The 120,197-nt window shown below is 39.0% G+C and overlaps 1 protein-coding gene across 2 annotated transcripts; it reads left to right on the top strand.

Annotated features, from left to right (window-relative positions):
- Positions 1-50,973: 50,973 nt before the first annotated feature.
- Positions 50,974-107,525, top strand: PELI1 (pellino E3 ubiquitin protein ligase 1). 2 transcript variants are annotated; one of them, XM_027555627.1, is made up of 7 exons: positions 50,974-51,298; positions 92,222-92,361; positions 95,159-95,288; positions 101,405-101,506; positions 104,031-104,228; positions 104,316-104,504; positions 105,083-107,525. In XM_027555627.1, exons 2-7 carry the CDS (start codon positions 92,291-92,293, stop codon positions 105,647-105,649), a joined length of 1,257 nt encoding a protein of 418 aa, XP_027411428.1. In that variant the 5' UTR covers positions 50,974-51,298; positions 92,222-92,290; the 3' UTR covers positions 105,650-107,525. The 2 variants fall into 2 exon arrangements, with proteins under 2 accessions (XP_027411428.1, XP_027411430.1); XM_027555629.1 differs by lacking the exon at positions 50,974-51,298 and adding an exon at positions 88,196-88,216.
- The last annotated feature ends 12,672 nt before the right edge of the window (positions 107,526-120,197 follow it).

Below are 120,197 nucleotides of genomic sequence, written 5' to 3'. Positions count from 1 at the left end.
CGTTTTTTAAAAAATCACAAGTTATTCGGAGTTAAGTCTACAGGGGAGAAAAACAAGTAATCAGCCTTTTGTGTCATGGCTAAAAATTGAGATGAAATGCTAAGTACTTAGTCCTAAGTGGTTCACAATCCCTAACCCTGGTTCTAAAAGCAACTCTGAAACAAAAAGTTCCAAAATAGCAGTGCTTTGCTAGGATATGTCTTCCAACATAACTCTTTGAAGGATAAATACTAATTTGAATGTATAAGTTGTGTCGTTTTTTTAGTTATATCATTTTTTAAAACAAGTTTTATTCATTGCCTCAGAGTCCTGCATACCTTGAATATCTTACATAACACATGGAAAGGAATGTTCTCTCTATAACCCTTGCTTTAGAGAGCGCTCTGGTTGTCAGCTGAAGCTCCTGAACAAAGTGTTCTTTCAACACTGTTCAAGACCACAGCTGAAGAGCAGATCAGATTAACCAATGCCACCATAGCTGAAATGACATCCCTAGAAACTTGAAAGTCCTCACTGAAAGAACAAAGATCAATATTTAGTTTCTTATACCCCATCTGGGTGTTCCATCACTTTTATGGCCTCCTGTTCAGCCAGTTCCCTCATCTACAAGCCTACTTTGTTCTTCTGGGAAAATGGACTAGAAATAATAGGAATACAAATGTAAAAGCACACCTACAAAATATAAACTTTGAATCGCAATACTTGTGCTTTGTTAATGCCAAGATTTGGCTTTAAAAAAGAAATCAATCTTTTCCTGCTGTATTTTTAAACGCTTCAGTGTATTTTTTTTTTTTTGGTATGAGCAACATGGACTTCACTAACTACCTTTCAGGTGAAAGGAAGAAGCAAAAGCTACCTGTTTATTTTATATCCCTTTTGTTCACCAAAGCCTGTAATACTAAGCATTGCACAGTTTGACTCTTGGTTTCAACTATTCCTAGATATAGATTTTACACACTGTTACCAAGGCTTCATCTCACACAATACACCAACTTCCCAATGTTCACATATTTATTTTCATTTTTTAATAAAACAAAGAGGAAATAAAAACTAGTTTAGGAATAATAAGACTAGTTAAACCCACCAAAATATCTTGGAATTGGAGCTGATGGTGTAGTTTGGAGAGTGTTGCTGGTGGCCAGAGGAATGTGGTATAATACCCTGTGCAGTGAGGAGCTAAGCCCAGTCCTGTTCCCCATCCACCTTTTCTGGCTACAATATATCCATTAACATTGCCAAGAAATAGCAAATGACAAGGTAAAAATGGAAGTTAACCACCAAACAATATGTTAAAATGAATGACTAATATGGCAAGAATGAGACCACAGCCAGAGGATGGTGTGAGAGAGCCAATTAGATTTTTTAAAAGAGCCAGGTAGCACATAGCCCTGTGCACGACAAACTTCCAACCGTGTGTTCCTATCATGGATGCAGTGGAGAGTGTGGAGAATGACAACTTTACTGGCTGCAAGCTACTGTCTCTGCAACTTAGACATCATCAGGGACCTTTATTCTCTAGTTTGTGAATAATCATTTTTATGTCTTTATGTGAGCTTCCCTGGTGGCGCAGTGGTAAAGAATCTACCTGCAATGCAAGAGATGCGAGTTTGATCCCTGGGTTAGGAAGATCCCCTGGAGAAGGAAAGGGCAACCCACTCCAGTATTCTTGCCTAGAAAATGCCATGGACAGAGGAGCCTGGTGGGCTACAGTCCATGGGGTTGCAAAGAGTTGGACATGACTAAGCATGCATATATGCACTTTTTTCCCATAAACTTACTATTTGTGGACATAAAGTCCTTGGTCATAATAATCAGATACATGCACACAATACCTAACAATTTTTTTTCAACCTATTGGAGCATGTTTTCATTTTTTTCTTATGACAAGATTTACTTTTACTTTTTTTAAATTACTCACTTCTTCTCAGGAGCCTAACCAACATGCTGAGCAAGAGAGATAAGAATGCCCTGCCCAAGGTGCCCAGGGATTAGCTAGTTGCAGCCTCTGGGCATTTGTGTTACTTTGACTCCATCACAAGCATTCCCTTCTACCCCTGCCCACATCCCATCTCACACATTCACCCAGCATGCCTGTCTCCAAGGCCCCTGGAACTCCAAAATGACCCTACCCTTTTCTTCTAGTGCTTCTGAAAGAGTCCAGTTGTGTGAAGGGCCCACCCTCATACAAAACTGAAAAGTGGAAATGTTTTTCTGTTTCTACTCTGTCTGAATCCTTCTGGTATCCCTCTCCTGGCATTCATTCAAGGAGGAGAGGGTGGGCAGAGGCAGGTGGTTACGGGGTTGCAGGAACATAGGATTCTTTTTGGGATCATCTCTTTCTTTGGGCTTCAATCCGCCTCACAGCAACAATTCCCTTATGGAAGGAGGAAGATGAATTTGGGGTGATTTCTTAGCCATTTCGGCTACAAAAAATTTTAAACTCCATACTTTGGATGTGCTTATGCTTTATTTCCAGACCCATTTGAACTGAAATTGGAATGGCCTCAAAATATTCAGATCTCATGATTTGGTTTTATTTTTGTTGTTGTTATAGATCCAACTCACTTAAATAACAAAGCTACTTAGAACTTTTGCTGTGTTGCTTGTCTAAGATAGATATCTACCTCCTCTCTATTATGTCCTAAAGATCAAATATGTAATTTTATTTCTTGATAGTTCAGAAGTAGTAGCAATTTTCACAGGTTGCTTGTTAATTTTCCATTTCCAGCGTGGGGTTACGCAGCCACTAACACAGTTGTATTTGTCTCCAAACCCCTGAATTTGCACATACAATCATTTAGTTGCATAACTACTTAAGTGAAAAGAACAACTATTGGTCATTTACGAGCACAGATTTTAAGCAGGAAGAAGGACCGCACCAAAATTAATGATGCAAATATATGGATTAAAACTGAAAATTGCCCACAGTGATCACAAATAGCTAATTAGAAGTATGTAGTTTCTTCTGCAATCAACTTATACCCTCTTTATCATCCAGTCCCCCAGTGGCCACCAACTCTGGCACAGGTCTCTACTCTAGCCTTCTCTAACTTCTGACAGTGGCCCAGATGCATGCGATATTGGCCAAGACCCCATTTTCAGCCATAGCCCAGGACTGGCAAAGAACTTTGATTTTCCCCCTTTAATAGTATAGTCACATTCTGTCTTAGTGGTTTGTCTGTAGGTCTTCTCTCCCCTTCTAGATAATAGATTCCTTGAAAGCAGGATCCATGTCATGCTTATCTTTCTATCTCCCATAACACTTACCTGGCACATAATCAGTACCTTATATTTCACTTGATGATTTAAATTAAGCCAAGTCACAGATGAACCTGGGCCCAAAGCTGCAAGTGAGGCCACATTCAGATGGTGTTTCCACTAATGAAGCTGCTGAACACGCACACTGGTCCCCTCTCTGTAGACCTTTTTGGGAAGACTTCTGTCTTCCTTTTCACCAAAGATGCTGACGCCACTGGACCTTATCTCTATAGCATCACATACTAAAAGAGGAACTTGAGAAGGAAAGGGAAACCTTTGTTCAGACCTCACCCTTAGCTTCCTTTTTTCCTTTCCTGGTTGCTATGTTGGTTGTGTGGCAACCATAGAAAGATTTTTTGGAGCTCACTGGGAGGTTCCTGAAAATGCAGAGAAGCTCTGATAAAAGTCTGGGCCTTCTCTGTAGTCTTTCCTTATCCTCATGTTCAGAAACCAAAAAGGTCACTTTGTTTCCTTCAGTTCTTCAGAAAATTGGAGCCTAAACCCAGACAGACTGTAAAATTTCTCTACCATGAGATTTTACAAAACTCAGTAGTATCTGGGAGAGAACCAGAGTCTTGAACTTAATAGCAAAGGATGAGGAAGGCACCCTAGATAAGCCAGAGCACCCATCTGGATCTCATGCCTCAGTGCAGAGTAAGAAGGTTCCATTAGGGCACCTCTAAAATCTTTTCCAAGCCAGGAGTAGGAATCACTAATATGGTGCATGGTGGCCATAATAATGGAGGCACCTTCTCCAGTTTGCCAAAGATGGGGTTTCCAATCCAAGCTTCTGTGTACTAGAACAGTCACATTCAGCCTCCATTTCACATCATTCCACTTCTGTTTGTAATTCCCTCTAGTTATGTCTTTCATTTAAAAAAATCAGGAGTCTTTCATTAGAGGGGGTGTAGGAAAGTAAGCCTTCTTCACATCAGCTCCCAGCAGGGGCCACTTAGAGGGAGGAGCTGGAGGTCAAGGATCCCATTGGTTACTTACAGTGATGGAAGCAAGGACCCAAGGAGGAGATAAAGGCTTGGGGGTGAGGTGGGGGGAGAGAAGGGGGATATGGGGACACTGATGGCTCAGATTATATAGCTGACAGGAGGCCAACTCTCTTTGTGGTTCTCAAAGTGTAGTCCCAGGAAGAACAGCACCAGCATTACTGGGAATCTGCTAAAAAGGCAAATTCTCAGGTCGCACTCCAGACCCAGTGAGTCAGAATTATAAGGGTGGGGCCCAGCCATCTGTTTTAATAAGCCCTCGAAGTGAGTCTGAAACTAGTCAAGTTTGAGAGTCACTGGATATAGAAAACAAACTCATGGTTACCAAGGGGGAAAGACGGGGGAAGGATAAATTCAGAGATTGAGATTGACATATACACACTACCACATATAAATAGATAGCTAATAAGGACCTACTGTGCAGCACTGTTCATGGGGTTCTCAAGGCAAGAATACTGAAGAGGTTTGCCATTCCCTTCTCCAGTGGACCACATTCTGTCAGACCTCTCCACCATGACCTGCCTGTCTTGGGTGGCCCCACAAGGCATGGCTTAGTTTCATTGAGTTAGAGAAGGCTGTGATCCGAGTGATTAGATTGACTAGTTTTCTGTGATTATGGTTTCAGTGTGTCTGCCCTCTGGTGCCCTCTCGCAACACCTACCGTCTTACTTGGGTTTCTCTTACCTTGGACGTGGGGTATCTCTTCACGGCTGCTCCAGCAAAGCGCAGCCGCTGCTCCTTGTCTTGGACGAGGGGTATCTCCTCACCGCCGCCCCTCCTGACCTTGAACGTGGAGTAGCTCCTCTCTGCCCTCCCGTGCCGGCGCAGCCGCGGCCTCTTGGACGTGGGGTAGCTCCTCTGGGCGGCCGCCCCTGGCCTCCGGCGTTGGGTAGCTCCTGCGCCGTCGCAGCCTGGCACTCTCGGCCTCCGCCCCTGACCTCGGACGCGGGGTAGCTCCTCCCTGTGGAAAATTCTGAAAGAGATGGGAATACAAGACCACCTGACCTGCCTCTTGAGAAACCTATATGCAGGTCAGGAAGCAACAGTTAGAACTGGACATGGAACAACAGACTGGTTCCAAATAGGAAAAGGAGTATGTCAAGGCAGTATATTGTCACCCTGCTTATTTAACTTATATGAAGAGTACATCATGAGAAACGCTGGGCTGGAAGAAGCACAAGCTGGAATCAAGATTGCCGGGAGAATATCAATAACCTCAGATATGCAGATGACACCACCCTTATGGCAGAAAGTGAAGAAGAACTAAAAAGCCTCTTGATGAAGGTGAAAGAGGAGAGTGAAAAAGATGGCTTAAAGCTCAACATTCAGAAAACGAAGATCATGGCATCTGGTCCCATCACTTCATGGGAAATAGATGGGGAAACAGTGGAAAAAGTGTCAGACTTTATTTTGGGGGGCTCCAAAATCACTGCAGATGGTGATTGCAGCCATGAAATTAAAAGACGCTTACTCCTTGGAAGGAAAGTTATGACCAACCTAGATAGCATATTCAAAAACAGAGACATTACTTTGCCAACAAAGGTCCATCTAGTCAAGGCTATGGTTTTTCCAGTGGTCATGTATGGATGTGAGAGTTGGACTGTGAAGAGAGCTGAGTGCCGAAGAATTGATGCTTTTGAACTGTGGTGTTGGAGAAGACTCTTGAGAGTCCCTTGGACTGCAAGGAGATCCAACCAGTCCAATCTGAAGGATATCAGTCCTGTGTGTTCTTTGGAAGGAATGATGCTAAAGCTGAAACCTCAGTACTTTGGCCACGTCATGCAAAGAGTTGACTCATTGGAAAAGACTCTGATGCTAGGAGGGATTGGGAGCAGGAGGAGAAGGGGACAACAGAGGATGAGATGGTTGGATGGCATCACCGACTCGATGGACGTGAGTGTGGGTGAACTCTGGGAGTTGGTGATGGACAGGGAGACCTGGCATGCTGCAATTCATGGGGTCACAAAGAGTCGGACACGACTGAGCGACTGAACTGAACTGAACTATGCAGCACAGGGAACTCGTCTCAATACTCTGTAATGACCTATATGAAAAAGGAATGAATATATGTAATGTATAACTGATTCACTGTGCTCTACAGGAGAAACTAACACAACATGTAAATCAACTATACCCCAATACAAATTAATTTTAAAAAAAGCTTGAGAGCCATTGAGCTAGAGGCAGGTGACCCAGGGAGTGAGAAGCCATCCTTTGGGTGATACAAGAAAATAGAAAGTGGAGGTTCAATCAATGAAAATTCTCTACCCTGTGGTGTTTATTCATCTTTAAAATTTTTCTTTTAGATCTTAATAATGTAAACATTGCTTATTTTTGCAGGGGAGGAAAACAACTCTACAGTCAAATTTGCTGAGTACAAAGTGAAGGGACGTCTGCACCAAAGTGGCTAATTAAGGTCATATAAGTAATCAAGGCAGGCGAGTCAAGGGCAGTTAATCTCAGACTTGTCTTGACTGGTTCTGCTATCTTCACTGATCATGTAAGCCAGGCTATCAGCAATCCCTTCTTAATTTTCTGCTGTGTAGACATTGACAAAATGTTCATAAAGTATTCCTAATCTATACCAGAAAGATTAAGTTATTTACTCAATTGCATACATAGGGAAACTAAGTTAACTACTCAGGATTCCACAAATGAGCAAGATCCAGACTCCAAGGTTCTGATACTAAACTTGAAAGTATGAAGTTCAACCTTTTCTTTCTCTTTTAATTTTTTCCTTCCTGATGGACTATAGCCATTTAACTAATAACTTATTTTTTCTACTCATGAGGCATTCACAATATTTGTCTTGAAAACTCATTACCTTTTTTATAAGAAGAAAACTAAGGTTGAACTCAAACAATTTGGTAACAACACACTTCAATTAACCTCTTTTGCTCCTTAGGTCACTGCCATTTGCATGAACTTGCAAAACCCTATATTAAAATTGGGTTTCCTTATGATGCTTTCCTCAGAGTTAATTTCCATCAGGGACCTATTCATCATAGACTAATTGTAGAAGCCGTCATACAATAATGACTTTCCAGTAACTCTAGTACTAGTCCCTCCTCAAGGTTACATTATGAAGGTAGATGCCATGAAAATATACCAAGGATTTTTTCCTCACAAAAACTAGCCAAGTCTCTATAAAAATTTGTTTGCTGTGGTTAAAATGTTTAAATTGAATTATAGTTGACTTAACAATATTATATCAGTTTCACTAGACAGAGGTAGAAGGTGGGGTGGGGTGGGTCTGTAGAGTGATGGTGGAGGAGGCGGGTGAGCATGGGAAAGGCGGGGAGCCCCTCTGTGCTGGTTCTTTACCCAGAGTACACAGGCAGCTTCCAAAATATATTTATATCACCCCCTGAAAAAAAAAAACAATATTGTATCAGTTTCAGGTGTACAACACAGTGATTCAATATTTTTATAAATTATAATCTATATAAAGTTAGTGTAAAATATTGGCAATATTCCCTATGCTGTACAGGACATTCTTAATTTTATTTATTTTATATCTGGTAGTTTATACCTCTTAATCCCCCTCAGCTATCTGGCCCATTCCTTTCCCAACTATTTGCTGTGATTTATGTTTTGGATATGATAATTATGCTTCCATGTTTTCTTATTTTAACATCTAAAATGACCTTGTATCAAATGTTTTAGCCCCTTTGGTAAGGTAGGTAGCAAAGATGAACCTAAAAGTTTGTTGACTTCCCCCTCACCCCAGGATTTAAGCAATAAAATTAAAAAAAAAATTTTTTTTTTACATTGTTGTCTTCCTTCTCCTACTGGGCCAGTTAACATATCACATTTACAATAATTCTTCCTTCATGTTTCTCAAAAGAACTTTCTGATCTAGATCAGATGTTGCATTTCAAGTCCTATGAATTCTGTACCATGTAGTTATTTGGAAGCTCACAGCTTGTTTCTTCTTCTCATGGGCTTTTTGATCAGATCCCATGGTAAATTGGTCCAGAGGTCTGCCTCAAGCCAGCACGTTCTCTCCCAAAGCCCAGAGGCAGGCTGACCCCAAGACCTAGTGAGAATGTATTCCTGCAGAGGAAAGGAGCTGCTCTCGAGATGTGCACTCTCTTCAGGCTTTGCAACTAAATGTTTTGTGAAGTTCTTTAACTGCCTTTTCTTGAACAAGTGAGAGAATGAGCCACTGTGTCCTATTATATTACCAAGTGAGGAAAGAGTTAAGGAAAGCTTTTATTTTTCATTCTTTGTGTTAGTTGTAACACTAAATTAGCCAAATAATTTACACCTCGTGGCAGGTGTAATCTTCCTTAAGAACATTTCTGAAGCATCTCCAACCTTTCCCAGGACAGGCGTAGGTGATTTTATTCAAACTTTGAAGTGATACCAAGTGGAAACTCTATGTTCCAAAATGACCCCATCTTGGTACAAACAGTAGATAAACTAATCAAACCAAATCATAAAAGCAAGCCTGAGCTACAGATAATAAGGGCTAATATTTATTGAGCATTTTGGGTAAGGGGAGGTGCCAGCTGCATACCTAAAGGTTTTCCATGTATTCATTTGAACTTGTTAACATCCTGACATTTTACACATGAGGACAGTGAGACCCAGAAAAGTTAACTTGTCCAAGGTCACACTGCTGGTGACTGGACAGGCCAGTTAACAAGAGCTCTAATAGTAATATATGGCTTGCAAATATCTCTGTTTTAAAAATTATTTATTAATTTGTTTGCACTAGATCTCAGTTGTAGCACTCGAGATCTTTAGTTGTGGCACACGGAATCTCTTAGTTGGGGCATGTGGGATCTAGTTTCTTTACCAGGAATCGAACCCAGGCCCCTGCATTAGGAGTGTGGAGTCTTAACCACTGGAACTTCAGGGGAAGTCCCCCCACTCCTCTTTTATTCCACTGCCTCCCACTGACCCTCCATCCGTCTCCATGCATTTTATACTGTGGGGTTAGCCTGGAACGCTGGTTGCCTTCAAGCTCCTTTGTTTCTCTAAACCCTATTTTCCCCATAGCCACATCCCTGCCCCTGGCTGGAGTCACACAGAAAGCCTGAACATCTGACATGCATTGGTCATGCATGCATCTGACAAGCATTAGTCCCCTTTGGGGACTAATTTCACGCTGTACTTAGTAAGGCACGCAAGAGCATTACCTCCGGCTGCAAGCAGCAGCCCCTGGAGTGGAAGTGTATTCTCTGCCCATGGCTAAATTTGGGAAAAGTGAGGGACCGTAACATACAGGAGCAAGTAAATTCCTAAAGTGCTCACACTAAAGAAAAGACAAGGACAAGAGCAATATATTTAGAGCTGTGTTTCAATCTGGTGATTCAGCTATCATGCTGCACACCCCACTCAAGACTTTGTCCCCGTGAGGAACTCTGAGTGGCGAGGTGCCCAACCCATACTCAAGCCAAAGCAGACTGTCAGAACCCTAGCAAGGCACCAAGGACCATTTATAATTAAATCAAGTTGCTACTGCTCCTTCATCTTTCCCCTTATCTGAGTGGATCGGAAGTCCAGGTGGCCATAGGATAGAGTGCCTGACTTAAAGGACCCTACAGTATTAGTTTATCATTAATACCTGCAGGATAAATAAGAAAAAAACCTGTCCATGAATAGCAAGCATACTATCCTCCTCTGCTCCCCACCCCACCAAATACTTGTGTCAAAAGCAACTGGAGGCAGCAATTGTCGTATTCAACATTTGTCCAGCTGAGACCATCTTGGGGTCTGCTTTATCTCTGCAAGCATCCAAATCCAAGAGGAGTTTCAGGATTCAACAGTACCAGGGAAGGTTTATCTTTGCCACATAGGACTTGGACCATATAGAGGTTATTATCCAAAACTCATTTGAGGAGTGTTTACTGTAACATCTGGGAATAAGCACAAAGCCAGTCTCCTGGTATAACTGAACTGTGGCATAAATAATTTCCCTTTATTATAGAGTCAACACAGATCTATGGCACTTGCCAGGTACCGGACTGTCAATAGGCAGAGGTGAGTGCCATAGACAAAGCTTCCTGTCCTGGAGAGACTTTACAATGGCTTTTTCTGGGAGGTTCTTGGACATCAACTATTTATTTTCACAAGATTCAGTGGGAATTTTAATTTAAGAAATATTCATGACAGCCGGTTTGGGGGCAACTTTTACAAACATGCTGTAACAAAATCGGCAATTTTAGCTAAATCACACCCTGTTCCTCAGACATTTGACTCAGATTTTTCTTTACTACATACAGTAAGTGTGTGATCAGAATGCTGAAATGTGTAGGGAACCAGCCACTCCAGTTCAGTCTTAAAGACAAATTTTCAGGCTGGACTGCATTTTCCAGAAGACCAAACCCTTTGGATATTTTTATTCAAAGAGCACAGAAATGACCAACCTGAATACTTTAGTGGAAGCCTTTCTAGGATTTTGCATTGGAATAACCAATAAAAACTAATAGACTCTGGAAATGCCAGAACTTCTAATAAGGAGAAGGAAAAAAGGAAAACATATACTCTTGAGGTTTTCATAAGACGCTTAGGCACTGGACAATGCCTCAGATTCTGAGTGACTTAATGTATTAGGTGTTTGATGACTCACACTTCATATTATCCAACAAATGCCTCTTCTACATTCATTATATGTGTATGTGTGCTTCGTCGCTCAGTTGTGTCTGACTCTCTGTTAGCCTTTGGACTGTATGTAACCCACCAAGCTCCCCTGTCCATGGGATTCTCCAGGCAAAAGTACTGGAGTAGGTTGCATTCCCTTCTCCAGAGGATCTCCCCAACCCAGGGATCCAACCTGGGTGGTCTCTTACATCCCCTGTATTAGCAGGTGGATCCTTTACCACTAGCACCACCTGGAAAGCCTGTTCATTATTATGCACTAAACACTTTACTAGCTTCTTCACTTGAAATCTTCCAGATTTTATACATTTTTGATGTTGCTATTTCTGTTGGTGCCTTACTGAAGTTGTGCTTTTAGGTATGCTTTTCTGCTACATCACAAGAATTAGTGTTACAAAAATGTCTCTGTGTATTATATACATCCCTTAAACAAACATATTAATTTTCTATTTGAACACTATTCTTACAAGTGTTTAAAATAAAAGTGAGTGTGATCTTCAAATGTTCATCCTTCCATTATTGTCTCCCACTTTCAAAAATGCCCAGTTATTCAAAGCTGCCTATTTCTCAGTTATATATGATTACAACAGCCGTAAGTGATTGAAAGAAAAGATGTTTTCCTTCAAGTTTTAAGAAAGGCCCTTTTCTATTCAAAGTCTCAAAGAGATTCTGATGAAAGAAAGCCAGGCAGTGCAATAATTACAAAGAATTACTCTTCAGTGTCAAAGAGACCCAGGTTTAATCTCCAAACCCCAGCTCTACCTCTTATTGGTAATGTGATCTTGAGCAAGTTACTTAATTTTCTAGATCTCAGTTTTCTCATCAAGAAAATGGAAATATCAACTCTCCTCAAAGTTCCTGTGAAGATGAATTAGCATAGTACCTGTATCCTGCTTGACCCATGGCCAGCACATAGTAAACTCTTAAGTGGGTGCTAATATTATCATCAACATATAGGAACACTGACTGTGTAACATGTGGTGCTGGAGATTTCATATATGCTTTCTTATTTAATCCTTTATGATCATGTGAAACAAGAAAAAAAATCCTTCCACACTTATAAAATTAGGAAGGTAAGGGTTGGAGACATTAAGTACCTTGCAGAAGGCAGGGCCTTGCAATCAAGTCTACCCAGCTCCAAAGTCCATCTTCTTTCTTGGTGGAAGAAAATTATCCTTTCTAAATTTCTTTTGTTATTTCATGCAAAATATGGATCGCCATTTTCAAGTTTGTGTTATATAATGCATAGCTACATTAAACCACTTCTATCTTACATATCATAAATGACAAATACATCTTTCACCATATTTAAATCTGTCATCATTCAATTCAAGACAGACACATTTTCCCTAACAACAAAATTCTGTAAAGCAATTATCCTTCACGTAAAAAATAAACAAATTTTAAAAAAGATTGTATTGGCATGTGGAAGAAACTCAACATCTCTACTTAAGATTTATAAATAGAAGAAGCAAATTTGAGGTGAACTGGTGTCTGTTTCTTTAATTCCCAGTGCTGGATGTGTATCTATCTTGATCTGAATTTGGATTTCAGTCACTGTAGCCCATCTTTGTACATTTCTTATTTCATTCAATAAGGATTTATTGAACTCTGGATGAATTGAACCTAAGTCCTGCCCTCGAGGACCTGAAGGTTCAATAGGAAAGATAAGATGTGCCAAAAGATCTATAATTCCAGATAAGAAGTGATTGATTAGTGCCAAAAGAAAGGTAGACATAAACTGCTAGGGAGTTTCAAGGATCACTGCTTCTTCCTGCTGGGAAGAAAAGAATCAAAGCCACCTATAGAGGGAATGTGACCTCCTCTATTAACTGCTCCATCCAAGTGCAAACTATTCACAAACTTGCTTCAAAATAATACAGGTGGTAGGTGTATAAGGGTGTAGATGAAATACGACTGGCCACAAGTTGGTCATGTAGAAGCTGAGTGATGGGAGTATATGGAGCTTTATTGTACAAGTGTGCCTCACTGTTGGATACATTTAAAATCTTCTATTATAAAAAGTTTGAAGTTTTCTATTATAGAAAGTTAAAGTATTCCAGGAGATCATTTGCTTATGTTGTAACCTACATGCAAAAGGCTACAAAATGTATTATATAATGGTTTAGGCCTGAAAGAGTGATTGGACAGAGAGGCAATAGTGACCACTAGGGAAGGTGGCACGGTGATAAAGAATCAACTCTTCTCAAAAAAAGAGAAGGAGACATAAAAGATATGGGTTCAATCCCTGGGTTGGGAAAATTCTTTGGATTAGGAAATGGCACCCCACTCCAATATTCTTGCCTGGAAAATTCCATGGGCAGAGGAGCCTACAGTCCATGGGCCTGCAAAGAGTCAGACATAACTGAGCGATGGAACACACACACACACACACACACACACACACACAGAGTGAAATGAATAGAATTCTCCTCCCCAAACCACCACTCTTTCCTGCCTCCCCTCCATAGACAGAAGCCCCTCCACACACAGAAGCCCCCTCCACAAGAATTGTTTCACGTGAAACTGCAGACTAGAAAGACTGGATGTAGGGTAATAACAACGTAGGGATCCCCTAGTAGCAACGCCTACCTCTGGAGAGGGCGTGAGTGTGTATCTTGATGAAAACAATCAGTGTGGGTTTGATAGAAAATTGAACTCTGCACAGTCAAGTTCAGAGGCTTCAGGGTATCCGTGGACATGAATTTTGGAGCATTTTCCCATCACTCATGGAGATCTTACCTGTTGGCTTACAGGTCAACATTTGTAGGTGAGAGAAAAGCATTTGGTGCTACATGGACCCTAGAGTTCCTAGTGGTTCTAACCAGCACACACCCCAGAATGGTCCATAGGTGTGTTCTGAAGTGATTTCCGTTAGCTAAGCACAATGTAATTTTGCTCTAAGCATGGTGCTAGCCTAATTCAGATGCTGTCAGGGATACCAGGAAAAGTGGGGGAAGGGGGCTGGAGGGAGGTGCTGTGGGAATAGAGTTCAGTCATCTGGCAGCATTCCACAAAACCAGATTCGTGAAACACCGCACAGGGGAAAGTGTTTGATGCCCTCTTTGGAGGATGATAGACTATTTTTCTCTTAGATATTCTGCCTGGATTTTTTTTTTTTTACCAAGGTCAGAATGTTTTGAAGAGGCATTGCCACCCTGACTCTGAACCCCAAATTAAAATGACAGCAGGTAAAATTAGAGAGTGTCACATGCTACTTTAATGTTGTGCTGCTGTTCTTTAGTGGCGTCTCATTTAAGAGTACATAATTATTTTCAAATTATCATATATCATTTCATGGTTAATTTAGATTACCAGCTAGAACTTCCAAGGAGATTGGAATTCTAACATGCAAACTAGATTCTGATGACTGTTTGTGCTCCTTTGGATCATTTTATTTCCTGAACCTTCACAGATGACCATTCTAGGGCACTAGGAAACATTTATATGGAAGAGATCAGTGCTGTTTCGTGAGACATAGTTTGTCTATATCAGAAACTTAGCTAGTATTCAGTAGAGGTATAGGTTTCCAAGAACATCAAAATATTTCTTTAAGGAAAAGTAATTTATCTAACATCTTACTTCTTAATTATACCCAGGTGTGCTTGTGTGTGTGTATTCTACAACTTATTTCAATAAAAGAGAATGAAGCACTTAAGAGGGTCTGTGCCTTTATATACTATAAGACAGAATGACTTGGAAACTCCCTGGATACCCCATGATCAACTGTTCTACTTTCGGTTTTGACAGTTTTAATAATTCTAAGCCACCAGGCTCCTGATATTCTTCTTCTTTCTAAAGAGCAACAGTGATTTTGTTTACATGAATGGTCAGTCTGATAATTATCTAAATTTGTTTCTACCAACCCTGCTTGATCTCTGTAGTGTCAACTGATAAAATCTATCCCTTTCAAAGGGCCAAGCAGTTTTCAGATCCCAGGTCAGAGGTCACTCCCTTGAGAGAAATCAGAAGACTTTAAAGAGGTTGAAAAGCCTGGATTTCCTCACAGAAATCAGCCACATGGGATAATCTTACAACCATCGCATTCTCCTAATTCCCACCAGCTGTGTGATTGTTTGATTGGTTTTCATCTATTCCATGAGACAATATAAGCCCAATGAAGGTGCTCATCATATTTTCAGTGCCTGAAACAAAGAAGGTGCTCAAAGAATATTTGTTGAATTAATGAATGTAAAAATACATAAAATGTGTACATGAATAGATGTGTGAACTAAAGATATTGCTCAAAGAGGCTTTATCTGTAACACTTTGGAACAGCACTGTCCAATATAATAGCCACTAAACACATGTGGCTAGTTAAGTTTGCTGTTTAGTGACTAAGTTATGTCCAACTCTTTTTGCAACCCCATAGTCTGTATGTAGCCCACCAGTCTTCTCTGTCCATGGGGATTTCCCAAGCAAGAATACTGGAGTGGGTTGCCATTTCTTTCTCCAGGAGATCTTCCCCATCCAGGGATTGAAGCCACATCACCTTCATTGCAAGAGGATTCTTGACCACTGAGCCACCAGGAAAGTCCCATGAGGAAGCTTTAGGAACTGTCTAACCCACTGGTTAGGGCATCCCTGGTGGCTCAGCAGTAAAGAATCCTCCTGCAATGCAGGAGACGTGAGTTTGATCCCTGGGTCAGGAAGATGCCCTGGAGGAGGAAATGGCAACCCATTGAGTACTCTTGCCTTGATAATCCCATGGACCGAGAAACCTGGCTGGCTACAGTCCATAGGGTAGAAAAGAGTTGGACATGACTGAAGTGACTTAGCAGGCACTCAATCCACTGGTCACATTGTATTGAAAGCAGGTGCCCAGTCACACCCACAGCCGAGTAGTATTATAATCTAGAATAAAAATTCAAGTGTTCTACATCCTAGGCCCTTAGATGTTCAGCCTCATTTAAATGCCTTCTAGGACACAGATCAGAGAAGTGAAGGTTCTTCTATTGAGTTCCATTAATCTACCAAGAAAATATCTATGTTCACATATATAAAACTTTAATTTTTAAAAATAGAGACACAGATTTTTACTTCTCTCCTTTAAAGAGAATGGTAAAGATGATAAGGTGCTCAGATTCAGGTGTACAAACCAGGAAACCAAAGATACCAGGAGACATTTGCAGATGCAAGTCCCTAGGAGGCTTGTCTCTTGTAATAAAAAGCAAAGTTCTGGGTCTTCTTTTAGCAAACTAGACTCTATTTCATCCTATTTGTATCCACATCTCTATAAAAACACAAAAGACTCTATTCAGTAAATACTATGGTTACCTTAACTGCACCCACATGTTTTAAGTTACATATCACATACTTGTCAATCTGTATCATAAAATGTCCAAACCAGCTTTTGAACCAAATACATTTTACCAAACCATCATTTTCACATCCTAAGTTTCAGAGACTGTTAATAGAAGTGATGAATACCAGCACTGTTTTTGACAGGTAGCCACCTCAATGCCAAACATGCTTGTCAATATAGCTGAAACATTATCATTTACCATATTCTAGTACCTTCAAGTTTTCAGGTCACAGGTGTCCCAAACCATGGGAAATCAAGTATTTCCTTAACAGCACACTTTAAAACTTCAAGCCCAACAAACTAAGAAAATACACCAGTAACCCTTTTTCAAGTGTATTTGCAGGAATGGATCGCGCCTGTGTCTACTTAGGAACATGCTTAGATTTTCTGCTTCACTCTTTCAGTAGTTAGCCCTTATATTTTGAGGTTTTTCTTTTGCGAAATGCATGTCACACTTGGCAAAGTTACAAATGTATGATTTCTCCACTTGGCTCTTGAGCAATTCAGACCTTGCTTCTTAAAAGGTAAACCTAGGGGTTGTCAGAATGTTGCACAACAAGTTCATCCATGAAGAACTTTAAGGAATATGTTGGGTGGTGAGGGACCAAATGAGTAGAAAAATAGAATTGGGAAGGTCCATGTGCCTCATCTCTGCTGATTTCTGTGTGGAAATCCGAAACCAGACAATCCCTTTGAAATCTGTGCTTCTAGAGACCATTATAAGTTTTGGGAACTCAAATGCCTTGTAAGTCAAGGCATGTAACATTGATGAGTGAAGTAAATAAGGCTGTATGACAGAAAATAGAGATGAGTGGGAACTGTGATAAGCTCTACCCAAAAATATTTGAATTTTTGAAAAAAAAATTTTAATAAACTCCAGAAGCCCACTGAGTATAATCCATGGGGTTGCAAATTTAGAGTTTCTGCTTTAGGGGGCAGATTGGGTTTGGGGCAGGTTGGGGAGAGAGTTACTGGCTGGAATAACTTGACAAACTTTGCATTCCAGTAAAAGTCACAAGGCCATGCTTTAAGAAGGCAAGGCAGTCCTTTTGGAGCAAGTTTTTCGAGTTTTAGGTTGCAAAATTACATCTAATTATAAACTAACTTTAACCTTTCTCCAGCTTTCCTCCAGTTCCCTCCCCAAACACCTCAACACTTGTTGGCTTGATTCAGGCTGCTTTGCCTAACATGGCCAAATACCAAGTTCTTTCTGAGCACTAGCTTTATAGTCCAAACCATGGAGAGCAGATTTAAAATCTGTCCAAATTTTGTGTGAAACAATAACAACAAGAAAGGAGTTCTGAGGCCAATTGTTAGTTTTGAAGTTGCTGTATTTCTAAACACCTTTAGAAAGTACCTCTTCCTGAAGGTGGTACTCTCACCCTTAACGAAAACAGAGTATTTAAAATGGGCTTCCATGACTCGGCTCTCAACTGGTACTGTGTCTAAATCATGTGCTATTTGGGGCAAGTAATAATCTCTCTACTTCAATGTCCTCATCATTTCCTCATCAAATGATGATGGCAGCTGGATTGTAGGGTTGTTATTAGCATCATGCCTGTTGATGCATAAAAAGGTCACATAGTTAGTACTCAATAAATAGTATCTATTTTGTTGTTACACTTGCCACATCATTTACTGATTATCCTAAACACTGATGGTGGAATGTTAATGACAAAGAAATTTGGTCATAGTGCTTAGGTAGAAGCATGAAACATAAGAGAAAAAGGATTGAAAACAAAGAAGAAATGACAATTAACATTTGGTGGGGTTCTTACAGTGTATTAGATGCTGTGATAAGCACTTTCTTTACATGTTTCAAGTCCCATTTACTTTTCACATCTCCGTGAGTTATGAACTCTTAATAACTGCATTTTGAAAATGATTCACCTGGTGGTTTGTACTAAAAAAAAAAAAAAAAAAAAGAACCCGGTCCAACTAGACCTAAGTTCCCCAGAATCCTCTTCTCTATGTGATTTTGGGTTTGATTTGGCCAAAAGTGGAATTTTCCTGAGATTTGAAAGGCAGAATGAAGCAGTAGCCATTATTCTGAAGGTCATCTTGGTTGGATGCAACAACGGGAAGACATAGAAGTACCAGTGGGTTCCAGCTATCCACTCTTCTCCACTCTACATCCTGCAGGGACCTCTGGCCTTCCTGGTCAAACTCAACATCACCAGACGTTTGAATGCAAACCTTTCGAGGCAATAGTTCCTCATAGATTTCTCCATCAGCTCTCTACTTGGAGACCCATTCGGACCCTCTGACCTTTCAACTCCCCCTTTCAGACCTTCACTTCCTCGGTGCCTCCCACATTAGTGGTTCTACTTCCCTAAATGAACCTTGACTGATACAAGGTTGTAGCGACATGGCAAAATAAAGCAGCTTACCCAAAGCCCCTCAGTGTCTGGTGGAGCTGGATTTGGAAGCCTTAGTCTGCTCCCAAAGCCCATGCTTTTAATGACCACCGTGCAGCATTGCCTTGAAGAGGGAGACGAGGAAAAAGGAGATAGGGAAGAAAGAAAAGAGGCAAGACTTGAAAGTTATAAATAAGGAGAAAGGAAACAGTGATAACTAGATAGGAAGAAGGAGGGGACAGTGGTAAGGAATCAAAAATAAAGGGGGACAGGATAGAGAGTAATTTTATTTGTTTTTGTTTGTGTTTTTTGGCCACGCTGCACCGTGAGGCTTGCAGGATTTTAGTTCCCTGACCAGGGATAGAAGGCCGGGCCCTTGCAGCGAAAGTACCAAGTCCTAATTAGTGGACTTCCAGGGAATTCCCAATACTTCCTTTTTAGCACAAAGGGGGAATTTTAAGCATAGCTAATATATGCCAGAGGACTGCTGAGTTCCAGCGTTCAATTGCTGAGGAAGCAAAAGCCCTTTCAGTTTTCACCTTTCTATTAGAAACTGAACCTTTCATAAAAGGTTTGTTTTGCTTTTTTGTAACAGAGAACCTAGTATATTCTCAAATTGTTCACTTTTCTTTTTTAGCCTGTTAATCATTTTTTTAGAACCTTGCATGTCAGTGGTAAATATCAACTTGTAAGCCAGCCACCTTTATTACAGATCTTGTCCATGAGTTGAGAAAGCAAATATTTTTAAGCAACAGAACAATGACTGATAATTTAATTTCAGATCATCATGTTCAACTGGGGTAATTATCAATTTAACTATGTGATATTCAGCATGAGGGATGCAGCAAACTTTGCACATAATTCCAAAATAGAGGTGTGAAAAATCATTTTCCATGTGACTGCTTGGTTTACCCCAGATATTTACTATGTATAATATGACAGCTGCCAAAGAGGCATAGAAATTAGTTAAAAATCTTATTGAATTTTCTTTTCCACTTTGAAGCAGCTACGACTCTGAGTACAGAAAGTGATCTTCAAAGGTCCTGATGTTCACGAAGGTGGGCGGACACTGTACCTGACTCTAAGGACAAATCCTCTCGTTCCCACCATCTGCCCGTGCAGTGTTTCTGATTTGCATTTTAATCATTGATCTCTATGCTTTGGCAACACTCTGCCAGGACAATGGGTTTTATGAGAGGACAGACAGAAGGGGTCCTCTTGCCCCAAACCATCCCTTCCCTTCTCTCCTTTAGGCCTTGTCCTCCCTCTCAGCTCCATGATGCCACACCCTCTAGTCAAGGGCCAGATTAAAAAGGGGTAAGCGGACACCAAATTTGCTATGACAACCCATTGCTCTCTTCTTATTCCAAGATGAGGTTGAGAAGAGCAGGCTCAACTCAAAGCACTGCTTGCTGCTGCTGCTGCTGCTGCTAAGTCACTTCAGTCGTGTCTGACTCTGTGCGACCCCATAGATGGCAGCCCACTAGGCTCCCCTGTCCCTGGGATTCTCCAGGCAAGAACACTGGAGTGGGTTGCCATTTCCTTCTCCAATGCATGAAAGTGAAAAGTGAAAGTGAAGTCGCTCAGTCATATCAGACCCTCAGCAACCCCATGGACTGCAGCCTTCCAGGCTCCTCCATCCATGGAATTTTCCAGGCAAGAGTACTGGAGTGGGGTGCCATTGCCTTCTCCCAAAGCTCTGCTTAAAATGCCATTATTTAAAAGCCCCTCTCTTCTAGGAACTTCCCTGGTGGATCAGTTGTTAAAGAATCTGCCTGCAATGCAGGAAACGTGGGTTCAATCCCTTGGTCATGAAGATCCTCTTGAGAAAGAAATGGCAACCCACTCCAGTATTCTTGACTGGGAAACCCCATGGACAGAGGAGCTGGTGGGCTACAGTCCATGGAGTTGCAAGAGTTGGATATGACTTAATGACTAAACCACCACAACCTGTCTTCTGGATTTGTTCACTAGATTTTGGTGAGTTCTGCCTCATAAGAGGTTATCACAGCCTCAGAATGGTATCTGAAAGTAAATATTAAACATTTATTACGTATGATTATAAAAAATATGGTTGCTAATTATCTTATACTTAATTATCATTATAATAAATAATTATTCATTATTTACTATCACTGAAAAGGAAAAACGTTGGTCTCTTGGAGTTTTGGGGCAGGGCCTGGAAAAGAACCTTTATCCCATTAAGCCCAACCCCTCTGTAGCCATCAGCACAGGTAACTGGACACATGGAGCCCTAACCTTCAGCCTTGGTCCTGCACCACTCTGTATGCCCCCTCTCCTACTTCTTTTCCCTACCAGTTCTCAGCTCACCCAGATTCTGGCCTCCTGGGTTATTTTCTTATCTGTAGCCCCAGACAGACTCTGCCTACCACCAACCTGGTGCTGACATCTGCCTCTCCTGTTCACATTTCCTGGTGAGACCCGGGGTTCCCACTCCTCAACACAGACACTCCCAAGCAGCAACTTCTCAGTTCATCCAGCACCAATGAGTACCTGAACACAAAGGCAGAGAGCTGAGAGATGTGGTATTCCCTAACTAAGCCTCGATTCTGGGGGCAGCTATTAGCAACTTATTCTCCAGTCCCTGCATCGTGCCTCTGGATGACAGTATGGCCAGCATGGTGTCAACATTATACTTGCACTAAGAGCTCCTCCAGATGACTCCAGATGACTCCTCTGTGGACTTTTACCTGAACTCTGGAATACATGGCAAGACAAATAGGGACCAACGGACAGGAAATATGAGGGAGGGAACAAAACATAGGGACATTCAAAGATCAAGTGTGTTTGCCTTGTCTGGGTTTATAAGCAGGTAAGGTGCTCCTATACCATAGAGGTAACATCCAATAAAGACCCAGCTCCACTACCTCATTCACAGGCTTCGCTTGAGACATTTTCTACTTGATTCAACTTCTACTCTCCTTCCATACTTGGTTTTGATCAACTGAAATTCTGAGCTTTTGATTAATTTCCTCGATAGTTTGTGTTGTGCCCCTTGGGTTAGGGTTAGATATTAATCCTTTGTTACAGGCTTTGATTTGCCTTCTTAGGGACACTTCAAATGTGCTTTGCAGAGCACATGTGCTATGTACCCCAGCTCTAGTAACAATGCCTATACCAATCCTAGATGGAACTCCAACCCACAGCATAGCCCAGTTTGCTCCAATCCCTAAGAAAGGAATTTGAACAATTGTAGAGTGAGTATAGTGAAGGAGTGAGGGAGGGAAGGAATTACTAACATTTTTGAGCACTTTTTATAAGCCAAGTATTCTTCTGGACTTTTTGTTCAGAGTATCATCTTTAATTTTCATGATTCATTAGAATGTAAATTCCTTGAGGTCAAAGACCTTTGCTCTTGCTATCTCCAGTGCCCAGAACAGTGCCAGATGCATAGAAAATGCTCAGAAAATTTGGGGTGAGCACACCTATCACCAGATCTTGATTGCCAAAAGCCATTTCCCAATCAAAGGAACCAGGGCTCCTTGGAGAGATGGCTGATTCTAGAGCTGGGGCAGAGAAAATATAAGATGAGTCCAAAGCATGTTATAGTCCCAGAAAGAAAGTAGTGCTCAAAAAAAGGATGTAGGTGTATCAGAGGGGCACAAGAACCAACCTGAAAGGATTCCCCATGGTCAAAGCCAGAACAATTTGAATAGCAAGATAAATAACATAGCACTAGATTATTACCTAAAATATAAAAGAAACACAAGTCCATACAAATGAATAAATGTATAAGAAACAACTCTTCCTTACCAAAGAACTCCAAATATTATATGAACTGCCCTCTAATGGGTAGAGCAATTCCCCACTCCACATTCCCGCCTGGAGAACTGGCTCCAACTTGTACTCAGCCCAGTTTTCAGGGTTGACCACTCTAGCTGGGAGTTTACAGCTTATAATGACTTTTCCCCAGTAGATGTCCCAGGTTAGGCAAATTTTAATAACTACTTGCCTGTTTAATATAATGAGGTCAGATTCTGCCCCTAATATACACAATTTATATTAATTTGTTTGAATATTTTATACAATTATCCAAGGGCTGAGAAAATATTTTCTTTTGTGTTTTATGCTGTCTATTAACAGCATATGACACAATATATGTCATATGTTGTGTCAATATAACTAACAATAGTAAGTTATATTTAAAGACCTACTACATGTAAGCATATATCTTCATCACTATAATCCTTTAAGTATTATTATCACTCATTTTTACAAATAAGGAAACTGAGAGTTGGTAAGGTTAAATGACTTGCCCACACAACTAACACACGATAAAGCCAACATTTAAACTTACACTGATTCCTATACCTGTATTTTCCCCACTGTGCCATACTGCCTCATCAAAACTAAAAGTCCTATAATACAGTATTCCATATGCAAAGCACTATGAAAACAGGAAGAGCTAAAATCATGCCTACCAATTTTGTTTCGGATTCTAGATGTGTGGCGTACTTATTGTTTCTTGCCTGAGGATTTACTCTCTCTACTTGCCTGACAGAGAAGGTAACAGATGCAGAATGTGAGAGCAGAAGGAAAACAAAATGTGTCGTGATGCCAAAGTCACATTTAACTTAACAGGAGAGAAAAGTTGAAGAAGGCAAATTCGTTTTTGTGATAGAGTTTAATTTAGATCACCCATGCTTCAACAACATTTTACAAGTCATAAAAGACATCAGGATTCTACCTTGTTTTTTTTAACTCTTTCTTTAGTGGAAAGGGTGCAGATTAAAAATAAAAAAAGGTTGTTTGACATTTCTTGCTTATTTGCTTACATGCCATTATTTCCCCACTAAGTTCAGTGATCCACAGAGATCACCATGTCTTATTTATCATTTTATCCCAATGTCTGACAAAAAGTAGGAACCCAAAAAATAATGACTGAGTGAAGGAATGAATGAAGGAACAGACAACAAGTAAACCACTATCTAACCAACAATGGTACAAAGGAGGTAGGGTACCCAAAGCTGAGGTCTTTTCTCTTCCAGCCAGAGAATTCATTCCACTCTCTATTGATCCTCGGTAGGACAGGAATCTCTTTCCTGAGTTTATAAGGTGCTTAAAAGGCAGATTCACATTCAGCTCACACCCACTGAGAACCTGCCATGTGTCAGGATCTTTCATGTACAATATCTTACGTAAAGCATCTAATAACCCTGTAGCTATTTTTAGCCCCATTTTTCAGATGAGGATGCTTAGGCTCAAAGAAGTGAAATGCTTTGCCCTGGGTCACACAGCTAAAAAGAAAGAGGACTGGAAGCTGAATCTGGTCTCAGTTAAAGATCAACACACGCCACGCCCTCACTGCAGCTTCCCCACTGTAGCTTCCCCACTGTATACCAACCCCATGTCTACCATTTACCATATTTCAGTAGAATTTATGGCACACCTTTTTCACAATTTAACATTGATGAAATAAGGATGAAATAAATGATAGCCTCTTATGTGACTTGAAATGTGGTCATGGTTTCTCAAAAAATATTAAATCCACCATCCATATCCTGTGTCATTTGTTACCTCTGACCGAGAGCTGATGACAAAGCCTCTATTCTGTTTGTAGATTCAAAAGGAAGCACAAAGGACCTATTGCAATAATTTAAAGAACCGTAGGAAGGCATCTCTGATCAAAACACTTTTCTACAGTGTTTTTATTTTGTCACTTAACTACCAGAAATTCTTATCTTCAGTTCAGTTCAGTCGCTCAGTCGTTTCTGACTCTTTGCAACCCCACAAATTGCAGCATGCCAGGCCTCCCTGTCCATCACCAACTCCCGGAGTTCACCCACACTCATGTGCATCGGGTCAGTGATGCCATACAGCCATCTCATCCTCTGTCGTCCCCTTCTCCTCCTGCCCGAAATCCTTCCCAGCATCAGACTCATCTTTTCCAATGAGTCAACTCTTCGCATGAAGTGGCCAAAGTATTGGAGTTTCAGCCTCAGCATCAGTCCTTCCAATGAACACCCAGGACTGATCTCCTTTAGAATGGACTGGTTGGAACTCCTTGCAGTCCAAGGGACTCTCAAGAGTCTTCTCCACCACCGCAGTTCAAAAGCATCAATTCTTCGGCACTCAGCTTTCTTCACAGTCCAACTCTCACATCCATACATGACCACTGGAAAAACCATAGCCTTGACTAGATGGACTTCTGTTGGCAAAGTAATATCTCTGTTTTTCAATATGCTATCTAGGTTGGTCATAAGTTTCCTTCCAAGGAGTAAGCATCTTTTAATTTCATGGCTGCCATCACCATCTGCAGTGATTTTGGAGCCCCCCAAAATAAAGTCTGACACTGTTTCCACTGTTTCCCCATCTATTTCCCAAGAAGTGATGGGACCAGATGCCATGATCTTAGTTTTCTGAATGTTGAGCTTTAAGCCAACTTTTTCACTCTCCTCTTTCACTTTCATCAAGAGGCTTTTTAGTTTCTGCCGTAAGGGTGGTGTCATCTGCATATCTGAGGTTATTGATATTTCTCCCGGCAATCTTGATTCCAGCTTGTGCTTCTTCCAGCCCAACATTTCTCATGATGTACTCTGCATAAAAGTTAAATAAGCAGGGTGACAATATATAGCCTTGACGTATTCCTTATCTTAATGTGTAGTAATTGAATTGGCTTATTTCCTTTGTATTAAAAGGAAAAAAGTTGGTATTACAACTAAATTCACCTCTGGGCTTCCCTGGTAGCTCAGCTGGTAAAGAATCCGCCTGCAATGAGGGAGACACTGGTTTGATTCCTGGGTCGCGAAGTTCCCCTGGAGAAGGGATAGGCTTCCCATTCCAGTATTCTTGGGCTTTCCTGGTGGTTTAGACAGTAAAGAATCCACCTGCAATGCAGGAGACCTGGACTCAATCCCTGGGTTGGGAAGATCCCCTGGAGGAAGGCATAGCATCTCACTACAGTATTCTTGCCTGGAGAATCCCATGGATAGAGGAGCCTGGCGGGCTACAATCCATGTGGTTGCAAAGAGTCGGACATGGCTGAGCAACTAAGCCCAACACAAGATCACCTCAGAGGCGATGGGAATTTTAACTGGGGATAAACTGAGGGCAGTTAGGGAGTTGAAACCATTTGAATGGGAAAGTAGAGAATTTTGGGAAGGCTAAGAGGGTGCCTTAGGGGAAAGTTAAATAATAGGGGTTGGCTTAAAGAGTAGAGTTAAAAATGGAAAAAGCATTTTAAGAAGGTAAATAAATATAGTCCAAGCAAAGATTACCACATATTAAAAAGAATATTTAAGAGAGAATGTCGTAGGAGACTGATGTTAAGAGCAGAGAGAAGGTCTTATTTCACATTTATAAGTTAACTGAATGCCCAGAGTGAAGTGAAATGGTCCTTAATTTATATTTCGATATTAAAGCCATTTTTAAATCATTGAGTATTGCACTACCCTAAAACTGTCACCTTTTGTGTCTCTTATGAACTAAAAAAATTCTCAGAGTGAAATATTTAGCTCTTGATCAATGAAAGAAAGAAAGAAAGAAATCTATTAATAAGAGGCCAGAAATCTCCTGCATTTGACCCTGTATTGGATCCACTTTTCCCGACTCATCTGGGAAGTATCATTAGCTCAACAAAAATTCTGTCCTCTCACAGGTCACAGGTCAATTTGCAGATCAAGGCCAAAGTACCTGTGCAACCAGTTCTACGCCCACAGCAATGGAGTAAGAGCCTGTCTCTCACTTACCTGAGAGATCTGTATCCTGGTTTACTGGGCAAGTCAACATGGTGCCTACCATATCTATAGCACTATCCAATGGCACTCCAAACTACAGTTCCTGATGAGGGGAAGGTAGGGGTGTGAAGGTCAGGGGAGATCCCAAACTTCTCCTTGGGCATGGATGGCCATGTTTTATAGCTCATGACCTAATTTCATGGTTTTTGTTAATTGGACCAGGGGAGGACATCTGACTCAAGGAAAACCAATTTGTAGACTACTATTTGTAGCAGTCTTTGAAGTAATCTGGCTCAAGAGCACTTTCTTTTTATTTATTTATTTAATTTCTTTGGCCGTGTTGAGTGTTCACTGCTGTGCAGACTTTTCTCTAGTTCTGGTGTGTGGGCTTCTTATTGTGGTGGCTTCTGTCATTGTGGAGCACGGGCTGTAGTGCATAATGGCTTAGTTGCGGTTCCCAGACTCTAGAGCACAGGCTCAATAATTGTGGCACCCAGACTTAGTTGCTCCGTGGCACATAGGATATTTCCAGTTCAGGGACTGATTTTGTGTCTTCTCGCAGGTGGACTCTTTACCACTGAGCTACCGGGGAAGCACTTCCTGATGCATGTCCAGATTGGAGCCACTGAGAGTTCTATCTCTTTGAAGGACAAATGATACAAAGATGCAGAGATGCAATGATGCCAAGAAAGACAGCTGTCAATTGGAAGTGGGAGAAGGAGATGGACACAGAAAGGAGGAGCAGATTCAAAGGGAGAAGCTAAGTCAGTGGTGGAACAGCAAAGATTGACAAGGATACTGAATAACCTCCCAGTTCTATTTTCTGAGACAGCTGGCCATGGTTCCTGTTTTTCCTGCGATGTTTTGCTTATTTGGGTTTATCCTGAGTTTTCCTGCACTGCAGTACATTTGTCAGAACTGGCTGAGTTTTGTGGTGGTAACAAGGAACAGGAACATCTCAGTAGTTTAACATAACAAATTATTTCACTTTGTACAGAATCTGCTCCAGATTTTAGGAGACATAAGCATAAGCTCTATGCTTATGTCTAGAGCATAAGTCCTTCAACATTCCAGACTTCTAGCTGAGAACTAATCCCTCGTTTTTAAATTCTTTCCCTTACATGTGATCTATTGCTTCTACTAACATCTATTGACCAGAGCTTATCACATGATCCATTTAACTTCAAGGAAGCTGACAAATGGGATTTTCCAAGTACTGAGAATAAAAATGGAAACATGGGTAAATTGGGTACTTAAATATAGGATACCTTGTACCAAACCTGTAGTCTTTCCTTGGTGCCTTAATCATTTTAGCTCCTCCTTTGCTTCACTGAAACCCATCAAGCAGTGTTATGTTCATGTCATTTACTCACCTTTGATTCACTCTCAACGCGCCTAGCCACACTTCCTGCCACTAGCAAATTTGATGCCTCATGATAAATAGCAAAACTTACAGCAAGCAGGGACTTGGACTGTTGAGTAGATGCTTTCAGCAGCCTTTTTTTTTTTCCTTCTAAAATAAGAATAGGAGCAGAGGATGATGGATCTTTGCCATGTGGTAAGGGGGAGGGAAAAGATAATGACAGCTAATGAGATCATCTCAGAAATAAATTACTGTAATTTATTTCTTTGCAAATTATTGTAAAAAGAGTAAATTCAATCTAAAAAGAAAAAGAGGCTTAAATTTTCCTGAGTATCTACTATGTCCATCACTTCACACAGACATTATCTCATTTATTTACCAAAACCCCATATCAGTGGACTAGCTATTACTGTCTTCCAGCTGGCAAAACCAAGAAGAAGAGGTTATATAATTTTACAAGCAGTTATATGAAGAGGTTATATGATTTTCCCAAAGTCACACAGCTATGATAACTGAGAATTCAATCCAGGCTTCTAAATCCAGATTTCCAAATCTATGCTTTCACAATTTCATGAAACAGAAGCAGCAGCAAACTTAAAATACATTCTAGGAGAAATGTTCCAGATTTTCTGGGGCTATTCCTAGAAGAAATAAGACACGGGAAGGATTGAATTGATTTTAGGAAAGCCCCCAAGGCTTTTCAAGATGATGACCTCATGTGTTCATTTATGCATTCACTTATTCAAAAAGATTTAATGAGTGAGGAGAAAAAGGAAGTGAGGATGAAAAGACAAGATTGAAAATCCTGTTCTCAAGCTGCTGACTATATTTAGGCATAGCCCCACAAGTAAACAATGATGGGATAAGAGTCACACTAGGAATAAGCAAGTGGTGTTGAGAGCTGTAACCCAGTGCTACCATGCAGTTTCCTGTGAAGCAGAGTCAACGATGGAGATTTATGTGCAGAAGACTTGCTGTCACGATGGACACCTGTAGGAAGAAGTGAAAGAAGGTGAACTGGGGGAAAGAATAAATTGAGCTGTGATACATTTGTGACAAAGTCCTCAGTCTTTCCAAGAGAGGACTATGGGGCTGAAATGGCCCATAGCACTGTCCCAATGGGGGCAGTGGGACCAGGCCTTTATGCCTCTGTCTACTTCTGTGACTAGTCATTGCAAATGGGCTGCCCCAAGGAAGGAAGGCATGACCTTTAGTAAGTAGCTCTTCAACTCAAGGTAATCTCCAGAATGAAATATAGCAGGGATCTGAACTGCTACTAACACTCTCAGCAGTTAGAAGGGTGAGTGCTTTTGTCCTGAGGAGGCGGAGGAATCCAAGTGGCACACTATTTCATCCCTACAACAACCTCCAGGGAAGGTTTTCTGGAGGTGACCCTGGAGCTGAGTCTTGAAGGACAGCAGTTGTTGTCCAGGGGAAGGGCAGGTACAAAGACATAGCAGCCTGGGAAGACTGCATTCAGGGGGGTTTGTCATGCCTGTAGAAATGAAGATTCATTTCTACAAAAGTCTAAGGAAAGTCATAAATGCTGAGGTTTAAACGTAGAACATGACGTGTTGTGCTAAGGAGTTTGGACTCCTTGCTGAAGGCAATGGGAAGGTATTGAAAATTTTTATTCCGAGAGTGATATAATCAGATTTGCTTTGTAAAGATATCATTCTGGCAACAGGTGAATGTATTAGATGAGGAAGAAGCCGAAGGAAGTGAAGCAGGGCACTGTGACGGTGAACCGAGAGAGAAGAATACTTGAACTGACTAGTAACAGTAGCAGTGAGAATGGATATTCCAGAAATTGTCAGTGAACAAAACTGAGGAAACTGTAAGACATCAATGATGTCTTGAATTGAAATGATATGGGTAGGGAAAATTAAAAAGTCAAGAATGTCTCAGAGGATGCTTCCATCCATTTGTTGCTATCAATCTGGAGGTAAAAGTGCTAAGTTCAGTTTTGAACATATTGTCCATGGTGCCTTCTTGGGGCAGGCTCCAGCTACAGAAGTTTGCCCACCTCCAGAGCTCAGGAGAGAAATCCAGGCTGGAGATAGATTCAGAATCCACATGTGGATGGATCCATGTGGATGGCAGCAGAAGCCACGGGAATGGGTGAGATCACCCAGTGAGGACGCTCTAAAATGTACATGTACATGTACATGTACCTGCTCTAAATGTACACACAAAAGAAAAACAGTATTTAAAATGGAAGGGAACTCACAAATAAATGCTAGAAATGTCACAGGAGAGAGGAGTATCTTAGAAGCGAAAAGAGAGGAGAGTTTTAAGAAATGCCAAGGGCAGCTGAATGCTTTTGAATAGTTAAGACACACAATTTTCCAGAACAGTAAAGAGGGGATTGCTGGTGACATTGGCAAGGAACATTTCAATGATATGAAGAAGATAGGATCGGAAAAAAGACGAAGGGAAACAGGGCTGAACCTTGAAGACATTATGCCAAGTGAAATATCAGCCACCGGAGTACAAATACTGTATGACTCCCCTTGTGTGAAGTACCCCCAGAGCTGTCAAACTCAACAAAGAGCAAGTGGAATGCTGGTTGCCAGGGGTTCATGGTAGAAGAGGGGGAATAGAGAATTATTATTTAGTGGGTATAGTGTTTTAGTTTGGGAAGATGAAAAAGCTCTGGAGACAATAGTGATGATGGTGGTATAATAATATGAATGTACTTAATGCCATGGAACTGCTCACTGGAAATAGTTAAAATGGCAAATTTTATGTTATGTGTGTTTTACTAAAAGTAAAAGGGAGTGAGAATAAAGGAGGGAATGAGAGATGAGAAAGTGGAGGGACTGAATGTAACCCTCTCTCAGGAAGCTTGAAAGAGAAGAAAAGGAGAGATGGTGAGAGCTAAAGGAGAGTTGTGGATGGGGGAGGCATTTTTAGGTGAGAGCCAGTAGAGAGGCATTCTGGAGATTTCAAAGATACAGCAAAGAGAAGCCGTGCTGTGAGCTTAGCAAGACCGAATTACGGTAAAATAGGGGCTATGCAAGCTGCTGCTGACTCTTAATGGTGAATACTGAGGGAGGTTGAATGACGTAACTAGAGAGGGAATTTTGACCCTGAAGGGTGGCCAAAGGTCTTACTCTGCCCAGATAATTAACTTATGTTGGGAAAATTTAGTAAACCACCAATGTGCTAAGTTGTGACCGTCTTTATTTTTTTTGATTTATTAATGTTTTTCATTGAAGTATAGTTGAATTACAATATGTGTTAAGTATTTCCAACCAGTCCATCCTAAAGGAAATCAGTCCTGAATATTCATTGGAAGGACTGATGCTGAAGCTGAAACTCCAACACTTTGGCCACATGATGTGAAGAACTGACTCATTTGAAAAGACCCTGATGTTGGGAAAGATTGAAGGCAGGAGGAGAAGGGGACGACAGAGGATAAGATGGCTGGATGGCATCACCGACTCAATGGACATGAGTTTGAGTAAACTCCGGGAGTTAGCAGGAGGCAAATGGACAGGGAGGCCTGGCATGCTGCAGTCCATTGGGTCACAAAGAGTTGGACACGACAGAGTGACTGAACTGAAAGTTACTCAGTTATACATACATATACATATACATACTTTTTTTTCATATTCTTTTCCTTTGTGGTTTATCACAGGATATTGGGCTGGATGAAGCACAAGCTGGAATCAAGATTGCTGGGAGAAATATCAATAACCTCAGTTATGCAGATGACACCACCCTTATGGCAGAAAGTGAAGAAAAACTAAAGAGCCTCTTGACAAAAGTCAAAGAGGAGAGTGAAAAAGTTGGCTTAAAACTCAACATTCAGAAAACGAAGATCATGGCATCTGGTCCCATCACTTCATGGGAAATAGATGGGGAAACAGTGGAAACTGTGAGAGACTTTATTTTCTTTATTTTATGGAGCTCCAAAATCACTGCAGATGGTGACTGCAGCCATGCAGTTAAAAGATGCTTGCTCCTTGGAAGAAAAGTTATGACCAAATAGATAGCATATTAAAAAGCAGAGACATTACTTTGCCAACAAAGGTCTGTCTAGTCAAAGCTATGGTTTTTCCAGTAGTCGTGTATGGATGTGAGAGTTGGACTATAAAGAAAGCTAAGTGCCGAAGAATTGATGCTTTTGAACTGTGGTATTGGAGAAGACTCTTGTGAGTCCCTTGGACTGCAAGGAGATCCAACCAGTCCATCCTAAAGGAAATCAGTCCTGAATATTCATTGGAAGGACTGATGCTGGAGCTGAAACTCCAATACTTTGGCCACCTGATGTGAAGAACTGACTCATATGAAAAGACCCTGATGCTGGGAAAGATGGAAGGCAGGAGGAGAAGGGGATGACAGAGGATGAGATGGTTGGATTGCATCACTGACTCAACAGACAAGAGTTTGAGTAAACTCCGGGAGCTGGTGATGGACAGGGAGGCTTAGTGTGCTGCAGTCAATGGGGTCGCAAAGAGTTGGACATGACTGAGTGGCTGAACTGAACTGATTGAATATAGTTCCCTGTGCTATACAGTAGGACTGTATTGTTTATCCCACTCTATATATACAGTTTGCATCTACTAATCCTCAACTCCCAATCCAACCCTCTCCCATCTCCTTCCCGCTTGGCAGCCGCCAGTCTATTCTCTATGTCTCTGATTCTGTTTCTGTTTCATAGATAGATTCATTTGTGTCATGTTTTAGATTCCACAAATGCAATATCATATGGCATTTGTCTTTCTCTTTCTGACCTACTTCACTTAGTATGATAATCTCTAGTTGCATCCATCTTGTTGTAACTGTCATAAGCAGATAATAGTGGCCTCATGTCACTTTCAGATTAAATTGGTCAATCACGTAGAGTAGTGCATTATATATGATGAATTGACACAATAATATTATAATATGTAAGTTTTTATTTTTCAGTTACATGTTGGATGATATTTAAGAAAGGGCAAAACATTTACAAATTTTGAAGCTCATTAAAATTTCAAGGAAGAGTATTATCTAAATTTCAAGAGCATAGTCTAAAAGTTTTATTCTTAAATATTTCCCTATTTAATTAATTTCAGACATGACTGAGGGACTTTACTTTCACTTTTCACTCTCATGCATTGGAGAAGGAAATGCCAACCCACTCCAGTGTTCTTGCGTGGAGAATCCCAGGGACAGGGAAGCCTGGTGGGCTGCCATCTCTGGGGTCGCACAGAGTCGGACACGACTGAAGCGACTTAGCAGTAGCAGCAGCATATATTATTTTATAATATTATTTAAAATGCCTACAAGGAAAATATTGTCAAAGTCACAGTGTCCCTTGAATCAAAGGGGAAAAATTAGTCAAGGAAAAGAACAAATTTTCTCCAGAGTGAAAAAGACAGGGCTTCTGCTTAGAAGCACCACATTTAATCCACATATTTTTAGTCAAACATTGTGCTGTACTTTTTTCTGTTTAGACACAAAAGTTTATGAATTAAAAAGATAGAAATCTTTAATATATCTATTCATGAACATAAACATACGTTCACCAGTGCTTGTAGAAGATCTGGCTTTTGGCCATGATTATGTGAATTCATATCATTTCTTAGTTATATAAAGACATGGAGCCAGGAAATCAAATATAAACAGAAATGCTCTCTCATTTCCAGTCCCCAGTCTTGAGTTGAGTCCTGAGGTTTCTGTGGCAGCTTTTAGATCCATTCTATGTGATTATGTAGATGGTTTAAGAGCTTCCTTCTTTACTACCTGTGTATGATTTTGTCATTAAAAAATACCTTTGGGGTCATACTATGAGTCATAATAATGACACTAATATACAAATTTCTGTGTATATATATGCATACATATATGTATAATTTTTAAGAGACATCTATATGGATTATCTCAAAAAATTTTTTGAATCTTTATTTGAGATGTGAAAAGTATGTCATAATTGTTACACAAGATATATGTAATAAGTATGACACAAAAACAGGTGTGTCTTAGGAGCCACCAATATTACACCCATTATGTGTGCATGGTCATTAGGAAATTGAGGACATGCCACATTAAAAATGAAAGATGACATTGTCCCCTGAGGTCTGGAACATGTGAACCAACTAAAAATTGTAAGGAGAAAAAGGAAAGGAAAGTAAAAGATGAGTCTTTTCTGAGAAGATGTCAAGCAGTTGGAGGTAAGCTTCCCTTTCAACCTTATCTTTAATAAACAAGAAATAGGTATGCTCTGCCTTTATATTTCTGCTAAAATGCTCCCTTTCCTTTAAAGGGGAAGAAAATAGGACATCACGTTCTTTTAATGAGTCTCTACTCTCTGAGTCTCTACTCTGGCAGAAAGTGAAGAAGAACTAAAGAGCCTCTTGATGAAAGTAAAAGAGGAGAGTGAAAAAGTTGGCTTAAAGCTCAACATTCAGAAAACTAAGATCATGGCATCTGGTCCCATCACTTCATGGCAAATAGTTGGGGAAACAGTGAAAACAGTGGCTGATTTTATTTTTTGAACTACTCTCTGAGCCTCTTCTAAGTGTGTGAAGTATCATTCTAGGCCAGTTGCTCAATTGTTGCTTTGACAAAGTCTATCATCAGTTCAGTTCAGTTCAGTCACTCAGTCATGTCCGACTCTTTTGCGATCCCACGGACTGCAGCTTGCCAGGCCTCCCTGTCCGTCACCAGCTCCCGGAGTTTACTCAAACTCATGTCCATTGAATCAGTGATGCTATCCAACCATCTCATCCTCTTTTGTCCCCTTCTCCTCCTGCCTTCAATCTTTCCCAGCAACAGGGTCTTTTCAAGTGAGTCAGTTCTTCGTATCAGGTGGCCTAAGTATTGGAATTTCAGCTTCAATATCAGTCCTTCCAATGAACACTCAGGACTGATCTCCTTTAGGATGGACTGGTTGGATCTCCTTGCTGTCCATTCAACATTTAAATGATTCCCTGGAAGATATAATTATAGTAAATGTTTGAGAAATATATCATCTTACATGTTGAAATGCTGTCCTAATAATAGACAATGGACTCTTTCTAACATACAGATTAATTAGTATATATGCACTATATATATTTATACCAAGGCTGGAAGAAAGACCTTTCAGAGCATTTTTGACATGAGAAAGTTCATAAGTAGATCTCTCTTTGTTGTTATAAACTCAAATCATATTTCGTAAAATTTCAGAAGTCCATCAAAAGAAAGACCTACTCAAAATCATTAATTTTTTTATTAATTAAATGTTCTAAGTATCTAAATGAGTGTGGGACCTATATTTACAAACTCTTTGCTATTCATAAATATTATTAGGAATCAAAGTAAAAGTAAGATTTTCCTAAAAATATTAGACCATTACCCTCTATGGTGTCCAAATATTTTGAAACAAAAATCAAAGTGAATGGCTTAGCATAGTTTCAAAAGGGAATGTTAACACTGGAGCTGTCTTGGAAATTTTACAGAAAGTAATTGTAGCTACACATCTTCCTTCCACCATGTGAAAGCTCAGGAAGAAAATGTTTTTCTTTCTCTTGTACTTTAAACTAAATCCATTTCTTTGATCTTTTTGGAAAATCCCCCACAATTAGCAAGAGGGCTTGAACAAAACATAACCCTTATTTGTGATTATGTTTTTGAAGTGCACTTTTGAGCACACAAATATATAGGTCGAAATTAAGTAATTATCTCCCACACATTGTTTTCTTGCAACACAGTTAAATGTTAAAGCTACTCAGTAACAAGTAGTATTTTTGTTTGTTTGAGTGTTGTCTATGATCATTAGCCAATTGAAAAATTCTTCGTAGCTATTTTTAAATTATTAAATTTTTTTCATAAAAAAATACATCAAACACCTAAGCAGGACATAGGACTTTAAAAGAGCATTCAGGTCAATACAACTAATATGCCATGGAAAAATTATAATTTTTTATATTTCTAGAACTACTTTCTATAGTTTTTTTTCAAATGCTCCCTTGAATAGGCCTGAGAATAAAATCTTCTAATATTTGTGTTATCTGAAATGTATTAGTTAAGCAACAGTTGGCTAATTTTTAAAAGACAGAAGCAAATGTATTACTCCCAAATTACACTGATTATAGTTTTTAACTTTTTTGCCTTTTTATAGCTCAGAACGTACATTATCATTACAAGACAATCATCAATACAGCACCATACATGGGACAGTGTAGGAAACAGAGTTAAAGATTGCATTAATACATGCCATGAATATTGTTCTCTAATGTAAATCCCTTATTTACTTGACACTGAATACCTGAATTTTAAATTCAGAAGTCTTTGAAGAATACCCAATGTCCTTTTTTTCTCATGAAAGTATGGTTGAGGGGAAATCCAATTATTTTACTTTTCTAAAAGCTTTAATTCCTTTAATTATAACCTCTCATTTAACTTGTAGAAACACTTTTTAGATGCTGAATCATTCAGTGTTAACACATAATCCAACTTGGTATGAAAGTGTTGGGACTATTTTTGTTGGACCCTGTGACACAAAATTGTGTTAACCTTTATTTCATCTGTCTATTTGTACTGTTTCCCAACATAGAAAACTTTATTTATCTGGTTTCATTAGAAAAGAAGTATTCCAAAAATTTTCCAGACACTCAAAGTTCATCTTTTTAAATCCACAAATTTGTTTTATTTTCACCATGTCTATTTTTAGATTTTTAAAAATATGCTATACATTTTCTTAAACAGAGTAATCAGCATAATGTAACTGGTTCTTGATTGTTCAGGTATCAATTTTACACATTCATTATTGTCCCACTTTGACGTTTAACCATTTTATGCCTCGCACAAGTCCCTCACAGTCTGGTGTAGTATGTACAGGACTGTCTCCTTTTGTACCAAGTGGACTAGACTGAATGGTGTCTGTGCTCCTGGGCTTGCAGTGCTTTGTTAGAGTAGTGACAAGCCTGGCAATGCTTGCAAAGAGTTGGACATGACTGAACAACTGAACAGCAACACAACAGCAAGTGATGTGTAGGAGCAAGGAATTAAGCTTTCATGTCATGCAGACGTGGATTCCAATCCCACGTCCACTATTAACGAATTATACAATTGGGGGAAATTTGTTTAGCTATTTACAGTTTCAATTTCTTCATCTGCAAAGTACTTATTCTAACTTGCAGAATGGTTGCATAGAGAGAGTTAAATCATAACTGTAAAGGGTCTGGTGGTCCCCAGTCCTCAGCCTCCTTCCTTGTCCTGCTGTGTGTCAGTTTCTTGCTCCTCCCAGCTTTCTTCTCTTACACTGGCTTGTCCCTGTAGATTGTGACAGCAGGAACTTCCTCAGACCTGTTCATCACTCTATGCCTGCCCCGAGAACTGTGACAGTGTGGTCTCTGGTGAAACAACACTTGTCTTTGAATTCTGACCCTATCTGTTTCTATTGTGTGATTCTGGGCAAGTTTATCAACTTCTCTCCAACTGTTTCCTTGTCTGTGAAAAGAGGGGACTCATAATACATGGTGGTGGTGGTGGTTTAGTCGCTAAGTCATGTCGCTAACTCTTGCGACCCCGTGGACTGTAGCCTGCCAGCCTCCTCTGTCCATGGGGATTCTCTAGGAAAGAACACTGGAGTGGGTTGCCAGTTCCTTCTCCAGGGGCTTCCCGACCCAGGAATCGAAGCCCGGTCTCCTGCATTGCAGGCAGATTCTAATAATACATACCACCTAGGATCCTTTCTTTTTAAAGCCACTTAGAAATTTTAATAGCTAATAGAAATTAGCTATTTCTGTAACTATTCCTCACCCATGGTAAATACACAATACATGTTAAGGTCTTTAAAGACTGGGGCAAAAATTTATTGTTTCTAACGTTCTGTGCCCCCAGAAATGAAATAATCGTTATGGCACCCCACTCCAGCACTCTTGCCTGGAAAATCCCATGGATGGAGGAGCCTGGTAGGCTGCAGTCCATGGGGTCGCTAAGAGTCAGACACGACTGAGCAACTTCACTTTCACTTTTCACTTTCATGCACTGGAGAAGGAAATGGCAACCCACTCCAGTGTTCTTGCCTGGAGAATCCCAGGGATGGGGGAGCCTGGTTGGCTGCCATCTATGGGGTCACACAGAGTCGGACATGACTGAAGCGACTTAGCAGCAGCAAGTATAAGAAAATTTCTACTAATAAAGATTATGAGCTTTAGTATAGTTTTTAAACCTTTCCCCCTCCTTTCTTTTTAAAGCCACTTAGAAATTTTACACTTACCTCTGGGTGAGTGGGTCCTATTTTGATTGCTGAATAAATAATCTCAAGATAATTGGAATTTTTGTCTTTTAAGTCTTTGAGATAACCTATCTTTTTTTTCTTACTGTTATTTTAATCCATTTTCTCTGTTTTATTTACAGTGATAGATTTGACGTTTCATATAAGTTAACCAGTTTGTATGTGTTCTCACGTATAAATGTTTGCCTTTTATTCGTGTGCGACCAATCGTGTCAATAGCCAAGGCGACAATTCAGCATGTCATTAGTAAAAATTCACAGCAGTTGTATTTCTAAATCTTAACACCAAACTAGTTTAAATATTGAATAGAACAGTCAAATATTTACATTATGTATTCCATTTCTTTGTGTTTAAGTATCATCTATTTGTCTTCAACTCTATTTTGTCTAATATTCCAGTTGAATAATTCGTTGTAATTTGGAAGTAGTGATAAAAATGAGGGTAGATGCCTATTGCTGAGGAGTGAAGAGCAACCAATTGTTTAGAAGAGCAAAAGAAATCACTTATGTGGTATACACAGATGGTTCAATTAACTCTAGAACTTGAATAAACAAAAGTTTTAACTGATTTCAAGCTATGAAAGGAATTATTTCTTATTTTCAATCTCACTACTATTGATTATTTCTATTACTCAATCTCACTACTTTGTACCTATAAAACAAGGTTTTTCCTGTGTTCCTTTTTATGCTTATCAATCAAGACACTATTTGACATTGATCGTAACATCAGTAGAATTCTAATGGTAGTTTCTTCCCTCTGTGTGAAGAGTTACACACAAGCTCTAATCAGGCACATGTTATTACTAACGTGACGATTCTCTTCTGTTCCCTGGACATATTTGGTTATCCATGTGATTGAAGGGACCACTTGAACCACACACTCGTTAGGTTGGTTGGCCAGGATCTAGGGGCAACAGGCTGGAGTCTGGAAATTCAAAAACTTTCCTACAGAGCAGATAAGAGCTTGAAGGAGGGGGTATTCCTAGAAGGATTAGAGCATCCCAGAAAGCATTTGGCAAATGCTCAGTGATTCCAACATAGCAGGTATTTTTCCAAGGGGGAAGGTGAGACGCAACAATGATTCATTGAAGACCATTCCCAAATCTCAGGTCTGACTCCAAATTTAACATTACAGAGGGTCACTAGTCAGACCACTTGTGACTCTCATGGCTTTATATGAGGATTTGTCCTCAGAGTAACTTGATCTGTTCTGATTTTCTTATTATGTATCATCTAGTTGTCTGCAACCCTTAGCCCAGTCTAAACCTCCAGTGTATTACTATCTGTTGGGATTTGGAATTGGACAGTAAAAGATGAGGGTAGATAGCTATGGTTGAGGAGTGAATAGCAACAAATTGCTGTGGGTAGTAAAATCATCTCATAACTGTTCTAACAATGAAAATTAGGACAATGAAAATTAGAAAAGGAGTAAATAAAAGTTCAAACGAACCTGCAGTTACAAGGGCTTATTATATTATTTTATATCAATCCTACTATTTTATGTGTACAGACAAGATTTTTTTTTTACTGAAATCCTTTTACCTTTCTTTTCAATCAGTAAAACTACTTCTGAGTGACAGCACTTTCTTGAATTCTAATCTTCTAAGAGGTAAGAATTACTGTTCACAATTTTCCTAAATATTATGAAATCTGTCCAGTCAGAAACTAAAATGTAGATGTCTATAGTAATGATAATCTTATTAGCCAAGTTGCTTTCTTTAAAAATACATAATATTTTTCCAGCACCACTTCTTTTTCTTTTTTTTGCCCCAATTCTAGGCATTGGGAAGAGATGAGAACCCTGTTTTACACATCCAGTCTATCCTTATTATTTGTGGAGTACATATTTGTGAATTTATCTACTCGCTAACATTTACTTGAACCCTCAGATCAATACTCATAGTGACTTTGCAGATTATTTGTGACCATATGAAAAGCAGGCAAAATTTGAGTCACTCAGTGCTCACATTCCTAGCTACGACGGAGTGAGGCAATGCTCTGCCTTCTTCTTTCAACTCTCACACTGTCAACCAGTGTCCTTTTTGTGGTCCATTTAGTGCCGAATTTTTCACATTTTTGTGCTTTTTGTTGGTGATTTTGCTTAAAATGGCCCATGAATGTAGTACTTAGGTGCTGTCTAATGTTCCTAAGTACAAGAAAATTGTGATGTTTTCTTTGGAGAAAATGTGTTAGGTAAGCTTCATTAATGCTGACAAAGGTCCGTCTAGTCAAAGCTATGGTTTTTCCAGTAGTCTTGTATGGATGTGAGAGTTGGACTATAAAGAAACCTGAGCGCCGAAGAATTGATGGTTTTGAACTGTGGTGTTGCAGAAGACTCTTGAGAGTCCCTTGGACTGCAAGGAAATCCAGCCCAGTCCATCCTAAAGGAAATCAGTCCTGAATATTCATTGGAAGGACTGATGCTGAAGCTGAAACTCCAACACTTTGGCCACCTGATGCGAATAACTGACTCATTTGAAAAGACCCTGATACTGGGAAAGATTGAAGGCAGGAGGAGAAGAGGAAGACAGAGGATAAGATAGTTGGATGGCATCACCAAGTTGATGGACATGAGTTTGAGCAAACGCCGGGAGTTGCTGATGGACAGGGAAGCCTGGAGTGCTGCTTTCCATGGGGTTGGAAAGAGTCAGACATGACTGAGTGACTGAACTGAACTGAAGCTTCATTTGGCTTGAGTTATAGTGCTGTTGACTGTGAGTTCAATGTTAATGGATCAACAGTACATATTAAATAAGGTGTCTTTAAGAAGAAGTGCACATAAAACATGGTTATGTACTGATCAGTTGACTAAAATTTTGGGACCAGACACTCTCAGAAACTTACCTTGTGTTTCTTCTTGGAGTAATCATTCAGTATTTGCTAGTTCACTGTTCACAGCAGCTTTATAAGAGACGTGCAACTTAAGACTTAACCATTGGTAGTTTTATGTAAGAATGTTCTTAGCAGCTTTATTCTCCATAGCTAAAACCTTGCATTAACCATATGTCCAACAAGAGAAAAGATAAACATGTGTGACGATAAGAGCAATTATAACAAACTAATCCAATAATAAGGATGAATTTCATAGACATTATACTGAGAAGATGCTGAACATAAAATAGGATAATATTCCAAGAATATTATAAGTCACTCTAGCCTGACTCTGGTCTTCACTATAGACCGAATCTGGTCCTCTCTTTGCCTCACAACGGCCTGACTCTTTGTCTCACTGGGACCTAACTCTTGACTCTTTGCCTCACAACAAAGAGTCTGCCTGACTCTCTGCCTCACAACAGCCTGACTCTTTGCCTCACTGGGACCAAACTCTGGTCCTTACTGGGCTCTGACTCTAGTCACCACTATGGCCTGACTACGGTCCTCACTATGTCTTGACTTTGGTCTTCACAAGGGCATGACTCTAGTCCTCACTTTGGCCTGACTCTCATCCTCACCACAGCCTGACTCTCATCTAGATCAAGGCCTGACTCTGTCCTCTATGGCCTGACCCTTTGCCATACTATGGCTGACTCCGTGCCTCACTGGGGCCTGACTCTTGTCCTCACTGGAAACTGACATTGTGCCTCACTGTGCCCTGACTCTGGTCCTCTCTATGGACTGACTCTGGTCTTCTCTGAAACCTGACTCTGTTCCTCACTACGGCCGGACTCTTTGCCTCACTGGGACCTGTCATCCTCATTAGGGCCTGACTGGTCCTCACTGAGCCCTGATTCTTGTCCTCAAGACAACCTGACTATGGTCCTCACTATGTCCTGAATCTTGTCCTCACTAGGGCCTGACTCTTTAATCTAAGATTTTTTTTTTTTTTAAATCGAAGTTGTTGCTAGTGAAGAAGTAAGAAGCAAAAGAGAACCATTTAGGGAGACAGAAATGTTCTGTGTGATGATAAATGCTTCCCAGGTGGCACTAGTGGTAAAGAATCTGCCTGCCAATGCAGGACATGCAGGAGATGAGGATTTGATCTCTGTGTCAGGAAGATCCCCCAGAGTAGGAAATGGCAACCCACTCCAGTAATTTTGCCTGGGAAATCGCATGAACAGAGGAGCCATGGCTACAGTCCACGGGGTCGCAAAGAATCAGGCACGGCTGAGCACAAGCGTGTAGTGTAATGACAGAGGTGTTGGGTATATTCATATATCCATTTGTCAAAATTGTACCACTAGGATTTGTATATTTAAATATATAGACATTTTACCTCAAACGATTGAATGGAAATTGGAGAGTGGATGGAGGTATAGGTGGTACAAGAATGACAGACTGTTGATCATTATTGAAGCTGGGTGTTGAGTACTTATATTTTTCTGCTTATTTTGCATATGTTTGGAAATTTTCAAAATACAAGTTTTTGTTTTTTTTCTATGAAGAGAGACTTAAGAGATATAGCAACCAATAGCACATATATTCTTTTTTTTATCTCAATTCATAAAAACTGTCTGGGTGTTTGAGGAGGTTAGGGAAGTATCTGAGGGATGATATTTTTAGGCAATAATTGCATTATAGTTATGTTCTTAAAGTAAAGATACTTTGTAAGAGGGATACAAATGAAATTATATGGCATCTGGGGGTTGTTTTGAAATAAACTAGTATGGTAGAGGTAGAGATAAAACGGGTTTGACCAGGAGTTGAAAATTGTTGAACCTGGATGTTGGATAGATACATGGGGTTCATCAGACTATTCTCTGCCATTCTGTATACTTGAAATTTTCTGTAATAAAAAGATTTTCAAATAATATATTTTTTATAAGTACTCTCACAAATTGAAAAACTCCAGGCTGGCTAAGTCTAGTCAAATGGGTGGAACTGGATCTCTACTAACGTGTGATGCTGATTCTACCTGAGAAGAGATGGGGTAGGCTGGGGACAGGAGCCTGGGCTGGTAACACTAGAAGGGGGCATCTGGTGACTCAGGCTGGGAAGCTGGCAGTTTTGCACAGTGACACAGTGAAGTGGGGTTGTGAAGAAACTGATCTCTGAGAGGTAACTATGGAGGCAGGATAAGCAGGAGGAGACACAGATGATTAAAGCAGGATGTGAAACTGCATGGAGGAACTACTTGAGGAAATATTAAGGGGGTACCAGTTCAAGAGAGGTAGTTACAAGAAATCAGTTCTCAGAGAGGCAGAACTCAAGTAGGAAATTTCTATTGGCAAAGTTCACCATTCCTGTATTTAGGCCTACAAAGAGATAAAGACAGACAAACAGAAAACAAAAAACTGAGGAGTTTAGGGAGTAACTTCCTATTTTAAAGTAGCTCAGAGAACTAGATGAAGTAAACAGGGAAGATTGGGTTATGGGGCATCTACCTAGTTGGGAGGATGAAATAGGGAGTGTTAAAGCAAGTATCATGAGTTTACAGTTTTATAACTTTGCAAATTTAAATATGTTTACCCAGAACCTTCTCCCCACCCTCCCCTGGCCTCCTAAGACTTTCTATTCTATTACTCAAGACTGTAATATTTAAAAGTCAACATGTTTCTTTAAAAAAAAAAAAAAAAGTTTTATTTATTTGGTTGTGTTGCTCTTAGTTGCAGCATGTGGGATCTAGTTTCCTGAACAGGGATCAAACCCCAGGCCCCCTGTGTTGGGAGCATGGAATCTTAGCCGCTGAACCACTTTGAACACTGAAGAAGTGAAGTGAAGTCGCTCAGTCATGTCTCACTCTTTGCGACTCCATGGACTGTAGCCTACCAGGCTTCTCTGTCCATGGGATTTTCCAGAGTACTGGAGTGGGTTGCTATTTCCTTCTCCAGGGGATCTTCCCCACCAAGGGATTGAACCCAGGTCTCCCACATTGCAGGCAGACGCTTCACCCTCTGAACCACCAGGGAAGACACTCTGAACACTAATGAAATGGTATTTTAGAAAGACAGATGTGTTCTTAAAAGTTTGGGATATGGCTAAGTGTTTAAAGTAGTTTTCTAAAAGAATGAAAAATAAGTTTCTACATCATGGCAGACAGCTAACTGGAGCCACCTTTTCTGATACAAATACATAGACATTCTACATAAGTATAACAGAAGCAAAATATGAAATACATAGCTGAGCTTGAGAGAAATAAAGAGGAATTCCTGCTGCCAGAAAAAACAAAACAAAACAAAACCGTTGTGCCAGGGGAAGGGGGACTCAAAGTCAGAGACCTGCTATTTCATTTTTCCCCATCTTTTCTAGAGTATCAGTTATACTGAAATGTCCTTGCTTATCTGATAAGCACCTACTCATTTATCAGGACTCAACCCAACTACCACCTCTTCTTTGAAGTGTTTTCTGACTGCATTCTCAGAGAAATTATTCCCTATATATAGTCTCACTATTTCCTAAACATCCTTCTAAAAAAGTGCCTATAAAATCTCATTGCACTTATCTATACACTTGATTATAAGCTTTTTGAGGGTTGATAAAATGCTAATTAATCTTTGTGTCCATAGCCTGGCACCATAGTAGATGCTCAATAAATATGTGGTGAAAGAATAAATGCATGAAATTTGAGGTATGAAGATATCAATACAAGTAATTATTCCATGATTAAATAAATTAATAGGGATGGAAACACAATCTAAATCTTCCCTTCATGAGTTTTCCACTCCTTTCATTATTCAGTAATTTTTACAGTCCCAAAGTAACTGCTGGCATACATGTTGGTTGGACTAATACTAATATATAGACTGCATTCTTTGATGTACAAACATACTCCTTTAAAACATTAAAATCTTAACTAGCTTGTCTTTGACATTTTCCACATGTATCTAAAATGTCAGAACCAACATTTGGGGCCTACAAATCTTTTGAGTGAAAGCCCAGGCCTTCAAATTGTGTGTCATTCACGGGTTTAAAATAGGAACATGTTCCATGTTGACTATGAGCTATTTGGAGATTTTTGAGGACATTAGAAGAGAATAATTTTATTTGGGGGAGAAATGTTAGAAGGTAGGAGTTTTGAGAGAGAACTTATTTATTACATGAATATTGAAATGAACACACATACATGCACACACACACATATGTTATTACTCTCAAATCCAAGAACCTCAGCAAGAGTTAAATATGCAGTCTAGGGTTTTCCTGATCCTAAAGGGAAGTCTGCCTAAATTTTTAGAAACAAAAAATAACTTTTAGTGTACGTGAACTAACAGTATGTAATCATTTATCAGTATAAAATATGAGAAATTTGGATTAAACATAAAAAGATATATTCATTTGCAGGAAATGAAAAATTTCCAATGTAAGGAGAAATACAAGCTTGTAATATTTCAAGTCATAAGAAAAGCTGAGTGTGTCTAATTTCCTCTGCATCATTTACTAGTAAATTAGGTTTATTGCACGATGTTTTAGAGACAGGTGCCAATAATGTGATTTTTCCTTATGTTCAAATCCTAAATACCATTTTTATATTTGCCTGGGGGAGAGTAGAAACATAGTTTTAGCTGACTTTCATATAGTCATAAGGTAGAGGAAATATTGAAATTTACTAAGCAATTTCCCAAGATGAAAAACTTTTTAGAATTCAAGGGATCCCAGTAATATAACTTATTAGTCCCTTGTATATGCTTAGTTGCTCAGTCGTGTCCAGCTCTTTGTGACCCCATGGACTATTGCCCACCAGGCTCCTCTGTCTATGGGATTCTTCTGGCAAGAATACTGGAGTGGGTAGCCTATTCCTTCTCCAGGGGATCCTCCCAATCCCAAGAATTGAACCAGGTCTCCTGCATTGCAGGTGGATTCTTTACCAGCTGAGCTACCAGGGAAGCCCTATTAGTTTCTTAGGATTCACTAAAATGACTAGATACATGAATATAACAAATTTGGAACTGTAGATTTTCAACCAAAGGATAGCTGCTTTGGTCAAGGAAATGTAGGTATTAGACTAGATAATTGGACCAAGTAGGTGGCAATTGGAGGTGAACACATCTTCCGTGACTCAACTGTCCTCTACTCAAAGGACTTCAGATTTTGAAGAACACAATAGAACTGTGGTGGGTAAATTTCAAAAAGAGATTCAGAGATTTTGACATATAAATGAATGCCACCTCGATTTTCTACATCTGGCATTGTAGCACAAACCCCACATGGGTCTAAGAGGTGGTACATCTACCTTGTTATTGCGGCTCTGTTTCAAAGTAACAGATATTTACTGAGCATTTACTGTATTCCAAGGACTACGCTAAGCAATTTACATGTATCTTTTCCTTCAAGAATAAACTGATTGAATTGATAGTAATAAGTGATACTCATACAAGAGATGAACTGTCCTTGGAATTCTAGTGACAAATACATGACCCCAAAACATATGTTGAAGTTATTGGCCATGCGGCCAAATTCTGAGCAATATGTGGGTCTGCCTGATTCTGGGAAACACACTTGACTTGATGAAATTACTTTAGGCTTGTGGCTGTTCTGATTAGCTTCAGCTGTACATAGCGCAGACTACAAAAAACTATGCCTTTAAAGAAAACAGAAGTTTATTTCTCTCACTTAAAAGAAGTCAAGAGGTGGAAAGTCCAGAGCTGCATGTCTTTTCCATGGTCCTTAGGGACACAGATTTCATCTATATTTTTGTTTTTATTAGCTATACTATTATTTATTACCTGCTTACTATTGGCTTATTAGCTATACCTGGTTTTTTTTTGTTTAATGGCTGTTCTAAGGTTTAGAATATGCAGTTTTAATTTATCACAATTTGCCTTCAAATAAACTGTGGTGGTTGTTTTGGCTTGTCTCACATCAGATTTGGAGAAGGAAATGGCAACCCACTCCAGTATTCTTGCCTGGAGAATCCCATGGACAGAGGAGCCTGGCAGGCCATGGTCCATAGGGTCACAGAGAGTTGGACACGACTGAAGCGCTAAGCACACACCTTCAATAATAATATAACACTTTACATATGATGTAAATTCTAACAATGTAATTCCATTTCCTGCTTCCACCCTTTGAATTCAAATAGTTATTGTGGTCAAGCATTTTACTTCCATATATGTTATGTTATGTTATGTTATATAAATTTTGCTTTAAATAGTCTATTATCTTTTAAAATTTATTTAAGTGAAGGGAAAAATCTTTTATACTAACGCATATAGTTTCCATTTCTGACACTTTTCATTCTTTAGTATAAATCCAAGTTTCTATATAGTACTATTTTTCTATGCCAAAGAATTTGCTTTAACATTTTTTATAATGCAGTTCTGCTGGCAACATTCTCTCAGCATTTGTTTTCTTAAGCCTTCATTTATGAAAGATATCTTCTCTAAATATAGGATTCTATGTGATAGACTTTTTTCTTTCAGCACTTTAAAAACGCCCTTTCATTGTCTCCTGACTTGCATAGTTTTTAATTAGAAGTTTACTGAAATTTTTTTTTCTATACATAATCTTTTATCCCCCACTGGCTGCTTTTAATATTTTCTTATCACAAGTTTTCAACAATTTAATGGTGTCTTTTGCAGTGGTTTTTGTGAGTACGTGGGAATGTGTGTGTTTATCCTGCTGAGGGCTCACTGAGCTTCTTGTCTCATAATTTTCATCAAATACAAAAATAATATCAGCTATATTACTTCAAATAATTTTTCTATCACCCTTCTCACCCTCCTCTCATCTATATACACGTATATTAGAATACTTGATATTATCCCACAGATCATTGAGATTCTCTGTTTTACTTTTCTTAATTGTTGTTTCTCTAGAAATTCCATTTTTATACCTTTAATTTCTCTGTATCAGAATATAAAACATATTTGCAATAATTGTTTTAATATTTTGACTGCTAATTCTGCCATCTCTGTAATTTCTAGATTTGTTTATTGACTGACTTTTTTCCTGCTTATAGATTACGTTTTCCTGCTTTGTATGTCTTAGTGTTCTCGCTAGTTCCCAGGCATCTTAAGTGCAGATGTTCCCAGCACTTAAAAAGTAGGCAAGAAGAGCATGAAGCTGCCTTTATGCTATTATTGGCTCTGAGACTCCTGGATGCTATTAGTGACTTCTTTTCTGCTGTGCATTCTCTGCCTGGCCTCTCTCCCTGGAAATGGATCTCATCCACTCCTAAAATTTCAGTTACCATCTATATGATGGTATACTCCAATTTGATCTTCTACTGTCCAGATATCTCTTCAGGGCAGTAGAATCATGTATATAACTGCCCACTCCACTTCTCCACCTAGATTCAGAGCCATCTCAAACTCAGTATACCTCAAATGAAACTCATCAAATTCCCCCTCAAAAGCTGCTCAGTGTCTTATATTCCCTAACTCAATGAATGGCATCACTTGCTCATAGTCATACAAGCCAAACATCTGGGAGTCATTATCCTTTTCCTTCCATGTAGTAGGTGTTGTGGTTCTCCCCTTCTCAGCCTCCATTCTTCTTTTTCTAGGTTATCACCTCAATTTTCATTGGGATATCCACACTTTCTCATCACAGCTTTGGATCTAGAGGCAGGATATATTTCTCTATCCTAAGATAACTAGACTTATGCATCCCCTGGTCACCATGAATCAATTGGTGAGACTTCTAAGAAAGGAGTTTTCTCTCCTTTCTAAAAGAGTTTTAGAAAGAGTTTACAAAAATGACTTCCTAATCTTCTCTTTTTGGACCTAGATGGTGAAACTCAAAGGCACAAGAATTGTTGGCAACTATAAAGCCAACCCTGCTGCTGCTGCGTCACTTCAGTCATGTCCGACTCTGTGCGACTCCATAGACGGCAGCCCACCAGGCTCCCCCATCCCTGGGATTCTCCAGGCAAGAACACTGGAGTGGGTTGCCATTTCCTTCTCCAATGTATGAAAGTGAAAAGTGAAAGTGAAGTCGCTCAGTTGTGTCCGACTCTTAGCGACCCCATGGACTGCAGCCCGCCAGGCCCCTCCGTCCATGGGATTTTCCAGGCAAGAGTACTGGAGTGGGGTGCTGTTACTAAGGAAGAGCAATGAAACAAGAAAGAAGCATGTCCTTAATGACATCACTGACCTGTTGAACCATTCAGCCCTGTAGCCCATCTTTTCACTGGACTTCATATCTAGACAAGTGAATGTTGGTTTATTGGTTAAGCTAGTTAGAGTTGGGATTTTTGCTGCTTGCAATCCAAAGCATCATAACTGATAACTTTTCTTCATCCTTCACTCCCTATCACAGGTAATTTACTCACTAGGTTCTAGTAATTCTTTTACTTAAATAGTGTCTGATTTCCCTCAGTTCTGTCTCCTGCCACTGCCAGTGCCAGTTCAGGCTCTCATCTTTTTTTAAATGAATAAAATGCATTTATAAAATGTACATCTTACTAAAATTTGCTTCCAATCCTGGCACAACTTTCCATCGCTTCTAGAAAAGCCTGCATTCTTTGCATATTATACGAGATTCGTCACAATCTGTCTCCTTTACCTTTTCCTCTCTTCTCTAGCCATTCTCTTTAACCCCATCTACCACCAGCAATGATGAATTCTTTACCGGACCAAAATATTCTTTGATCTCATACTTCTAGCATTTTACTCTTGCTGCCCTAACCGTAGCCCTAACCCTGCCCACAATGCTCTCACTTACTTCTCCCTTTTCCTTCCTCCACCAAAGAACACAGACACACTGACTCCGAGTCATCCTCAAGTTTAAATGTTCTTTGAAGCATTTCCTGACCTTATCTGAGTCTGGGGTAGGTGTGTACCAAATCATCTGGTAAACTTTTCTACTAAGGTATTTATTGCAGTTTGTTTATTTACCTGGCTCTTCCTCTGCACAGTAAGCACTTTGAAAACAATAAATATTTCTTTTACACTCCTGCATCTGTATTTCTGGGAACTGAAGAAGTACCTGAGACATACTATACTCAATAACTGTTTTTTGAATATTAATTATGGGGTCTGCAAACACAAGGATCCTTGACCTTGAAACTCTCTACCTGAAAACCGCAGCTTTTCCTGTGTTTCTGATTTCTAAACATTAGTCCTTTTCTTCCAGAGTATGGGGTTCTAGGTAGGCAGAGAAGGAAAACAAAAGATCTTGGGACAGGTTGCCTTTAGTTCTCTGGAATCCAGTAACATGTCCTGCCTTGCACCGACCTCCTCCACCATCTCTTCACACCTGGCTGTCCCACATGGGCGTAGACTTAGCTGACCAGCCCAAAAGCATACTCAGACCTTGGTTCAGACTTCTCTTATTGCCAAATGAAAGTTGGTCAATGTACATACAGCAAACAATTTTCAACTTTCCACTTGTCTTTTGAACTTCTACTTCATAAAATTTGTATTTCTTGAAAATTGTAGGCCTTAAAATTTAAGAAATTTTTTAACATGGATGAAGTAAGATATAGTGATCTTAACCTTGAGCTTTACCTTTGCTGGCCTTAAAGTTGGATGTGACTGCGTGAAGAAATGATGGGAATCTGACAGTGGTGATGTTCCTAACCCTTTTATAACCTAATTAATTAAGATATCGGAAGCAACTGGTGGCTCGGATGGTAAAGAATCTGCAATGCAGAAGCCCTGGATTCCACCTCTGGGTCAGGAAGATCCCCTGGAGAAGGGACAGGCTACCCAATCCAGTATTCTTGCCTGGAGAATCCCAAGGAGCCTGAAGGGGCTACAGTCCTTTGGGTCACAAGGACTCCGACATGACTGAATGACTAACACCTTTCTACAAGTCTTAGGTTAAAAAACAAACAAACAAAGAACCTTAAATTTAAGGCAGAGAGGATACATTTGCGGGAGGGGAGGGAAATGGGTATTTGTGATCCCGAATTTATGGGATAAAATTAAGCAGCAGGGAAGACCAAGGAGATATGGTGAGGAAGTCAGATTTCACTGGGCACTTGGCGTGATGAGGCTAGAAGCTGGGGGTGGAGCGAAGTAGAAGGACTAGCCAAAAGTGGGATCCCTAACAGTACCATAATACAAGGAGGCCCTTGTTCAGTCAGCAGCCTCGCTTAACACGTTCCCTTCCTTAGTGTGTCGGTGACCATAGTAACAGTAGGGCCGAGCCTCCCTTCCGAGCATGCGCAGTGCAGAGCGAACGCAGACGCGTCCTCAACAACAATGTACATCTTTTTTCTTGAGGAGAACTACAACTCCCAAGAGACCGCTCGGCGTCGGCGCACCGCCTCCCGCTGTGGCCCTGCCCTGTCCCCTCCCTCCAGTCCCGCCCTCCCGGTAGTCCCCTCCCCTCCCTCCGAGCGTGGGTCAGAGACCCAGAGGCGGTGGAACCGTCGGGGGGCGCCGCCGCCGCCGCCGCCTCCAGCAGCAGCACCAGCCTCGCCGCGCGTTCGGATTTGCCTCGAGCCCTCCCGGAGCGCATCACAAGGCGGATCCGTGGCTATTCCTCCGCCCGCGGCTTCTCCAGCGTTCGGCTCCGCGGCCAACTTCCCCTCGCTGGGCTCGGCCGGCTGGCGAGCAAGGCGGCGGCGGAACGCCGGGCTGTCTGCTCGCGCTGCCCGCGCACGCACACTTCTTCCCCCTCGCTCCGGGTCTCGGGGCCGTGCTGGGATTCCGGCCACCAGCAATTGTCCGGTGAGTGTGGCCGCAGGAGGGGTCGTGGCGGGGCCGCCGAGGGGTGCGGGCCAGGCAGGCGCGCAACTTCCTCAGCGGCTTACCGGGGCGGCCGGTCGGCGGGCTCTCCCCGCCCGCTTGCGCGCCCCCGCGCCGGAGGCGGCCGGGAGCGGAGTTTGCGGCGCCGGCATCCCGCGCCCTCGCAGGAGGAAGCGCCTTTGTCCGGAGCCTGCCCGGCGCGCCCTCCCCCTCTGCCTGGGAGCGGGCGCGAGGGTGGCCAAGTCCGAGCCCCGCGCCCGGCGCAGGGTCGCCAGCTGCCGGAGGGGAGCTCCGCGGGGGCTGGGAGCGAGACCGAAACCAAAGGGAAACAAAAGGGGTGATGGGCTTTTCTTTTGTTTGTGCGAAACTGATAACTTCTTTTTCCTTTCCTTACATAACACAGACTTCCAAGTTAGTCATTCTTTTTATTATGATTATTGTCATCATCTCTGCGTGTCCCTTGCGTTTCCTTTCATCTTTGGATCTCAGAGCACTTAAAAACATTAATTAATTACACCTCCGGGGCCCCGACGAAACAAGTTAATAAGCCCGTTTCTGTAAGTGGGTAAACTGAGGTTCAGAAGAGCTCTCTAATTGATGGATACGCTTGCTCCTCCAGCGCACCTGGTGTCTGAAGACCTGAAAGCATTTATAAGTAAGAACTCGTTCTCCAGTGCCCCGTGGAAAAGTTAAAGATGTTCCTTTTACTTACAGGCTAACTAAAGTCTAAAAGAGGTCGAGGTACTTGTTAGGTAGTTCAAACAATAACTCTTCTTACATAGTATTTGCATTTTAAAACCTCAAAAGTCAATTGAAAAATGCCCGGAGTGGGGAAAATACTGTGATCATAAACTCACCTCACCCATCTACTTTTATTTTTTGTACATGTAGGTTTCTTACAAGGCAGACGAGCAGGGATGGGGGTGGGAGGACAGAGACTTTTTAACGTAGGCTTCACAGATTTTAATCACTGCACACAAGGAAATGTGTCTTGGTTTTAATAGCACCAACAGCCTTCCCATCGTTTAGTCATCAGATAATTGAGTGAGCGCTTTATCCACAAGGTGCTGGTTGTGCTAAGAACTGAAGGTTTAAATATACGAAAAGGTCATCTATTTGTTTTGGTTCAAAGACGATGTACTTCTCTTAGTCTGCAGAATGTTATTTTGTTTTCATAGCAGCTGATCTTTTGTTTAAGAACTGGCTTTGTCTTTTTCTACATTGTGTATGTGTTACCTTCATAATTGAGCAGAAAGGCTAGTGTTTTTGTTGTTATTTACTTTGCATAGTAGTGTGAATTTAAATTTCTGAATTGTGGAGAAGGTTCAGTTTCTCCAGTTCTTGTTTCAATTTATGGCGTTTTCTTTGTAACTAACAAAGAGAAAATGTTTTCTCAGAGTGATCAGATTTATAGCTTTCAAAACATTGTCCTTCTTGTACAAATACAGCATACAAATTCCTTATGTTTTTCACTTGCACCAACAACCTCTTGTGGAGGAAGATAATTCTGAGGACAAGTTTATTTTGGTAGTTGACCCAAACTAGAAGGTACTGCAAATTTAAATCAAGCATCATTTCTGAGGTGAATAATGATCAGAACTGTAGTAACAAGACTTTTTCTTATCTGTAACTCTTTTCAATTTAATTTTGTGTTTTATAGTTGCCCCTAGATTTTAGATTGTGGTGATTCCATCAGAAAAGGGAAAGATGTTCTTATTTTGATATTTTCCCCCAGTCTTCTAACCTGTTCTCTTCCTGTAGTATCTTGAAAGAGATCTTGACTTTAAAACAAACAGTTGGAAAATAGAACAGTTAAGTGTATGGAAAGATGCATGTAGTGTAGTGGTTATAATACTAAATCTAATAAATTTAAGACTTTGAAAGAGAAAACTGTCACCTAGATTTTTATTAATAATACCAAAGTGCTGTCGTATAATAGTGGTATTTATTGACTTTAAAAAAGAAAAAGAGATCCTGGGAATTGTCTCTTTGTGGAAGATTTGGGGGCAGGGAGAAATCTGTGCTCTCCTTAATATTTTCATTGAAGTGACCTTACAGTTGGTTAAGTTGAACTTTCTCTGCAGCATTTACAACCCAGATTTACCAAAGGCATTTATTTGTACTTTAAGAAAGCTACTAACACAATGTCTGCTCAGTCACTGGAGTCCAAAGGCAGAAGTTAGTGTTGACTGTCAAAAGCCTGGCATTGCAGGTTTTCCTAGTTTCTTTGGAACCCCTTAAAGGAAATGACTGAAAAAGTACAGGGCAGGGAACTGAGTCTAGTATGCTAACTGCTGCTGAGCCAAGTTTCAAGGGGAGGCGTAAATGTGCTTCCATCCGTCTTTGTTTCAGCTTCCTTTCAGGTTGTCAAAATGTCACTTCTATATGAAGAGTTCTGTGAATTCAGAATATGCCTTATTGTGGTTGTCCAGTAGGTCAGATGATAAGGACTGTAGTAGTCATGCTCTGTGAAGAACTGTTTACAGACAGAAGCTTCTGTAGCTAAAAAGAGATTTTAATCTGGACGAGTTTGAAAACTAACATTCTCACATAATATGCCTTAATCATGGCACATCAGTAGAGATCTTTTCTCATATTTATTGAATCAGGAAAACTTACATGGATTATTTTGTTACATCTGTTGTAATTGTATATATGAAAACATAATGACAAGCACATGATGGCACTGAGAGGTGGTGCTAGAAGTTTCTTTGGAAAAATCATGCTGTTCCATGAAGTTGCATTTGTGTCTTTTAATTGAGGAGAATAAAAAAATGTAAAAGCCAGTAGAAAGAAGAAAGAAAATCGGTAGAATGAAGGAAACCCGATGAAGATATTTTTAAAGAGTACAATAATACAGATTCCCGGCAACAGTATGTAAGGGACAAAATTCTAGCTAAAGTCAGTAAACAGTGAATTCCACTTAGCACTTTCTGTTTATAGATCACTAGCCTTGTTTTCCAGATTCTCTCTAAATATATCACATAGGAAATGTAAATAGAAATCATTCCTTCAAGGGATTTGAGTTGTTGGGAGGTTTTGTTTTTTTTTTTTACACACATGGTAAGGGGGGTTTATTGTTTTTCTTTGATAGAGTTCGACCTCTGTTAGAGAACAGTTTCCCCCAGACTAATGTGTAGGAACCTCAGTGCAAGAAATACTGGACACTGAAAGAACTAGATATAATTTCAGGTTGTACCACTAGCTTTTATATATATATATATATATATATATATATATATATTTTCTCTCAAAAGAGCAATTCTAATAATTGTTCCTTCCAGAGGTTGAAAATAATTGCACGTAGGAAGTCTTACATAGTTTTTGTTTTTGCTGAATGAATTTGCAAGATAAAGAGAAAGCACAAGATTTCTTGAGTCAAAGAATTTATTTCATTTTGAATAGAGGTAACTAATTGAAACATGAACATCTGATTGAAGCCCTTCAATTAGCATAGCTTTCTTCAGAAATAAACTCAAAGGGAAAGAGCTTCATCAGGTACTTTAAAAGAACTGAATTGCAAATGAGTCTAAGAAGACCTGGTTATTTTTTTCAGAATGTTGTACATGTTTTAGATATTTTGCTACGATAAACTCCATTTCAGAGAAATAGAGTTCTACAATTACTCCTTATATCACCCCCGTAATACTTTTTTACACTTCAAAATACCATTTACAGAAAATAGAATATGTTGCTGGTGCCTATGAGAAAATCCTGACATTTGTCATCCCCCAGTTAATCATGACCATCCATGTAGTTAAAAAAAAAGTTTTTAATTGAATACACATGTAATTTACTTCCTTCCTTCCTTTTTGAGGTGTTTATTGCTGATCTTTTATTTTATAACGTACCTCTAGGGATGTTGCTACTTCTAAAAGTATGTAGTACCCCCGCTTAGTTTCCCACCATGTTCTGCAGTTTTTCCTATTAATTTTTTGGCTACAATTTGCTTTTCCCTCTAAATTGTCTAAAATGAGCTAAGAAATATTGAAACATACTTGACAAGAAATACAGTCAGTAATTTATTATGCTAAGCTTCAGCTAAATTTCAAAATACAAGGTTCATTGAATCTATTTTGGAAATAAGAAATTTACTTACTTTAAAGGTGGCGGATATAGCTAGTAGATTTCAACTTGGGTACCAAATCTGATTGCCTGGTGGTACTGCCTAGAGTGCCATGTAGAAAACATGGAGTCCTGGTTCAGGCTCAGCAGGGCAGAGTGCTGTGATTAGCAATTTCTGCTGTGCACTTTTGGCATGAATGCCAAACATTCATTTAGTGTTTTTTGGATGCCTTTTATGTGTCAGGCATTGGTCTAAATGCTAATAGCACACAAACTAAAATCTCTGCCTTATGGTGTTTACATTTTAGTAGGGACACAGACAATAAAATAAGTAAAATATTTTGTGTTTTAATGACAAATGACCTGGATTCTTTTAAGAAATAAATAGCAAGAAATCAGAGAGGGAGGGGTAATATAACTTTAAAAGCAACTCAAGGGTCATATCCATCAAATGCATTGTATGGTCCTTAGATCCTGCTTTGAGCAAACTAACTGTAAAAGACATTGATAAAAAATTTGGGAAATTTGGACATTGGGATATTTAATAAAAAGGAATTGTTTTTAGGGTATAATGTATTGAACATGTAATGTAGTTTTAAAACAAGAGCCTTACCTTTTGGAGATATATACTTATGAATTAAAATATGATATCCAAAGTTTTTACTTTAAAATAATTGGAAGGGGAGAGGAGCATAGATGAAACAGTATTGGCCACGTATTGAAAGTTGTTGAAACTGGATAATGGATACATGAGATTTCTTACTTTCTACTTCTGTGTATGTTTGAAAATTTCTGTAATTAACAGTTTTACACACACACACACACACACACACACACAAAGCAGAAAGGGAGAAGAGGGGATATATGGGATGGGAGTGTGGAGGTAGTAATTATCTGAGTAAAAACCTGAAGGAGTTGAGAGCAAAAAGCCTTGGAGCTAACTTTGGGGCAGGACATTCCAGGTGGAGGGAAGAGCAATTATAGTGACCCTGAGGTTGAAGTTTGATTGGAAGGCAAGAAATGACAAGAAAATCAGTGTGTCTGGGTTAGAGTGAGAGAGAATAGCAGGGGATAGTCAGAAATACGGGGCTTCTCAGGTGGCACTAGTGGTAAAGAACCCACCTGCCAATGCAGGAGACTTAAGAGACATGGTTTCAGTGCCTGGGTCAGGGAGATGCCCTGGAGGAGGGCATGGCAACCCATTTCAATATTCTTGCCTAGAGAATCCCATGGACAGAAGTGTCTGGTGGGCTATAGGCTTTAGGGTGGCAAAGAGTCAGGCACGACTGAAGCAACTTAGCAGCAGCAGCAGCAGTCAGAAATGTAAATGGAGGGTAGAGGAGACCAACTAGTATAGGACTTGGTTGTTCATCCTTCCTTTAGAGTAAGGATATTTATTTTATACACTTACCTAAAATAAGTCTTTAGCCACCCTGGAAGCTCTGCACTTATTTCAACAATACTGCTGCTGCTGCTGCTAAGTCGCTTCAGTCATGTCCAACTCTGTGCGACCCTGTAGATGGCAGCCCACCAGGCTCCTCCGTCCCTGAGATTCTCCAGGCAAGAATATTGGAGTGGGTTGCCATTTCCTTCTCCAAAGTATGCATGCATGCTAAGTTGCTTCAGTCGTGTCTGACTCTGTGCAACCCCATAGATGGCAGCCCACCATGCTCCTCCGTCCACAGGACACTCTAGGCAAGAGTACTGGAGTACTGGAGTGGGTTGCCATTTCCTTCTCCATCAACAATACTAGCATTACTCAAATATTTTTGGAACTTTAAAAAAATTGCCTTCTAACCAGTTTAAGAGCCACACATGAAAATAGCTCATTACTTTCTATTTACTCCTTGTTTTTAAGGAAAAAGGGGGTATTAGCTACATGGTATCTCATTTTATTTATCAGATATGACTCAGAAAGGATTTTAACAGAAAGAAAATAGGAAATAACTTCAGGCTATTTGTGAATATCAGATCTACTCTGAGAAGGCCATGATTGTTTCTGAAAATCAGATCTACTCATAGACTGAAGAGGAGTTTTAATAATGTCCTAGACAGTTGTAGCATCATTTAGAATAAGGATATAACCTGTGAGAATGACTAACATGGGAGAGACTATACTCATTTGGATATTTAAGTTCTGTCTCATACATGAAAACACGTATACACACAAGACCATGCATATTTCTTAATACTTAAGTATTTGAAACAGTCATTGCTGATAAGTTTTGTGTCATTGATCCAAAATGGAAGAGATGGCATTTATCATCATAATGAAACTATATAACTTTCTTGTTGCTATGGCATACATTTGGAATTGAAAGACTAGCATGCGTTTAGTGTTAGGAATCTGGCTTTCAGGTCTTCTTAGGTTCATGTTTCAAATCTCAGATTAGTAGTTGTTTTAAGAACATGCTGATTTCCCACGAAGAGCTCTTTTTAAATCTGTATTAAAATTACAGAAAAATCAGACCCCCCCCCATCCTCCAAGTGTTTGAAAGCTCCCCTTCCCCGAAAAAAAAAACTCCATCAATAGGAGTTTTTTTAGTTATCTACTTATAGGACAATGTAGATGTAAAGATTATTAGTTTTGAAAAATTTTATACTAGTTCATTTTTTTAATAGGAATGTTTTTCAACCTGAGAAACTTAACATTTGAATGCTTTTTAGTAACACTGAATAAAGAAAACATCCTTTTTCCAGTCAATTATGCATAATAAGAAGGCACAATATTTTCTTTAACCAAAAATATGATACGTAGATCTCTGCAAAGAGATCAAACTAGTCAATCCCAAAGGAAATCAACCCTGAAGGAATGAAGCTGAAGCTGAGGCTCCAATACTTTGACCACCTGATGGGAAGAGCCGACTCATTGGAAGAGACCCCCATGCTGGGAAAGAGTGAAGGCAAATGGGGAACAGGGTGGCAGAGGATAAGATGGCTAGATAGCATCACCAAACTCAATGGATATAAGTTTGAGCAAACTCCAGAAGATAGGGACAGGGAAACCCGGTGTGCTACAGTCCATGGGTTCGCAAAGAGTCAGACATGACTTAGCAACTGAACAATAGCAACAAACATAGAAATTAATGGAATTAAGTAGAAATTATGAAATTTTATTATATAGTAGATTACTAACAGTGACCACTAAGCACATAAATACATAACTGTATAAGAAATACTTTAACCAAGATTCCTATTTTTCAGAAAATTGTTAGGTATCTAGTTCTTTAATTCACTCAAGAGTTTTTGTCCTTTTGGTGGATAGATAGGTAGATAGCCAGATCCTTTCTTCATATACTGCACATACTATTAGGATTAAGCTGCTTGGCTGGATTATTTAATGTGTTTTAAACACTGTCCTTTGAGCATGGAACATAGGCCATGTTTAATTTTTGGGCTTTCCACTAACTGTGGAAGTCTTTAACAAACTGTCTGATTCACCTGTGAAATAAAAGTGGTGGTAGTTTTTTGGAAAGGACTTTGAAATTCTAAGAGGTGACTATACTTGAAATAACAGGCAGTCTTTTGATTTGGTGGTAGGATTATGAAGCTGTTTTCTCATTTCCACTTTTTGTGGAATAAATAACTTATGAAGGAGGAGAAAGAGAAAGAGGGAAAAGGGAGAGAGCAGGAGAAAGAAGGAAAGAAAAAAATCATCTCTCACAAAATAGTAACCATGACCAGAAAGCCCTAGTAACTTGGATCTACTTAAGTGTCTGTGACCTAATGAGCTAAGATTCAAACTTATAAATGCAGTAGAGAGTAGTAATAAGAATACAGCTTCTCTTTTAAGGAAAAAAGTTGCTTTGCAAAAGGGCCGTGTTATATTTCACATTGACTTGAACATTATGACCATGATAAAGCCTATATTTCATTTGGAGTGAATAATGATGATGGTGATTAACAATAGTTTATAGAATTATATGAAAATTCAGTCTATTACTTAAGCTCTGTTGATGGTTGCAGCATCAGGTTCCAGGTTATTCTATTCACCTTGTGCGTTGCAAATACTCATATTCCACCTCTGACTTCATCTCTGTTTCACGCTCATCTTCTTCTCTGCCACTGGCTGGCTCTGTTTATCTTCCTTCGCTAGCTTTAGTAGAGCCCATTGCTCTTCCACGTTATTTTCTGCCATTTTTATACTTAGAAAGTGGATTCGGAATGAATTCAGGGCCTAAAAGAAGTGACATGCAGATGGCAAGTGTAGTACTTTTCCTGTGTGTCTTACCTAGTTAGCTGCTTTTTATCTTTTTTTGCCGTTTTTATGGTGTGTGTTGTAGTGGAGAGATAGTGTATTGTGTCAGCTGGCACTCAGAGATAACTGACCTAATAGGATGGAATACTTTTTGAACTGAGTAATGTAGGAAATAGTAATAAACTCAGCCTCATAAGTTAATCCTGCATCCATCCACAATCTATACCTCAGCTAGCCTACTGGATTTTCAAAAGCTGTTTTCAGCTTTTGGTGTATGTTGTTGTCTTTTCTGAAAATGTCAAACAATCAAGAACTTCACTGTAATAATAATCGTAAATAGCCTTGGGGAAAAACTGTCTGGACTTCCGTTGAGCTGTTTTCTGACAGTGGAGAGGAAAGGAGAAAAAGATCAGTAATGTGATGAAGTCCTTTATAACTTCTTCTGTCCATAGAGTGAATTATAAGGTGACTGGCCCTGATTTTTCTGCTAGTTGTAGTGTTCAAGGTATCTATCAGTTGCCTTAACCTTCAGAAGGCACAGTTCAGTTTAATTTTACTTTTTAACGATAAGCGAAAACAATTGGAGGTGTGTGGTTCTTCTGAACCTTAGAGTTGTACTCCTGGTTCTTGGCAGATACTATCCACGGTACTTAGTGTTCCTGTGGGTTTACACCAGATTTAATGAACTGCATGTACTGGAAACACTGAAAGCTGATTTTCTTTAATTTTAGACTACAGTTAACATAATGGATTTTTCTTCAGATTGTCTCTCACTACCATACTTTAAATGTACCAAAGGACTAAAACACCCAAATTACAAAACTAGTTAAGTTTATCATTCATGAGAAAATGTGTGAATTGTGTGTGTTTTATAAAGTACGAGCTGCTAATTAGAAACCACCGTCCTATAGACAGACTTCATGTATCTGAAAGCTTTTCAAATTTACTTACTGCTTTATTGTAATTTTTGTTTAAAGTAGGAAGATTCAGTCTCTGAATTAGTCCTGTCAGGTCACTGAAAGGCTGTGAATTTTGAGGTAGACTCTTAAACTGATCAGCAGAGAGCAGATCTGTGATGTCAGTGGTCCCAGATCTTTTTAAATTTCATCATGGACATTTCCTCAACAGAAAGTAAATCCCATTTTCTGAAGCTTCTTGATTGTATCACTTTTAGAAATGGCACACTGGTTTATCTGCAGATAGTTGAGCTCTTAAAGACCAATCTTTTTAAGGCTTTCACCAGAATTTGCCTCCTGAGGCTGTCTTTTAAATGGCTTCCAAAAAGGATTTGCTGCTTTTCCAAGCTGAGTAGGCTGTTAACAATTCAATATGCCCCCTCATTCTCCTCCTACCTCTTAAATTGAAAGCGCCTTCATAGCACCTAGGTGCCCTGAGTCATCATGGCTAAATTCTAAAGAAGAATTGTCACATGGAAACACTCACCATGAAGTAAAATTGTCAGAAAACAATCTGAGTCAGAGATCATTCATGGATCACAGTGATACAACTTAGAGGTTGTGGGCTTCATTTAAATCTTTGAATGCACTTTCATCTAAGTCTTTATCATAGGACTTGTAAATTTCAAGGACTTGTTTATTCCCAGTTAAATTTTAATTGGTTTGATTTTTATTATCTACTACATGAAAATGATTTACTATTTTTAATAAATGTATCCAAAAGGAGAAGCAGTATGGTTCAGGATAAGAACATCTCTTAATTCAGGAGTCAAGAGACGTAGAGTTCTGGTCCATTTATTTGGGATGTACCTCACGTATTTCACTTAATGTCTTAGCTTCCTTTTCTTTACAAGGAAGGTCAGGAACTCTATGAGAGCCCTCTTTGGAACCAACCCATGGCAGATAAAACTAATAGCTAACCCCCAAATGGCCCTAGACTCCTTTTTGGTACAGCACTGTCAGCACCTATATGGTTGGCATTCTAGATGAAATCTGTCATCTCATCCTTATAAGGTCCCTTCTAACTCCGTGATTCCATGACTTCCCATAGACCATCTCCCTCTCCCAGTCTTTACTGTCTGTTTTCACATGAGCGTCAGGGTTGAAACTCACTAGGTACATTTAAGCATTCTTATTCTTTGTAGTCAGGGATAGCATGTGTATATTTCACACAGGACTGTAGACTGATGTTTATACCTGCCCAAAATGCATGTGTAGAGACCTCATCCACAATATGACAGTGTTTGGAGGTAGGGCCCTTGGGATGTATTTAGGTCATGAGGGCAGAGCCCTCCTGAGTGAGATCAGTACATTGTAAATGACCCTGGAGGGATTTCTCGCTCCTTCTATCACGTGCTGCTGCTGCTGCTGCTAAGTCGCTTCAGTCGTGTCCGACTCTGTGCGACCCCATAGACCGGTAGCCCACCGTCCCTGGGATTCTCCAGGCAAGAACACTGGAGTGGGTCCCCATTTCCTTCTCCAGTGCATGAAAGTGAAAAGTGAAAGTGAAGTCGCTCAGTTGTGTCTGACTCTTAGTGACCCCATGGACTGCAGCCTACCAGGCTCCTCCATCCATGGGATTTTCCAGGCAAGAGTACTGGAGTGGGGTGCCATCGCCTTCTCCTTCTATCATGTGAGGACATGGCAAAAAGATTTGTGAATGAGGAAATGTTAGGTGGGCCCTCACCTGACATCAGATCTGCCAGTGCTTTAGTCTTGTACTTCTTTGTCTCCAGAACTGTGAGAAATAAATCTCTGTTATTGATAAGCCATCCAGTCTATGGTATTCTGTTATAGCAACCCGAATGGACTAAGGTATGTTACACTATTAAGAAAAAATGATTGGAGAAAATTCATGGGTACACTTAAATTTCCAAGTGAAGTGGAACAAGTCACAATGGTCAATGATAACTTGATTGACTCATTCTAACTCCTAAGTGTTTCTGTGGCAAAAACCTCAGGTTAGTGAAGTTCATAGAAATGTTGTGTCTGTTTGGAGGGCACATAACAAAGCAGAATGTATCCTAAATTGAGAGAGAAGAGGCCTGAGTTCTAGCTCTGCAAACTTTTTAACCTGGTTAATATCTTCATCTATGTAATGATAACAGACCAGGGCTTCTTGGGCATTAATACAGTGTGTGAATTATCTGGGGGTCATAATTAAGTGCATATCCTGATTTAGTAAGTCTGGATGGACCTTGAGATTTTGCATTTTTAACAGTCTTCCAGATGTGCTACTACTGTATGCCAAGGACCCGAGTTTGGTTTATGAAAGTGCTGTGATGGTATGAGGCTCTTTGTGCTGGATCTTTAAATTTTTACTTCTTTCTTTCCACCTGTTTCACATCATCCATTAAACTTGTTTTTTTTGAACCCTCTTGTTTTCCTAGACTCATTCTCTGTTTTCTCAGGCTAATAGCTTCTTTAGTTTTGCTGTTTTTCTTTTTCCAGAACCAACTTCATAGGTGGTCAGTCATTCAAGTTAGTATGGTAATATAATAGAACAGAAAGAGGCTTTGATTTGAAGAAAATTGGATTCAAATTCCTGCCTCACTGATTAGCAGCCTTATGTAGTTGACTCGGTTTACCTCTCAAACCTTTGAATACCTTCCAGATAGGGTTGTTGAAAGGAGTAGAAATTATATGTAAAGCCCTCAGCACAGTGTTAAGTGTTCAGTAGGTGCTCAGAACTCAGAAGCTGTGTTTATTCTTATTGGCATCCTGATTTGGTTTTGTAGAGGAGAAAAAAGCTGTGGAGATCACTTACTATCTCTGGATTGCTAAATCCAGTGACACTTCTCCACTGTTTATAACCTGACTTCTCAGCAGCATTTGATATTGTTGAAACTTCCTGCTTTTTGAAACATTCTTCTTCACTTCCGGGACACCATATACCTTACACTAGTACTTAATGCTGTTGCTTTTTTAATGTCTTTCAGAAGCTGCTGCTGATCTTGTAGAATCCTAAATTTTGAATTACACAAGGCTTAGTCTTAGATTAGGTTTTCTTCTCTTATTCTGTACTCTTCCTAGGTAATTGCTTTTGTATGTTGAAGATTTCCAGGTCTTTATTTCCATCCCAAGCTCCAGACTTATATATACAGTTGTTTTCCATTGATGTCTCAAATGTAACTCAGATTCTCGTGTTCAAACTAATGGGAACCTGAAGAATACTAGACTGTAGAGGTTTTTGAAGAATGAGTTATTACCCTTCAAAAAAGTTAATTTCCAGCTAATTTCCCCCCAAGTTCTCTTTAGCAGGAAATAGTTTGTATACTAAAATAATTATTTTAAAATAATTGACAAAATAAATATTAAAGTAAATAGAAGTTGACAATCAGAACTGTAACAGTAAACCTTTATTGAGCTGCTGCTTTGTACTAGGCACTTTGTTTCTTTCTCATAACAACTCATTGAAGTGTAATATAGGTAATATAGGTAATGTTAGATTAAAAGTTAATACACTGTAATGTTTATAAGTAATTTACTGATCTGGGTCTCAGTTTCCTTCTCTGTGAAACAGAGATGATATTATTATTTGTCTCTTAAGAACATTAACATCTCTTAAGAAGTAATTAAAGAATTAATATGTAAAAGTCTTTGAAAAATATGCCTGGTACTTATGATAAGCACTGCATACATGTTAAGATTATTACTTATTAGTTATCTTAAGTTTACAGGAGAATAAACTGAGCCTCAGTGAAATTGGTTCAAGTCTCACACCTATTAAATGACAGTGTCAGGCATCAGCGTAGACAGTCTGACTCCAGAACTCTCTTAACCACTCTGTTTCACTTCATCTCAACCAATAAGAATTTATCTCATCCTTTTGCACACAGACTCTAAATTAATGGTCTCATTGTGATCATAAGAGAATTATAATTCACTTCAACACTCACACCTGGTGTTTGAAATATAGAAGATCTAAAATATGCAGGTAAAATTTCACTTCAGTAAGATAGGAGAGAGCTTCCCTGGTAGCTCAATCGGTAAAGAATCTGCCTGCAATGCAGGAGATCCGAGTTCGATCCCTGGGTCAGGAACATCTCTTGGAGAAGGAAATGGCAATCCACTCCAGTATTCTTGCCTAGAGAATCCCACGGACTGAGAAGCCTGTGGGCTACAGTCTATGTAGGCAAGAGTCGGACATAACTTAACTAAGTGACTAAACCACCACCGAGATATGAGAAACACAAGGATATACATCTTAATTCCATTTTATTTCATGTGTATTTTTGTTTTTTCCCTTTTCTTGTTAGCAGTTAAGTCACCAAAATCCCTAGAAAGTGGAAGTCCTAATTCTGTATTACTCTTAAGTGACTTTAATTGTCTTTTACTTATTCTGTTAAATTCTCTCTGCTGAAATTTTCAGAATGATTTGGAGGCTCAGTAACATGTTGTATCCACATAGTATGCTTAAAATTAATAATTTCTATGATTTTGATTAACCTCTTGAAATTATGTAGTGATTTGTTTGTTTTCAGATGTCTAAGATATTTCAATTTCCCAAAGAATTTTCCTTTGAATTTTATCTGCTGCTTTTTGAATAAGAACTTTGATTTTAGCAGAATGATATCTTTATAGTTATCTGGTTATTATTTACAGTTTCTATAGTGGATTTGTCCCCCCATCCTCACCATTACTTATTTCTTTTTTCCCACTGTTGATTTTTTATTTTTATTCCTTTGCAGTAATTTTTTTTTTTTAACTTTGTGTTTAGACAGTATAAAGGCAGAAGATACAGAGTCTTTCATAGCCTTTGAACTTAATAGGGAGGTAGGGTAGGAGGTTCTTGAAAAGGAGTGGACTTTGAAAAACCAGAATCATCTATGGGGAAGAGTCTGTTTTTACTTGTTTTGGGAACTGAATTCTATGACCTAGTGTATTTACTTTGGGGAAATACTTAAAATGGTTATAATATCAGCTAAGACTCTATTGTGACAGAAAACTCCATTGAAACTGGCTTAAGTTGCGGCCGGCTGGGGGGATAATTTATAAGGGTTTGTGTAAACTGGTCCAGGATAGATGTAGCATCAAGAATAGCTCCACCCATGGCTCAAAGTCATCAAGACTCAGTTTCTGTATGTTTCTTAGTATTGCTTCCTCAGTGTTAACTTTATTCTCCAGCCATGCATGAGCAAAAGATAACTTTAGTCCATTCAGCCCCTAAATCCTTAATCTGAAAAAATTAACTATCTTTTTTCCCTAGAAGTCCCAGCAAAAGTCTTACTGTATCTCATGGATTCATACTCGTCCACTGCCCTTGTGGCCAAGGGAATGTGAAGTTGATTGTCTGGGACAGAGCCATGTACCCAGCTTTTGAGTTTGAGGGTTAGTCAACTACATCAGACACACATAAACTATATGTATTTACAAAAGGGGAATGAAGATATCATTATACCACCTGAAGGGTGATTGATTGATTGTTGGGCAGTGGAAAATAGATGTACTTTGTAGTATCTTTCCCATTTTAAGAGTTAGCACTCAACTAGCAAAGATCAGTTTGATTATTTTTTAATATAATATTTAGTGCTAATTTGAAATTTGTGTGATTTCACTTCTAAATTACTATTTTAAAGCAGTATGTAAATGGGAATTGCTAGAATTTTCACCTCGAAGAGCTTTGAGAATGTATCAAAATTTAACATTTGGTGCTGTTTTAACAAATACCATACTACTAATTTTCCTATTAGCTGTAGTAATCCAATTTGTTGATAGCTAGTTCTTGTGAGATAAGGCATTGTCTTTATGGATTAACATCTTTTTCTAGGTTAACACTTCCTGGTGGCTCAGAGGTTAAAGCGTCTGCCTCCAATGCAGGAGACCTGGGTTAGATCCCTGGGTCGGGAAGATCCCCTGGAGAAGGAAATGGCAACCCACTCCAGTATTCTTGCCTGGAGAATCCCATGGACGGAGAAGCCTGGTGGGCTACAGTCCTCGGGGTGGCAAAGAGTCAGACACGACTGAGCAGCTTCAGAAGAAGAAGAAGAATGCCTTAAGCAGACTGGGCTCTTGGACCAAGAAGTTCATAAAGAACTATAAAATCAAAGATTCTCCTGGACACTGAGGGCCTTAGAGAGAGGAGGGAGGAGTAAGGGGTTATAAGGGACACTAGTAAAGGCATCACATACTGATTTCTATGACTGATTTTAGTCTGAAAATGAAAACTAGATTCTTACTGAAAAAATGATATTGTAGGATTACTCTTGCTTTTTAACATCAAAAATATGAAGTGGTAAATGTTATTTACATTTCAGTCTCTAATACAATCATTTAGATACTGCTTCTAGTTCTTATGTTACATTAATATGTATATGAATGAATATATCCATCCCCATAGAGCTTTAATATTCTATAGTCTCTAGGAAACGTTAGTTTTTTCTTTTAAATTTCTTGACATCATAGAAATATTTATGCTTTATCCACCAAAATAAAATGAAGACTCCAAAGGATCTAATGTAAACGTATATTTAACATCATCTTGTGCTTTATTATTAAGTGCTACAGAATGAGCAAAACAGTTTTCATCTTGGGAGTTTACAGCTTTAATAGGAGATAGCATAAGCTCATACATACCTATAATAAAAAAGTTTTATAAGAATAAGAGTTCAGGGGATAAGGAAAAATTCCGTGATTGGAAAAGGAATATCAAAATGGGTCTTGAACCATTAACAGAATTTCTTTTCAACTAAATAGTGAAAACATTAAAACAGTTTCTGTTTACTGAGCATTTGTCATATATTCAGTTTCATTTTTGTCAAAAATACGTGGTATATGTGACAGAGAGAGGGACAGCCATGGCACTTTATATTTGGAAGACGTTGGAAAGAATTTGAAGTACAGTGAATTCAGAAGACACAGGATTTAAAACTTAAAAATTGAAGTAATGGAGCTTATTGGGACACATCAGTTGGGGACCTTTCTGTTTCAGCCACCACAATAGCTCTTCCTAGTGTAAATAAAAATTTGAGAATCATTTCTCACAAAAATTACATTGTTTCTCTGTAGGTAATCAATGATTTGAATCAAAACTTAATAGTACATGACAGAAAACAACAAAATTCTATAAAGCAATTATCCTTCAATTAAAAAAAAAACTTAATAGTACTTACATTGCTTTGAAGTGAAATCACTTAGTCTTGTCCGACTCTTTCTGACCCCATGGACTGTAGCCCGCCAGGCTCCTCTGTCCATGGGATTCTCCAGGCAAGAATACTGGAGTGGGTTGCCATTTCCTTCTCCAGGGGTTCTTCCCAGCCCAGGGATCAAACACGGGTCTCCTGCATTGCAGGCAGATGCTTTATCCTCTGAGCTACAAATTAATCTAACATTAGAGTCATTATTAAAGAAATCCCTGTGACTATATGGATCACCAATATTAGCAGTTGTAGACTGTATTCTATATCTTATAGAATCAGCAGTGTATCTATTTACTTGGTTTTTATATAGATAATAGTGCATTTCACAAATATAGGATGGTACATTTAAGGTAGATTTTCCACAGTACAGTGTGACATTAAATGAGTGGTCTTAGAAAATTTGTAAATAGTCTAAATATTTACTGAAAAACATTTTCATAATAACAAAAAAGGGAATAATATATTTCATGAGCTATTAGACAAAGCCAGTTCGAATATGATTTTAATTGAAGTTTATTGAATTATATGAGAAAGAGCCCAGAGTAGTTTAAACAAATAAGATCAGAATTTATGGTCTTCTGAGCCTAGTATTTTTTTCACTGAATGTCAGGGGTATATATTAAAGTGCCTGCATTTATGTTTCTCTACAAAAGATTGTTCTGACAGTAAGTTTAAGTCATTTTCACAATTTATTTGCTGTCTAAAAATTTCCCTTGACTTCACATTTTGTTCTGAATGTCTTGGTTTCCTTCCTCCACCTACACAATATTGAAGGCAAGTGAATCAAGAGTTGCAAAGTAACAGTGAATTTGAGAACCCTGGCCTTTTTTTCCCCCAAAACAAAATAAACCTTTATTATAAGGTTACTTTTTATTGATACTAAAAAAGAGCTTTTTGGCGAGTGTTCAATAAATGTGTGAATAACCTAATTGATTTAGTGGAATGAATAGGAAGCTTTGCTATTTGTCTTTGTAGCTACTTGGCTCAGTAAACACAGTGATAGACCAAACGCTGCATGGTCTAAGGTAAAAACAAAACCAGAAACCCTTAAAGCCCTCCAAATGTATAGATCCAAAGAGTAAATTTCATGTCTGTGTCACGGCTTTCTAAGAGAAAGAGCAGTACTTCTATTACAACAAATAATCATGTTAATGTACATAAAACTCAATGTTTTGACCAATGTTAATATGTGAAAATATCAGTAGTGAAGCTTCTCCTTAAGAATAGTGAACTGTATGAAATTCAAAGATATGTGTGGAAATTTAAATATATATACTCTACAATAAAACTCCAATAAGGGCAGGAAGCATAATGAGGGCAAGCAAAGATAACAGCAGAAGCAAATTAAGAATTTTTTAAAAACTCATTATAGATAGCATATTCAACTCAGCCTATAAATTTTAGGTTAAAAGGTTGAAAAGGTTAAGTTTTAGGAAATTTTAGATAAAGACTAAAAGGTAAAATTTTAGGAAATTTTTGAGGTCCGATAAAAAGATACTCTGTATTGGGAGAAGAAAGATAAAGAAGTGTTGGTGGCAATTAAAATGTATACAGTACTTTTAAAAAGTACATTTGGAATCTGATCACCTAGCCTGAAATGCACAGAAGTGTATCATGTATAGGTTTATTTGCTTGTAAGACCATTAAATGGTTAAAAGTAGGAAATCTCAGAAGAATTCTAGGGGGAAAAGGAGTTTTCCCTAATTTTAAGGACTTCTTTAAAATATTTCTCAATTGTCTTTGTATCTATAATTTCTCTTACAGTACCTGACCCATAGTAGGCACTTCATAAACTGAACTAATTGCAGTTTTAGAAATATCCATATAAGACAGTATTATTTTGCTGGGCTTTAAAACAATACTCTCCCCACCACCACCTACCATAAGGCACACACCTTTGTATCTCAGTTTTGATACAAATAGGTTTTCAGTTTTTGAATGTAAAGAAAACTGATATTTTTCATCTATACAGTCTTAGCTTGAACTGAAATTACTTAAAAGGGAACTCAGTTTAATAGCATTCCTTCTTTTCAGGTATCTGATGTATATAGAATATGGATTCTAAATGATATGGTTGGAAAGAATCTGGTTTTATCTGAGATGACTGGTTGGAAAAAAGTCAGTAAACTAAGGTGGAGAACTGGTTTGAGAAATAGATTTCTTCTTGTCTAGTGGTCATTCCTAACAAATGTAGTTAAAAAGGAAGCTAAATTCTGACTTTCAAATGGTTAGCTGAGGCAACAACCTTGATTTTCCGGGTTAGTTCCAGTTTCAGGTACAAAATGCCTTTGACAACAAGGAAAAGAACTATGGTTAGCAAAACTGCAATTGTTGCAGTCAAAATCTGAGGGGAAATAAAGTTCAAGAAAGATAGTTGGGAGACTTCCCTGGTAGTACAGTGGTTAAGAGTCCTCCTGCCACTGCAGGGGCCACAGGTTTGATCCCTGATCTGGGAAGATCCCACCTGGTGCCACAGAGCAGCTAAGTCCATGCGCCACAACTACGGAAGCCTGTGCTCAGCAGCAAGAGAAGCCCTCACTATGAGAAGCCTGGGCACCACAGCAAGGAGTAGCCCAGTCTCTGCAACTAGAGAAAGCCCATAGCAACGAAGACTCAGCGCAGTTAAAAATAAATAAATCTTTTTTTTTTTAAGAAAGAGTTCAATGTTGTTTTAAGTTTTTTAAACTTATTTTTAATTAGAGGATAATTGCTTTACAATGTTGTGTTGGTTTCTGCCCAACATCAACATGAATCAGCATAGGTGTACACATGTCCCTTTCCTCTTGAACCTCCCTCCCACATCCCACCCCATTCCCCGCTCTGGGTTGTCACTGAGCACCAGGCTGAGCTGGGAAGGAGAGGGTGGGAAAAATTGAGAGAGTGGCATTGAAATACATACATTACTACTACTGAGTCACTTCAGTCGTGTCCGACTCTGTGTGACCCCACAGATGGCAGCCCACCAGGCTCCCCCGTCCCTGGGATTCTCCAGGCAAGAACACTGGAGTGGGTTGCCATTTCCTTCTCTAATGCATGAAAGTGAAAAGTGAAAGTGAAGTTGCTCAGTCGTGTCCAACCCTCAGCGACCCCATGGATTGCAGCCTTCCAGGCTCCTCCGTCCATGGGATTCTCCAGGCAAGAGTACTGGAGTGGGGTGCCATTGCCTTACATTACCACATGTAAAACAGACAGCTGGGGGGAAGCTGCTGTATAGCGCAGGGAGCTCAGCCTGGTGCTGAGCTATGAATATACTTTTAACACAACAAAGTTCCAGAAGGCATCTGCTTCCAATTCAGCAGTGTTAATAACCTGACTTACTTAGCATTGTTTAGGAAACATTGCTGTGATGGCCATAATCTACTAAAACATAGTCTCCCAACAAGTTTATACAGAATCATGGGCTTTGAAAACTTTTCAAACCAGCTCTTAATGGCTTGTGCTTGGATGAGTTTTGTGTTTTTGTCTTCCCATGTTTTGTTGTTACTGTTTAATAAATATAAGCAAGGGTTATGTCACAGCCTGGGCTTTTGCAATATGCTTTAAGAGAATGTTTTTTTCTGGTCTTGGTAATCTATCCATGATTGAAAAAAATACAGTGTGAAGAGATTTTCTTTGTTGTCAAGATATAAAGAGGAATCAGTAATAATTGTCATACTTTTTCTTTATGCAGAAACTGAATTTTTTAAACTGAGGTTTTATATTTTATTGCACAAATATTAAAGATCGTAACTGACAAGTGATTTCTTGAGCTTCCTTCCAATCTTACCCCACCCAGCTCCTCATCCTCATAGATAAACTCAACCGTAGTCAGGTTGTCCTGGTTCTCAGTAACCTAAAAATATGAAAACCCTATCCAACATCAGACATTCTTTTTGATCAGTTTTGGCCTGGCTAGTTTTAAATAGCTTAATAAGCATCCTTCAGCTTTATATGCTAGCTAAGTCACTTTAGTTGTGTCTGATTCTTTATAACCCCAATAACTGTCAGCTTTATATACAGATTCTTATTTACATATATGTCTTCAAGAAACATGTATGCAAATGATCTCACATTTGCACATTGCTGGTTTGTTCTTGACCCATGGACCTGAGGAAAAGGACAGGTACAAACCCATTCCTGTATGGTGATCCCAGGGTCTTTTCCCTTCCTTAGGGAAGACCATTCACCTGGGAGAAATTGAATAGTAACATACACAAATGCTCAGGGAGCCCACCAGCCTTCTGTATTCATCAATATAGATTTTCATAAATAAAGAGTAAAAAATTACCAAAACACTGTGAAGAGACTCAGTAACTAGAATAAGGAGCCGCAGTGTGGCTTGTGTCTTTGTGGGCTTTCTATGGCTTGTGTCATCCATTTCGTCATAATGCGTTGGCATGTATTTCCCTCTTCGTCTTCAGATCTCTTAATTAGTTTAATCTGTTAGAAAGATAACTCTTTCTTCAAGATGACTTCTCAGGAATCCCCAAAATGATGTGTCTCATGCTAAGTAGCTTCAGTCGTGTTTGACTCTCTGTGATCCTATGGGCTGTGCCCCACCAGGCTCCTCTGTCCATGGGATTCTTTAGGCATGAATACTGGAGTGGGTAGGCATTCCTTTCTCCAGGAGATCTTTCTGATCTGGGGATCAGACCCGCATCTCTGTCTCTTACATCTCGTACAGTGGCAGGCAGGTTCTTGGCCACTAGCACCACCTGGTAAGCCCTTTATGTGTCTACTCCAGCCTATATTTTTAGATCAAGCTATCCCATCAGTCTACTCAAATTTGGCAAAAACCCATTTACCATAATGTAGTAGTAAGCAGACTAAAAAATTAATTTGACATAATATCAAATTTGATCATGGACATTGTGGCCAGACATCTTTTGGCCCTGGCTTGATTGATTGAATTTTGCCAGATAGAATGGTAGGATGTATGTTTAAATTCAGATCTCAACTTTTGCCGCTTAGTTTCTGAATGACCATGAGCACATAATTTAGCCTAATTTCCTCATCTGTCATAGACAGTTATAAAGATTGGGTTTAACACATGTAAAGTTCTTATCTGCTATATAGTAGGTAATACATAAAGTTGTTTTCTTCCCTTTCTGAAAGCCTTTCTTAAAGACTTTTGACTAACTCCAGAGAAAAGTTCAATCTCTTTACCCAGACTCTTAAGGCCTGCTGTATCAGGCTCTTCTTGACCTTTCAGTTCCTCGGAACCTAACCTTTCCTAAGCACACAGTACTCAGGAAAGGTGTTTTTTGTTTTTGTTTTTGTTTTTAATCTTGATGCACGTTGTTTCTTCCACCAGAAATGATTTTTCCCCACTTAGCAAAATCTAATCTGTCTCTCAGGGCCCAACTCAAGTACCTCTCCTTCTATGAACCTTTCCCTGGGTGCTCTTCCACCAACATGGTAATACTTTTCCTTGAAGTGTTTGCTTTAATATGGTACCTGTTTGGGGTTGAACTGATTGATTTACACCTTTTCCCCTCCAAACTGTGAGTAAATGAGTAGTGGTATAGGGAATCATACCTTTTGCATTAGTTTGAATATTCTTATTGCTTCTGGCATGATAGTAAATGCTCAATACTATTTGTTGGGATTGTAATTGTATTATTGGACTCTAGATGTGATTCCAGATGTATAAAATTAAAAGTAAGGAGACCATAGGCCTCAGTTTAAAAATTACTCAAACATCTAAGCTAATTAAAGTGCAGGGAAGCCCACAATTGCTATTGTTAGTAGAGGAAATCATTAATAGGTATTTAGTGGAATCTAGAGGATTGGGAGAAGGGTGGCTCTTTATAATCCTGCTGTGGAGAGATACCATCATCTGGTAACCTAGATCTTAGTTTTCTGTTTTCAGCTATTTAGCCAAATGAGATTATAAACTATTTAATACTCAAAATATTTAAATAACACTTCCCTTTATAATAAACTGATAAATGTAAGTTAAATTTTCTCCTGAGTTGCGTGAGCCGTACTAGTGAGTTAGGGAACATGAAGAGGTAGTCATGGGAACCCCCGATTTATGGCAGAATTAAATGGTTGCCTGAGATTTGCAGCTGGAATTGTAAGTGCTGAAACGGGGCTCTTTTATGGGACTGAGTCCTTTAACTTGTGGAATTTGCACTAACTCCTCCAGGTGGATAGTGTCAGAATTGAATTGAATTCTTGGACACTCAGTTTGTATCAGAATTGATGAGTTGGTCTTAGGGGAACACCCTTCACTCATATTTATTGAAGGTGATATAAGATGTCAGCAAAACCAAACAAAAATGTCTACAATAAAAGGTAGATTGAAATGATATAAAATTAAAAATTCCAAGCCTGACTATGAATTTTGTGATTTTTGTACAAAAAGCAATTGGTTTGGGAAAGTCTTTAGCTCTGTTTGTGAAAACCTATATATCTTGTAGAATGTTCAAATGATTGTTTCCCTCAGTGTCTTTGGTTCAAGAAGTAGTAAGTTCAAGATTAGTACTTGAATTCCACATACATGCCAGCATCCAGTGATCTAGAGTCTATGGCATTTTTTTTTGAATGTGGAAATGCTTTGTTTCTTTAATAATATAATAGTTTAATTGAGATATAATTTATATACCATGCATTTGAAATGTAAAGTGTATACTTCAGTGGTTTTTTAGTGTAGTCACAGAGTTGAATAACCGTTATTACAATTTTAGAACACTTTTTTCACCTCAAAAAGAAACCCCATGGCATTTAACCATTGCCCCCTCAAGTTCCCATTCCCAACCCCCGCTCTCCCCGTCCCCATCCCAGCCCTAGGCAACCACTAATCATAATTCTATCTCTGGATTTGCCTACTCTGGACATTTCAAATAAATGGGATTATATAATATGTAATCCTTTCTGGTTGGCTTCTTTCACTTAGCATAGGGTTTTCAGAGGTAACCTATGTTGTGGCATGTATCAGTATTTTATTCCTTTTTATTGCCAAATAACAATCAATTGTATGGATGTGCCACATTTTATTTATCCATTTGTCAGTTGATGGACATCTGGCTTATTTCCACTTTTTGGCTGTTATGGACAATACTACTGTGAACATTTGTGCACAGATCTTTGTTTGAATATGTGTTTTCATTTCTTTTGAATATATACAAGGAGTGGAATTCCTGGGTCAAATGGTAACTTTGTGTTTAATCTTTTAAGGAGCTGACAAATTGTTTTCCAAAGTGACTGCCCTATTTTACTTTCATACCAGCAGTGGTTGGGAATTTTGAATTTTCCACATCCTTGACAATATTTCTTTTTGATTACAGCCATCCTAGTGGGTGTGAAATGTCTCATTATTCAGATTTTGATTTACCTTTCCCTAATGGCTGTGGTGTTGGAGAAGACTCTTGAGAGTTCCTTGGACTGCAAGGAGATCCAGCCAGTCCATTCTGAAGGAGATCAGCCCTGGGATTTCTTTGGAAGGAATGATGCTGAAGCTGAAACTCCAGTACTTTGGCCACTCATGTGAAGAGTTGACTCATTGGAAAAGACTCTGATGCTGGGAGGGATTGGGGACAGGAGGAGAAGGGGATGACAGAGGATGAGATGGCTGGATGGCATCACTGACTCGATGGACGTGAGTCTGAGTGAACTCCGGGAGTTGGTGATGGACAGGGAGGCCTGGCGTGCTGCGATTCATGGGGTCGCAAAGAGTCGGACACGACTGAGCGACTGAACTGACTGAATGGCTGTTGATATTGAGCATTTTTGTGTGTATAATTATTGATCATTTATATGTTTTTTAAGAAATCTCCATGGTACACATATCATCAAACTTTTATTTGTCTAATTTTCAGCTTTTCTTTATGGTATAAAGTAACAGTACACAGACAAGAATAGAGCTAAAGGTCAATATTTTGCCATCTCACATGATAGATAATACTATGGTACAGGGTATGAGTCACTTGTCAGCTAGCTGACTGCTCTTTTCTTTAGTATTGTGGTATTGCCTCCAAAACTAATGAAACAACCTAGTAGAAGTGAAAAGATCTATTAACTGGCTCCACTACTTAGTTCAGTTCAGTTCAGTCCCTCAGTCGTGTCTGACTCTTTGCAACCCCATGAATTGCAGCACGCCAGGCCTCCCTGTCCATCACCAAGTCCAGGAGTTCACTCAAACTCATGTCCATCGAGTCAGTCATGCCATCCAGCCATCTCATCCTCTGTCGTCACCTTCTCCTCCTGCCCCCAATCCCTCCCAGCATCAGAGTCTTTTCCAATGAGTCAACTCTTCGCATGAGGTGGCCAAAGTACTGGAGTTTCAGCTTTAGTGTCATTCCTTCCAAAGAACACCCAGGACTGATCTCCTTTAGAATGGACTGGTTGGATCTCCTTGCAGTCCAAGGAACTCTCAAGGGTCTTCTCCAACACCACAGTTCAGAAGCATCAATTCTTCGGTGCTCAGCTTTCTTCACAGTCCAACTCTCACATCCATACATGACTACTGGAAAAACCATAGCCTTGACTAGACGGACCTTTGTTGGCAAAGTAATGTCTCTGCTTTCGAATATGCTATCTAGGTTGGTCATAACTTTCCTTCCAAGGAGTAAGCGTCTTTTAATCTCATGGCTTGCAGTCACCATCTGTAGTGATTTGGGAGCCCCCCAAAATAAAGTCTGACACTGTTTCCACTGTTTTCCCATCTATTTCCCAGTACTGTGACTTAATCAAATACTTTACCCTCTCTCGATACAGATTTTTCTCATCTGTAAAATGAGGGAATTGAAAATTGAATAAGCTGATAGGATATTCTTTAAGGTTCTTTCCAGCTTTACAGTGTGGTTATATGATACAGTAATACCAGTGATATTTTTGTTATTGTCTTCTTCTTCTTGTCCCTAACAATGAAGAATTATGCCTTGTTGAAAAATCTTAGACCTCAAATACCTTTTCTTCAAAACGATTAGAGTTAGGTGCATTCGGCAAGTAAAAACCTGGGCACATGTAGATATTCGGTAAAAGCTTACTGGACTAGCCAAGGCCATCTATGTGAATTTGCCTTATGGGTTAGAGGAACAGGACATATGTGTCACCAGTGAGGTGGAACTAAAGGATGAAATAGTTTACGCACTTGCTGTGGGTGTGGCTAGAGGTAAAGGACCTAGGAGGAAAGAGTCCTTGACTGCATCCTCAGAAGTCTTCAGAGACCATTAGAGGATCAACAGGCTCTCAGAGGGAAGTCGTGTTCAAAGGTGAAATAAAAACCTAAACAACAACAGATAAGAAAAATAAGACATAAGAAACATCTGAAAAGGCATAGATGTTGTGAGGTAAGTGCACTTTGTTTATTTTTCTTTTGGATTGATTTTTAAGTTTTCAGGGTACTGAAAGTTTATCATTGGTCTCAAAAAAAAAAAAACCAACCCAGCCCAACTGAGATAAGTCTCAGAAGTTCAGATATTATAGGTGAAGACAAGGAAGTTTGACACCTGCAAGCCAAGGCAGATTCGGAAGAAGGGTGGGGAAAGGTTATTGAGGTTAAGGTCCATTTGCCAGAGTTTGGTAACTTTGATTCCTACCAGTTAGCAAAACTACTTAATGTTTTGTTTTTGTATTTGACTGGGCTTCCCCAGTGGTTCAATAATGAAAGAATCTGCCTGCAATGAGGAGATGCGAATTCAGTCCCTGGGTCAGGAAGATCCCCTGCAGAAGGAAATGGCAACCCACTCCAGTATTCTTGCCTGGAAAATCCCATGGACACAGGAGCCTGGCAGGCCTACAGTCCATGGGGTTGCAGGAGTCAGACACGACTTAGCAACTAAACAACAAACAATGAGATATTACTGAATCAGACATCATTGTAAATAAAAAATAAACCACATGTGAAAAGCAAAAAAAGTTCTTAAAAAGAAAAAAAAGCAAACCCAAGTAACTAGTCAATTCAGATTGGGAAAGAAAAGCTTAAAAATTTAATTCTAGCCCTTTTCCCTTATGAATATGGGTCTTTGTCCCATTTTAAAATTGCTCATCATTCTCAATAAATAGGAGGTTTTGTCTTCAGTGTTTTCTTGGAGCTCTTTAAGAAAAATATATCCCTTCAAGATTATTTGGTATAAACACAGAGCTTGAAATACGTAAGGAATTTTTATACTCCTGATGGTCTGTTTTTAATCATTATAAGATAAGTCATGATGACAGTGTATGAGCTATTGATGTATTTGATTGCCTTAGGAGGTGAGCAAGAAATACACTCCCCAAGTTAATAAGAGAGTCAGTATACTGGTCTGAAGAATGGCAGATCCTCAAGTTTTGTTGTTGCATCAAGTTTAAGGCATAGTCAGTCACAACTACATTCTGTTTAGTATGAGTATTGGACCGGTCATGTCCGGCTTCTTGAGCACTTTCATCAGCCTGGAATCACATGACGTGGCAGGGTCACCAAACAGCAAAATGTTAGAGTATGCCCAGATTACTTTGACAGATAGGTTTCCTGGACTGAGCACGTATCTACATTAGACAAAAGCAGACTACCTGAGCAGATTTACGTTCACAGTAACCTAAGTGGGCCTGCTGCCAGCATAATGAGCAAAAGAAACATTATGCAGATTTGCTCAAGAATAGCTGCAGGGGATATGACACAGTTATGGAATGCTGGGTAGCAACAGAAGTAGACTTGTAGCTATAAGCTAGAAGAGAGTTCATTTTGTGACAACATATTATTTGGTAGATATTAGGTAGATGGTAGATATTAGGTAGATATTAGATATACTAATTTACTACTATTTGGTAGATACTAGGGTATCTATTATTTGGTAGATATTAGGGCTACCAAATATTTTTCTATAAGAGCATTTGCTCCCTAGACTCAAGCTGAACAACAATTTAATGGGTGAGAGTATAGATAGTTTGCATGTGCAGCTTATTGAACAGGTATGGACCAGAATTTGCTCTTGTAACTTAATTTAGCATGCTTAAAAAAAAAAAAACCTGAAATGTAATTAAGCACAGAGCAGGTTTATTTTTGGCTGTGTAGAGGAATAACAGGATCCATGTATAACCCTTCAACATAAGAAAACACATTTCTTAAGAAAAGATGCAGGGAAATTTGGACAAGCAGGCAGTAACTCTTCAAATAAAGCTTACAAGTAGGATCTAAAAGCTGCTCAAGTCAGTAAGTAAGGTGCCAGCCCCAACTCGCTCTGAGTACTGGTATCATATCTCCATGTTCATGAGCACCCAGTGAATCTATTTTTAAAGTATAAATCTGGAAATATGCATGATCAATTGGAAATGTGATTGAATGCTCACCTGTTCTTATGCCTGGGATAATGTAGTTTTTTGTAACAAAACCAAAAAAATCTGCTTTGTTGGATAGTTCTAAAACAGCCATCTTTCTTTGCATATGAATGGTATTGATTCTTCTGTTTTTTTTTTTTTTTTAATTTTAATTAATTTATTTTAATTAGAGGCCAAATACTTTACAATATTATAGTGGTTTTGCCATACAATGACATGAATCACCCATGGGTGTACATGTGTTCCCCATCCTAAATGACCTCCCACCTCCCTTCTGATCCCTTCCCTCCGGGTCATCCCAGTGCACCAGCCCCAAGCACCCTGTCTCATCCCTCGAACCTGGACTGGTGATCTGTTTCACATATGGTAATATTCATGTTTCAATGATATTTTCTCACATCATCCCACCCTCGCCTTCTCCCACAGAGTCCAGAACCGGCCTGGGTCCTTCCAGTACGTCCCTGTGCAGCTGCAAGGGGGGGCGCCCTGGGGCTTCACCCTTAAGGGGGGTCTGGAACATTGCGAACCGCTCACGGTGTCTAAGATCGAAGATGGAGGCAAGGCAGCCTTGTCCCAGAAGATGAGGACTGGTGATGAGCTGGTGAATATCAATGGCACTCCATTGTACGGCTCCCGCCAAGAGGCTCTCATCCTCATCAAAGGCTCCTTCCGGACCCTCAAGCTGATTCTTCTGTTTTTTTAAGTAGAGTATTTCTTAACAGATTAAGTATTATACTAAATCTGTTAAAATAGGCTATTACTTTATTATGAAAAGATAGTTGAGAATTTTGTGTTTCCAACGTTTTTAGAGAGCCTTTAGGTAGTCAATTCAGTCAGCCTTTTAAAAAATAGAACGCTCCCTTTTGAAGTACCGTGTTCCATAACTTGAAATTCAGTCTGTGTTAAAAATTGTTGAGTGCTTTCCTCCACTTCCGTTTCTTCTCTTTGGGGATACAGACTTCCTTAGGGAGGAGAGGGGAGAAGTGAATTCTCAACTCAGCCAATAGAATCTAGAATTACATAATGTTTACCTGTTTTCCCTAACGCAGGGCCACCCACACACATTATGAGGTGCTTAAGCGAAAGAACACTGAACAGACTGCTTTTATGTCTGTGATTCCAAGGGTAACTGGAGGATGCTTTAGTACTATCTGGATTTTATCATCTGGTGAGAAGGTTGTTTATCTAGCTTGTGGTGATAGCAAAGGAAGAAAGACTTAGATGTTCTACGGCGTAATTGTAAGTGTCACATTGTCAGTGCCTCAGATTAAAGGTAGAGTTGCAAAATGAATGATTGGAATCATCAGATGGTTTATACTTAATTTTTTCACATTTGATTTTAGAAATATGTATAAATTATATTTTCTTCCCTCTTGGGAAAAAGGTTGAATAAATCTCAGGCTCCAAGAATTTTGTGTTTTTAGGGAGGTTTATGCTATTAATTTTAACCTCTCATTACTCTTAGAGAAATAACTACAGAGATTGACTACCTGTTGACTATTGGTCAGCAGAAAACTAAAAATTCTTCATTTGCAGTGTTTTTCCAATCCAGGCTACAGTATTTAGTTTTTTTCTTTGAAGCTACAGTATTTAGTTTTTAACATACTTTGGAATTCAGTGTTGTTCATTGTTTTCTTTTGAACTATTAAATTTGAGAATTACATTGCTCTATGAAGGGTTTGGTAGCCAGAATGATGGTGCTGTCATTGTACTTTGGTTAGCTGTTTAATGCTTATCCAGAATTTAGCTTTTTCACCGTAAGTCTCCCAAGGTCCTCTCAAAGAGATTAGGCCTTTGAGATAACTACAATTTACTATTTAAACATTTTTACAAGGTAGGGGAAATTTCGGAGAAGGCAGTGGCAACCCACTCCAGTACTCTTGCCTGGAGAATCCCATGGATGAAGGAGCCTGGTGGGCTGCAGTCCGTGGGGTCGCACAGAGTCGGACACGACTGAAGTGACTTAGCAGCAGCAGCAGGGGAAATTTATAGGATTTTTTAAAATATTGAGAGTTTTGCTTTATAAGAATTTTAGATAATGTTTCTACCTGAATGCTTTGTTATTGTTCTATAATGTGGTAGGAAGAGATTTAATAATTCTAGATCTGCTGACTGATTAAGAGGGGGTGAGGCTCCTGCTAAAAAATGAACAGTTTTAAGTTCCCAGCAGTGTTCGTTTCTGAAGCATTTTATTTTCTTTTAAAGAAAAGGTATAACTAAGATTTTCTTTTTTTAATTTTGTTAAAAACTGAATGTTTGCTAGAATACCAACATGCTGCCTAGTAGTGTGTGTGCGTTTTTTATCAGATTTTCTAATCTGTGAGAGGGGCGTATACACTCTCTTGGGTATGTGTACAGCAGAAGACAAGAAAAAAGTTGCAGATTAGGAAGAAAAATTGATCTTAATAAGTTACCTACTTGGGTAATCAGAGTGGAAAGAGGAAATTTGTAGAAATATCCCAGCTACATGTATGTATTATTTTTCTAATGAAAAGAATTAGGAACACCATACTGGGTTATTTAAAATATTCATTGTGCTAAAAAATAGATGTTCTTAGCTTCCCACACACAGTGTCTCTAAATTACTGCTATAAAAATTTATGGGGAAAACATGGTTTGGTCAAAGAAAGATCAGATGCTGTTACTTTTGAGAACTTTTCATGAACCACAGAGAAATCATAAGATGAAATTTTTGTTCATTAGTGAGATTATAATAGTCATCATCTTTTAATAATGACTTCTCTCTGTGGGTAGCTGACTTTACTGTTAGAAGAAATATTGGAGATTTAGTTGTTATTTGAATTTTCAACCACATTTTATTTTCCCATTCCTTTTTAATAGAGCTTATAATGAAATTGTGAAACTATAAAAGAGTTAAAGTCAACTCCCTGTAAGAGCAGGAAATTGTTGTTGTTCATTCACTAGGTTTTGTCCTGCTCTTTGCGACCCCATGGACTGCAACACTCCAGGCTTCCCTGTCCTTGACTATCTCCCAGAGTTTGCTCAAACTCTTATGTCCATTGAGTTAGTGATGCCATCCAACCATTTTCTCCCCTGTCAGGCCCTTCTTCTGCCCTCAGTCTTTCCCAGCATCAGAGTATTTTCCAGTGTGTCAGCTCTTCACAACAGGTGGCCAAAGCACTGGAGCTTCAGCTTCAGCATCAGTCCTCCAATGAATATTCAGGGTTGATTTTCCTTTAGGATTGACCGGTTTGGTCTGCTTGTTGTCCAAAGGATTCTCAGAAGTCTTCTCCAGCACCGTAATTCGAAAGCATCAAAAGCAGGAAGTACATACACTAAATCTAATTTGATTTAGATGTAGTTTTTTCCACTACTGAGAAGCAAAACATTTATATAGCATTCAACCTTAAAACTAATAATATAAAGTTGGCCTTGATAATAATTTATGGTAATGCTGCCTTATCACTTAATATTTGTTTTCTCAGAGATGCATCTTTATTTCTCAGTATCTAAACAAATGTTTATGATCTTTGAGATTTTTAATTTCAGGGCCTGTTATGTGTTATGAGCAGTAGAAAACTAGAACTTTATATATGGTATCAGAGTTATCCACAAAGAGCAGACCATAAACATGTTTAGACACTGAGAAATAAAGATGCATCTCAGAAAACAAATATTAAGTGATAAGGCAGCATTACCTTAAATTAAGTATTATCAAGACTATATATTATTAGATATATTATTTAGATTACCAAGTATTATCTAGCCTAACTGAGTACATTTTACAAATACTTGATTTTTTTTTTTTAACATTACATTAAGACCTTGAAAATTGCTGGTTTAACTCTCACAGTGTGAATAATTTTAAGAGACTCAAAATTCTGTGACAAAATTCTGTGACTTGAGTGAATCAAGGAGATGGCCCAACAGAACAAATCCCAGTGCGGCTTTGTTCTCATTTAGATCCGGTGACAAATCCTATGCGGTGAGGAAAATGTTGTCCCCATTTTGGGGAATTGTGTGTTATAGGACTGGTTTGTAGTTTTGAGAATTCATGAAAGACCCTGGGTCCAGCCCTCATGACTATCAAGGGCCAGAGTTCTTAGGGCTGGCCTTAGAGAACCCTGTCATAGCTTAGTCCTTTGCAAGTGCCTCCTCTTGTTGGAAGAGAATAGTATCCACAATGAAATAATTAATTAATAATTTAGGAAAGTATTTGACTTTCTGGCTTTTCAGGATTTTATTCTAAATGAAATGTGTCAAAAATCACCCAGGGCTGCTGCTTCCTAACTCTTCTTTCTCCCATCCTTCTTTCTATTCCCTTTTATAAACTCTTCAGAACTCAAATTAAAATCCTGTTTAAGGTCATTGTATAGTATAGCGTTAAATCAAAAGCTATGATATAATTCCATATACAGAGTGTTTTCTAATGAAACCTCCTAGAGCATTCAGTAGTAAAGTTGCTCTTATGTCATAACTTTGAAAAAAAAAAAAAACCATGAAGCATGATTCTGCCAAATTTAGATCAGTGTGTGGATATATCACTAACGTGCAGTTATTATCACTCAGTCCAATGAATGGCCACACTTGGTAGTAACAACTTTCCTCACTAAAGAGGCTGTGAATGGGGCAGCTTCACATCAGAGACAGGACAGGAGACCGGACGCTGTGACTTGACAGGCCCAGCGTAAGTGACACTCTTAACACGTTTAGGTTGTGAGAGGGCTGGAAGGAAGCAAACTTTAAATCTTGAATTCATTTCTATATTAAAGTTTTTGTTTTAAAATTTTTATTAAATTTTGTTTTCCATTTTTATTGTCTTCTCTTTTTTTACTTTTTTTTTTGAAATCTAGCCTTCGAGAAAAATCGGAAAAATAATTCAGTTAGTTTACATATACCCTTTATTTCCTCTAATGTTCAGTTCAGTTGCTCAGTTGTGTCTGACTCTCTGTGACCCCATAAATCACAGCACGTCAGGCCTCCCTGTCCATCGCCAACTCCTGGAGTTCATTTAAACTCACGTCCATCAAGTCGGTGATGCCATCCAGCCATCTCATCCTCTGTCGCCCCCTTCTCCTCCTGCCCCCAATCCCTCCCAGCATCAGGGTCTTTTACAATGTTAGCAATCTGTATAACCAGAGTATATTTATCAAGACCAGGAAACTGACATTAATAATATATCACTATTCACTAAACTATAGGCCATATTCAAATTTCAGTTTTCCACTGTCCTTTTTCTGTTCCAGGATCCAATTCCTGATCCTGTGTAGTTGCTTCATCTCCTTCATCTCCAACCTGGGAGTTTCTCAGCCTTTCCTTGTCTTTCATGATCTTAGCACTTTGAGTGCTGAGAGTTATTTTGTAGACTGTCAGTTTGGGTTGGTCTGATATGTTCTCCTGATTAGATCGAGGTCACACATTTTCTGGCAACATAGCACAAAAGTGATGTGGCTTTCATACATCATAATCAGGGAATACACGATATCGAAACATTTTATTGCAGATGTTAACCTTGATCAGTTAGTTAAGCTGGTGTCTGCCAGGTTTCGCCCACTGTAAGTTACTGTTTTCCACTTCATAATCAATAAGTATCTTGGAGGAGATACTTGAGACTGTTATTGGCCTTTTTAAAATGCGTGTAATTTGGTCAGTGTTTTAATAAAAACAAGGACTAGAGAAAACCGAGGTTATTCTATTTCTGGGAGCAATCTAACTGTCCAAAACAATCATTACACAATACTTTTTGTGGAACATGGACTCCATATTCCATTTTTTAATTTCATAGGATGGTATAGATTTAAAGTGATTGAGAAAAATCCATTCATTCATTTTCTTTTCAAGTTTAAATTTTATCCAAGGGACTTTTGAACTCAGCTTTAAAATGATTGAATTACTAGAAACTTCAGATGGTTGGTCAATATTATAGAAGTTTGTCCTGTATTAGAGCAGTAGCATTTATATAAACTCTCACTATTAGATACATTATAGTGGGAAGAGTTGGAGGGTTTTCTTGCTTGTTTAGTTTCCCAGTGCAGTTTTCTCCTCCCCACCCCCCACTTACTTTTCATTTTAAACTCAGTTGTTTCAGCTGATCCAGAGTACTGGTTTGAGTTTGAATTGTAACCTTGGCTTTCTTATCTGTTGAACCTCACAAGGTTGTTCTGGGATTAAATCAGTTGTTTTATGTAAAGTATTTAGAACAGTGCTTGGCACAGAACCCGGAAAGTGTTGGACACTAAGAAAAAAGGGTAGCAGAGGCATGGGTTGCCTGCTGACTTGAAGAAACTATAGCGTTTACAATGAGTATAATTGTATCAGTTGTTTTTTGTTCTGAATTGCTATCTAATCCCACTGAATTTGCTGCGTTCTGCAAAATTTTCTTCAAGACTTTAGTGGTGAAATCTAGGGGAATTTCTGGTCTTGCTTTCCTGAGAAGCGTATTATCATTTTAGGCACTTTGGTAAGCTGAAAGAGTTGAATACAGGCCGAGCATGGGCAGACACAATTAAAAAAAAAAAAAGAGCCCTTAGTTGTGTCCTTTACAATACATTTTATAGGCGTGGGGAGTTAAGTGATCATTTTGGGGCGGGGTGGACAGGTTGTATTTAAACCCCCACCCCCGTCAGGAATACTGCCCTGCAGTTTTCTCTTGGCTGTCACTTTTCTGGGAGTGCATGAAACCTGCCCCTATGCTGCCTGGGCTGTCTTCTTATATATATGTTTTTCTTCCTCATGGTGCCAGGAATTTGTCTTAGTGTAATACCATGCTTTTCCCCTTTGATTTCTTTCTCCCCTCCTCATTTTTTTAAAAAAGCAAAGTCCACTTTATTTACTGATGTTTTTATTGTTGGTCACTACCAGGCAACAGGGTTGACAAATACAGTGAGCTTTGAGGAAGTGACAGAATTTCAAATAATGTCCAAAAGCCCTAGTCATAATTGCATAGTTGCTATTAGTCTCTGCTGGAGTGTAACTTGTCTAGAGTTTATTTTACTTTACAGTCTCTTTTCCTAAATGGCCCCCTGATGGCCTCTTACTCTTATTAATATTTAGGAATCAACCCTACCCAGCCTTGTTTGGGGTGTGATCAGTGGTATCAAAAAACCTGAACTACTGCTTAACTTCTAGGAGCATCAGTCTTCTCATTTATCAAGTGGAGATAAATTACTATACTTGATACAGTTGTGATAGAAATTAGATTAGTTAATGTGTGTTTGTTTCATATGTAGGTTTCAGTTCTAGCTCTGTCACATATTACCTGTTTGGCCTTAAACCAGTCACTGGCCTTTCTGACTGACAACTTCTGTTCCCTGTCTGGAAAATGGAGTTAATAAGACATCTCTGATTCACAGGGCTGTTGTGAGGGTCAAATAACCTAATCCTGTGAGAAAGCACTTTGCTGATTAACTTTCTGTGCAAGTGCAAGATAGACCTTAATCTAAGTTTGATTCCAATTGATATTGATATGCCTTTTGATTTAAAAGCATTCCCCTATGCTTTTCAAAGCCTGCTTTTAGTTTCTCTGAGTTTGGGTCCCCTAGGTCAAGAAGATATTTCCTTATCTGGCCTCCACAGATTAGCCTTTCTCTAAACCTCAGGCTGGGCTTCCCTGGTGGTTTAGTGGTAAAGAATCCATCTGCCAATGCAGGAGGTATGGGTTTGATTCTTGGGTTGAGAAGATCCCCTGGAGAAGGAAATGGCAACCCACTCCAGTATTCTTACCTGGGAAATCCCATGGACAGAGGAGCCTGGCAGGCTGCAGTCCATGGGGTTGCAGAGTCAGACACAACTGAGCGACTAAGCAACAACAAAATGTCAGGCTACCAAGCACTGGCCTTATAGCTACTTCTTTGGCCACCCCAACTCCAGTTTCTTTCCTTCAAGCAAGAAGGAAGGTTGAGAGAGATTGCTAAATATTAAAATATTTTAATGCACAGAAATATTAATAATTAATCACCATCAAGATAAGATGATAGTTCTCCCATTCTCATTCCAGCCACTCTTATCAAGTCTAATGAAATACTGAAACGGCAGCTTCAAAGCCATTGCTCTCCCTAACACAAGGCTTAAGACCAGTGGTTAAGACTCATACTCCCAATGCAGGAGACATGGGTTTGATCCCTGGTCAGGGGACTAAGATCCTGCGTGCTGTGAGGTGTGGCCGAATAAAATAAAAAAATTTTAAGACATCAGTATGATTATGGTAGTAAGCAAATGTTTATTAAATACCTTACTGTGTACTAAGTACTTTGACAAAAATAGGGGAAATTCCTCCTAAAAAAAATTGTTATCTCCAGTTTGTTCTCAGTGGTTCTGAGGGCGAAGGGTGGGAAGGAAGTTGGGGGATGGAGTGTGGGAAGGTGAGACATTCTCAGGGGTGCTGCTGAACCTCTGACAATGTGCAGGCCATCTCCCCCCTCCACTCCCCATGTCAAAATGTCAGTAGTGCCAGGGTTGAGAAACCCGAATTTAGGGGAACAGTCACTATCTGTGGGAAAGATGTTAGTTGCTTTCCCATCAGGATGAAACTATGTTATCACTGTAGCTGATAGACTATCAGCATGTCATTTGGCCACCCTAAAAAGCAAGGCTGGGAGTTTGTCCAGAAGTGCCCTGTATCTTGAGAAGGGGAGCATGGCCTTCACTTCTTTGAGTGCTCTACTGAGAAGCCAAAAGACACCAACAGAAAGAAAAGTAGTAACCTCATCCTCCTACAGCTGACACCATTATTTTGCCTATCTCCTTTCTCCATTTATGGAAAAATGCTGCTTATTAATCCTGCTGATGGTGAAAGAAGGAAGATGATGATTAACTTTTCACTCTTAGCAAGAAACTGCTGCAAGTTTACCACCCTCCAATCATCAGCTAATTTGTTTTCACAAAATGGCTCCACCACAAGCGTAAGAAAAGAGTTCCTTTTGTTTGAATCATCCTTTTGAAATCAACCACAGGGGAACGCTGGTGGAGATGGAATTCTGTTTCATCAGAGATAACATATGCAATCCACATTATATTTTTCACCATAAAAAAATTATAACATTTTCATATTTTAAAACATTTTCCTCCCCCCCCCACCCCCCCCCCGCCTCCACCCAGCATCCCTTATGCCTACTCTCTTGCCCACCAAAATAGGAGTGTTCAAAAGATTATGTAAACACATTCCTAAGGTCTGTTTTGTCCCTCCCTTAGTGTTTGCTTCTTTTTATTTTTCAGGACAGGAATTTCGTACTTGTGTTTAGTAGGTAGAAAGCAAAAAGGCTGTGTGCAGTGTGAAAAAGAAAAATGTTATGTTAAAGGAGCAATTTGGACCGAGATTGGTTCCCCAGTTTTCCTTCTTAAGGTAAAACTGACGATTACATATTAGAAAGTCTTTTCCTTTGCAAACACTTGATAAGAAAACAATTGTATTTCACTGGCCTTTAAAGAACAAATGATTAGAATGTTGTATCAGTCAAATTAATGAGACTCTTAAGAAACGTATTTTATGGCGAATTATTCATCTTTTCCTGCCCTCCCCCCCCACACACAAATAGCGTTCCAGAATGTATTTCTTTTAAAATTTGTTCAACTTGGGAAGGTCTCCGCTGATGAGAACAGCATGCTTAATTTTCACAGATCAAGCAGACTTCGAAGTAATAGATATTATAGGAAACAGCCTTGTTGTCTTAGCAAGATTTTCTCTATCATTTTTTCCAGTCTCATATAGACTTAATGGTGCTATTTCTTATTCTTTTTGCTGGGTCACTTTGGGATGGGACTGAATATATGGGGTCAGACCAGCTAACGTAACTGAACACCACCAGGTGCTGTCTGTGATTGAGGTGTTAGAATACACTTCCATACATATGCGTGTCGTGTTCTCAGGACTATGACTTCAGGAATTGATTTCGAAGAATTCTGTGTATTATTCAGATTTTTAAAACACAGATTATCTACAGAGAGTGAATGCAAGAGTTACTATCTAGCTGCTGGGCCTTGTTTAAGATCGTAAATAACCATTACTACTGAAGTATCTTATTAGAGATTTTGATTATTAGATACAAAAATAGAAACCAAGTTTCAGTGTGTTCCTGTGATTGAAATTTTGATATCTGATAAATATCTCAAATTAGACCCTCTCAGGAATCTAACCAAAGTAAGCATAATTGGGAACATATTGTTTTTCTTGGCTAATTTGGCCAGAGGCTCTAGAAAATATAGAATGGTAAGTATATGCCAGCCCTACTCTTATTCCTTGTCAAAGCTAGAATTAGTTCTTGTTTTGCTATAGGGGCAATAGGACTAAATCTATAGTTCTGTATGCACATTACTTGTAAATTTTTATGTTAGGACCAGATGGTTTCTCATATATTTTCACCTCCGACGTTCTCTTCATTTTACTTTAGTCCCTTCATTTTTAGAGATGAGGAAACAGATTGGTTTATTCAAAGAGAACTAGAACTATAACATAGGTTAGTACTTGTTAGCCATGCTAAAAACTAGTGTCAGCCAAATATGGGCATTTATGTATCATTTTCAGATTTTTGCCATATCTATGTGCTTACTAATCCTATTTAATACTGTTGAAATTGACTTCTTTAAATAAGTTCTTTTTAAGGAAATGTTTTGCTGCTATAAATGAAAACCCCCCACTTCCTAAAAATAGAAAGTAACTCTAAAAAGGAATCTGAATCAGGACAGTGTTATTAAAACTTAATTTAAATTTTAAATTTAATTAATTCATGTTATTGAAGTTTTAATTCTTACTGTTCTTGGTCAGAAGTGTGCCACAGCAGTGTTTTCATGTTTAGATGGCAGTACGTTAATTGTCTAAGAAGAGTTCATTTAAAACCCCTGGTTAAATCTAAGCTTTTTAAAGTGGAATGCTTCTTTAGGGGAGAAGTAAAAGGGATAGACATTCATATATTGATATACGACATAGTGTAGATCAGATGATCTTGTTATTTGCAACTGTAGTTGTAAAACTGTAGCACAATATCACAGTATTCCGGTTTTATAGAATACTGACACTGATAAGGCTATAGCCCATTTCCATCACCACTGTGGTGCCTTCCTGTTGCTTTTTTGTAGTTGCATTCACTTCCCCCCTGCTCCCACCCCCAGTTTAACCTTTGGCAGCCACTTATCTGATTTCTGTTTCTGTAATTTTGTCATTTCAAGGGTGTTATATAAAAGAAATCATATATGTAACCTTCTGAGCTTAGATTTTTATATTCAGCATAATTCTCTAAAGATTTGTCCATGATGTTTCATGTACCAGTAGTTTATTCCTTTTTATTGGTGAGAACTATTCCGTAGTATGGATGTACCACAGGTTAATCATCCACTCAGTAAAGAACATCTGGATTAATTCAAGTTTTTGGCTACTATGCATAAAGCTGCTATAAACATTTATGTACAGGTTTGTGTGAAAAGAAGTCTTGATTTTACTACCATGTTCTTTGTTCTTTTCTGGTGTTCCAAGTTACTATTTTTTAAAAAATTTATTTTCTGTTTAGTGAATTCCTGCTAGCCATTCTATTAGAGTAGCTCTGCTGGTGACAGATTCTCTTAATTTTTCCTCATCTGAGAATGTCTTAATTTTTCTTTCCATTCTTGCTGGAATCTGGTTGATAGTTACTTTCTTTCAGCACCTGAAAAAAATAGGCCACTTGCTTCTGTCTTGTGTAGTTTCTGGTGAGAAATTCATTGTTTTCCCCCTGTAGGTAAGGTTTAGTTCTTCTCTGGCTACTTTCAAGAAAATTTCTTTGCCTTTAAGTCAGAAGTTTAATTACCATGTGTCTTGGCATAGATTTCTTTGGTTTTATCCTATGTGGAGTTTGTTCAGCTTCCTGAATCTGTGGTTTTGTTCCCCTTTTCACATTTGTTGCATTTCAGTCATTGTTTGAGTGCTTTTTCAGCTCGGTTCTTTCTCCTTTCATTCTGAACTCCAGTGATCCTAATGTTATTAAATGGGCTGTTTTGTAGCCCCACAGGTCCATGAGGCTCCTTCCTGTATTTTTCCAGTCTAATTTCCTGTCTGTTGTTCAGACTGGGTACTTTCTGTCTTCCAGCTCATTCCTTTCCTACATACCTTCCATTCTGGGTTGAGCCCATCCAGTGAACTTTACATATCTTCTCTTTCTTTGTGGAGACTATTTTTTGTTTGTCTCTTTGCCGCAAATTTGTTTGTAGTTGATTACTGAAATTTTTTATCATGACTGATTTAAAATCTTTGTTAGATAATTCTCACGTCTCTGTCATCTAAACTTCTGGCACCTGTTGATTATCTTTTTGCATTGTTTTAATTCTGTCTTGTACTTTATATAGTAAGTGGCTTTCTTTTGAAAGCTGGACATTTTCGTTGTACGTTTGGACACTCTGAATATCATCCAGACCTTCTATTTTCACTGACTTTTCCTCACATTGCTCTGTCAGGGGAGTACGGGGAGCCTTCTTACTGCTACTAGGTGGACATGGAAGTCCAGGTTCCCTGCTTGGCCTCCATTGACCCCTGAGGGAAGAAGATCCTGCTGAACTGGAATGGAACCCTAGGCTCCCTGCGCTGTCCACTGACACCACTTGGGCAGAGGAGGGGGCATGTTGCCAGCCAACAGGGTGGTTGTGCCGGCTCTCCACTTGGCCTGTTCTGACACTGCCTCTGGCAAGGGTAGCCCAGAGGGAGGTCAGGCCGCCTCATGGCCTCCTGAGGTGGATGTCCGGGCTCACCGCTCAGCTCCTGCTGGTGAGTGCGATGGTGGGGTCACAGTGTTTTCTGTGGTGCTGGCTGCAGTGGAGCAGTTATTGTCACAAGTTTTCTGTCTTGCTAAGGCTGCGTTTTCTTGTTCTTTTGACCAGAGAGAGCAGCATTTTGTCAGGTGTTTGTTTTTCTCTCTGCCAGTTGGCATTTCCAGGTTGCTAGATTCTTGAGCTTCAGATCTGGGATATATTGATATTAGGCAAAAAGAAAACCCAAAGAACTTGCCACGAAGTCATTCCATGGGCCCCAAGGCCCCTAGCTGTTCTGCCTTCTCTCTACTTTTCAGAGTCTTCTTCTGCTTTATATATAGTGTTCAGGGTTTTGGGTTATAATTAGCAGAAATCATAGGGAAAATAATGTCTTCCTCATCGTCCTGGAACTGGAATTTACATTTTTAATGTAAAGTTAACATTCCTAAATTTACATTTTAATGTGTTTAAACAGTTATATCAACTATACAACCATTATTGGGGGAAATGTCACACACTATATATATTATGTGATAATTTTCATAATATTGTGCTCACAAGGACTTTTAGAAAAGAACATCTTTACTTAAACTGAAATTCATTGTTCAAATTATTAATGAAAACTTTTCCCCTCTAGGAAATAATGCAAAAGGTGTCCCAAGGCTCCTGACCAGTGAACAAAGATTTGAGAAAGACAGCCAAGCTCATGTTTTCTCCTGATCAAGAAAATCATCCATCCAAAGCACCAGTAAAATATGGTGAACTCATTGTCTTAGGGTAAGACTTCTCCATCTGATGAGCATAAAATTGAATGATATATGGTAACTTGAAAATCTTGGTTAAATGCACTTTTTTTTAGAATTTATATCCTGCCTATTTCCAAAGAGTATTTAAAGCTACAGAGTTATATTACCAAATTAAGAAATTCTTTTAATTCTCATTTTTATGCCATCCTTTGTAAGTACTCAAATGCTCCATAAACTCTGCCTCACCCTCACCCCTAGAAAGGACAAACCTTCTTAAAGATGAAGTGAAAAATGTACTTGTCTAAAGTCACATAGCCAGTCCATTTGTCTTCCCTACGTCATCTTTTAGAAAATTTGCCTCAGCTGACTGTACCCAAAATCTCCCCTCTGCTTAGGTCATTTCATGTAGGTTAGTGTTAATTTGTTCCTTTGCCCTCTGAGACAGATGCTGCTTTGTGCGTTTGGTCCTGTACTTAAAAGAGTTGTATAGACATGACAGTGTGATGATTCTGAAGCCCAGGACATTGCTACTTGTTTGCTTCAAAAGTAATCTCATCCATTCAACTCATACAGTCTTATGATTGAGGAATAAATGATTCCATTATTGCAGTTTATCCAGTCTAAACTTGCCACAGTGTCAAAATGGAGACACAATGTTAGTCTGTTTCTTAGAGATCTCAGAAACTAGACATTGTAAAATTTACTTTCTCGCTACTGCTTCTGTCCTGCCTAAAAAACAATTCTAGACATTTACAACATATTTTAGAATCAGGTTGGTGCAAATTCTTCTTTAACTGAGACTGTGGCCATTGTTTCAGATACGAAAGTAAGAAAAACTGGGGAAATAATATGGTGTTACTGAGCTTAACTGGAAGCCAGGAATCCTGAATTCCAGTACTTTTTCCAACACTGCTAGCTGTGTGGCCTTAGGCAAGTCACTTAACCATTTTGGGCCTTAGTTTCTTCTTCTGTAAAATGACAGACAAGATCAACTAAGGTCCCTTGAGATTAAAGAAAATGTTGTTTTCTCAAAAACAATTTAAAAGATTGTAAACTTAATATAGGAACTACAATATTACAATTTAAAATCACATAGATTTTGATGTATTAATAACAGATTTTTAACCACCAAAAGCTATTCAAAGTTAAATTCTTCAGTAGGAAATTTGAGTCATCTGAAGACTTAGAATTTGAAATTTAGTATATGGTTTAAACTGGCTCTTTTAGCCCAGCGGTTTCTCAGTTAACCTTATAAAATGGTTGTCTCTGTACCTGGCACTTGATGTATTAAAATGCAAACAATGCTGCTTCTCAACATTTTAGAAGGAGAAGTCAGGCTGGATAAGGTGGTCAGTTTTGTGCTGGTGCTATTTGGAAAAGAGCTCTGAGCTACAGGAACACAGTGTAGGAATAGAGAGCATATGTCCAAAAGAGGAAGGAGGCGAGCTCTGGTAGACAGTAGTAAGGGGCAGTGAGGAGCCCTCAGTGTGTGAGACTGGGGGCAGCACAGTCCCAAGCAGCAAAATCCAGTATGTATTAGCTGAGGGGCACTACCATGAACCTTTAGCAAGGTTAGCAGGGGCTTTTGCCAGAAGAATCAGTGTGTTTTACATTTTATAAAGGTTGTTCAGTGTAATTTCTATATCTGACAACCTTTGAGTAAACTCCCTTCCCTTCCTTGTCAGCCCCTAGTGTAGGCCATTTTATAAGCACAGTCTCCTCCACCCTCAAAACTACCCATTCCTTGCCTCGGTTTCCCCCCAGATTAACCAGCTATAAACAAGAAACCATCACACCAAAGGTGTTTGTTGCGCAATAAGGGGGACAGTACTTGAGGAGAGAGTATTATTAAGCTACTGTTCATGCCTCAGCAAAGCAGTAAAGAATGAAAAAAAGCACAGCAAGCACCTAGATTCCAGTTCTAGCTTTGCCAGTGTCACTGGTGTGACCTTCAGAAAATAATGGAGGGACTCAGTTCCTCTGAAGAATAACTTAATTCCTAGCCTGTAACAGTGGCAAGTGATACCGGTCTTGCAGTTTTTATGAGAGAATGGATAAAATAAAGTGATTTGTGAACTAGAACCCACTAGTGCCTAGTACATAGTTAACACCCAGAACCCACTAGTGCCTAGTACATAGTTAACACCCAGATGTTTGTTTTGAACCTTTTTCCTATTGGTTCACTCCTCGCTCACTTGCTTACCTTTAGAGCGTGTTTATGTTATCATGGAGAAATGATCATAAGATCCGAGCAACAAACGTGTTTAACGGCCACTTACTTATGCTCAGTCGGACAGGTTTTACTGACTAATGTGAATGTGTACAAGCCAGTAGCTGAGACTAACAAGTCTAAAAATTCCTAATTTAAAAAGTTCAGTTACTTATAAAGTGTTTGGTTCATAATTAAAGGAGATTCTATTTTAAACGTCATATTTGTTTAAATATGTACTTTTAAAGGTTGTATTACCACATGCAAACATTCACCTTTAAAAAAAATAGAATGAGTCATAAGAAGTCAGATATGCCATTAATCAGCTCTTGATTATCTTAAATAAAAGAGGGAAGAAAAATACAAGTAATTTAAATCTGTGTGTAATCCAAAAGGTACTTCTCTGTGACTTCAGATGTAGACAGAAAAAAATCTTTTTTGTTTCACACTCAGGCAGCTGGTCTGGGGATCAGCAGTCGCTAAAAGTTAATTCCAGACACTTATAATCTACTAATAGATAATTAATCAGTGGTTGATCCTCTAAGACAAAGTAAAGCATTTGTTTTAGAATTGTGTGGTTCTTTCATGAGATCATCTAAATTTTTTTCTCCCCCATCAGGTATAATGGGTCTCTTCCAAACGGCGATAGAGGAAGGAGGAAAAGTAGATTTGCTTTGTTTAAAAGACCTAAGGCAAATGGGGTGAAGCCCAGCACCGTGCATGTTGCTTGTACTCCTCAGGCTGCAAAGGTAACACAAACAAACACTAAGTAAATTAACTTGGAGAAATTGAAAGACTTATATATGCTGTTCATGTTCTCTAGCAGACCCTTCACATTGTATACCAGAAGTTTCCTTTTGTTTGGATGGGAAAAGACACTTGGGAGATAGGATATCTAAAGAAATGCCATCTAAAAGGGCATAGGACTTTTTTTTTTAATGACACACTGGGATCCATGAGAAGGAAATAATCCATTAGAAGGAAATAATTCCTTTTTTGTCATTAAAAAAAAAGTTGGGGTGGAGGGGGGACAGGGCTTCATCTAGAATTTGGAATTGTGGAACTGCCCTGAGATGTAGTGCGTTCCCGCTATTACTCGAGGGACCTCCCTGAGCTGGGCAAGGAGCGTGGTACAGAATATATGTATTCAGGGCCTAGAAACATGTTTGGATGAGATCATTTTTTTAACTGAGTGGTCTTTATCAAAGATTTTATGGATGCTCTTGTTTTTATTTTTTATTTTATGACCCCCACAGCATTGTAGCATAGTGCCTTAAATACAGTAGACCTTCATTAATTATTAAATCAAATCAAAGCTGTGAAAGCAAATACCCAATTGTGTCTGTAACACAACTTCTCAGTCTCCTGGCCTATTTCATGCTTCACCTCATGTGAAAAGTTGACTCATTGGAAAAGACTCTAATGCTGGGAGGGATTGGGGGCAGGAGGAGAAGGGGACGACAGAGGATGAGATGGCTGGATGGCATCACTGACTCGATGGACGTGAGTCTAGGTGAACTCCGGGAGTTGGTGATGGACAGGGAGGCCTGGCGTGCTGCGATTCATGGGGTCGCAAAGAGTCAGACACGACTGAGCGACTGAACTGAACTGAACCCCGTTTTTATTCCCAACCAAAATTTCCAGAAGCTAGGCCACCATTTCAGGGCACTTGGGCTTTTCCTAGAGTGATAGACAATAAGGGGACATTTCAGATCTTAAATTTCCTGTGTATTCTTCTACTTCCAGTTTTATAACACAGATTAAATTTGATACTGTGGTGAATGAATAAACATTACAAAGAGTTCTTTACATCTGGAAATACCTATATCTTTAAGCAACCCCAGAATGTACATTAATATTACACCATCTGAGGTATATTTTTGTAGGTTAAAAATAAATGAGAGAGAAATTGGCATACAGTGCCTTGTTTCAAGTCATATTTGCAGTCCCTGGACTTTTGGCTTTGTTTTATATCCAGTGTGGTGTCTAAGCAAGAGTCCTCAAGGAGTCTTCTCTTACTATTTAAGAGCCAGGGAATGTAGAAAAGTGACAGTTTTCTTTACGTGTTTCTTTCTGTTTTTTTGCAAAGAAGGGATGTGCTGATAAATAATAAGCAGGTGGTAGAGTGAAAGGTTTATTGATCTGAGGAACTTCTTTCCAGTATTTCCCCACTGAAGTGCTCTTGGCATTTTGGGTGTGCCAATTCTTCTTTATGTAGGACTGTCCCACCTGTTGCAGGATATTTAATATTCAGTTCAGTTCAGTCGCGTCTGACTCTTTGCAACCCCATGAATCGCAGCATGCCAGGCCTCCCTGTCCATCACCAACTCCCGGAGTTCACTCAGACTCACGTCCATCGAGTCAGTGATGCCATCCAGCCATCTCATCCTCTGTTGTCCCCTTCTCCTCCTGCCCCCAATCCCTCCCAGCATCAGAATGTTTTCCAATGAGTCAACTCTTCGCATGAGGTGGCCAAAGTACTGGAGTTTCAGTTTTAGCATCATTCCTTCCAAAGAAATCCCAGGGCTGATCTCCTTCAGAATGGACTGGTTGGATCTCCTTGCAGACCAAAGGACTCTCAAGAGTTTTCTCCAACACCACAGTTCAAAAGCATCAATTCTTCAGCGTTTAGCCTTCTTCACAGTCCAACTCTCACATCCATACATGACCACTGGAAAAACCATAGCCTTGACTAGACGGACCTTTGTTGGCAAAGTAATGTCTCTGCTTTTGAATATGCTATCTAGGTTGGTCATAACTTTCCTTCCAAGGAGTAAGCGTCTTTTAATTTCATGGCTGCAGTCACCTTCTGCAGTGATTTTGGAGTCCAAAAAAATAAAGTCTGACACTGTTTCCACTGTTTCCCCATCTATTTGCCATGAAGTGATGGGACCAGATGCCATGATCTTCCTTTTCTGAATGTTGAGTTCTAAGCCAACTTTTTCACTCTCTTCGTGGTGCAAAAGTTATTACAGTTTCGGACCTTGAATTTTGAATCATTATAAGTACACTCAAATACATCTTTATATTAATCAAAATAGGAACTATTATAGTCAACACATTTTTGCCAATGAGAAATAATTTTGTTTATTCCTGTAGCATAAAAATCTGTGCTTCAGGATTCCATGAACTCTTGGAAAGCATTTTCTGCTGCCTCCTGGTCGTGAAAGTGTTTTCCCTGCCAAAAGTTGTCAAGATGCTTGAAGAAGTGGTAGTTGGTTGGCAAGAGATCAGATGAATATGGTGGATGAGACAGAACTTCGTAGCCCAATTCATTTAACTTTTGAAGCATTGTTTGTGCAGTGTGTGGTCAGGCATTGTCATGGAGAGGAATTGGGCCCTTGCTGTTGACCATTGCCGGCTACAGGTGTTGCAGTTTTTGGTGCATCTCATTGATTTGCTGAACATACTTCTCAGATGTAATGGTTTCACCAGAATTCTGGAAGCTATAGTGGATCAGATGGGCAGCAGGCCACCAAACAGTGACCATGACATTTTTTTGGCACAAGTTTGGCTTTGAGAAGTGCTCTGGGGCTTCTTCTCAGTCTAGCCACTGAGTTGATCATTGCCGGTTGTTGTATAAAATCCACTTTTCGTCACATGTCACAATCTGGTTGAAAAATGGTTTGTTGTGTAGAATAAGAGAGGATGTCACTTCAAAATGATTTTTTTGATTTGCAGTCAGCTCATTAGGCACCCACTTATCAAGATTTTTTACCTTTCTAATTTGCTTCAAATGCCAAATGACCATAGAATGGTCGATGTTGAATTCTTTGGCAATTTCTTGTGTAGTTGTAAGAGGATCAGCTTCAGTGATGCTCTCAGTTGGTCACTGTCAACTTCCGATAGCCAACCACTGCACTCCTTATCTTCAAGGCGCTTGTCTCCTTTGCAAAACTTCTTGAACCACCACTGCACTGTATGTTCATTAGCAGTTCCTGGGCCAGATGCATTGTTGATGTTACAAGTTGTCTCTGCTACCTTATGATCAGTTTTGAGCTCGAATAAAAAATTGCTCAAATTTGCTTTTTATCTAGCATCATTTCTATAGTCTAAAATAAATATAAACAACAAGTAATAAGTCATTAGCAAAAAAAATAAAGTGAGAAATGCACATTAAAATGATGTATAATAACATAGCCACGTTTATTTAGGAATTTATTCCAATATTAAAGGCAGAGTTCAACAATGCAAATAGCCATTACTTTTGCACCAACCTAATATTCTTGGTCCCTTCCCACTGAATGCCATTTCAGCCCTCAAATCATTGTGATGGCCAACAAACACAGCCACCAAATGCCCCTTATACAGCTGACACTACCTCTGGTTAAGAACTACTATCCTAGGGCAAATCTTTCTAAGTCTTACTTCTGTAATTTCCTGTTGTGTACTTCTCTTCGTATTTTTACTGTCATACTCCTCGTGTTTCATTGCTGGCTCCTTTTCATCTTTACTAGGCAGCAAGAATCTTAGGGATCAAAGATTGACTTTCTGCTTTTTCAATTTTGGAGGAGTGTGTAATGAGGTCAGGAAGAAAACTAACTGTTTAGTCTAGCAGTCATCTGGGATGAGTGCTTAAACCCTGACTTCCAATCCAGTGAGAATTTAACTTGACACAGCTCTGTATTCTCAATCAGAGTAGATCTCATAGTTAAAAAAAAAACAGCTTATAATCTCAAAGTACACAAAACCTGTGTTTTTAAATCCCTTTAGCCGTTAAGAATTAATGGCCAAAGTACTAAAAAATTATTTCATTGAAAAGTCAGCTGCTTATTGTTGAGATAAAGTAATTATAGGTTTTTAAATCTTTAAAGCCATTTTTGTCATGTTTATGAATGCATCAGTGTGTCGTAAAGCCTGTTAAAGTGCATGGGAGTGACCTAAACTGTACTCTTGAGGTTCAGTTCCTCTACAGAGACAGGAGTAGGGAAGGACATATAAGCAGCCTTCATTATATCTGCAGTTTAATTTCTTTTAAAATATCAGAAGCAGAAATGGTATTAGTAAGAACGATAAAAGTTGGGTACTTAGTACCCAGGTGTTTGTATATTCTTTTTGTATATTTGAAAATTTCACAGTCTTAATTATCTTAAATCTATGAAGACTTTATATTACAGGTTAGCTACCAATTGAAACCAAGTAAAATTTCATAATACCAAAGTTCTAATTATGGAAGTTTTTTTTTCATTTAGCCTCTTTGCTGCATATAATCATTCTTCTGTGTCTTTCTGTGTTTCTTTTACACAAGCTGTTTCCACTTCCTCTGTGCAGGTTTTCCCCCCTCTGATATTATCATCAACTCATATGCATAGAAAACGCCTGAAAACAAAACTGAGAAGTTCTTTTTAGCAATGTTTTTAGTTTGGCATATGTCAATAATACAGTCATAAGCATTATATCCATTTCCTTTGGTATGTTTAATCATTCTATGAATTTTTCTGTATCTAGCCTAGCATATGGCAAGTACTTGTCATCTATAGAGTGACAGAGTGGCTAGGAAAACCAGTTAACTCTGCTTATTTGTTAACTTTAAACCTCTTTGAGTTATTAAATAAGATTCCTCTTGTCTTGCAAGATTTTGTATTTTCTCCTTTAAGTATCTTATAACTTGAAATACTTATAATGGAGACTCAGATTTTACAATTTTTTTAATACACTGAACTTATGTTTTTACTCTGTAATTGCTTCAGTGCACAGATAGACCTCAGATATATTTTGGGATCAGTTTCAGACCACTACAATAAAGCAAATCACAACTGGTTTCATTTCCTAATATATATATAAAAGTTATGTTTGCACTATGCTGTGGTCTCCTAAGTGTACAGGCTTCCCTGGTGGCTCATATGGTAAAGAATCCACCTGCATTATAGGAGACCCGGGTTCGATCCTTGGGTCGGGAAGATCCCCAGAAGAAGGGAATGGCAACCCACTCCAGTATTCTTGCCTGGAGAATCCCATGGATAGAGGAGCAGGCGGGCTACAGTCCATCGGTCACAAAGAGTTGGATACGACTGAGTGACTGAGCACACTAAGTGTGCAGTAATAGCATCGTGAAAGTTACTCAGCTGTGTCCAACTCTTGCGACCTCATCAGCTGTAGCCTACTACGCTCCCCTCTCCATGGAATTTCCCACCATTGAGCCACCAGGAAAGCCCTTAATTTTAAAGTACTTTTAATGCTAAATGCTAACCATCATCTGACAATGCAGGGTTGCCACAAATCTTCAATTTATAAAAAATTCAGTATCTGTGAAGCATAATAAAATGAGGTCTGCCTGAATTCTTCTGCACTCCACTCACTCTAAGAAACCACTGTCACAGCAAAGGTTATGCAAGTTATTAATCTCTAAATTTCAGGGGGAAAATATGTCACACATGTAATAAACAAATTACCATTTTTTAAAGAAAGAATAAAAACCTCTATTTTTCTTATTTGCAATTGATCAAACATTTTATTCAAAATAGCAGCAATGATATCCTTGGTTATGTATTAACATATATATTTTTATATGTCTGTGTATAGGTGAAATGAATACCAGCAGTGACATAAGAGATGTTTTCTTTTGTAATTATAAAATACTTGACTTATCCTTGAAGCAGTATAGTGGTATTTTTTTTTTAACTTTTGTTATATGTTGGAGTACATATACTCCAATACAATGTGTTAGTGTTGGGTGCACAACAGGGTGATTCAGTTATACATTTATATGCATCTCTTCTTTCTCAGATTCTTTTTCCAATTACATTGTTATAGTATAATGAGCACAGCTCCCTATTTTTTTTTTTTTTAAAAGGTTATCTATTATGGTTATCTATTTAGATTGATGTACCTGCTAATTTTTGCTATTAATCTTTTTTTTTCTTAGGCAATAAGCAATAAGGACCAGCATAGCATATCATACACCTTGTCTCGAGCACAGACAGTAGTGGTTGAATATACTCATGACAGCAACACTGATATGTTTCAGGTATTATAACATCTCAACTTTTTTTCTTAAAAAACAAAAGTTAAAAATCTGTTGTAATTGACTTTCGCTGTGGTCAGCTTAAAGGTTATCACACTTAATGCATTTCATTAAAATATATGTTGATTTCTAAACCCCATGTCTAGAAGTCCACATAACATGGGTAAGAGATGGGCTCTGATATCAGAATTTCTGGTAAACATTACTTAGCCACTCTCTGCATCAGTTTCCTCCTATAAAGTGAGATAATAGAACTTCCTTCAGATGACTATTGGGAAGCTTGAATGTGTTAGTCCCTCTGAAGTACTCAGAACTGTGCCAGGTACCTGGTAAACACTTAGCTGCTAGTATTGGTAGCTGTAAGAATAATTATTATCCAAAAAAGAAACCAAGGGATATTTTATACACATTTATGATCTTTTTTGCTATTCTCACTTTCCCTCTCTAGGCAACTAAAAGTACAGTTTCTAATTATTCATATCATATATGTGAAGTCAAACTTTCTTCTCAGCACATATTTGCTCAAAGCTAATGGTATAGTAAGTTTTTATTTCTCTCATTCTTTGTACCAATCCAGTACTGATGGTTTTATAAATCAGTGACAGAAAAGCCAAACCTTAAAGACATAAGCAAGATTCTTGATATTCATGACATCGTTTCTCTTACTATTGGGTTTTTGTAAAGCCTTGGGCTTTTTTGAAACAAACTTAAATAGGATATAAAGTGCCTAATAATGTTGTTCTTATAATTATTGTCCCAATGACTTTACAGTTTTTCTTAACTTTATGAGATAAAATGAAGATAAAAAGGCCTGGAGATGTCTTTGCTGTAGCCAGTAACAAAATATTTCTTTAAAGTCACCTTACACTCAACCCTCTTAATGGAATGCTGAATTTTTTAGAATAGTGGAAATATTTTTAGTTTCAAAGGTTTAAGACCATATTTTTTAGATATCGTATTCTTAGAAATAAAGAAAGGAATATCCAAATGTTACATTTTTTTAATCAATAAATTTCCCCCTAAAACTATCCAGACTAAATAAGTCTTTGTACTTAGTGGCAGGATAAAAACACTAGAGTTTTATCTGAAAGTGTGTTGATAAAAGGAATTCTTAAAGCTCAACTAGGCGAAGAACAACTTAAGAGTTGTCATCTTTATAAAGGGTCAGTAGTTTTTCTCAAGAACAACTTTATTTTTGATGATGCTCCTTATTCAGTGTTGTTTATTTTTGGCTGTGCTGGTCTTCATTGCTGCGAGCAGGCTTTCTCTAGTGGCAGTGAGTGGGCAGCTCTGTTAGTGAGCAGGCTTCGCATTGTGGTGGCCTCTCTTGTGACAGAGCACGGGCTCTAGGCTCGTGGGCTTCAGTAGTTACAGTGCTTGGACTTAGTTGTCCCATGACACGTGGGATCCTCCCAGACCAAGGGTCAGACCTGTCCCCTGCATTGGTAGGCGGCTTCTTAACCACTGAACCACCAGGGAAGTCCTATGATACTACTTTATAACAAATACATTAATGAACTGATTTCTAAATGTTTAATACCCTGTGATAATTGTCACCTTTGACGTCTTTTCCACCAATTTCATTTTTTCAACTTTCATCTTTCAAAATGAAATTAATTAATTTACTAGCTAGTACATTTGAAGATGTTTTTACTTCACTGACACCTCATCCAGCAGAACTCTGTTCAAGGAAACTTGTCTTTAAACTATGGCCAAGAACCAGGAAGAAAACAGAAAAGACATTTAGGCATATAAAATAAATGCCACAGAGTCCATGTACTGAAATTCCTTTTCTCTAACTCCCTAGAGAATCCCTTAGGCCATCACCAAGAACCTTTTGAAATACTGTTCTTTGAAGTTCAATTATCTGATTTCTCAACCCAAAGCAGAATTCAGAGTAGCTGGTTCAAGGAGGAGTATGCTGCAGAAACAAGTATACCCATCAGCAAGCAATGAAAGTTGACAGCCTGACAGAAAAGACAGGAGAAAATCTGTGAAGTAGACATAAGACCTCAAAGCACGGCTTTGTAAGGTTTTAACATAGGGATCAGTGTTCTTCTACACCTTTATAGCACCCAAAGACGTCACTGCACTTCAGCTTAATATAAACAGTATTCATAAGTGTAATGTCCTGGAGTCATCATAGAATATTTATTTTTATGTTTATTATGTTCTGTTAAGGAAACTAGAGTAATATGTGGTAGACATATTTCTGTCCCAAGGGGTTAAAATTAAAATCTGCACCCACTTAGAAATTTCAGCCATCCTAAACTCTTCATTCTCTGAGGGTTTCCTATATTCTGGGTAGCAAGTTCCTACTTAATTCTATGCTCTAAGTGATTACTACATCAGAGGAAATCTGAGAGATTGGTTTTCAAGGGTATAGATACCCCCAGAGTTAAGTATAATAAGTTTGGGCTTTAGAAATTTCAGAGGCTTGATGATTTCACCTTATTGTTTGTGCCTTTGAGGGAATTTTCCGCTGTGTTCCTTTCAGTAGTTTTATAGATATTTCTTTTTCTCTTAGATTGGCCGGTCGACTGAAAGTCCCATTGATTTTGTAGTAACTGACACAGTTCCTGGAAGTCAAAGTAATTCTGATACACAGTCAGTGCAGAGCACCATATCAAGATTTGCCTGTAGAATCATATGTGAACGGAATCCCCCCTTTACAGCACGGATTTATGCTGCAGGATTTGACTCATCAAAAAACATCTTTCTTGGGGTAAAAAGCTTTTTTCCTAAATGTTGCCTTTCACAACCACTTCAGTTTCCCAGTTTACAAATAAACAGAAGCTATTTTTCCTGCTAGGAGAAGGCTGCCAAATGGAAGACATCAGATGGACAGATGGATGGCCTGACCACTAATGGCGTTCTTGTTATGCATCCACGCAATGGGTTCACAGAAGACTCCAAACCTGGAATATGGAGAGAAATATCAGTGTGTGGAAATGTGTTTAGCCTGCGTGAAACCAGATCAGCTCAGCAGAGAGGGAAAATGGTGAGTACTAAGACGTAAACTTCTTACTTAATTACAGTAGACTTCATAGGGTGAGTTGGACTGAATGCATTACGTATTCCCCAAAACTATTAAATCTTTTGCTGATACAAAGTACAAAGTGTGGCTATCAAGCTCTGACTTCCAAACACTATACGAGGAGGGTAGTATCCTAGTTTTTCAATGAGGACACTCTAAAAATGTATTCTTTTTTTATATTTTGTTAATATATTTTAAAACCTAAGCTTTCCCAATTTAAACAACACTCTGTGTATTTTCTACTTGTATCTGTAAATCTTTGACCAAGATATTTACCAAATTGGAAATATTAAGCTAACTGATTAGTCATATGGTTTAATCATAAATTGTCTTTACTACAACTCTGAAAAGATATGTTGCTGTTCAATATTTTATCCTTGATTTTGAAACCTGTATTTTTCATGACTGCCATTCAAGTTTCTTCAATAAACAACCAGAGGAAATCTTGATTCTTGAGTAAGGAGCTTGTAAAACCAAAACTCTGAAGTAAAAATCCAAAACTCCCTGGTGAATGTGTGTTTTTTGATTCTTGTTTCCTCTAGGTGGAAATTGAAACCAATCAGTTACAAGATGGCTCATTAATTGATCTCTGTGGCGCAACATTGCTGTGGCGTACTGCAGAAGGCCTTTCCCACACTCCTACCGTGAAGCATTTAGAAGCTTTAAGACAGGAAATCAATGCAGCGCGACCTCAGTGCCCTGTCGGGTTCAACACACTAGCATTTCCCAGCATGAAGAGAAAAGATGTCGTTGATGAAAAACAACCGTGGGTGTACCTACACTGCGGCCACGTGCATGGCTATCATAACTGGGGGAACAAGGAAGAACGTGACGGAAAGGATCGGGAGTGTCCCATGTGTAGGTCTGTTGGTCCCTATGTCCCTCTGTGGCTTGGATGTGAAGCTGGATTTTATGTGGACGCCGGCCCTCCAACCCATGCGTTCAGCCCATGTGGGCATGTGTGTTCAGAAAAGACAACTGCCTATTGGTCCCAGATCCCGCTTCCTCACGGTACTCACACTTTTCATGCCGCCTGTCCCTTCTGTGCACATCAGTTGGCTGGTGAACAAGGCTACATCAGACTTATTTTCCAAGGACCTCTAGACTAACAGACAGTTGTCCTCCAGGACTACATTAAACATTTATAAGCTAAGTGATCTGGGCTTTCCAACCTGTTGTCCACGTCACAGTTTTTCTGCTCTGGTCGTTTGCATTAAGATGAAGAATTTTTTTAAACATTTGTAATAAATAGTAGCAATTTCTGAGCAAAAATCTGGGAAACTCAAGCAAAGGAATTTTCGAAAGTACCAGACTTCTGATTTCTGAGTTTTGAAAATATATTTTGAGGAGAAAAAGACATAGTCTAATTTGATGCCTTCCTTTTAGTGTTTTTGAATCACCCATCCTCAGTGTTGAAAAATTGTTTTGTATAACTGAGGGTACTGTTGGTTCAAACTATGTTAGTTTACAGTTTGTTGCAAAATTGTAAAATACAGCAACATGTATATTAACTTTTTTCTATTTATCTTTATTATAGAAAATATCTTAGAATGTTCCTGATAGAATAGCATGGTAACGATGGTCTCACTCTCCTGGTGGGAATGGTAGTTTAGCAAGCGTAGCTCAAGGATTTGCAGAGTTAGGAAGAAGGACAGGAGAGACTCTCTCCCCACCCCATCTAAATATGAAATTTGGTAAATTAGAATACTTTGTAAAAACAAATTCATATTAATTACCATTACGTAAGAGGTGTTTGTTTTTAACCACATTAAAGATAATTGGGAAAGAATTTTTTCCTTAATGTTTCTTCCGAGTATAGTACTATAACAAAAACTTAATGCTAAGAAACATTTTATATGCTCCTTTGAAAATGCAATTTAATCTAGATAATCTATTTTTCTCCCACAATAACTAATCTGTTTTTAGTATCAGCAACATTTGGCAAGTTTATTTTTTAGATATAAACTGTGGTTCATCTGTTCACTGTTTCTAGAAAAAAATCATTCCCATGAGAAAAAGCATAAATTAACAAGAAAGGAGAGTGACTTGATTTGCCTTTAGAAAAAGAATGCTGAATTAACTATCCTGTATTTGGACTTATTCAGGTGTTAAGAAACGTAGAAAGATTTGAAGGGTTGAATGACAGCAGTGCTCTTCTGTTTTTTTTTTTTTAAATTTTAACAGACCAGCCTTAACTGTGGGTTTGAGTCCTAAAAGGACATTTGCCACAGTGTGACTCAAGGAAGTATTTGGTTGGCAGGTGAGCACCAGTGACAGCCAAATGGAGGGACATACTTGCATGGTCAGTTTATTCTCTAATTCCAGGAAGTTCTTTGCTTTCAGAATGAAGAAAACATTTTCTCCCCCTTTCCCCCACCCACCCGTTGTTTTTTTTTTTTTAATACCCACAAGGAAAGTATAGACAGCTGCACTACATCAAACCCTTTGTGACACTTGTAAAAATCAGTACACTTTTAGGTTAGACAGAATCATTTTTTTAATCTTTTGATTTGCTTTCCTTTAGTTCAAAAAGTTGTATTATATTTAATTGACTATAGCAAGATTTTGTATGTGGTAGCATAGCTTTAATTTATCCTGTTATGATACTGTTCTGAATTTTCTTTTGGTTTTTAAAAAACAAAACCTGTTGCTTAGAAGCCATGAACTATTTTACTTTACTTCAACTTGTCAAAATTTCCTTGTTTTAAAAAAATGATCATTTGGGTTCACTCAGGAAATGCATGTCAGGAAACTTGTATTATAAGTTGACTAGTTGTGATGTACCAGTAACTGCTGTTACTCCTTTTTCAAAGAAATACAGTTGATTTTGAAGTTTTCTAGATTGTCACATGCTTTGTGACTAATGCAAGGAAATCAAGTCCTGTGTTGTATTTGTTCTAGTCATTTCTATTCAGGCTATATATTGTAGCTAATTTTTATTTGCAATTAATTTATTCAAACTAAGTAAATACTTTTCAAAATAGATACTTGAATTTGTTTCTGTGAGTTCATTTTTCCATAACTTAGAATGGGAAACCAGAAGTGAAAACTTATGGACAAAACCAATGCACACTCCAAAAATATTCACTTGAAATAGGTGAGGAGTTTGCATGTAATGTAAGTCTTTATTCTCTGGTTCTCTTAGGAAAGTATCTCTTCCCTGATAATAGAGGAGCTTCTTTAGTGGTTGAGTAATTGCAGCCTTTTTCTAAGTTAAACCCTGCTAGAGAGATAGCTCTTAGTAAGTTGCATAACTAGACTGTTTAAGCAGTGCCTCAGTAATCATAAAAGGTTCATGTTCTTCCTGAGGTGTCTGAACTTCCTCCTATCAATTGGGAAAAATCTGGTTCATTTTCTATCAAATTAAAGTTACGAAAACTTAGATAATTTAAGTCATTAGTCATATGTTTTTCTGTTCAAGCATCTTAATTATTCAAGCAGTTTAATTATTAGACATTTTGCCAATGACTAATGGAATACTTTTACTTACTCAGTTGTATTAAGGGAATGTCAGTATTCTGACCAAAAAGAAAAAAGTTGTGTTTAGGTGTCCTAAATGCATTCTCAAGAAAGATAGTCTGAATGGCTCAGTTCTTTTATCAGAGTGATCTTATTGTCTAAATCTGTGTTTGATTAAGATTAAATCTTGACTGTGTCTGATTTTTTGCGATGCTGTGGCCCATAGCCCACCAGGCGCCCTCTGTTCATGGGGTTTCTGGGCAAGATTACTGGAGTGGGTTGCCATTCCCTTCTCCAAGGGATCATCCCAACCCAGGAATTGAATCTGAGTCTCCTACATTACAGGCAGGTAGATTCTTTACCTTTTGGGCCACCAGGGAAGCCCTCCTTAATCCATACAGGGAATTAAATTTCCCCTTTATCTAAAATGTTGGGGTCATGAAGCAAGATAGGGTAAATATCTAGAAAGAGGAGTTCTCTACCAGGTTATCTTCTTCAAGCTGTGATTGCTTACTTTCATCATATAAAAATCTTCTAGTACTTGTGAGGCAGGATAGAAATAAATACTCATGTAAACATAGAATCCCATCTAACATGAGTACTCCCACTCCACTCTTCCTTCAGAAGAGTGCCCAGAAACCATGCGTGATGCATGACCTTCTGACACAGACTGAGGGCACCCATGGAAGTCCATCCATAATTAAACTTTATAAATGTAATTTATCTTTAAACTTTATAAAATAAATGTAGCATGTTGGCCCCTCATCCCAAATGATCATCTTAAGTTAACTGAAGGATCTGTGATTCATTCTTTGGTTTTTATGTTCTAAGCATTAACCCTGTAGCAAATCGGATCCCTAAAACACTACATAACCCAACTGTATTATTCTATCTCCCACTCCCTCTTTCAGAATTACTCCTGTACAAGCATACTCTACGGTCATGCCCTCAGAATTTTACTCCCACATTCTTAGAACAGATATTTGAATATCCACTGTGCACCAGGCCCTGTTCTAAACACTGGGTGATATAGCAGGGAAAGACAAAAACCAAGACCCTGCCTTTGTGCGGTTTGTGTTTTAGTGAGAAAGATGGAAAAGAACAAGATAATGTAAAATTACAGTATGATAGATTGCAGTGCTGAAGGGACAAATAATGCAGAAAAGGGAGATACGGATGTCATGTGTGATTTGTGTGAGTGTGTGGAGTGTTTACAGTATTAAGTAGGAGGGCAAGAACTCCACTGGAAAGTTAATATTTGAGTTAAGATCTGAAGTGGCTACTTAGGAGAAGGGCGTTTAGGCAGAAGGAACACCGATTGCAAGGGTCCTGACGCAAGAGCCTGCTTGAAGTTATTCTGTAACAGACAAGAGGCCAGTGTGACCATGTGGGTAGGAATGGGGAGAAGAGGAACAGGTTAGATCCAGGAGGTAAAGCAACGGTGGAGTGGGGCCTGGGGATGAACTAGATCTCGGAGTGCCTCCTGAGACTTCTGGCTTTTATTCTGAATGAGATGGGGGCCCATGGGAGGATTTTGAGCAGGGGAATAACATGCTCACACTTAGATTTTAATAGGATTCAAGAAGACTGAAGTGGAGCAGGGAAACCAGTTAGGATTACTGTTGCAGTAATCCTGGGGGGAAATGATGGTGACTTAGGTCAAAGTGGATGCAATGGAGCTGGTTTGAAAAGTAACCAGAATCTGGGTATATTTTGAAGACAGAGCTGACAATATTTGCTGGCAGGTCAGATAGGGGTATGAAAGAACGAATAGGAGTCGAGGACAACTTGGTTTAATTAGCCTGAGTAACTACTAGAAGGATTAAATTGTCGGTTAGTGAAGTAGAGAACAGTTTGTGTGGGAGGGTGTACTGGTTGTGGAACTCAGTCTGGGACATTCAATGGAGGCTTCTCTTAAACAAGATATTTACTGAAACCATCTCTGCTTTTGTCTTTTGAACTACTGTCAAGAGTTCCTAATTATCATGATCAGTGATCCCCATGTATCCCATGCTAGCTTAGAAACAAAAAAGTATTCCTCCTGGTTAAGGGCCAGCTCCCTTTCATTAAAACAGAGTAGGGGTACCTCTGTCTTTGCTTTGGCTGCCCTCTGAGGAAACGCAGTTCTATTTTCAACCACAGTAGCTTCCTTTAGCCAGCATGTTCTAATACAGTTTTTCTCCCTTATTCATATATACCTTTGTCCTTAGCTCTAGCCATTTTTTTAAAAAGGTTCTCAGTTTTATTGAAGCATAATGTTTTGCTGCTTCAAATCCTTCCGGGCACCGGTAGAGCACAGTGGTGTTTGTTTTTTAATTTGAATATTTAAATGTTAACAGAAAACAAAGTAGTCTTGAACCTATTTTATAAGTCCAGATTTTAATATCCAGCTTCCCTTAAGGAAATATGTCTGTATTTGATAATATTGTCAGAAAGTGCAGTAAAGAAGATAAAAAGAGTTTTTTTAGTAATCATTGTAAAATATTATGTCCAAACATCCTGTTAGATGCTATGTTAGAAACACTGGTTTATTTAGAGTGATGTTAGATTGTTAGCCCAGCTATGTATGTTAAACTACAGCATGAAACCTCCTCACAGCTACCATAAGAGCATTTGCTGTGTGCCTAGCACTGTTCTAAATGCGTCATTCTAAGTATCTTATTGATGTTGTTTAAAACTCAAAACAACCTTAGGAGATAGGAACTATTGTCTTTTTTTTTTTTTATTGGAGTATATTTGATTTACAATGTTGTATTTCTGCTGTACAACAAGATGAATCCACTCATACATATCCATACAGATCCACTCATACATATCCACTCTTTCCCCATATAAGTCATTACAGAGTATTGAGTAGAGCTCCCTGTTCTATACAGTGGGGACTTATTAGTTAGCTGTTTTATACATAATACTGTATATATGTCAGTCCCAGTCTCCCAATTTATCTCTCTCCCCCCTTACCCCTGTAACCATAAGTTCATTTTCCACATCTGTGTATCTCCATTTTTACAGTAGAAACCAGATATAACAGTGTCTTGTAATTTGCCCAAGAGTCACATGTCTCATAACTAGAGGAGTCAAAATTTGGAACTTAGAAGTCTTGCTCAGTACTTATGTACACAGCCACCACATTTTGCTGACTGCTTCCCCCTTTTAATCAACTTTAAGCAATTTTTCAAAAATGATTTAAGATGGCTTATAAAAATTAAGGATATTAAACGTCAATAATAAAAATTTTTAGAACAAAAGCAAAAGAATTTGATATTAGTAACAGAATAAGAGAACCAGCAGTGTAATGAGTACATGAATAGTTTTAATGAAGGCCTGTAAACTTGCTAAAGGTGAGTCACAAATTAGTGCAAAGATGTTCAGTAGATTATTCAATAGGGGTATTATGATCCATGCAGCTGCCTGGAAGGTAACGATATATCCACTGCTGCAAAAACTTGTCATCATTTCTGGTTCTGCAACCAGAGAAATTCACATTCAGGAAGTAGTGCCATTCCTTCATATAAGTAGATTCATCAGTATTTGTCTTTCTGTGACTTGCATACTTCATTTAGCATAGTGTCCTGAAGGTTCATCCATGTTGTAGCACATTGCAGGATTTCCTTCTTCCTTTAAGGCTGAATAGTATTCCAGTGTGTATGCATGTGTGTGTGTGTATCCATTTATCTTGGATATACAGGTGTTCCAGTTACTTGTGAATAGTGCTGTAGTGAACAAGGAAGTGCCAATATCTCTTCAGGATTCTGATTTCAGTTTCTTTTGATAAATACTCAGAATTGGGATTACTGGATCACACGATAGTTTTGCTTTCCATAATGGTTGCACCATTGTACATTCCCACCTCGAGTGGGCAAATGTTCTAGCTTCTCCACCTCCTTGTTAATACTTTGTCATCTTTCGTTTTGTATAATAGCAGCCTGACAGGTGTGAAATGATATATCATTGTGGTTTTGATTTGCATTTCCCTGATAATTAGTGAGAGTGAACATTTTTTCCTATACTTGCTGGCCATCTGTATGTCGTCTTTAGAGAAATACCTATTAAAGTGCTTAGCCCATTTTTTGATCAGGTTGTTGATTTTACTACTGAGTTATAAGAGTTTCTTATCTACATGGTTTGCAAATATTTTCTCTTCTACCATAGGTTGCTTTTGCATTCTGTTGTTTCCTTTGATGTGTAGCAGCTTCTTAGTTCGGTGTGTCCCACTTGTGTACTTCTGTTTTTGTTGCCTGTGGTTTTGGTGTCATATCTGCTGCTTCTCCACTTTAATGATGGAATGCATTGAAAGAATTCTTTCCCCGGTTGATAAAGAACTGTCACGATGCCTGGCATATGTAGATGGTCAAAAACTATTTCGTACATAATTACAGAAAACTGGTAGAACTCTAAACTGTTAAACTGTCCAAACAGTCTGAGTAGGAGCATTTACAGAAACAGTCAAAAGAATAAATGTTACAGAAGCTGTTTATTTAATCAGAAAATGTGTGTTCTTTGGCTGAAAAGACAAAAATGGAAAAGGTGGAGATACTGGAAAAAGTGACAGTTGCTAGAATGTTGACAAGGCAGCAAGGAGAAAACCCATGGATGGTGTCAGAAGAGAACAAAAAGAATTATCCTGGAGAAAGAGAAGTACCAATTATAGCCCCAAAGTATGCCATCCATAAATTCAAGATTTTGTGCCTTTTATTGGTTAGTGAAGGCACATAAAACAGCTAAGATTGTGAAAATTAAGACCTGCCAACCTTTGAATGTCCTAAAGTTGTGCTATATCATATTGCTGTATAACTATTAATAAAAATATAGAATATAAACTAGAAGGAATCTTGGCAATTAAGTTACATGTGAGAAATCATGGCCCTGTTAGTAGCTACTGGTTGATAAAATCTGGTACTAGAACTTCGATGCCCTGTGTCCCCTAATACTCTTGATTATCATGAACTCGATTCACTAAGATTCAGTTAAATCCCCATGTTTTGTTTGTTGACGTAGAGATAAGTACATTGCACTTAAATTGTTTTTATTTTTGAATTTAAAGTGTCAGCAGAGTTAAAATGTCAACTCTCATCATGTAAACAGTGGTTCCCAAAAGTAGAGGGTAGTCAGTTTCTAAATTCTTTTCATTAAAAGGCTACCTAGTTCTTTATATCTGTGGCTCTTTTGCTATCTTGCATATAGGGTCATTGTTACCCTCTTTCTAAATTCCATATATATGTGTTAATATACTGAATTGTTGTTTTTCTTTCTGACTTACTTCACTCTGTATAATAGGCTCCAGTTTCATCCACTTCATTAGAACTGATTCAAATGCATTCTTTTTAATAGCTGAGTAATATTCCATTGTGTATATGTACCACAGCTTTCTTATCTATTCGTCTACCGATGGACATCTAGGTTGCTTCCATGTCCTCAGTTCAGTTCAGTTCAGTCGCTCAGTCGTGTCCGACTCTTTGCAACCCCATGAATCGCAGCACGCCAGGCCTTCCTGTCCATCACCAACTCCCAGAGTTCACTCAGACTCACGTCCATCGAGTCAGTGATGCCATCCAGCCATCTCATCCTCTGTCATCCCCTTCTCCTCCTGCCCCCAATCCCTCCCAGCATCAGAGTCTTTTCCAATGAGTCAACTCTTCGCATGAGGTGGCCAAAGTACTGGAGTTTCAGCTTTAGCATCATTCCTTCAAAGAAAACCCAGGGCTGATGGCTGATTGATGTCAATGTATGGCAAAAACCATTACAATATTGTAAAGTAATTAGCCTCCAATTAAAATAAATAAGTAAATTGGGAAAAAAAAAAAAAGGCTACCTAGTTTGGAAATGACAGAAAAGAAAAGAAAATCAAAGCAATTGTTTAGTAGTTTCACTTCCAGCCCTTTAGTCTCTACATGAATCATTCGACCAACAAGAGTGCTCACTCAGTGATAAGGCACTTACTTCACTTTTCTGTGTGTTCTGAGGTTAGCATAGTTGTTTTGAATACTGCATCTCTGCAGGAATGCAACACATTCAGATATCCTTCATTTGCAGTGGGCTCCTTGGTCAGCTGACCTTTGGAAAATAAGTTATTTGAAGTAGTGATTGTGATGTCACTTTATTGTCAATTCAGAATTTTTCTTAGTCTACTGTGTAACTGAATAACAATATCAACCTGAACCCCAAATCTCAAGTGTTCATAAAGTTGTCTGAATCTTGTTTCATGAGGGCAGATCTTCAGGTGGAGAAAAAGGAGTTAAAGTGGGCTAGATGTATGAGAAGACATTTCCACAGAAAGGCCATCAGAGACCTATTTAGCTGGTAGGAACTCCTAAGGCAGGGATGGGCTCTGGGTCATGGGAGGAATTGTCTGCTGTAGATCTTGGTAACATGTTAGTTTCCCAAAGCAATTCCTTCCAAAGTTGAATTCATATTAGGATTTGGAATGGGAAGTTAGAGAACTTGTGGCCCCCACCAGGGAACCATAGTAATTATCCAGTGTCCAGGTATGGAAATTATAGGCAAGAATCAACATCCAAAGACAGGCAGTTGCTTGTATTCCCCCTACCTCGCAATCAATTTCTCTCTCTCTCCCTCTCTCCTCCCCACTGTGTGTGCATGCTAAGTTGCTTCAGTCATGTCCAATTCTTTGTGACCCTATGGACTGTAGCCAGCCAGGCTCCTCTGTCCATGGGGATTCTCCAGGCAAGAATACTGGGGGCTCACATTCCAAACACGTGCTCCCAATTTTGGTATAAGTATAGGTTCTCATGATGACTTTTCTAAAGAAACAATGTTCACTTGAGTGTGTTAATTCTAACAAGTTTGTTAGTGTAATTTCTATATTATTCACACTGAATGAATGCAGGTGTTAATTATATTTTTGATTGATTTTATTCAAAGAACTGAACTGTGGCAAGAAGCCCTGAGTCAGGTGTACTATGCAATGTTGGTATTTAGTTGTAGAGATAAAGTAATGAAACTGTGAAGTGATACTTATGGTGTGATGAAATGAAAGTCAAAGATACTACTCTTGGGATGTGGCCTTTCGCAGAGAAGCACTAAAAGGCCATTTACTGCTTTCCTCCATGTTACAGGATTTTTTTTAAGTTTGAAAGTTAACAATTAAGAGTTTGTTTGAAGGTGCTTTTATGGTTTCGTCATTGCTACTGACTTCAAATGTGGCCATATTTATTTACCAAAGTGTTTTAATTCCTCTTTAAGTACAAAAGAGCCATTGAAAATGTTGTCTGGGTGGAATTTCACAAAAACAGGAATTCTTCAGACAAGGCATGAGTCCAAGCCTTAATCCAGTCTGGCCTCAGATACTAGTCCTTAGATGTTCCTTTATCAGAGTCGGTAACAATGAGCAGTTATTCATTGTAAATTAAATAGAGCCTAAGAGTGAGGGGATTGAGAAAATATCAAGGTACACAGTTCCCCTTTGGAGAGGATCTAGTTATACTAAAACCAGCATTTCCTGTAATTTTGTAACATTTATGTTTAACTCCTTGACTCTGTCTGCCATGAATCTTATTACCTGATATCCTATGGGAACAGGAAAATCCAACCCTTGGCATGAGTTAATACGCATTCTACCTTAGTTCCTTAGGACTTTGGTGCTAGTCCTATGTGGGGAAATAGACTTGTAAGAGCAGATGGTCTCAGACTAATAAATTATGGTCTCTTCAATTAGGGAGCTCAGTAGCTTCTTTGATATATAACAAAGGCAAAGAACCTTAAATGAATTATTAAGCTATCTTCAGTCTAAGGACCTTTTTAATCATTCCATGGCTAATGGAAATGATACTCCAAATTATTCATAGCTGAAACACCTCTGAAAGTTTGGGGGACAGTATAGTTTGGAGAACAGTTCAGAGGAATGACCCAACACGTCAGATTCCCTAACAACCATTTCCAAAGAACTGTCTCTATGGGCCTGTCCGTTGGAATTTAATTATATGTTGACCTGTGTCACTAGTTTAAACATCTTTTTGATCTGCAAACATGTTTGGTTGTAATGGGAATTCAAACAAAATCTATCTTAACCTTCTGACGCATTCCTTCATTATGAATTACACCTGCTTACCAAGGAAATAGACTACCAAATGGGAGAAACATGACTTGAAAGAATTGATATTACATGTGGGTTTGGGTGGACTCCAGGAGTTGGTAATGGACAGGGAGGCCTGGCGTGCTGCTGTTCATGGGGTCACAGCAACTAGCAACTGAACTGAACTGAAGTTTAAATTTTCAGCCTGAGAATGTTACATTAATATAACTCTTGTCATTTTCATTTGCTCGTTATGGCTGACATTTTGAGCTACCAGTTAGCCTTCTGGGTTCCCAAATACCCTTGGTCTGATTTCTAAGTACACTTGTAACCACAGTACCCAGCATTTACTAGAGAAGGTGTCCACAACAGCAAGAACCTATCTCATTGAGTGAGGACATGTCCAGAAAATCTGTTTTATGACTTTTTGTTGTTTGTCTTTTATGTGGAAAGGTCTTTACTTGGAGAACTTTATAAAAGTAAACAATATGGAATCTTAGACAGTGACAACTTCATCTTCCTGATTGGCAAGAATACACAGACTTTAAGGCCCTCTTTCATTTGCTTCTGTTTGCATGGTTCCTTTCCAGCCAGCACAGCGTTTCTGAAATGCCAGCATTTGCTTTGTGCTTTCTGGTGTTGCATCTGAGCAAACTAAGCTTATTTGGGTACCAACAAGGTAATGCCTTGCTTTTGTGAAATTCCAGAAGACTAGTTCTCTAAATGAAATCAGAGATTGTGGAGTTGGTCCTTTCTGGACCAATTATTTTTTCATGGAGAAAAACCCATTCTGTGACCAGCAAACAGGTACCAGGGCCTAATATATACTGGAATGAATGGATAAGAAAGAGTAAGTAGTATAATGCATCATGATCTGTATGATTAGAAAAATAGCTCAGAGCAAAATCTTTTCGGTGTCTTCAAAGAGTGATGTGGTTTGGACCTGTATGGCTGAGACAAGCTGTTTATCTGCTTTCATGCTATTTCCTTAAAGCTAGAGGGCCTTTGGCAACAGAGTAAAGGCTACCCTCTTGAATGGAAGTCTGTGCAAGAAAATAAAATACTTGCAGGAGACAAAGTTTTGATCCTTCATAAAACTTGAAGATGGGAAGAGTAAGGATGTCTTGCATAGAATGAGCCTTCAGTGAAATGTTCATTGAATATTTGAGCAAAACTGGATCCTTCATGAAGGATGAAGGGTCATTTTTAGTTTTTCAGCAACCTTGGGATCATAAGACAGGAGAGAGGAACTTCACTCTTGAGTGGAGTAGGAGAGTAATGAGGGTCTTTGCTGCTGCTTGTGATGTACCTTTCTCTCTCTCTCCTTGTTCTGTGGGAGTCCTGGGGAAACCTCAGAGAAGAAGACTGTTGACAGCTTACATTGGAAAACAAGAGCTGATTTTAATTTGGTCTTTTTCTCTGCATGAACATCAGAATTTACAGTGCTCTGTTAAACTCAGTGATTTAAAAAAAAAAAAAACATTAAGATGTCTGGAGAGAGGGATTCTTTCATTTCACTCACCATGAGAGCTGTTGTTCCACCGAATGCCTTCTAATTGCCTGACTAGTCAGACATGTTTATCCACTAGGAAGAAAAGCGTGTCTTGAATACCAAATCCCTACTTTGGGTTCCTTTAGTCAACAGAAATATATTGAGCATCTAGTATGTGAGAGGCACTGAAGATATAAAGATGAATCAAATTGACATGGTCCCTACCCTCATAATGATAAAAATCTAGTAGAAGGGAGCAAGGAAGTGGGGATTCACTAGTGGCTCAGCTGGTAAAGAATCCACCTGCAATGAGACACCAGTTCAATTCCTGGGTTGGGAAGATTCCCTGGAGAAGTGATAGGCTACCTACTCCAGTATCTTTGGGCTTCCTTTGTGGCTCAGCTGGTAAAGAATCCATCTGCAGTGCGGGAGACCTGGGTTCAATCCCTGTGTTGGGAAGATCCCCTGGAGAAAGGAAAGGCTACCCACTCTAGTATTCTGGCCTGGGAAATTCCATGGACTGTACAGAGGTCACTGTACAGGATCACAAAGAGTGGGACACAACTGAGCAACTTTGACTTTCACTTTTCAAGGTAGCAATTAAACTGTGTAAGTACTATGACAGAAATAATGCTCTTTTAAGAGCACATAGAAGGGGCACCTAACTGAACCTGGGAGGTCAGAGAAGACTGACCTGAAGGAAGAGGGAGGCAGCCAAGGATAGGGAGGGGTAGAAGGTGGGGGCAGTGGGAAGAGGAATCCCAGCAAGGGACCGCTTGTGCAGAGGCTGAGCACCAATAGAGAGCAGTGCATATTTGAGGAACTGAAATTCAAGTGGCTGAGTGGTGAGTGGCCTTCCCAGGTGACTCAGTGATTAAAGAACCAACCTGTCAATGTGAGGGAGACGGGTTTGATCCCAGGGTCGGGAAGATCCCCTGGAGAAGGAAATGGCAACCCACTCCAGTATTCTTGCCTGGGAAATTCCATGGGCAGAGGAGCTTGGTGAGCTGCAGCAGATGGGGTGGCAAAGAGTCGGACATGACTTAGCAACTAGACAAAGTGGAGAGTTTAAAAAAAAAAAGCAAGGGAGGAGGAAAAGATAAGGCAGGAGACACATCAGACAGGGCTTTTGTAAGGAAAGCCAAGGTGTTCTTGAGCCTTATCCTGATAACCGTAGGGAGACAAGGAATGACAAGATCAGATCTGCGCTTTTGAAACATCACTCTCTCTACTATGGAGAACAGGTATACAAGCCTGGATGCAGAGAGTCAGAAAGTTGCAGGACAGCCCAAGTGAGAGGTGATGGGGAACTGCAGAGGAAGTAGCGATGGGAATGGAGAGAGATGGATGGATTCTAAATATTTAATGCACTTAAAAGTAAACTGGAGGAATTCCGTGGTGGTTCAGTGGTCCATTGCACTTCCACTGCCAGGGTCTGGCTTCAATCCCTGCTCTGGGAACTAAGAACTCATGAACTGCAGACCATGACCTTCCCCTCCCAACCCCACCCTCCACCAAACTTAAACTTGGTCGGACTTCATCAATCACCAGATTACACAGGAGCCATGACTCTGGCTCAGGCAACTAGATAGATAGCAGTTCATTCCCTGTATGGGATAAGAGAGCAGGTTTATAGGGAAGAGCTGGAAGATGAATGTGATTTGAGATCACTGTTAACTATCCATGATGCTGTTCTGTTGGTACTTGAATGTATGAGTGTGAAACCCAAAGTAAAATCCACCTTGAAGATACGAATTTGGAAATCATCAGCCTTAGGTCTTATAAGTGACTGAGACATCCCAAGAAGCTGTGAACCATTCAGGTGGAACAGTGAGATTAAGAGGTAGAGTGGGAGAAGAGAAACCCGTAGCAAAAAGATGTCAGAGGGAAAAGATAGAAAACCAGAAGAGACCAGTGATGTGGAAGTCAAGAGAAGAGAATGTGGTTAAAAAGGGCTGGTTTACAGTGTCATGTTGTTGTTCAGTTACTAAGTTGTGTCTGACTCTTTGTGACCCCATGGACTGTAGCCTGCCAGGCTCCCCTGTCCACGGGATTTTCCAGGCAAGAATACTGAAGTCGGGTGTCATGCCTTCCTCCAGAGGACCTTCCCGACCCAGGAATTGAACCCATATCTCCTGCATTGGCAGGTGAATTCTTAACCACTGAGCCACCAGGAAAGCCATTACTGAGGAGCAAGTAAGTCAAGGGCTGAGAACTATTCATTGGATTTAGCTACAAGGAAGGTGTTTGTGACTTTGACAACTGCATTTTCATGGAGTGAGAGGAACAGAAGCCATTCTCTAGAAGTTTGAGGAAATCTTGAGGGTGAAGAAGTAGAGACCTGGAAACGTCAAATAGCTTGGTTATGGAGGGGCGGAGATGGAAAAGGAGAAGCGAGGGGGGGAAGGGAGGAAATAGGAAATGGGAGAAGTGCAAATGGGAAAGGAGAAGAGGGGAGAAAACGACAGAGACACAGGGTGAAGGAAAGATTTTTGTGTTTGCATATTAGAGCTACTTAAGGATGTTTGAAGGCTGAAAGGAAGGAGCCAGTGGAGGATGGAAGGTAATGGATAGAGTGTAGGATGTAGGAAACTGGATCCATAGCAAATGGAAAGAATTAGCCTGAGACAAGCTAATTTCATTGTAACTGAAGGAAAGGGAAGAAAAAAATGGT

This window comes from Bos indicus x Bos taurus, chromosome 11 (assembly GCF_003369695.1).
Source record: "Bos indicus x Bos taurus breed Angus x Brahman F1 hybrid chromosome 11, Bos_hybrid_MaternalHap_v2.0, whole genome shotgun sequence".
Classification (NCBI taxonomy): Eukaryota; Metazoa; Chordata; class Mammalia; order Artiodactyla; family Bovidae; genus Bos; species Bos indicus x Bos taurus.
This window is presented reverse-complemented; position numbering and strand designations above follow the sequence as displayed.

Bases quoted from the DNA above. Each gene is read 5' to 3' on its own strand.
- PELI1 (XM_027555627.1), top strand. From the start codon at position 92,291: ATGTTTTCTCCTGATCAAGAAAATCATCCATCCAAAGCACCAGTAAAA. The intron at 101,507-104,030 runs GTATTATAACAT...TTTTTCTCTTAG, and splicing joins GCAACACTGATATGTTTCAG to ATTGGCCGGTCGACTGAAAG. The intron at 104,229-104,315 runs GTAAAAAGCTTT...TTTTCCTGCTAG, and splicing joins CAAAAAACATCTTTCTTGGG to GAGAAGGCTGCCAAATGGAA.